At 34.3% G+C, this 144,179-nt stretch overlaps 7 protein-coding genes, 1 long non-coding RNA gene and 2 pseudogenes across 11 annotated transcripts; 4 read left to right on the plus strand and 6 right to left on the minus strand.

Moving 5' to 3' along the window:
* Positions 1-9,057: 9,057 nt before the first annotated feature.
* Positions 9,058-30,629, plus strand: LOC110263580 (putative mediator of RNA polymerase II transcription subunit 26b; annotated as a pseudogene).
* On the minus strand, positions 12,211-14,441 carry LOC148563007 (uncharacterized; annotated as a pseudogene).
* Positions 30,630-65,727: 35,098 nt separating the features above from the next.
* LOC148563008 (uncharacterized) lies at positions 65,728-67,780 on the minus strand. Its single transcript, XR_015885724.1, has 2 exons — positions 67,436-67,780; positions 65,728-65,983 (listed from the first exon to the last, which is right to left on the minus strand). It is a non-coding gene; the product is annotated as an uncharacterized LOC148563008 (long non-coding RNA).
* Positions 67,781-75,997: 8,217 nt separating this feature from the next.
* On the minus strand, positions 75,998-84,012 carry LOC107605219 (uncharacterized). 3 transcript variants are annotated; one of them, XM_016307009.3, is made up of 3 exons: positions 83,565-84,012; positions 83,233-83,450; positions 75,998-78,244 (listed from the first exon to the last, which is right to left on the minus strand). In XM_016307009.3, exon 3 carries the CDS (start codon positions 78,178-78,180, stop codon positions 76,810-76,812), a length of 1,371 nt encoding a protein of 456 aa, XP_016162495.1. In that variant the 5' UTR covers positions 78,181-78,244; positions 83,233-83,450; positions 83,565-84,012; the 3' UTR covers positions 75,998-76,809. The 3 variants fall into 3 exon arrangements, with proteins under 3 accessions (XP_016162495.1, XP_088348265.1, XP_088348266.1); XM_088492139.1 differs by having other exon boundaries at positions 80,510-83,450; XM_088492140.1 differs by lacking the exons at positions 83,233-83,450; positions 83,565-84,012 and adding an exon at positions 78,719-78,855.
* Positions 84,013-86,692: 2,680 nt separating this feature from the next.
* LOC107605217 (uncharacterized) lies at positions 86,693-93,547 on the plus strand. Its single transcript, XM_016307006.3, has 5 exons — positions 86,693-87,242; positions 87,523-88,844; positions 89,009-89,078; positions 90,861-90,993; positions 93,133-93,547. The coding sequence occupies exons 1-5, from the start codon at positions 87,168-87,170 to the stop codon at positions 93,159-93,161; spliced, it is 1,629 nt and encodes a 542-aa protein (XP_016162492.1). The 5' UTR covers positions 86,693-87,167; the 3' UTR covers positions 93,162-93,547.
* Positions 93,548-100,191: 6,644 nt separating this feature from the next.
* LOC107605216 (putative GTP-binding protein OBGM, mitochondrial) lies at positions 100,192-104,161 on the plus strand. Its single transcript, XM_088491903.1, has 6 exons — positions 100,192-100,475; positions 101,832-102,054; positions 102,190-102,298; positions 102,566-102,648; positions 102,735-102,797; positions 102,928-104,161. Exons 2-6 carry the CDS (start codon positions 101,920-101,922, stop codon positions 104,074-104,076), a joined length of 1,539 nt encoding a protein of 512 aa, XP_088348029.1. The 5' UTR covers positions 100,192-100,475; positions 101,832-101,919; the 3' UTR covers positions 104,077-104,161.
* A 2,193-nt stretch (positions 104,162-106,354) lies between these two features.
* On the plus strand, positions 106,355-107,904 carry LOC107647551 (uncharacterized). The gene is made up of 3 exons (XM_088491122.1): positions 106,355-107,065; positions 107,182-107,249; positions 107,346-107,904. The coding sequence occupies exons 1-3, from the start codon at positions 106,355-106,357 to the stop codon at positions 107,902-107,904; spliced, it is 1,338 nt and encodes a 445-aa protein (XP_088347248.1).
* A 4,975-nt stretch (positions 107,905-112,879) lies between these two features.
* On the minus strand, positions 112,880-118,192 carry LOC107605215 (polyadenylate-binding protein-interacting protein 12). Of its 2 annotated transcripts, XM_016307004.3 has the most exons (12): positions 117,970-118,192; positions 117,762-117,810; positions 116,922-117,599; positions 116,686-116,799; positions 116,527-116,571; positions 116,362-116,434; positions 116,167-116,279; positions 115,959-116,018; positions 115,801-115,848; positions 115,648-115,716; positions 113,360-113,421; positions 112,880-113,271 (listed from the first exon to the last, which is right to left on the minus strand). In XM_016307004.3, the coding sequence occupies exons 3-12, from the start codon at positions 117,477-117,479 to the stop codon at positions 113,214-113,216; spliced, it is 1,200 nt and encodes a 399-aa protein (XP_016162490.1). In that variant the 5' UTR covers positions 117,480-117,599; positions 117,762-117,810; positions 117,970-118,192; the 3' UTR covers positions 112,880-113,213. The 2 variants fall into 2 exon arrangements, with proteins under 2 accessions (XP_016162490.1, XP_020960730.1); XM_021105071.2 differs by having other exon boundaries at positions 117,762-118,179.
* A 7,321-nt stretch (positions 118,193-125,513) lies between these two features.
* On the minus strand, positions 125,514-126,361 carry LOC148563009 (protein FAR1-RELATED SEQUENCE 5-like). The gene is made up of 2 exons (XM_088491123.1): positions 126,009-126,361; positions 125,514-125,922 (listed from the first exon to the last, which is right to left on the minus strand). The coding sequence occupies exons 1-2, from the start codon at positions 126,359-126,361 to the stop codon at positions 125,514-125,516; spliced, it is 762 nt and encodes a 253-aa protein (XP_088347249.1).
* A 2-nt stretch (positions 126,362-126,363) lies between these two features.
* LOC107647550 (protein FAR1-RELATED SEQUENCE 5-like) lies at positions 126,364-127,694 on the minus strand. The gene is made up of 3 exons (XM_016351621.1): positions 127,587-127,694; positions 126,851-126,910; positions 126,364-126,756 (listed from the first exon to the last, which is right to left on the minus strand). Exons 1-3 carry the CDS (start codon positions 127,692-127,694, stop codon positions 126,364-126,366), a joined length of 561 nt encoding a protein of 186 aa, XP_016207107.1.
* Between the last annotated feature and the right edge of the window lie 16,485 nt (positions 127,695-144,179).

The following is a 144,179-nucleotide window of genomic DNA, read 5'->3' on the forward strand; positions in this document are numbered from 1 at the left end:
TACTTAATGACGAAGTCTCCTGTGTAAAAAGTGTTGTGGCTTTTACATGTATAAAAATAGCGTAGAGTTAGTAGTGTGCAACAAGTGTATGACTTAAAAAACAGATGTGACAAGTTGTAGCAATGGTCTCCTTCTGAGTTAAAAATTACTACTAACTTCACGTGACATGGGAACATTATTAGCTTATATTAACTAGACTAAAGAAAGTTAATTAGTATGAATTTTAGTTGGGTATCGTTTTATTGAGCCTTTTGCATAAGTGGAATGATTCTTATAAATTGTAGGAGCTAAAAATTTAGTGGACTTTGTGGTTGCTAGGATTTGAACAAAAACATGCGGGAGAAAATGAAAAAAATGTATTAAAAAATTCAATAAAAAAAAAACTCTATTGAGGTGTTTTGAAAGATTTCTACTACTATGACTAATAGACCCCTAGATAATAAGTGTATATGGGTTGACAGAACTCTTTAAGGTTCACAGTTGGAACTAGGGGTGTGCATGGGATGGGGTGAAACCGGGTTTGATGTGACCCAGATCCGACCCGAAATATATACTGGACCTATTATTAGACCCGAATTCGGTCCTAGACCCGATGAAATCTATACACTTTCGGGCCACGATTATACTGGGTTAAAACCGGGTGAAAATCGGGCCGTTAACATTATATTACCTTGATACCTTCTTATAAGCTAGCATGTGAAAATATCTAAATTTTCAAGACTCCAACTATTATTTGACATGGTAAAATTCACTTAGAAAAATATAAAAGAACCAACTCTTCTCTAAAATTAAAGTATAACCATAATCAATACTAATATTGTCTAATAACACCAAATATTTAAATCAATACAAATAACACAATATTATGCATTAGTCTAAAATCTTATGTATTTTAAACATAAAACATTAACTTATAGACTTATAATAACTAATAATACAAAATATTAATATTTACAATACTTAAATTCCACATAAGAATAGCCATCATCCATCACTAATAACACAAAATATTAATTGTGTATGATGACCGGACCACCGGGTCGAGTTCGGGTGACATGAACTATAACCCGGACCCGACCCGAAATAATGACCGAGTCTATTTTTTGAGACCCTTACTCGATCTTAAACCCAGTGAAATCACACCAAAATAGCCTTAAAGTGTTCGGGACCGGACCGAATCTTCGGGTCGGGCCAGGCCATGCACACCCCTAGTTGGAACTTGGAAGTGCACACACCTAAATAATTTTGCTACATAATATGCCTGGTCCATATATATAAACTATTAAACGAAAATAAAAATATGAGTAATTACCCAAATTAGTCTTTAATAATTTTAAAAATGAACATTTTAGTTTCTAAGAAAAATTAATACACGGATCAATCTCCAAGGTTTTACTCCGGCAGACAAATCAGTCCCCAGTTCATTTTTCGACAGAGTAACTATTCAAATCAGTCCCCAAAGATTTTAAAAATTGACATTTTAGTCTCCAAAAAAATTAATGTACAAATCAATCTCCAACGTTTTTTTCGTTAGACATAATAGTCCTTCGTCCAAAAATAAAATAAAATAAAATAATTATTAGTATTAGTATTAATTGCCTAATAATATTGTACTATAATTTTTTGTATCTTTTGGACAAAAATAATGATAAATTTATTCATTAGATTCTTACATATATATAGTCACTCAATAATAATAATAATAATAATAATAATAATAATAATAATAAATAAAATTATTAGAGATTATTCTATAAAAAATTTAAAGTTAAAACTATTTGATATTTTTGTATTTAATATAATCAAAAGATGTCTTTTTTTTTTAAAAATATATTTGTATTAAAAAACATGTATTAAAAGAAAATATTTTAATTTGAATTTATATTAAATACATGTTTCTTTTAATACATACATGTTTTTTAAAATATGACATCTTTTGATTATATTAAATACAAAAATATCAAATATTTTAACCTTAAATTTCTTGAAAAATAATCTCTAATAATTTTATTTATTATTATTATTATTATTATTATTATTATTATTATTATTATTATTATTATTATTAATAAGTGACTATATATATATATATATATATATATATAAATCTAATAAATAAATTTATTATTATTTTTGTTCAAAAAATACAAAAATTTATAGTACAATATTATTAGGCAATTAATAATAATAATAATTATTATTATTTTATTTTATTTTATTTTTAGACGGAAGACTATTATAGTATTATGTTTAATAGAAAAAAACGTTGGGATTGATTTGTACATTAATTTTTTTTTTGGGATTAAAATGTCTATTTTTAAAATCTTTGAGGACTGATCTGGGTAGTTATTCTGTCGAAAAATGAATTGGGAACTGATTTATCTACTAGAGTAACACCTTAAAGATTGATCTATGTATTAATTTTTCTTAAGAATTAAAATATCCATTTTTAAAATTCTTGAGAACTGATTTGAGTAATTACTCTAAAAATATATATAACCTTCATTATACAAAATAAAACAATACACACGTTCAACTACCTACGTTAATTACTCATTATACTACTCAATTACAATAGCTACACAAATCAAAATATAAACCACACAATTACTTTTCATAAGAGAACAACACGCACAACAAATGATACAACATAATTTTATATCCTACATTTTAAATATTAAATTAATATAAAAAAAGAATTCACAAATTTAAAGATTTGAATTTAAAATTTTATGCATAAGATTTATGTTTTACTATATATGAATTAAGGTTTACAAATTATGATTTATGTGTTATGGTTTATGGATTTACAATATATCAATTTACGATTTATAATTTAGTGATTATTTAAGTTATTGGATTCATGATTTACAAAATAGAATTTACAGTTTATCTTTAACAAAATTATTGTTTATACTTTAGGATTTAGTGTTTATGATTATAGGTTTTCGATTCACAAATAGTAATATATGGTTTACAGTTATTAATTTTATTGTCAAGTGTTATATTATATAGTTTGTATTCATGATTCTTGTGAATTATTTAAATTCTAAATTATAAATTCTAAATCTGAATCTTAAATCCTAATTTTGAAAATTCCAAATTACTCACCTTTAGAAATACATTATCAACTATAACTTCATTCATTAAATTCGTTTTAACCACTAATTATTTAAATTAGATACTCAAATTTTGTTTATACAAAATAAAACTAATAAACTCCTCATAAATTACATGAGTGCAACAAATTTATATATATATATATATATATATATATATATATATATATATTTTTTTTTTCCTAACTCAAAATCTACTAAAAATATGGGTCAGATATCCTTTGGCCCACTTAGTGTGTAACTCAAGCCTTTGAATATACACATGTTCACAAACCCAATTAAATCTCAACGTCCAAAAAATAACAAACTAATTAAAAATTTGTAAAAACTATTTAACTTCGTCCAAAAATTCGGATTCATTTACCTTGCACCAAAAAAAGCCCATTTATAAGTCCATTGATTATCCCACATTAATTACTCGGAACTTTCTAACATTAACAAACTATTAACTTAACCTATCACGTGAAAAATTTTAGACAATTTCACTGTTTTGGACACTTGTCATACACCAACTATTTCCAGCACATTTTTATAGGTGTGGAATTGTCTCCCATTATACATGAAAGAATTCGCCTTAATTAAATACGCATTTAATTATTATTGAACAATTAGATTTGATATAATTTTATACTATTCTATTGAATCACTAATAAAAAAAATTATGAATAAAATTTGTGTACAATGTAAAAGTATATATGTATATATAGTTAAAATTTTTATATATGGATAATTTAAATGTGAAATATATAAATATTTAATCATTTTATTATTTATATTGTTGTGGTGGTAGTATAGAACGTTAAAATCACATGTACTCCTCATCATACTTGCAGTATTAATATGATTAAATATAATTAAAAAATAATATGAATATAAAACTTGGACTTATATATTTTTTATTCATAATTAAAAATTCACATTTGTTATTTTTCATCTTTATTTTAAATTTTCTATAATAATAATAATAATAATAGACACACAAATCAATATAATAAACGTGCTAATAGTTCTCCTCTTTTAATGGTAATAGTCTGATTTTTCAAACACCAGTATTACATAATGACATTAGTTAACACGAAATTATTTTATTTACTTTTATTTGATATTCCTAAAGATAACGCCAACAAACATGTAGTCCTATAATTTTTTTAAGTGAAAATAGTATAACTAAGGAAGATATATAACATCCACAAAACTTTGACACATATGGAACATCCAATATAAAAATATTGATACGACTAAAATAGTATAACTAACTTCTTGGTCAATGTATATATATAGGTACTCAAAATTTGTGGGAGGTTACGACGGTTTATGCCCAAACTGAATTCTTTATAAATCGTGAAAAGTTATCACAATTTATATTTATGATGCTTTTTTCATAAACCATTAGAACTTACCGCGGTTTATGTGTTAATTGTAAAACGTGAAAAGTTACAATGAATTATATAGAAATGAATCAGAACAAATAAATAACCAATTTTTAATTGTTATAATTGAGTAAATTTTTTATTTATTTATTTTAAATGGGTAAATTGTCGTTATGTTTACGAGAGTTTCATATTTAAAGATTTGAACTTTTAACAAGGCTATCTTTTATCATTTTTTTCATAATTAATACACATGTGCATATTTAGTATATTATTATTTATATATTAAATAAATATAAGTTTATATTAATAAATACATTTGTAAGTATTAATTTACTAATTGCTATTTTTCTATATTTAATTCAATATACTTAATAGAAAAATATTAGAAGGTCATCTAAATTTATTATTTTGATCGTTGTTTAGTCATCAATTTAATTTTTTTAGTCTTGTAATTTAACAATATACTTTATTCATATTTTTAAACATTAATAACTAGCTAATGGCTAAAAATAATAAATTTTAATGGTTCTTTGGTATTTTTTATTTAGTATTATCTAACAGTTCACACTAGTAAAATATTTTCATTGAAGTATTTAAATAAGAGTAATAGATAATTAAGGAATTAAATTCTCTCAATTTTTTAATTTGAGAGGATAAAATGTAATCTCTCACCATTTATTTTATTGGTGGGACCAGGAAAAAACATAAAAGAAAAAAATATCTACTATCTACTTAATCTATCTACTTAATATACTAAAATTGGGTTTTCTCCAACTAATGAAGGTGAGGTGTCGATCCATCGTGACTCCATTTTTCCTCCAAAATAAATGCATTTTTCTCTATTCTAAATTATTTTATAAAAAATATCTTATTATAATTATATTATAATTAATATTTAATGAATAATACATCATTATACTAATTTAGAAACATATCTTCATTATAATTATATCAAATCAATATTTAATGCATTATTAAATTCTTTATCAATTATATATCAATTGAAAATACTTTTAATAATAATAATAATAATAATAATAATAATAATAATAATAATAATAATAATAATAATAATAATAATAATAATAATAATAATAATAGTGATATGATAATGTCACCGGTCATGGTAATCATGATAAGAATATTTTATTCTAATCATAAAATGATCAAATCTTATGATATTAATAACGCACATTGATTTTAAATAATTTTAGTCATTTTAATTATATTAATTTTAAAAATATTGATATAATTCTAATTCTTATTCATTATCCAATAATAATAATAATAATAATAATAATAATAATAATAATAATAATAATAATAATAATAATAATAATAATAATAATAATAATAATAACTTGTAATAACTTGAAAAACCCGTATATAAACTATTTCAATTATCTGTGTATTATTATTAATTCAATCAATTATTTTAACTAATTAATTTAATCAATTATTTCTTAATTTATTTTTTTGAATTCAACAAATCAAATAAAATCAATTATACTAATTGTTTTTATCAACTAATTGATTTGATTAATTCTTAAAAATATTTTTTATCTTATTTATTTCAATACATGAGTTATAACTAATTAGTTATTTAATTTTATTAGGATAAATTTTAAATTCTATTCCTAATATAAAAATACAAAATTTTATTCCTTCTATTTTTATTTTACCACTATAAAAGACCATATATGCTAGAAGAAAATATCATTTATTTACCAATTACTCTTCCACTGGGTAGCTTTTACAACAATTCTTTTTCTTCCTATGAGGCGTCGTCGCAAGAAGGCAACTATCGTGGACACAAACCACCACACACTCTCTAACTCCCGTGCTCATCATTCAGAGCAATATATGATATGTTATCCATGAGGCATTTATAAACCATGGTGTTATCATGTATGCATAAATAAAAAAAATCGTATTTAAACTTAAGTCATTTACCTGTTTGTATGGTATATAGTAGTGTAAAATTACTTTCAATTTGTGTTGTGTAATGATATTATGGTCTAATTTAAGCTTTTACTTTAGAACTGTGTTATGATTTTATTTCATCATTTTCTCTTAGATATCAAGTTGACGTATTTTTATTTATTATTATTGAAACGGATGTGATATGAAATTTATAAAAAAAAACTCTCACACTGAATTTATTTTATTGTAGTCTTCTATCTCTTCTATTTTATTTTGTTTTCTTCTTATTCATTTTATTTATTTTTTAAATATCATATAATTTATTATAATTTATACCAATTAATTAATTATAATTCATTATATCAGTTAGTTTGATTTATTAATTTGTAATATGCATGATAAAATAGATCATTTGTTACTTATAACGTTAATTCTTCTAAATCTAAATCTGAATAATTATATTTTTACTTTTTGTTATGAACAAAATATTATTAATGATTAATCACTCATACTTTTAATTAAAGTGTTTGGATAATTTTTATATTTACTAATATTAATTGTTGATTATTTTTTCATAAATAAATTATATTATAATTTTATGTTAGTTCATAATTGATTAATGATTGATGTTCATGAAGCTATGTTATTCTAAATTTTATATTTTGCAAATATTTTATTTAAATATAATTTTTTAAACATAAAAATATATTATTTTTAATAATGTCATATTTTTACTTTTTTTTTAATTATTCTAAATGAATATTTTATCGAATACTAATTAAAATCATCATTCCATTTGCTTTTACTAATCTATTATCTAATTATTATATAAAATTAAAATCGTATTAATAAATTTAATATTAAAGTTAATTTGGCTTTTTTCAATTCTTTTAGTCTAATCAACCAAAACTATTCAATTATAAATAGTCACTTCTATCTTATTTTAAATTATTGACTAATTAAAATTACTAAAATTTAATAATAATATTCTATTTTATATTTTCATATTTAATCCAATCTATCTAAACTATATAATAATCACTTCAAGTTTTATATTTTATAATGTAATACTACATACAGTAATAGTAAAATAACATAGTAAATTGTCATGTTTTAATATTAAATATAAAACTAATACGTAAAAAAATCTACTTAATATACTAAAACTGATTTTTTTTCCAACTAATAAAAGCGAGGTGTCAATTCCTTATGAATTTATTTTTCCTCCAAAATAAAAGTATTATTCTCTCTTCTAAATTTATTTTATAAAAATATCTTTATTATAATTATATTACAATTAACATTTAATGAATAATGTATAATTATACTAATTTAAGAAAATATCTTTATTATAATTATATAAAATTAATATTTAATACATTATCAACTAATAAAAGTAAGGTATCAATACATTATTAAACTAATTATCAATCATCAATATTTTTAATTATTCTAATTGTATTAATTGATATAGTTCTAATTCTCATTCATGTGTAATAATTTTATTAGTAGATAGTTGGTACACATTAATGATAACTCATTTAATTTAATATCAACTAATAATAATAATAATAATAATAATAATAATAATAATAATAATAATAATAATAATAATAATAATAATAATATCACATATAAATAAAGCAGACATTTTATTTTCATAAACTTTTAACCTAAATTATCTTAAATTATATTTTAACAATACCTATTACATTTTTTGTTAAACATTTCATTTATCTAATTTATTTTTTATCTTATCGCCTAGTAAATTGATTATGGCCATTTAACAATTTTTAAATATGTCAAATTATTTAACCATCTCAACTATTAATTTTATAAAAAAATAACTGCACGTAAATTTTTATTTAAATTTTTTTTTATATATCATATGTACTCTATGTGCTAAACTTAAAATTTTTTTTATATATCATATGTACTCTATGTACTAAACTGCATTAGAAGTCACAATAATAAAATGGCTATTTTATATATATATATATATATATATATATATATATATATATTTGGTAACTGGCTATTTTTTATATTTAATAATATATTTAATAAAAAATATTAAAAAATTATTAAAATTTATTATTTTAATTATCATTTATTCATTAACTCAATTTTTTAGTATAATTTTTTTTTATTTTGTAATTCAACAAGTCAACAACATACTAATAATGGTATATTTTATTTCATTCTGTTGAGGTTTCGGTCTGTAACACCAGAAAAACCTGAAACAACAAGAGAGACACACGAAAACGACTTTGGTCTTTATAGTTGCCATCATATAGTCAATATATGTATATGTATATGTATATAACAACGACTTTGGTTTTTATTTTTGCTTTTGATTGCCAATTAAAATCCAATACAATCAAATCTTGCATTCTTGCCAAATCAAAGGCACACCGTCATTAACCAAAAGTTAATAAATTTATAAAGTTTAAGCATTCATTGTTGTTGAAGAAAATCTTTACTCACCAAAAACTTCATTTAAAGATCAGACCGAGAGAAAAAATTGGGAGAAAAAGAAGAAGATAATTATCTATTTTTGTTGACATTGGTGACGTATTTTTGCTGTCCTATTGCTGAAATCTGAATTGAAGTCTTTGAGGGGGTTTGGTTTGGGAATGAACATGAAGAAGTTATTGGATCAATGGAGGAGTTACTTCAGCTTTTGTTCGGCTTCTTCTGATATATTTGAGATAATTGAACATACCATTATGGTGGCGGTTTCTGATTGGCCCCAAGGAGTTCAGGCTGAGAAGAGATAGGATTGCTGAGATGCTCTTCTCTTGCAAGCAAACAAAGTGTGTGGGTGACAAGGTTGAGTTTGAAACTGGGGCAAGCAAGAAAAATAAGGTGAGTAGCTCAAGGGATGATATTGATGATCATGGTAACATGGATGTAAATAAGGTTTTTAGCAATTATAATTTTGGTAAAACTGAGGCATTGGCAGATGAAATGGAAGAACATTCTCAGCTTGTTGGTGAGTCTTGAGGATCAGAGACATTCTCCATAACCGTCAAGAAGAGGTGTTTCTTGCTAGTTCCTCTTATCATTCTTTTGTTTGGTTATCAGTTCTTGCTCCTTTGTGATGTGATTGATGAAATCCGTTCAGAGCTACAGATTTCTTAGTGAAAAGCAAGCTAAAGAAGATAGAAATGTGTCTTTTGTATTAGTGAAAAATTGCTTAATTACAGAGATAAAAGATACAGCTATATATAGCCAAAAAGAAAGAAAAAAAAAATAAAAATTATATTAGCTATCTCTTCATATTCCATTATACAGCTGTAATCAACTAATGTCACACAATACCCAATAAAACCGAGAGTACTTGGGAGTACCAATAATATTCATACATTAATAGCCTTCCTTGAGCTACAAATTATACATTCCAAGCTTACTACATAACTCTTCAAAAGGACCTGGTGGAAGTGCCTTTGTAAGAATATCAGCAAGTTGTTTTCTTGATGGAATTGGCATGAGTTTTAAAGAACCGTCTTGAACTTTTTCTCTAACTTTGTGACAATCAATGTCAATGTGTTTTGTCCTTTCATGAAACATTGGGTTAGCCGCAATATATCTAGCAGATTGGTTGTCACAAAATAGTGTCATAGGACCTGGTAACTTGATTTTGAAGTCATTCAAGATGTACATCAGCCAAATTTCTTCACAAGTTGCAAGAGCCATTGCTCGATACTCTGCCTCCGAAGATGATCGAGCAACTATTTGCTGTTTTTTAATTTTCCAGGACACCAAAGATCTTCCAAGAAAGAAGCAATATCCAGACACTGATCTTCGGGTATCCGGACATGTACCTCAATCAGAATCTGAAAAACCACGGAGGGACAAGTCACAAACAGACTCAAAAAGTAATCCTTTTCTAGGAGCTCCTTTCAAGTATTTCAACACATGTAAAGCTGCTTTGAAGTGCTCATCTGTAGAACAATCTAAAAATTGACTTAACTTGCTAACAGCAAAGCTTATGTCAGGCCTGGTATTAGTGAGGTATATCAACATTCCAACGAGTCTTCTATATGGCTTAGCATCATCCAACAATGTTCTTGATGACTTTGAGAGATGAATTGAATAATTCATAGGTGTGTTGGCTGGTTTTGAATCTAATAATCCATACTCTTTTAGGAGATCAAGAGTATACTTCTTTTGATATAAAGCTATTCCCCTTTTGCTCCTTGCAACTTCCATGCCCAAGAAAAATTTTAGTTCGCCTAAATCTTTGATTTTGAACAAAGTGTTGAATTTCATCTTCACACGTTGGATCTCTTCTATGTCATCTCCCGCTAGAACTAAATCATCCACATAAACAAGAATAGAAGTGAAACCTATTGGAGAAGATTTGGTGAAAAGAGAATGATCTGCCTTTGATTGTGAGTAACCTGAAGCAATCAAGACAGAGTATAACTTGGAGTTCCACTGGCGACTTGCTTGCTTAAGGCCATATAAGGATCGTTCTAGCTTGCAAACCATTCCTGACTGTGCATTTAAACCAGGGGGCAACTTCATATAGACTTCTTCAAGTAGATCACCATGAAGAAAAGCAGTGGTCACATCTAATTGATGAATAAACCAGTTCTTACTGGCTGCAATTGCTAAGAGTACATGAAGGGTAGTCATTTTGATTACAGGACTAAAAGTATCAAAATAGTCATACCCTTGTATTTGAGTGAAGCCCTTGGCCACAAGCCTTGCTTTGTGTCTCTCTATAGTACCATTAGAGTTATACTTGGTTTTAAAAACCCATTTACATCCGATTGCATGCTTCCCTTTCGGTAGAGTAGTAAGTTTTCAGGTCTTGCTTTCCTCCAATGCTTGAAGCTCAGCTTTGATTGCTTTCTGCCAACAATCACTCAAAATAGCCTGCTCATAGTTCCTTGGCTCTGGATTTGTAGAAATTGTAATGGAAAGTGCTTTGTGTGATTGTGACAGGGAATTGTAACTCAAATAATTGAAAAGAGGATATCTTTTTGTGATTGATGATTGGATCATGTTATCAGAGACAGTGGTTTGCATACATTCATAATTATCAAGGTAACTTAGCTTGTGTCTTTCTCTAAGAGATCTTCTTAGTGAAGGAGGTAGATTAATATGAGTGGGTTGGGAATTAGATGGATTTTCATCATATGATGGTGTAGTACATAATGCTGGTGCTCCTGGTAAACTCAAAGACATGGGTAAGGTTGGTTGTGGTTGAACATCAATAGTGTTGGAAGGAGTATTTGGCAATGTATGTTGAATGGGATGTAAATCTAAGGTATGGGAAGATAATGTGCTGCTATCAAAGACATCTATAGGATCATGATTATGTAATGTAGGTTTAGTGTCTTTATTAGAATTGGAAACATATTCAAATTGATGAGAAACTTGATTATCCATATATGGAAAGAATTTTTTATAAAAAATTACATTTCTAGATATGAAAAATTGTTTGTTATTTATGATATCCTTTTGTTCCTGTTTTAAAGCCAAGAAAAATGCATTTTCTTCCTTTTTTATCCAATTTCTTTCTATTTGCAACTAAAGTTGAAGCAAATGCAAGACATCCAAAGATTTTGAAGTGTTGAATGTTTGGCATTTTACCAAAAAGAATCTGATAAGGACTTTTATTATTAATAGATGAACTAGGCACTCTATTGAAAATATGTACAGCATGAGATGCAGCATGTCTCCAAAAAAATTTAGGAAGATGAGCCTTAAAAATGAGTGCTCTAGCAATATTTAAAATATCTTGATGTTTTCGTTCTACAACTCTATTTTGTTGAGGTGTCTCAACACATGAAGTCTGATGAATTATTCCCTGTTTTTCATAAAAAGAATTCACGATGAATTCAGCTCCATTATCAGTTCTGATATTTTTTATTTTTGTTTGAAATTGAATTTCAATTAGTTGCACAAATTGTTGAATAAAAAAAGAAGTTTCACTTTTATTTTTCATAAAAAATAGCCAAGTGAACTTGCTTTTATCTTTTACTATTGTTAAAAAATATTTATGACCAGCAAAAGATGGAGTAGAAATAGGTCCCCAAATATCCATGTGCACTAAATCAAATAAATTGACAGATTTTGTTTGACTCAAATGAAAAGGCAATCTTCTTTGTTTTTTATAATGACATGGTTCACAAGGTTCATCTTTTAATGGACATACAATAAAATGATAACTCTTTTTCATTTCTTGTAACCTATCAATTGAGACATGTCCTAACCTACAATGCCAAGTTTCATGATTTATAGTGTCTGTAACAGCAGCAACACTAACTGAATTGCTGGTGTTGACTAGTTCTCTATTCTTTGCTCCTAAGTTGACATAAGTTGCATCTGTATTGAAGATATACAAGCCACCTCTTTGTCTAGCATGACCAATCATCTTCAAGGAAAGGTTGTCCTGTATCTCACAGTGTGTATTGTTAAATAAAAATTGACAAGGTAAAAAATCAGTTGCTTCAGACACAGATATGAGATTAAAATTGAAAGAGGGCACATATAACACATTTGTAAGGTAAAAATCACGGGTTAAAATTATAGTTCCACTAATTGTTGCTGTGGTCTCAGTTTCATTTGGACATTTGATTAACACAGGATCTATTATGTGATGAGAGTGAAAAGTATCAAGAGAAAAAGTAACATGTGCAGTGGCACCAGTGTCAATTATCCAGTCATGTGTGTGCAAAGGAATGTGGGAAACTGATAAAATATGGTGTATACCTACTGAAAGAGCTATCACTGTGTTTATGACTTGTGTTTGAAGAGAACTATGAGCAGGATCACCTTTATGTTGTTGGAATAGAGAAATCAATGCTTGTTTTTGATCTTCGAAAAATAAGTTGTCTAGGCTTTTATTATTCTCCTCTTGAGTTGAACGCACATCAGTTACGTTGCCATCTCCACATGTTTTTTCAGCAACAATCATATTGTTTACATTTTCTACTCCAAATTTCTTTTGCAAATGAGGAGGAAATCTATACTTATGGTAGCAAGTCTCTATGGTGTGTCCAGCCTTTCCACAATAAGAACAACTTCTCATCATTCCTCTTCCACTACTAACTCTGCCTCGGCCTCGGCCACGTCCGCCTCTGCCACCTCGATTTATGATACCAGAATTTGCATTCAAGGTCATACCAAATCCTCTATTGTTTTTATTACCAGTTCCTCCAATATTGACAACATTAACTAGCATCCTTTCTTCACTTTAATCTGAGTTGCTTAATTGTCTTTCTTGTTGCAAAAGTAAAAAATAGATGGAATTCACACTGGGCAGTGGCACCATCAACATAATCTGTGATTTTACTGTTGTATACTACTCATTTAACCCTCTCAAAATTCTAACAGCATGTTCTTGGTCTCTATATTCTCTGATGATCTTCAGTCCACATGAGCATGATGCTCCACAGGCACAGGATGGAATTGGTTTGAACTCATCAAGTTCTTCCCAAATTCTCTTAAGTTTAGTGAAATATGCAGTGATGGATAGATCTCCCTGCTTCATCGCAAACATCTCTTCTTGAAGATCAGCTATCCGAAATAAATCACCTTCATAGAATCTGTGCTTGAGATCGTTCTAGAGTTTCGAGGTCACGTTACACCAAAGAACGCTCTGAAGAATCTCTGTGCTTAGGGAAGAATGCAACCACGATAGTACAAATGTGTTGCATCTGTCCCAAGCTTCATAGGTTGAGTCAGTTTTTTCAGGTTTCAGAATGCTTTCATCAATGAATCCCAACTTGTTCTTCAATTTGATGGATAGCCAAACCGATCTCGCCCATGAGTGATAATTTCGAGTTGTAAGAGGAGTTTGAGTTAGTGATAAACCTGGACTTTCATTTGGATGGAGGTAGAAGGGACTTGTCTGGTCTTGAATCGGGTTCAATGTTGATCTTCTTACTTGCGTTTGAAGGCTGGCAAGTTGATTCATCAATTTTGTGAGATTTTGTAAATCACTCACTGAAAATATTTGTCGTTGCAAATTTTCTGGATTATCTACTCCAGCTTCTCGATCTGCCATGGATGTTGCAGAAGGAAGGGGTAAAGTTCACAATCCTTGCTTAACAATATTTGCACTCTTCCACGCTCACCGCACCATGATGAAATCCGTTCAGAGCTGCAGATTTCTTAGTGAAAAGCTTCTAAAGAAGAGAGAAATGTGTCTTTTGCATTAGTAAAAAATTGCTTAATTACAGAGATAAAAGATACAGCTATATATAGCCAAAAAGAAAGAAAAAAGAAAAAAGAAAAAATAAAAATTATACTAGCTATCTCTTCATATTCCATTATACAGTTGTGATCAACTAATGTCATACAATACCCAATAAAATCCAATAAAAGAGAGAGTACTTGAGAGTACCAGTAATATTCATACATTAATAGTGATTTTGATGTTTGAAGAGATTTTTGAAGTCTTTTGACTTTTTTGTGGTGATGTTGTTTATTATCGAGAAGTGTTTTAAGGTTCTTTTTGTGTTCTATGGAGATCCCTGATTTATGCTGGCCTTATTTTATTTTTCTTGTAAAAACTGCAGTATTGTTTGAATCACTGAGGAGGCTGCAACTGATGGAACTCACTGTTGATTGTCTCAAGGTTTGTGAATTCAATCATTCTTTGCTTTAGTTTTTTGGCGAGTTCTCTAATTCTTGGAGTTACCTTTGCCACGCAACTATGATTGGAAAGGCCGTTAATTCTCTTAGAAAGCATGCTTCAAAGGATATCCGTACTTGCACGAAAGCTTATCGAGTATGGATTATTTCTAATAGATTTTTGTTTGCCATGCATGGATTTTAATAAGGGGGAGTCTCTGGTGGCCAAAAGAATGGTGGCCAAACATGACTAAGAATTGACCATTCAATAAATAGATGACATGTGGTATGTAGCATTAGTAGATAGATTTTGTATTATAAACTAACGTATAAAGTACACAATTTAAAACAGTAAAAAAGAGAGGAAAATATTAACACCTTGTAACTTTATAATTTAAAAAATTAAAAAACAGTGATCATAAATTTATGGTGATTTAACTAATACTTTAACTTAACAAAGTAAATTTAAATTTTAATTTAAAAGCTATGATAAAATTTTTAATAAAATTTTGAATTTAAATTTTACACATACGGATAATAAATTTATGATGATTTATATAACAATTTAACTTAACAAATTGAATTAAAATTTTGATTTAAAAATTATGAAAAAATTTCTAAATATGCGTTGAATTTAAATTTTTAGGAAAATAGCAAAAATGTTTAAACTAATAATAATGTAACTTAAGAAATTAAATAAAAATAAAAAATAAAGTTATGAATATTATCAAGGAAATTGACTAATCATTAGTTAATAATTAATATAAAAATAAAAGAAAGACATGATGATGAAATATCTTTTTTTTTTAAATATATCATACTTGTGAAATATATATTAAAAGAAAGATTTATTAATAAAAATTAAATTTAATTTTGTTATATTGATAATATAAAATATTTTATATAGTTGTTTAATTATATTTTTTTTAGACAATCATTTTTACAGTTAATAAAAAAAATAATTATTTTTATTGATATGATAATATATAATTATTAAATGTTCGTATAAATTATTTTATATTAACAGTGTATCAAAATTAAATTCATGAAAATATATATAAATATATAATTATACATTAAAGATTTAATTAGAATAATAAATAATAATTAATTACACATTTTAATTTATTTAATCACAGGTTTATGTTTATCTATTCATTTTAAATTTAAGTATTACTAAGATCTTTTTGAAAAGTAGCTATTTTTTTTTTGGTGTTTAGCAATCATGTTTATTAGGGTCAAATCAATGAAATCATGATTCATTCAACTCCAAACTCTGCCACATGTCAAATTCTTATTTATTTCTTGATCTTAGCCATCTTAGCCACTCAATCTTTATTGCCACTAGAGACAAACCCTTTTATTTGGTTTCATAATAAATGATATTTTAAATTTGAATAATTTATTAATTAATTTGTACTTCTTTATTAAAAAAAAAATATTAATATAATGAATAAAAATATAATTAAAAATATTGTTTAAAGAATAATAAGGACAAATAAATCCATAACCAATTTAAATTTAGAGACAATTAGGTCCCTTTCCATTTTTTAACCTGACATGTCAGCAATTTCCGTCGAGTTTTCGCCGGAAAACTGACAGAAGGACCGGGTTGGCAGACGGAGTACAAGGTCAGGAACCGTAATGGAACGTGTTTTTGGTTAAGGCTCGTCTTGTCATTTTGAAAAATGGACAGGGACCGGGTTGGTACTTTACTCTAATGTTATCATATATTTGAACCTGCTTCATGTCACGGTAAATTTTAGAAGGTTAGATTTAACAGTGTTTGTATAGTTTTCTGGAGTGTTTGAGAATACTGTAGATGGTTCCAGAACGTTCTAGAATGTCCTAGAAGGTCCCGGAATACCCTAGAAGGTTCTAGAAGACTCTGGAAGGTCATAGGGTATTCTAGAAGAGTGTAAATGTATATAGAAGTATAAAGAGTGGTATGGAATAATCTAGAAATATTTAGAGAGTTGTGGTAGGATAGATATTTGTAAAGAAGGTTCTGGATGATTAATCTGGACCGTTGATTAGATTTAATCCTAACCATCTATTGAGGAAGTGGATGGCTATAAATAGGGATGAGAGTTAGAGTTTGTGTGTGTGTGAATTATTTGTAACCACACTTGAGCAATAAAGTGTTCTTCCACCAAAGCTTCCTTTCTCTTGTGTTCTCTTGTATTCTTAGCTTTCTTGCTAAGTATTGAGGGTTAGACTGACTTGGTCTTAGTTCAAGAGGTTGAGTAAGTCCGAGTGCCGGCACGGTAGCGTTGGAGTGTGTCCAAGGCCGTGACAATTTGGTATCAGAGCAAGGTTCGAGAGGGAGCACAAGTGATTTGTGGGTATGGCTTCTAGTATCACCATAGAGCATATTGAGTCTCAAAGGGGAAGGAATGCTATTCCTTCTCAATGGGGAGGCAAGAAGGTTCGTTCTTCAAGTGAGCCTAGAGGTAAGGACTCTAACTTCCTAGAAGAGAGAGTTTCTGTGTTGGAAAATGTTCTATCCTCTATGGATGAGTATTTCCAAAGGATAGAACATGATAAGGAGACCCTCGAGGCTCACGTGTTAGGAGGACTAGATGCTTTCAAAGAAAGCATGCTCCAAATTAAAGAGAAGCTTGAGAATTCTTTAAAACTATTTGAGGAAGTTCGAGTTTGGTTCGAGGAGGCAAAATCTCGACCAACCATTATAAGGGAGACGACAAAGATTGATCTCCCCAAGCCAAAGGAGTTCAAGGGCGTAAGGGACGCTCGCGAGGTGGAGAACTTCCTATGGCAAATGGAGAGGTACTTCGAAGGCCAAGGGGTGATCGAAGAAGCAATAAAGGTACGCACTGCATCTCTCTACCTTTCTGATAATGCTACTTTGTGGTGGAGGAGAAAGTGCGTAGATATGAAAAATGGTACTTGCAACATAGCCACATGGGAAGATTTCAAAAGGGAGTTGAAAAGACAATTCTTCCCTGAGAATGTGGTTTATGAAGCAAGGAAGAAGTTGAGGGAGTTAAAGCACAAGAGTACGATTAGCGACTACGTAAAGGAGTTCACTACTCTCACGCTTCAAATTCCCAACTTAGCATCAGAGGATGCATTGTTCTTCTTCATTGATGGACTCCAACCTTGGGCAAAGCAAGAACTACAAAGAAGGAATGTTAAGGATGTCGATGAGGCCATCGTGGTGGCCGAATCACTCATTGAGTATCATAGGGGAGACTCTAAACCCAAGTCATCCTCCAAGCCTAGTTCTACTAAAGGTGGGAGAGACAAGGGAAAGAGTTTCTCAACCAAGAAGGAAGGAAAATACTCTTCAAAGAAAGAGTACGAAGAACAGAAAAAAGCTTTCGTGCCCAAAGGAGGATGCTTCGTGCGCAAGGGACCACACCAAATGAAGGATTGTCCCAAGCTAGGGACTTTGGCATCTATCGCCGAGGAACGAGAAGCTCAAACTCAAGTAACTGAGTGTGTTGGATCTATCCAACACACGAATGCTGTGAAGGGCAAAGAGGCAAGCACTATAGAAAAGAAAGGCTTGATGTATGTCAAAGCCTTTATCAATGAAAAACCCGTCATGGCTATGATCGACACTGGTGCTACACACAACTTCATCACGCCTGATGAAACAAAGAGGCTTGGGTTGAAGATCACCGAAAAGAATGGCTAGTTCAAACCCATGAATACCAAGGGTGAACCCCTTAAGGGAGTAGCAAAAGGGGTTGAGATGACTCTTGCTTCTTGGAAGGGCCTTGTGAATTTCTCAGTAGCACCCATGGACGATTTTAAAATAGTCATCGGACTCGATTTGCAAAGGAAAGCAAATATAATACCTATGCCATACTACGACGTAGTATGCGTTATGGAGAAAGGGTCTCCATGCATGGTCCCTACAGTCTCTACAGTTGGCGGGCCACCGATACTGTCTGCCATGCAACTCAAGAAAGGGTTCAAGAAGGGAGAGACTACATATTTGGCTCTATTACAAAAGGAGTCAACATCCAAAAGAGAAGACATTCCTCCCAAAACCAAGGAAGTCCTTGAAGAAAATAAGGATGTGATGTCTCCCGAGTTGCCAAAACAACTACCACCTAGGAGGAAGATGGACCACAAGATTGAATTGGAGTTAGGAGCAAAGCCGCCCGCCTCAACACCTTATAGGATGGCACCGCCAGAACTCGATGAGTTGAAGAAGAAACTCAAGGATTTGCTAGATGCTGGCTTCATCCGTCCATCGAAGGCACCTTATGGCGCACCAGTCTTGTTCCAAAAGAAGCATGATGGTTCATTGAGACTATGCATCGACTATCGAGCACTTAACAAGGTAACCATCAAGAACAAATACCCCATTCCTTTGATAGCCGATTTGTTTGATCAACTTGGTAGAGTTAAGTGGTTCTCAAAGCTAGATTTGAGGTCAGGATATCACCAAGTGAGAATTGCTGATGGTGATGAACCTAAGACCACGTGTGTCACGAGGTATGGATCGTATGAGTGGTTGGTGATGCCTTTTGGCTTGACCAATGCTCCTGCGACCTTCTGTACCTTGATGAACGAGATTTTTCGACCTTACCTTGATCGGTTTGTAGTGGTATACTTGGATGACATTGTTGTCTATAGCAATACTTTGGAGGAACATGTAGAACACTTACGAACCGTGTTCAAGATCTTGCGAGAGAATAACCTATATGTGAAGAAGGAAAAGTGTTCCTTTGCAAGGGACGAAGTCCACTTCTTGGGACACATCATTAAAGATGGAACTCTCTGCATGGATCAAGGAAAAGTGAAGGCTATCAAAGAGTGGGAACCTCCAAACAAGGTAACTGATTATAGGTCATTCCTTGGGTTGGCTAATTACTATCAGAGGTTTATCAAGGAATACTCCGCCAAGGCTGCACCATTAACTGATCTTCTCAAGAAGAATCACTCTTGGGAATGGTCAAAGGAGTGTCAAAAGGCTTTTGATGAGTTGAAGGCTGCTATCACAGAAGGACCAGTACTAGCACTACCCGACTACTCAAAGGTGTTTGAAGTCCACACTGATGCTTCTGACTACGCTATTGGAGGAGTTCTGATGCAAGAAGGACATCCTATTTCCTGAGAGTCGCAAGTTGAATGATACAGAGAGGCGATACACTGTCCAAGAGAAGGAGATGACTGCGGTGGTGCATTGTCTGAGAACTTGGCGTCACTACTTGCTTGGTTCACACTTCATCATCAAGACAGACAATGTGGCTACAAGCTACTTCCAAACTCAAAAGAAGTTAAACCCCAAACAAGCTAGGTGGCAAGACTTCTTGACTGAGTTTGATTTCGAATTCGAATACAAGTCAGGCAAGACTAATGTGGTAGCAGATACGCTGAGTCGCAAGGCTGAGTTAGCGGCCATTTCTATGGTTGAAGGAGATATTATGCATATCATCAAGGAAGGGTTTCATCACGATCCATTAGCCAAGAAGTTGGTGGAGTTGGCTAGAGAAGGTAAGACCAAAAGATTTTGGTTAGAAAACGACCTTCTCTACACTAAAGGGAGAAGACTATACGTCCCTAAATGAGAAAATCTAAGAAGAAAATTAGTGAGGGAATGCCACGACACCAAGTGGGCTGGTCACCAAGGTCAGCAAAGGACCTTGGCACTCATTGAATCTTCTTATTATTGGCCTCAAATGAGAGATGAAGTGGAAAGGGCTCCCGATAACCGAAGCTAGTTGGGAAACTCGCGAAGATCTGTGGCAATTCCAAGAACACCTAGAGCGCTATCATGAACAGAACGCGACGAGAACGTCTGCGCATTAGATGGGGGAGAATGTCACGGTAAATTTTAGAAGGTTAGATTTAACAGTGTTTGTATAGTTTTATGGAGTGTTTGAGAATACTCTAGATGGTTCCGGAACGTTCTAGAATGTCCTAGAAGGTCCCGAAATACCCTAGAAGGTTCTAGAAGACTCTGGAAGGTCATAGGGTATTCTAGCAGAGTGTAGATGTATATAGAAGTATAAAGAGTGGTATGGAATAATCTAGAAATATTTAGAGTTGTAGTAGGATAGATATTTGTAAAGAAGGTTCTGGATGATTAATTTGGACCGTTGATTAGATTTAATCCTAACCATCCATTGAAGAAGTGGATGGCTATAAATAGGGATGAGAGTTAGAGTTTATGTGTGTGAATCATTTGTAACCACACTTGAGCAATAAAGTGTTCTTCCACCAAAGTTTCCTTTCTCTTGTATTCTTAGCTTTCTTGCTAAGTATTGAGGGTTAGGCTGACTTGGTCTTAGCTCAAGAGGTTGAGTAAGTCCGAGTGCCGGCACGGTAGTGTTGGAGTGTGTCCAAGACCGTGACATTCAGCTTTGCAAAATAATCCAGATTTTTAGATTTTAAATCCATTTTAAACCAAACTATTAAAAAAAAATCAAATCGTATCAACTTTATAGTTTGATTTTTTAATCTAAATCATTTAAAGTTTTAAACAATTTTAAATTAAAATCTAAAATTAAGGAAAAAATCCTAATTTTAGATTTGAAACTCTGGTCTTGCTCTCTTCCTTCATGGTCTCTCCGCCGCCGGCGTTTGTTGTTTCCACCGCATCCAGCACCGGAGCAGGAAGCTTGAAGCTGCGACGGTACGTCCCCTTCCTCATCTCCCAGAGCTTGAAGCTGCGAGTTCCTCTGTCCGCCACTCTGCGTCTGCGAGCCCTGCCATCGCCTTGTCGTCGTCTTCTGCCTCTCGTCGCCGTCAATTTCAGCACTGCTCGCCTCCAGCTCCATCCCTTCCGCCGTTCAGGTATAGTATGCGACTCTGTTAGACTGTTACTCGATTCAGTTCTTCAGCATCTCGTCACCGATTCAGTTGTTACTCTGCTCATTTCGTTGTGCTAATTGTTAAAGATTATACGGTGTTAGAGCCTGAAAGCATCCTAAGACTAAAGACCCTACAGCAGCTCTTAAGTCCATTCTTAAGTTGAAAGCAGGAGAAGCCAGTCATCTTCTACCTCGACTAAGTTGCAGTCTAATAGGAAGTTAAAGTCTTCGTTAAATCCCATCTAGCTAAAGCAAAGCGAGATCCAGAGTTTACTTCAGATGAGGCGGGCAGATTCGACTATAGCAACAAACTTGTATGATAGCCCCCATGGAGACGCAGGAGATGGATGCATATTTTCTACCTAATTGGCAAAAAGCCTTTTTTCTTTCAGCTCATTCAGTTTCTTTCTCAAGAAGGAAACACTAATATTCGTTTGGTTAATTGATGAATGCATTCATTCATATTATTTGTGTATGGTGTTATTGGCCTGCTATTGAGAATCTAACTTGCTGTTAAGTTTTTTGCGTTTCATGATGAATGGTTTCGTAGTTTGGTTTGTTCTTGATGGCAATTTGACATGAGTGATTTCATGTGTGTGATGAATATTGAGGTAGGAATGGTGTCAGAAACAGAAGGGATTTTCTCTTATCTGCTGTTAAGATTGATTGATATCATATTGTAAACCTTTAATGATCATTTGGACCATTTTGTCATATCTATGAACACTCATTTTGTGGGGTTAAATGCCACACAGGGATTTTTTCTTTTTTTTAATCCAAGAAAATATTTCATCAATGTAATAAACGATCCACTAGGGATTATATACAGGGTAAATTTGAAAAAAATCTTACAAAGATCAAGCTCAGATGTAATTGAATGGGAAAATAACTTTTTTAATTTTATAATCTGTTATTCTCTTTCTTACCAAAAATACTATGTCCGATTCAATCTGTCTAAGTGTCTCTACTCTAGAAAATTTGTAAATTTGTAGTATTTATTTTTGTAGATTTTATTAAGCAGCCGGTTTAGTGTATTGTAAGATTGAAAGTCTTTAGGTTCTTAAAATTTAATTTTCTTTAATTTTTAGGTCTACATGTAATCTGCCAACTTATTCATTGTATCTTACGTTTTTTATATTTTTGTTTCCATTAAAATTGTAAGATAATGCAGTATAACTCCTCTAGTAAAGTATCAAGCAATTGAAAACAATTCACAGTATAAATGAAAATTATTGTAACTACTACTTTTATCAAAATCTCTCTACTATTAGGAGAAAGTAGAGCTCGTTTTCATGGTTGGAGTTTCTCACAGACTTTGTCTTTAATATAGTTGAAAGTAGTTCTCTTAGACCACTGAACAATTGATGGTAATCCAAAATACTTATTTTGATTCCCAATATGCGGAACCATAAGAAGATTAGCAAATTGGTTTCGGATTTGAAGCGGTGTATTTCTGTTGAAAAAAAAAACAAATAACTTGTCTAGATTAACTACTTGGCCACTTATACTCTGGTAAGTCTGTAAGATACTTAGTAAGTCTTGGCAATGATTGTAGTTTTGCTAAATAAAATTAAATCATCTACAAAGAATATATGAGTAATTCTAGGACATCTATGATTCAATCTCAAACTAGAAAAATCTTGTCTCTATTTACCTCTATGGAGCATATGGGAGAGACTATCTGCACAAAATAGAAATAAATAAATAAAAAGGGTCGCTTTGACACACCCTCCACATGGTTTAAAATAACCATGTGGTTGATCATCCACAGTAACAGAGTAAGAAACTGTTGTCACACATTCCTTCATCCAATCAAGTCATTGTCGCAAAACTCAACTTTTTTTATCATTTCCCAAACAAAAGATCATTTGACTCTATCATAAGTCTTACTCATATCGAGCTTTAGAGCTAGGTCACAGTCACCATATCTCTTATTTTTTAGAAAATGCATAAACTCATGAGCAATAAGAGCATTATCACTAATTAGTCGCCCTTTAACAAAAATACTTTAATTGTTATTAATCACTATATTCATGACTGTGTTATATTCGGTGTACTAAGATTTTAGAGATAATTTTATAAAAAATACTATTAAAATTTATAGGTCAAATATACTTCATAGAGCTAATAGCATTATCAACTTTGGAAATAAGATAGATATAAACATGATTAAAAGCTTTAAAAATTTTATCTCTAAAAAACAAATTTCAGACCATTTTAATCACATCATTTTTAATTGTCCCCCAAAAATATTGAAAGAATTTAGCTATAAATTTGTTATCCATAGAAGCTGAAAAGGAGTTGATAAAAAAAACTGCTGACTTTATTTTTGTATCCGAAACTGACCTAATCAACCTTTTGTTAGTGGCTGCATCAATTTTCCACACAGAGATTGTTGAGTATATTATATTATCAGTTTGAATGTTTTATGTTAACAGAATGTTCATTTTGAATGTCTTATGTCATTCTTTTTGATATTTTAAGAATAATTAAATATTATATAAATTAGTTATTGTTATTACGTTTATAAATAAGCAAATCAATTCTAAAATTGGATTTTTAGTAGAAAAAAATAATGGTTTAGAAATTAAATTTTTAAAAATTAGTTTTAAAATTGTATTTTTTGTTTAAAAAATTTATTTTAAAATTGAATTTTAAATTTGAATTAAAAAAAATCAAATTTAAAATCGATTTGTATGTAAAATCGTATTTAAATATTAAAACTAACTTAAAACTGATTTTTGTTTTTTGAATCAGTTTAGAAACTGATTTTTTTTCTTTAATCCGGTTTTAATTTGATTTCATGAACTACAAAACTAGTTTTAAAGTGGACGCTGTTTGGATCTTTAAAAATCCAAACCATGTCTACCCCCACTGTCCCTTATGCTCAACTTTGATGCTATCTTTCAATCTACGATGGGATGCTTAGGCAAATGACTCATACTTCACATCTTGTATGCTTTGAAGTTGGCGATTATTGTTTTGATTCGTATTAGCGAACTAGTTGAATTGCAGAATCTGTTTAACATATTCACTTTCATACCGAACAAGTGAACAACTATCTGATGTAACAATATCTTTTCTTTGATTTACAGAGATTGGAAAGAAATAGTAGATGAGTGGGTCAAGGCCACAGCTATTGCAGGTATCAAACGTTCATCTAGCTTTGTGTGACAACCATCAAGATAATCCCGAATACCCGATGCTTTTTTGCGTTTTGAACCTTGATTCATGCTTGAATTTACTACATGTTTATAGGATCAGAAGGCATTCCAGATTCTGTAAATCCATCAGTTGTTTATGAAGAGGAAGGACTTCCATCACCTCCTATGGACGAAGGAGCTTTCTTGGTAGCTTCAACGGGTTCAATTGAACTCTCACAGGTATTTTACCTGTCCCTAATATTTTTTTCCTCCCTTTTTTGAACTTAGATTTATGTAGAAACTGATATTTTTCTACTTCCCTTTGTTGTATGTCTCGTATCTGGACGATGTAAAGTTCTTTGATGGCATGATTGATATCGGAAGTGAGTTGATTTTGCAATTTCTTATGTTTAGACTATCTAGCATTCACTCTTCGGTTCTGTATTCGAATTCCCCATGTCTTAATCAGGATTTTTTTCAGATCCTCCACAAAATGGGCAAAATGAACCCACTGTGAAGCCAAGTAGACCGGTAGCCGCTGATTCTGGTCCTGGCAGACCACCAAAATCAAGCATGCAGCCAAAAAGCAATGTCGAGCCAAAGGCAGGGGAAGAAGTAGAGAATGGTACAGTCACAATGAAGCCTCCGGTCGACCAGCAAGCTGTAAGTAAAACATCTCTACACAAGTTTGCAAAACTTGACAGATTATAGGCATCTCTAACAGTTTCCTGTACTTCAGAAATCGAAGTACTTAGAGGAAGTTGCTGCGAGGATAGAAGCCGCTAAGAAGAATCTTCGGGAGAAAAGAGATGGAGGAGCCGAAAAGAGGAATGCTAGGGGCAGCAATTTTGATGTTTTGTAACCATCAATTAGTCATCAATATTGTTTTTAATGGTGTGAGATCACTCACTTTTATTTTGATAGTTAAGTGCTGGCCGGAAAACACAAAAGTTGCTGCTCCCTAAACTTTAACAGCCGAAAATGGTTTGTCATTTCTTTTCTGAAACCCGTTTCTATATCTTGAATTCAGCTTAGAACTGAGACACTTGAGATATTCATAGCACAGTAAACTGATTCAAGAAAGTATTGTATGATGCTTGCAGTTAAGAGGCAACGAACTATACAACAAATGGAATTAGATGATCTCCTAAAGCAAGGAGCTGGCCAGCGAAATCCTCATTTCAAAGCCGGAAACCATAACCGGCACTGGGGATACGAGGGACGGGTGGGTGGGGGGTGGGGGGTGGGGGGGGGGGGCGCAAGTGGCCCCACTACCATTTTTAAAAAGTGTTAAAAAGTATATATGTATATTGTATATAGATTTATGCACTCATTATAAAATTATGTTTGCTTCCATATAAAATAAAAATTATGTTATTAATTTTTGTGTAAAAAAATATTTTGTTAAATTTAATCTCACAATAATAAGTTTTTTATTAAATTTTATCTCAAAGAACAATATATATTAAATTAATTTAATAAAAATAGAATATTATAATACTATTTAATTAAAAAATTTGTTTAGTTCAACATTTAAATTCTTGAATTTTTTTAATAAACATTAATTTTTAGAGAAAATTTCACTCCTTTTTTTAAGAGATGCTAAAATAACACTCTCCTTTTCTCTATTTGTAAAATGTACATTCTCTTCTCTTATTTTCCGATATCAATATATATTATTTTTTATTTAATATTAAAATAATATATATTAATATCAAAAAATTAATAGTAAAATATAAAAATAATTGTTAACAAAAATTTTAGTAAAATCATAATTTAATAATTAAAAAATTATTGAAGGGTATCTTAGAAAAAATAATTTAATTATTAAATTTTTATTAAAAATATTTTGGTAAAATACAATTTAATTAATAAAAAATAATTTATTAAATTTTTGTGTTCTATGGAGATCCTGATTTATGCTGGCCTTATTTTATTTTTCTTGTAAAAACAGTCTGATGCAGTATTGTTTGAATTACTGAGGAGGCTGCAACTGATGGAACTCACTGTTGATTGTCTCAAGGTTTGTGAATTCAATCATTCTTTGCTTTAGTTTTTTGGCGAGTTCTCTAATTCTTGGAGTTACCTTTGCCACTTTGCCACGCAACTATGATTGGAAAGGCCGTTAATTCTCTTAGAAAGCATGCTTCAAAGGTATCCGTACTTGCACGAAAGCTTATCGAGTATGGATTATTTCTAATAGATTTTTGTTTGCCATGCATGGATTTTAATAAGGGGGAGTCTCTGGTGGCCAAAAGAATGGTGGCCAAACATGATTAAGAATTGACCATTCAATAAATAGATGACATGTGGTATGTAGCATTAGTAGATAGATTTTGTATTATAAACTAACGTATAAAGTACACAATTTAAAACAGTAAAAGAGAGAGAAAAATATTAATACCTTGTAACTTTATAATTTAAAAAATTAAAAAACAGTGATCATAAATTTATGGTGATTTAACTAATACTTTAACTTAACAAAGTAAATTTAAATTTTAATTTAAAAACTATGATAAATTTTTTAATAAAATTTTGAATTTAAATTTTACACATACGGATAATAAATTTATGATGATTTATATAACAATTTAACTTAACAAATTGAATTAAAATTTTGATTTAAAAATTATGAAAAAATTTCTAAATATGCGTTGAATTTAAATTTTTAGGAAAATAGCAAAAATGTTTAAACTAATAATAATGTAACTTAAGAAATTAAATAAAAATAAAAAATAAAGTTATGAATATTATCAAGAAAATTGACTAATCATTAGTTAATAATTAATATAAAAATAAAAGAAAGACATGATGATGAAATATCTTTTTTTTTTTAAATATATCATACTTGTGAAATATATATTAAAAGAAAGATTTATTAATAAAAATTAAATTTAATTTTATTATATTGATAATATAAAATATTTTATATAGTTGTTTAATTATATTTTTTTTAGACAATCATTTTTACAGTTAATAAAAAAATAATTATTTTTATTGATATGATAATATATAATTATTAAATGTTCGTATAAATTATTTTATATTAACAGTGTATCAAAATTAAATTCATGAAAATATATATAAATATATAATTATACATTAAAGATTTAATTAGAATAATAAATAATAATTAATTACACATTTTAATTTATTTAATCACAGGTTTATATTTATCTATTCATTTTAAATTTAAGTATTACTAAGATCTTTTTGAAAAGTAGCTATTTTTTTTTTGTGTTTAGCAATCATGTTTATTAGGGTCAAATCATGACTCATTCAACTCCAAACTCTGCCACATGTCAAATTCTTATTTATTTCTTGATCTTAGCCATCTTAGCCACTCAATCTTTATTGCCACTAGAGACAAACCCTTTTATTTGGTTTCATAATAAATGATATTTTTAAATTTGAATAATTTATTAATTAATTTGTACTTCTTTATTAAAAAAAGAATATTAATATAATGAATAAAAATATAATTAAAAATATTGTTTAAAGAATAATAAGGACAAATAAATCCCTAACCAATTTAAATTTAGAGACAATTAGGTCCCTGTCCATTTTTTAACCTGACATGTCAGCAATTTCCGTCGAGTTTTCGCCGGAAAACTGACAGAAGGACCGGGTTGGCAGACGGAGTACAAGGTCAGGAACCGTAATGGAACGTGTTTTTGGTTAAGGCTCGTCTTGTCATTTTGAAAAATGGACAGGGACCGGGTTGGTACTTTACTCTAATGTTATCATATATTTGAACTTGCTTCATGTCACGGTAAATTTTAGAAGGTTAGATTTAACAGTGTTTGTATAGTTTTCTGGAGTGTTTGAGAATACTCTAGAAGGTTCCGGAACGTTCTAGAATGTCCTAGAAGGTCCCGGAATACCCTAGAAGGTTCTAGAAGACTCTGGAAGGTCATAGGGTATTCTAGAAGAGTGTAGATATATATAGAAGTATAAAGAGTGGTATGGAATAATCTAGAAATATTTAGAGAGTTGTGGTAGGATAGATATTTGTAAAGAAGGTTCTGGATGATTAATCTGGACCGTTGATTAGATTTAATCCTAACCATCTATTGAGGAAGTGGATGGCTATAAATAGGGATGAGAATTAGAGTTTGTGTGTGTGTGAATCATTTGTAACCACACTTGAGCAATAAAGTGTTCTTCCACCAAAGCTTCCTTTCTCTTGTGTTCTCTTGTATTCTTAGCTTTCTTGCTAAGTATTGAGGGTTAGACTGACTTGGTCTTAGCTCAAGAGGTTGAGTAAGTCCGAGTGTTGGCACGGTAGCGTTGGAGTGTGTCCAAGGCCGTGACAATTTGGTATCAGAGCAAGGTTCGAGAGGGAGCACAAGTGATTTGTGGGTATGGCTTCTAGTATCACCATAGAGCATATTGAGTCTCAAAGGGGGAAGGAATGCTATTCCTTCTCAATGGGGAGGCAAGAATGTTCATTCTTCAAGTGAGCCTAGAGGTAAGGACTCTAACTTCCTAGAAGAGAGAGTTTCTGTGTTGGCGAATGTTCTATCCTCTATGGATGAGCGTTTCCAAAGGATAGAACATGATAAGGAGACCCTCGAGGCTCATGTGTTAGGAGGACTAGATGCTTTCAAAAAAAGCATGCTCCAAATTAAAGAGAAGCTTGAGAATTCCTTAAAACTATTTGAGGAAGTTTGAGTTTGGTTCGAGGAGGCAAAATCTCGACCAACCATTATAAGGGAGACGACAAAGATTGATCTCCCCAAGCCAAAGGAGTTCAAGGGCGTAAGGGACGCTCGCGAGGTGGAGAACTTCCTATGGCAAATGGAGAGGTACTTCGAAGGCCAAGGGGTGGTCGAAGAAGCAATAAAGGTACGCACTGCATCTCTCTACCTTTTTGATAATGCTACTTTGTGGTGGAGGAGAAAGTGCGTAGATATGGAAAATGGTACTTGCAACATAGCCACATGGGAAGATTTCAAAAGGGAGTTGAAAAGACAATTCTTCCCTAAGAATGTGGTTTATGAAGCAAGGAAGAAGTTGAGGGAGTTGAAGCACAAGAGTACGATTAGCGACTACGTAAAGGAGTTCACTACTCTCACGCTTCAAATTCCCAACTTAGCATCAGAGGATGCATTGTTCTTCTTCATTGATGGACTCCAACCTTGGGCAAAGCAAGAACTACAAAGAAGGAATGTTAAGGATGTCGACGAGGCCACCGTGGTGGCCGAATCACTCATTGAGTATCATAGGGGAGACTCTAAACCCAAGTCATCCTCCAAGCCTAGTTCTACTAAAGGTGGGAGAGACAAGGGAAAGAGTTTCTCAACCAAGAAGGAAGGAAAATACTCTTCAAAGAAAGAGTACGAAGAACAGAAAAAAGCTTTCGTGCCCAAAGGAGGATGCTTCGTGCGCAAGGGACCACACCAAATGAAGGATTGTCCCAAGCTAGGGACTTTGGCATCTATCGCCGAGGAACGAGAAGCTCAAACTCAAGTAACTGAGTGTGTTGGATCTATCCAACACACGAATGCTGTGAAGGGCAAAGAGGCAAGCACTATAGAAAAGAAAGGCTTGATGTATGTCAAAGCCTTTATCAATGAAAAACCCGTCATGGCTATGATCGACACTGGTGCTACACACAACTTCATCACGCCTGATGAAACAAAGAGGCTTGGGTTGAAGATCACCGAAAAGAATGGCTAGTTCAAACCCATGAATAACAAGGGTGAACCCCTTAAGGGAGTAGCAAAAGGGGTTGAGATGACTCTTGGTTCTTGGAAGGGCCTTGTGAATTTCTCAGTAGCACCCATGGACGATTTTAAAATAGTCATCGGACTCGATTTACAAAGGAAAGCAAATATAATATCTATGCCATACTACGACGTAGTATGCGTTATGGAGAAAGGGTCTCCATGCATGGTCCCTACAGTCTCTACAGTTGGCGGGCCACCGATACTGTCTGCCATGCAACTCAAGAAAGGGTTCAAGAATGGAGAGACTACATATTTGGCTCTATTACAAGAGGAGTCAACATCCAAAAGAGAAGACGTTCCTCCCAAAACCAAGGAAGTCCTTGAAGAAAATAAGGATGTGATGTCTCCCGAGTTGCCAAAACAACTACCACCTAGGAGGAAGGTGGACCACAAGATTGAATTGGAGTTAGGAGCAAAGCCGCCCGCCTCAACACCTTATAGGATGGCACCGCCAGAACTCGATGAGTTGAAGAAGCAACTCAAGGATTTGCTAGATGCTGGCTTCATCCGTCCATCGAAGGCACCTTATGGCGCACCAGTCTTGTTCCAAAAGAAGCATGATGGTTCATTGAGACTATGCATCGACTATCGAGCACTTAACAAGGTAACCATCAAGAACAAATACCCCATTCCTTTGATAGCCGATTTGTTTGATCAACTTGGTAGAGTTAAGTGGTTCTCAAAGCTAGATTTGAGGTCAGGATATCACCAAGTGAGAATTGCTGATGGTGATGAACCTAAGACCACGTGTGTCACGAGGTATGGATCATATGAGTGGTTGGTGATGCCTTTTGGCTTGACCAATGCTCCTGCGACCTTCTGTACCTTGATGAACGAGATTTTTCGACCTTACCTTGATCGGTTTGTAGTGGTATACTTGGATGACATTGTTGTCTATAGCAATACTTTGGAAGAACATGTAGAACACTTACGAACCGTGTTCAAGATCTTGCGAGAGAATAACCTATATGTGAAGAAGGAAAAGTGTTCCTTTGCAAGGGACGAAGTCCACTTCTTGGGACACATCATTAAAGATGGAACTCTCTGCATGGATCAAGGAAAAGTGAAGGCTATCAAAGAGTGGGAACCTCCAAACAAGGTAACTGAATATAGGTCATTCCTTGGGTTGGCTAATTACTATCAGAGGTTTATCAAGGAATACTCCGCCAAGGCTGCACCATTAACTGATCTTCTCAAGAAGAATCACTCTTGGGAATGGTCAAAGGAGTGTCAAAAGGCTTTTGATGAGTTGAAGGCTGCTATCACAGAAGGACCAGTACTAGCACTACCCGACTACTCAAAGGTGTTTGAAGTCCACACTGATGCTTCTGACTACGCTATTGGAGGAGTTCTGATGCAAGAAGGACATCCTATTGCCTGAGAGTCGCAAATTGAATGATACAGAGAGGCGATACACTGTCCAAGAGAAGGAGATGACTGCGGTGGTGCATTGTCTGAGAACTTGGCGTCACTACTTGCTTGGTTCACACTTCATCATCAAGACAGACAATGTGGCTACAAGCTACTTCCAAACTCAAAAGAAGTTAAACCCCAAACAAGCTAGGTGGCAAGACTTCTTGACTGAGTTTGATTTCGAATTCGAATACAAGTCAGGCAAGACTAATGTGGTAGCAGATACGCTGAGTCACAAGGCTGAGTTAGCGGCCATTTCTATGGTTGAAGGAGATATTATGCATATCATCAAGGAAGGGTTTCATCACGATCCATTAGCCAAGAAGTTGGTGGAGTTGGCTAGAGAAGGTAAGACCAAAAGATTTTGGTTAGAAAACGACCTTCTCTACACTAAAGGGAGAAGACTATACGTCTCTAAATGAGAAAATCTAAGAAGAAAATTAGTGAGGGAATGCCACGACACCAAGTGGGCTGGTCACCAAGGTCAGCAAAGGACCTTGGCACTCATTGAATCTTCTTATTATTGGCCTCAAATGAGAGATGAAGTGGAAAGGGCTCCCGATAACCGAAGCTAGTTGGGAAACTCGCGAAGATCTGTGGCAATTCCAAGAACACCTAGAGCGCTATCATGAACAGAACGCGACGAGGACGTCTGCGCATTAGATGGGGGAAAATGTCACGGTAAATTTTAGAAGGTTAGATTTAACAGTGTTTGTATAGTTTTATGGAGTGTTTGAGAATACTCTAGATGGTTCCGAAACGTTCTAGAATGTCCTAAAAGGTCCCGGAATACCCTAGAAGATTCTAGAAGACTCTGGAAGGTCATATGGTATTCTAGAAAAGTATAGATGTATATAGAAGTATAAAGAGTGGTATGAAATAATCTAGAAATATTTAGAGAGTTATGGTAGGATAGATATTTGTAAAGAAGGTTCTGGATGATTAATTTGGACCGTTGATTAGATTTAATCCTAACCATCCATTGAGGAAGTGGATGGCTATAAATAGGGATGACAGTTAGAGTTTGTGTGTGTGAATCATTTGTAACCACACTTGAGCAATAAAGTGTTCTTCCACCAAAGTTTCCTTTCTCTTGTATTCTTAGCTTTCTTGCTAAGTATTGAGGGTTAGGCTGACTTGGTCTTAGCTCAAGAGGTTGAGTAAGTCCGAGTGCCGGCACGGTAGTGTTGAAGTGTGTCCAAGACCGTGACATTCAGCTTTGCAAAATAATCCAGATTTTTAGATTTTAAATCCATTTTAAACCAAACTATTAAAAAAAAATCAAATTGTATCAATTTTATAGTTTGATTTTTTAATCCAAATCATTTAAAGTTTTAAACAATTTTAAATTAAAATCTAAAATTAAGGAAAAAACCCTAATTTTAGATTTGAAACTCTGGTCTTGCTCTCTTCCTTCATGGTCTCTCCGCCGCCGGCGTTTGTTGTTTCCGCCGCATCCAGCACCGGAGCAGGAAGCTTGAAGCTGCGACGGTACGTCCCCTTCCTCACCTCCCAGAGCTTGAAGCTGCGAGTTCCTCTGTCCGCCACTCTGCGTCTGCGAGCCCTGCCATCGCCTTGTCGTCGTCTTCTGCCTCTCGTCGCCGTCAATTTCAGCACTGCTCGCCTCCAGCTCCATCCCTTCCGCCGTTCAGGTATAGTGCGCGACTCTGTTAGACTGTTACTCGATTCAGTTCTTCAGCATCTCGTCACCGATTCAGTTGTTAATCTGCTCATTTCGTTGTGCTAATTGCTAAAGATTATACGGTGTTAGAGCCTGAAAGCATCCTAAGACTAAAGACCCTACAGCAGCTCTTAAGTCCATTCTTAAGTTGAAAGCAGGAGAAGCCATTCATCTTCTACCTCGACTAAGTTGCAGTCTAATAGGAAGTTAAAGTCTTCGTTAAATCCCATCTAGCTGAAGCAAAGCGAGATCCAGAGTTTACTTCAGATGAGGCGGGCAGATTCGACTATAGCAACAAACTTGTATGATAGCCCCCATGGAGACGCAGGAGATGGATGCATATTTTCTACCTAATTGGCAAAAAGCCTTTTTTTTCTTTCAGCTCATTCAGTTTCTTTCTCAATAAGGAAACACTAATATTCGTTTGGTTAATTGATGAATGCATTCATTCATATTATTTGTGTATGGTGTTATTGGCCTGCTATTGAGAATCTAACTTGCTGTTAAGTTTTTTGCGTTTCATGATGAATGGTTTGGTAGTTTGGTTTGTTCTTGATGGCAATTTGACATGAGTGATTTCATGTGTGTGATGAATATTGAGGTAGGAATGGTGCCAGAAACAGAAGGGATTTTCTCTTATCTGCTGTTAAGATTGATTGATATCATATTGTAAACCTTTAATGATCATTTGGACCATTTTGTCATATCTATGAACACTCATTTTGTGGGGTTAAATGCCACACAGGGATTTTTTTTTTTTAATCCAACAAAATATTTCATCAATGTAATAAACGATCCACTAGGGATTATATACAGGGTAAATTTAAAAAAGATCTTACAAAGATCAAGCTCAGATGTAATTGAATGGGGAAATAACCTTTTTAATTCTATAATCTGTTATTCTCTTTCTTACCAAAAACACTATGTCCGATTCAATCTGTCTAAGTGTCTCTACTCTAGAAAATTTGTAAATTTGTAGTATTTATTTTTGTAGATTTTATTAAGCAGCCGGTTTAGTGTATTGTAAGATTGAAAGTCTTTAGATTTTTAAAATTTAATTTTCTTTAATTTTTAGTTCTACAAGTAATCTGCCAACTTATTCATTGCATCTTACGTTTTTTATATTTTTGTTCCCACCGAAATTGTAAGATAATGCAGTATAACTCCTCTAGTAAAGTATCAAGCAATTGAAAACAATTTAGAGTATAAATGAAAATTATTGTAACTACTACTTTTATCAAAATCTCTCTACCATTAAGAGAAAGTAGAGCTTGTTTCCATGGTTGGAGTTTCTCACAGACCTTGTCTTTAATATAGTTGAAAGTAGTTCTCTTAGACCACTGAACAATTGATGGTAATCCAAAATACTTATTTTGATTCCCAATATGCGGAACCATAAGAAGATTAGCAAATTGGTTTCGGATTTGAAGCGGTGTATTTCTGTTGAAAAAAAAAAACAAATAACTTGTCTAGATTAACTACTTGGCCACTTATACTCTGATAAATCTGTAAGATATTTAGTAAGCCTTGGCAATGATTGTAGTTTTGCTAAATAAAATTGAATCATCTACAAAGAATATATGAATAATTCTAGGACATCTATGATTCAATCTCAAACCAGAAAAATCTTGTCTCTGTTTACCTCTATGGAGCAGATGGAAGAGACTATCTGCACAAAATAGAAATAAATAAATAAAAAGGGTCGCTTTGACACACCCTCCACATGGTTTAAAATAACCATGTGGTTGACCATCCACGGTAACAGAGTAAGAAACTGTTGTCACACATTCTTTCATCCAATCAAGTCATCTGTCGCAAAACCCAACTTTTTTTTATCATTGCCCAAACAAAAGATCATTTGACTCTATCATAAGCCTTACTCATATCGAGTTTTAGAGTTAGGTCACAGTCACCATATCTCTTATTTTTCAGAAAATGCATAAACTCATGAGCAATAAGAGCATTATCACTAATTAGCCGCCCTTTAACAAAAATACTTTAATTGTTATTAATCACTATATTCATGACTGTGTTATATTCGGTGTACTAAGATTTTAGAGATAATTTTATAAAAAAACACTATTAAAATTTATAGGTCGAATATACTTCATAAAGCTAGCATTATCAACTTTGGAAATAAGATAGATATAAACATGATTAAAAGCTTTAAAAATTTTACCTCCAAAAAACAAATTTCAGACCATTTTAATCACATCATTTTTAATTGTCCCCCTAAAATATTGAAAGAATTTAGCTATAAATCTGTTATCCATAGAAGCTGAAAAGGAGTTGATAAAAAAACTGCTGACTTTATTTTTGTATCCGAAACTGACCGAATCAACCTTTTGTTAGTGGCTGCATCAATTTTCCACACAGAGATTGTTGAGTATATTATATTATCAGTTTGAATGTCTTATGTTAACAGAATGTTCATTTTGAATGCCTTATGTCATTCTTTTTGATATTTTAAGAATAATTAAATATTATATAAATTAGTTATTGTTATTAGGTTTATAAATAAGCAAATCAATTCTAAAATTGGATTTTTAGTAGAAAAAAATATGGTTTAGAAATTAAATTTTTAAAAATTAGTTTTAAAATTGTATTTTTTGTTTAAAAAATTTATTTTAAAATTGGATTTTAAATTTGAACTAAAAAAAAATCAAATTTAAAATCGATTTGTATGTAAAATCGTATTTAAATATTAAAACTAACTTAAAACTGATTTTTGTTTTTTGAATCAGTTTAGAAACTAGTTTTTTTCTTTAATCCGGTTTTAATTTGATTTCATGAACTATAAAACTAGTTTTAGAATGGACGTTGTTTGGATCTTTAAAAATCCAAACCATGTCTACCCCCACTGTCCCTTATGCTCAACTTTGATGCTATCTTTCAATCTACGATGGGATGCTTAGGCAAATGACTCATACTTCACATCTTGTATGCTTTGAAGTTGGCGATTATTGTTTTGATTCGTATTAGCGAACTAGTTGAATTGCAGAATCTGTTTAACATATTCACTTTCATACCGAACAAGTGAACAACTATCTGATGTAACAATATCTTTTCTTTGATTTACAGAGATTGGAAAGAAATAGTAGATGAGTGGGTCAAGGCCACAGCTATTGTAGGTATCAAACGTTCATCTAGCTTTGTGTGACAACCATCAAGATAATCCCGAATACCCGATGCTTTTTTGCGTTTTGAACCTTGATTCATGCTTGAATTTACTACATGTTTATAGGATCAGAAGGCATTCCAGATTCTGTAAATCCATCAGTTGTTTATGAAGAGGAAGGACTTCCATCACCTCCTATGGACGAAGGAGCTTTCTTGGTAGCTTCAACGGGTTCAATTGAACTCTCACAGGTATTTTACCTGTCCCTAATATTTTTTTCCTCCCTTTTTTGAACTTAGATTTATGTAGAAACTGATATTTTTCTACTTCCCTTTGTTGTATGTCTCGTATCTGGACGATGTAAAGTTCTTTGATGGCATGATTGATATCGGAAGTGAGTTGATTTTGCAATTTCTTATGTTTAGACTATCTAGCATTCACTCTTCGGTTCTGTATTCGAATTCCCCATGTCTTAATCAGGATTTTTTTCAGATCCTCCACAAAATGGGCAAAATGAACCCACTGTGAAGCCAAGTAGACCGGTAGCCGCTGATTCTGGTCCTGGCAGACCACCAAAATCAAGCATGCAGCCAAAAAGCAATGTCGAGCCAAAGGCAGGGGAAGAAGTAGAGAATGGTACAGTCACAATGAAGCCTCCGGTCGACCAGCAAGCTGTAAGTAAAACATCTCTACACAAGTTTGCAAAACTTGACAGATTATAGGCATCTCTAATAGTTTCCTGTACTTCAGAAATCGAAGTACTTAGAGGAAGTTGCTGCGAGGATAGAAGCCGCTAAGAAGAATCTTCGGGAGAAGAGAGATGGAGGAGCCGAAAAGAGGAATGCTAGGGCAGCAATTTTGATATTTTATAACTATCAATTGGTCATCAATATTGTTTTTAATGGTGTGAGATCACTCATTTTTATTTTGATAGTTAAGTGTTGGCCAGAAAACACAAAAGTTGCTGCTGTTAGGAAATTATTTGATTTCCTAACTTATTTGTGGGCAATACATATATTAATTATAATCACAAATTATGCTATTTCAAATTAAATGACTTATATAATGATGATCTCATTTATTTATATAAATGCTAAATTGAATAAGTCATTATTACTTTTGATTTGGAATTAAATGAGAATAAAACCGGATATTATCTTTTGTTCCTTAGATAATTATCTTTTTGGATTTTAGATATATTATCTTTTGGGTTTTAGATACTATTTTATTTGGGCTTAATGGTTTAATGGGTGCCATGCTCAAATATAAATAGACTTTCAGGGTTTCGGTCCCCAATATGCCAAAGCCGCCTTTGTTACTCTTTCCCCATCAAAAGAGTTGCAATTCAGCCTCCTAGGAATACAGAAGGCTTTGGTTGAGGAAGATCGAAAGAACCACAAGATCCAAACTCTTCCGATCGTATGATTTATGTTTATGAATTCAGGTACGCTTCCGCATTATGATATGACATATTTTTTATGATTCAATATGGATGATCTGGATTATTGAAATTAATTTATTCCAACAAGTGGTATCAGAGCCATTCATAATTGAATCATTGAAAATATTAAATTTTAATCTCATTGGATCAATATATATTTGCGTCGTTGCTCTCCTTTTGGATCAACTTAATTTTATGGATCTGATGAGTTTATTATTTATTTTTTATGTGCACACATGGACTCTAGTGTTTTCTTTATACATTGGTTTATTTGTTCATTAAAGTGATGTGTTTGTATATATGAATGCACTGCGTCCTAACACATGATCAAGTAATATATATATGGAGATAATAATCATGCAGACATATATACCTTTTTTTATTTGTTTATGGATTCGTTTTTTTTAAAGGAAGAAAACAATTGATAATAAGTTGCTAAATATATGGAATTTGGTTTTGAATCGACTAACCTCTTTGAATTTAATATGAATTTAAGTTTTATACGTATATAATTTCGGTACGTCTAAATGTATAAAGTTAAAGAATATTAAGGATTAAGTTTTTTTTATTGTTATTGTTTTGGTGTTATACATATTTATTTTATGGAAAATTTAATTCCTTTTATGATATATTGTGAATTTAATTTTGTTTCACACTAATATTGACAATTTTCGTATTTAAATATGTGTATAACTAAGGAGGTCACAATATTATATGATTATTTTATATTGTGTTTATTGATTTTATGCTATTCAAGCATTTTAATTTTGTTACATAAAGTATTTTTTTTTATTGTTACATAAGGAAATTAGTAACAATTTGGATTAGTATACCCATCTATTTTACAAAGATTTAGTTTTAGAATAAATTGATTCAACATTATGCTGCCAAAGTAGCCTCTTTTGTGAAAATTGATTTATTCAAAACATAAGGAATATGATGTTATGTAATTCATGCGAATATTGGTCAGCCCAAAGGAAGACCTATATTTGGCCGAATTACATACACATATTCATGGTAAATATGGGTAACTAATTAAGAATAAAGTAATGCTTATTATTTATGCGGACAATGATCAGCCCAAAGGAAGTTTATTGTTTGGCCAAATAATAAGCATTGCACACTTTTGTTTATTTTTTATTAATTATGCAGTCAATAATCGGCCCAAAGGAAGGTTATTGTTTGGCCAATTAATAGAAAATATATGCGGTAATAAATAGGTTGCGAAGTTTAAGTCTCCATGTGCGCATTAAGTCGGTCCAAAGAAAGACTTAATGTGTGACAGGAATTTTGACAATATTTGATTACTGCAATGAGAGTATCACTTACAGTTAATTTTCTATCCAAAGATTGAAAATTAATGTTGTGCTAGATATCTCAATATGGATCTTTTTCCCATTAATTAACTAATGTTTACTGTATGTTATTTTTGTTCTAATCCAGAAACTATGGCTTTAGCTGCCAATGTTTCAGCACAAATTAGCAGTATTCCTATGCTGAATGGTTCAAACTTTAAAGTTTGGAAAGATACCGTGGAGATTGTCCTCGGTTGTATGGATCTAGATATAGCTCTTCGAGAGGAGAAACCCACTTCCACTCCGGAAAACCTTAATGAGGTTAAAATAGAGAAGTGGGAGAGATCCAATCGAATGAGCATTATGATCATGAAACGCTCAATTTCTGAGGTGTTTCGGGGCTCAATTACTGAGGATAAAGATGCCAAACAGTTCCTAAAGGATGTTGAGAAATTCTTTACTAAGAAATTCAGTGCTCACATGGCTTTATCTTCTCAGTATAAAAGAAAGCGTGATACTACTGCGGATGCGCTTTCTCAGCAGAAAAGGCTAAGAAACAGGATCAAGTTTCAACCTGTTTCTTCTGTAAGAAGGTGGGACACATGAAGAAGAATTGTACCAAATATGCCACTTGGCGTGTAAAGAAGGGTATAATTCTTACTTTCGTTTGTTCTGAGGCTAGTTTAAGTTATGCACCTATTGATACTTGGTGGGTAGATTCTGCTGCTACTACTCATGTAAGTGTCACTATGCAGGGTTGCCTGTGGAGCCGACCGCCAAGTGATGCTGAAAGATACATCTACGTGGCAGACGGCAATATAGTTGCAGTCGAAGCTATAGGAACCTTTAGATTATGTTCCACGAGTGGATTTTACTTGGATTTATTAGAGACATTTTATGTACCGTCATTTAGACGAAATTTGGTTTCTGTTTCTCGTTTGGACAAATCAGGTTATTTTTGTACATTCGGAGACAATAAAGTCAGTCTCTTTTACAATTCGAATAATATTTGCTCTGGTCATTTGGTGGATAATCTATATAGGCTTAACTTAAATTCCTATAATAATGAAATACTGCAAACGGGTACAAAACAAAAACTGAATGAGAATTCGGCATCATTATGGCACAAACGCCTAGGCCACATCTCTAAACAGAGAATTCAGAGGCTCGTGTCGGATGGAATTCTCGGACCCCTAAATTTGGCGGACTTTGAAGTCTGCATTGAGTGCATAAAGGGAAAAAAGGACAAACGAAAGGAAATTAGGTGCCGAGAGAGCTAAAGATGTCTTAGAACTGATACATACCGATATATGTGGCCCATTCCCTACTGTCTCTTGGAATGGACAACGGTACTTTATTACGTTCATAGATGATTACTCTCGTTACGGGTATCTATATTTAATTCACGAAAAGTCCCAAGCCTTGGATGTTTTCAAGTCTTTCAAAGCTGAAGTTGAACTTCAACTTGGAAAGAAAATTAAAGCTGTCAAATCTGATCGTGGTGGTGAATACTACGAAAGATATGATGGTACAGGTGAGCAACGTCTCGGGCCTTTTGCTCTTTTCCTAGAGGAGTGTGGTATTGTTCCACAATACACCATGCTAGGCAAACCTAGCATGAATGGTGTTGCAGAGCGAAGGAACCGAACTCTTAAAGACATGGTGAGAAGTATGATTAGTCATTCTTCCTTATCTGAATCACTCTGGGGAGAAGCCTTAAAGACCGCAGTGTACATCCTTAATAGGGTGCCAAGCAAAGCAGTTAACAAAACTCCATATAAAATTTGGACTGGAAAAAGGCCAAGTATAAAGCATTTGCATATTTGGGAATGTCCAGTTGAGACGCAACCTTATAGGCCGCATGAAAGAAAATTGAACTCAAGGACAATCAGTTGCTACTTTGTTGGTTACGCTGAGCGTTCACGGGGGTACAAGTTTTATAATCCTGCATCAAGGTCTATTTTTGAGACGGAAAATGCGAGATTTCTTGAGGATGTTGAGTTTGGGGGGAAGGAAATATTAGGAATGTTGCTTTTGATGAGGATTCTATAACTGACAATTATCAGGACCTTGTGCCTATTATTGTTCAAGATACAGTTATAGTACAAGAGCACAATGAGAATCCTACTGTAAATCCAGTTACAGTACAAGAGAACAATGAGAATATTGTTGTTGCTCAAGATACTGCTACAGTACAGGAAAATAATAAGAATCCTCCTCAACCCCAACCCATTCAGCAAGCTCAACAATCTCAAGAAGTGTCATTAAGGAGATCCAATAGAAAAAAGGAGAAATCCATCTATGGTCTCAAACAAGCTTTCCGTTAATGGTATCACAAGTTTAATTAAGTCATTACCTCATGGTTTTGAGGTAAATATTATAGATGAGTGTGTATACCGCAAGTTCAGTGGGAGTAAATACATCCTTTTGGTCTTACATGTTGATGACATTCTACTTGCCAGTAGCGATATAGGCTTGTTGCATGAAACTAAGAAATTTCTATCGAACAAATTCGAAATGAAAGATCTTGGTGATGCCTCTTTTGTATTAGGAATCGAGATACTAAGATATTACTCTCAAGGTATTCTTGGATTGTCACAAAAGAGCTATATCGAAAAGATTTTAAGTAGATATGTCATAGAAAGTTATAGACCAATGGACACACCCGTAGTTAAAGGAGACAAGTTTAATCTCAAGCAATGCCCCAAAATGATCTTAAGAAGACAACAATCCATGATAAACCTTATGCATCAGCACTAGGGAATTTAATGTATGCTCAAGTCTACATGCATCCCGATATATCATTTATAGTGGGAGTGTTGGGTAGATACTTGAGCAATCCGGATATGGATCACTGGATAGCTGTTAAACGCGTAATGCGTTGTTTAAAGAGAACAAAGAATTACATGCTTATTTATCGGAGATCAGAAAATTTGGAGATCATTAGGTACTTTGATTCCGATGTCATGGCATATGGTTGCGAAACTTTGTCACTAAGCTTCATATAGTAGATGACATTGAAAGGCCATTAAAGATATTTTGTGACAATAAGTCAGCAGTATTATACTCCAATAACAATAAAAACTTGACAAAATCGAAGCATACAGACATCAAGTTCTTAGTTGTTAAGGAGAAAGTTTAAGAAAAAACCAGATTTTCATAGGACATATAGGAACAGAGTGTATGCTAGCAGACCCATTACCAAGGGATTGACCCCTAAAGTTTTTTTATGAGCACACTGCTCGGATGGGTGTCAATATTTGTGATGCCTTGGTTTAGTGGGAGTTTTATGCTATATGTCCTATGACAGATAATTGAATTATTTTTTCTGCAGAATTAAGTTGATGGTTTATTTCATGTTATATGAAATGTTCATTTTGCAATATTTGTATTGTGTTTGATCTCAATAAAGTTGGACCTGCTGAAAATAGACATGCATGAGATCACTTGGCATGTAATTTCTATATTACTCATCCAAATTTGATCTATGTCGTTAAGTATATTAGGATGGTGATTGTCGTGGTTTAGTCACGGCATTTAATGTGATAAAAGCTGCAATAGTTCCATATCTAATGTATGAGACAGACCAGATTGTTAAAGTAATGAGAGAAATAGCATTCAGATGCGCGCATAAAGTTTATAAAGATGTGATTATGTCAATAAATAATATATGTATAGCCCAAGTGGGAGATTGTTAGGAAATTATTTGATTTTCTAACTTATTTGTGGGCAATACATATATTAATTATAATCACAAATTATGCTATTTCAAATTAAATGACTTATATAATGATGATCTCATTTATTTATATAAATGCTAAATTGAATAAGTCATTATTACTTTTGATTTGGAATTAAATGAGAATAAAACCGGATATTATCTTTTGTTCCTTAGATAATTATCTTTTTGGATTTTAGATATATTATCTTTTGGGCTTTAGATACTATTTTATTTGGGTTTAAGGGTTTAATGGGTGCCATGCTCAAATATAAATAGACTTTCAGGGTTTCGGTCCCCAATATGCCAAAGCCGCCTTTGTTACTCTTTCCCCATCAAAAGAGTTGCAGTTCAGCCTCCTAGGAATACAGAAGGCTTTGGTTGAGGAAGATCGAAAGAACCACAAGATCCAAACTCTTCCGATCGTATGATTCATGTTTATGAATTCAGGACGCTTCCGCATTATGATATGACATATTTTTGATGATTCAATATGGATGATCTGGGTTATTGAAATTAATTTATTCCAACAGCTGCTCCCTAAACTTTTACAGCCGAAAATGGTTTGTCATTTCTTTTCTGAAACCCGTTTCTATATCTTGAATTCGGCTTAGAACGGAGACACTTGAGATATTCATAGCACAGTAAACTGATTCAAGAAAGTATTATATGATGCTTGCAGTTAAGAGGCAACGAACTATACAACAAATGGAATTAGATGATCTCCTAAAGCAAGGAGCTGGCCAGCGAAATCCTCATTTCAAAGCCGGAAACCATAACCGGCACTGGGGATACGAGGGACGGGTGTACCCAGAGCCGGGGGTGGGGGGGCGCAAGTAGCCCCACTACCATTTTTAAAAAGTGTTAAAAAGTATATATGTATATTGTATATAGATTTATGCACTCATTATAAAATTATGTTTGCTTCCATATAAAATAAAAAATTATTTTCCATAACCGGCACTGGGGATACGAGGGACGGGTGTACCCAGAGCCGGGGGTGGGGGGCGCAAGTGGCCCCACTACCATTTTTAAAAAGTGTTAAAAAGTATATATGTATATTGTATATAGATTTATGCACTCATTATAAAATTATGTTTGCTTCCATATAAAATAAAAAATTATGTTATTAATTTTTGTGTAAAAAAATATTTTGTTAAATTTAATCTCACAATAATAAGTTTTTTATTAAATTTTATCTCAAAGAACAATATATATTAAATTAATTTAATAAAAATAGAATATTATAATACTATTTAATTAAAAAATTTGTTTAGTTCAACATTTAAATTCTTGAATTTTTTTAATAAACATTAATTTTTAGAGAAAATTTCACTTCTTTTTTTAAGAGATGCTAAAATAACACTCTCCTTTTCTCTATTTGTAAAATGTACATTCTCTTCTCTTATTTTCCGATATCAATATATATTATTTTTTATTTAATATTAAAATAATATATATTAATATCAAAAAATTAATAATAAAATATAAAAATAATTGTTAACGAAAATTTTGGTAAAATCATAATTTAATAATTAAAAAATTATTGAAGGAAAAAATAATTTAATTATTAAATTTTTATTAAAAATATTTTGGTAAAATACAATTTAATTAATAAAAAATAATTTATTAAAAAATATTTTGGTAAGAAAAATTAATGACAAAAAATAAATTTTTTGCTAAAGAATATTTTTATAAATTTTTTTTTAAATGGATGAAGTTAACATTAATTAACACAAAAAATTTAAAATGGATTAAAGAGAAATTTTTTAAGAGTTATAAGGGAGGAGAATGTATATTTTACAAATAGAAGAGAGAGGAGTGTCATTATTAAACTACTTACCAATTATCAATTAAAAATATTTTTAATCATTTAATAATAATAATAATAATAATAATAATAATAATAATAATAATAATAATAATAATAATAATAATAATAATAATCTACTTCTACTAAATAATATATTAAAATTAGATTTTTTCCTAACTAATAAAAGTGAGATGTCAATTTCTCATAAATTTATTTTTCCTCCAAAATGAAAGAACTATTCTTTCTTCTAAATTTATTTTGAAAAAAATATCTTTATTATAATTATATTATAATTATATTACAATTAGCATTTAATGAATAATGCATGATTATATTAATTTAGAAAAATATATTTATTATAATTATATAAAATTAATATTTAATATATAATCAACTAATGAAAGTGAGGTGTCAATTCTTCATGAATTCATTTTCTCTCCAAAATAAAAGCACCATTTTCTCTTCTAAATTTATTTTTAAAAAAAATTATAATTCCACACTAAATATATGTGACAAATTAAAAAAATTTGGCAAGTTAATGGAATAAATCATATTTTGATAACATATATAAGAATGTATATTTCTATTATATAAAAATTAGATTTCTGCACTTAATGATATAGTTGACTTGACATATTTTTGAGCGTGTTTCTTAATTTATTTCTATTATATAAAAATTAGATTTCTGCACTTAATGATATAGTTGACGTGGCATATTTCTGAACATGTTTCTTAATTTATTTTTTATAACTCATTGAATACAATTTATTACAGTAAATTAATTATATCAACTAATTGATTTGATTAGATATTTAAATATCACACGATTTATTATAATTATATCAATCAATTAATTGTAATTTATTATATCAACTATTTTAATTCATTAATTATAAGGTACATAATAACATAGATGATTTATTACTAAATACAATAAATATAGATTAATAGATTAATTTAGTTAAAAAAAATCATTGTCTTCTATATTTTTCTATTTATTTTTTTAATTCATTAAATCCAATCAATTATAATAAATTAATTATATTAACTAATTAATTCAATCAATTGTTTCTTAATTTATTTTTTTGAATTCAATCAATCAAATAAAATCAATTATACTAATTAATTATTTGTACCAACTAATTATATTTTTTATTCCTTCTATTTTTATTTTACCACTATAAAAGACCATATATGCTAGAAGAAAATATTATTTGTTTACCAATTACTCTTTCATTAGATAACTTTTATAACAATTCTTTTTCTTCTTATGAAGCGTCGTCGCAAGAAGGCAACTATCATGGACACAAACCACCACACACTCTCCAACTCCCGTGCTCATCATTCAGAATAATATATGATATATTATTCTTGAAGCATTTATAAACCATGGTATTATCATGTATGCATAAATAAACAAAATTTCGTATTTAAAATTAAGTCATTTACCTGTTTGTGTGGTATATTGTAGTGTGAAATTTCTTTTAATTTGTGTTGTACAATGATATTATGGTCTAATTTAAGCTTTTACTTTAGAACTATGTTATGATTTTATTTCATCATTTTCTCTTACATATCAATTTGACGTATTTTTATTTATTATTATTGAAACGGATGTAATATGAAATTTACAAAAAAAAAAAAAATCTCACATTCAATTTATTTTATTGTAGTCTTCTATCTTTTCTATTTCTTTTTATTTTCTTCCTATTCATTTTATTTTCTTCTTAAATATCATATAATTTATTATAATTTATACCAATTAATTAATTATAATTCATTATATTAGTTAGTTTAATTCATTAATTTATAATAAAATAGATCATTTGTAACTTATAACGTTAATTCTTCTAAAATCTAAATCTGAATAATTATATTTTTATTTTTTCTTATGAACAAAATGTTATTAATAATGAATAATAATTAACCACTCATACTTTTAATCAAATGTTTGGATATTTTTTATATTTATTAATATTAATTTTTTTATTATTTTTTCGTAAATAAATTGTATTATAATTTTATGTTAGTTCATAAATGATTAACGATTGATGTTCATGAAACTATGTTATACTAAATTTTATATTTTACAAATATTTTATTTAGTATAATTTTTTAAACATAAAAATGTATTATTTTTAATAATATCATACTTTCACTTTTTTTAATTATTCTAAAAGTATATTTTATCGAATACTAATTAAAGTCATCCTTCTATTTGCTTTTACTAATATATTATCTAACAATTATATAAAATTAAAATTGTATTAATGAATTTAATATTAAAGTTAATTTGACTTTTTATTTAAAGTATTTTTTTATTTTTTTAGTCTAATCAACCAAAACTATTCAATTATGAATAGTCACTTCTATCTTATTTTATATTATTAATTAACTAAAATTACTAAAATATAATAATATAATTGTTCGGTAGTCGGGTACTGGACGGTTCGGGTAGGTATCCTGGATGAAGAGGGGGAGATCTCACCTGGTCGTACGTCACCGGGTTGGGGGGAGACGATGTCCCGAGCACTTCGCGTGAGGAGGGGGTGTCACCTGCAAGGACACTCCGACGCTCTAGTCAGTGATGTATGCAGGCGAAAAAAGGGTAAGTGGTATGTAACGTACCTTTAGGGAAGGGCAGGACCTTCCCCATATATACCGTGTCAGAGGTGGGCCCATCAAGGACAGGCCCACCTTCCTTGATACTTCTTTCACACAGCTGTAGCGTAGCTGTCAAGGACGCGTGTCCGGGTCGGCGACTGGGCATCTCGCTCCTGACCGTTCGGGTCGGGTGGTGCTCGGGTCGGGCCGGCCCACTAGTAGTTTGGGTCAGGCCGTAAGAGTGCCCCAACGCGCCAGCAATGATCGTGAAGGTGGTTGGTGGCGCGTTATCTCTTATTCCGTGTGTTGTCGCCAGGTCGGCCGCCCGTGGAGGAGACGTGCCTCTTGCGCGCGTGTCTGTTTGTTGCTGAGGTGACCGTTTGTCGCCTCGTTCTTCGCACGGAGCATTAAATGCTCATAATGGGTTGGAAAACTCTGTGCGCAAAGACCATTTTGCCCCTAGGCCTTTCGCGCTTCCTAAGTGGCAGTTTTAAACAGTTTTGCATTTGTTTTCCTTTCCCACTCTTGCTTATCATATTTTCTTCTTCTTCACTCCCAAATATCCCAAAGCCTCGTTCTAGCATCCTTGTGCATCTCTTTTTTCTTCCAAGTTTTCGCAACCAATCCATGTAAACATTGATCCAATTCAGACAACGGGGCGCAGTTCACTGATAAGAAGTTTGTAGAGTTCCTCGCCGGCTTGGGCATCAAACAGAAATTCTCTTCGGTAGAGCACCCCCAGACAAACGGACAAGTCAAGTCCGCAAATAAGATCATCTTGCTGGGCCTCAAGAAGCGGCTAGACAACAAAAAAAGGAGTGTGGGCTGATGAGCTCGCCTCAGTCCTCTGTTCCTACCGTACAACCGAGCAGTCCGCCACGGGAGAAACCTCCTTCTGCCTGACATACGGGGTGGACGCAATGATATCCGTAGAGATCGACGAGCCGAGCCCACGGTTACTTCTCAAAGGGGTGGAAGAAGCTGTAGAGAAGGACTTAGTAGACGAAACCAGGGAGAAGGCACACCTGTCAGAAGTAGCACTAAAGTAAAGAATAGCCCTACGCTACAACACCAAAGTGCTCAAGAGAGATTTCGAGCAAAACGACCTCGTCCTACGACGCAATGACATTGGCCTACCGACCCAGGGAGAAGGCAAACTGGCGGCAAACTGGGAAGGACCCTACAGGGTCAAAGAAGTGATTGGCAAAGACGCCTACAAATTAGAGAATTTCGATGGAAAGGAAGTCCCAAGAACCTGGAATGCGGGTAACCTGAGAAGGTTTTACCCCTAGCTCAAGCATGCCGTCCAGACGATCTAGCAAACTCGATCACTCTGTATTCGCCATGGTAATAAACTAGTTTAATTACCGGTTAATATTTACTTGTCATTCCTACCAATTCTACTTCTATTATCTTTTCTTTTTCTACCCACACATTACACGACAACAAGTTCCACGACGCGTTAAACGGAACCTCGATACGGCACCCCGGGACTCATCACCCCGGAAGCCATCTAAATTAAAGCCATAACAAACGGCTACAACGATAACAAGAGGCCATGACCTGGCTTCGCCAGAGTTACCAACGAAACGGTAAACAAACAAGAACGGCAAGCCAACGCCGGTATAACGGTAACAAAATAAACGCTACCAAAAGTAAAGAAAGACGATAATCACAAGCTGACCAGGCAACTATTAAATTATAACAGTTTCAAAAATTCTACAACGATGCCACAAATCCATACAAAGCTTAAGCCTAAGGTACAAGAGCTCATTTCTTAGGCATATCGACGATCTTCCCATCTTTGATTGTCTTGAAAACCCCGATTTCCGACGTATCGAAGTCCGGAGCCACGATCTTCACCTGGGCCTTGAGGGCTTCCTCGGTCATGAAGATCGCGTTTTTCCCTGCTCTCTAATCTCTTTATGCCTCTTCTTAAGCCCTTCAACCTCGGCTTGAACAGCCTTAGCCAACGAGACGGCCTCGTCACGTTCTTTCTCCAAAGGCACCACCCGACCTTGCGCGTCATTCAGCTGGCTCTCTAGAGTCATCTCTCGCTCGGTTAAACGGGACACGGTCTCATCAGAGACTTTCATCATCTCCTCGGCAGATATAGCTTTCTCCTCAGCAGGCTTGAGTTTTTCCCCCGCCTCGGACAGCTGCTCCTGAAGCAATTCGACTTGTACTTTGAATTTGTTGTTGGCCGTGGCAGCAGATTCGAGCTTTCTTCGTAGTGAATGCATCCCCGACAACTCGAACTCGGCCTTTCGAGCTATTACAGCTCCACGGAGAAGCGTGCGGTACATCCACCTCGCCTGCCCCGCTAGTTCGGTGCCGAGGAAGTGATCTTTCGTGCCGGGGATCAGTTGGGAGTCGATGAAAGCCCCAGCATCGAAGTTTCTCTCCATCACAGTAAGAGTTCCCTCAGGGCTGGAGGACGCCCTCTGCCTCTTGGGAGTGGGGATAAGCTTCAAGTCGGGATCCTCTTGTCGGGAGGAGGACGAATGCCCGATGCCGGCCGTTTCCTCGTGAATTGGGGAAGCATGCGCCCCGGCAAAGTTTTTGTCAAACATCCCGGTGTCACGAGGTGAAGGCACTGACTGATCCTTTTTCTCCACAGGAGGGTTCTCCGGTTTCTTGTCAACCTTCTCGTCGGCTTTCTCCTCATCACTCTCCTCTAGGAAGGTCTTATACAAACCCTCAAGCCCCGTCACCAAAGCCGACATCTCCACTGCAACGGACAAACAAACGCAATGATATCCGTAGAGATCGACGAGCCGAGCCCACAGTTACTTCTCAAAGGGGTGGAAGAAGCTGTAGAGAAGGACTTAGTAGACGAAACCAGGGAGAAGGCCCACCTGTCAGAAGTAGTACTAAAGTAAAGAATAGCCCTACGCTACAACACCAAAGTGCTCAAGAGAGATTTCGAGCAAAACGACCTCGTCCTACGACGCAATGACATTGGCCTACCGACCCAGGGAGAAGGCAAACTGGCGGCAAACTGGGAAGGACCCTACAGGGTCAAAGAAGTGATTGGCAAAGACGCCTACAAATTAGAGAATTTCGATGGAAAGGAAGTCCCAAGAACCTGGAATGCGGGTAACCTGAGAAGGTTTTACCCCTAGCTCAAGCATGCCGTCCAGACGATCTAGCAAACTCGATCACTCTGTATTCGCCATGGTAATAAACTAGTTTAATTACCGGTTAATATTTACTTGTCATTCCTACCAATTCTACTTCTATTATCTTTTCTTTTTCTACCCACACATTACACGACAACAAGTTCCACGACGCGTTAAACGGAACCTCGATACGGCACCCCGGGACTCATCACCCCGGAAGCCATCTAAATTAAAGCCATAACAAACGGCTACAACGATAACAAGAGGCCATGACCTGGCTTCGCCAGAGTTACCAACGAAACGGTAAACAAACAAGAACGGCAAGCCAACGCCGGTATAACGGTAACAAAATAAACGCTACCAAAAGTAAAGAAAGACGATAATCACAAGCTGACCAGGCAACTATTAAATTATAACAGTTTCAAAAATTCTACAACGATGCCACAAATCCATACAAAGCTTAAGCCTAAGGTACAAGAGCTCATTTCTTAGGCATATCGACGATCTTCCCATCTTTGATTGTCTTGAAAACCCCGATTTCTGACGTATCGAAGTCCGGAGCCACGATCTTCACCTGGGCCTTGAGGGCTTCCTCGGTCATGAAGATCGCGTTTTTCCCTGCTCTCTAATCTCTTTATGCCTCTTCTTAAGCCCTTCAACCTCGGCTTGAACAGCCTTAGCCAACGAGACGGCCTCGTCACGTTCTTTCTCCAAAGGCACCACCCGACCTTGCGCGTCATTCAGCTGGCTCTCTAGAGTCATCTCTCGCTCGGTTAAACGGGACACGGTCTCATCAGAGACTTTCATCATCTCCTCGGCAGATATAGCTTTCTCCTCAGCAGGCTTGAGTTTTTCCCCCGCCTCGGACAGCTGCTCCTGAAGCAATTCGACTTGTACTTTGAATTTGTTGTTGGCCGTGGCAGCAGATTCGAGCTTTCTTCGTAGTGAATGCATCCCCGACAACTCGAACTCGGCCTTTCGAGCTATTACAGCTCCACGGAGAAGCGTGCGGTACATCCACCTCGCCTGCCCCGCTAGTTCGGTGCCGAGGAAGTGATCTTTCGTGCCGGGGATCAGTTGGGAGTCGATGAAAGCCCCAGCATCGAAGTTTCTCTCCATCACAGTAAGAGTTCCCTCAGGGCTGGAGGACGCCCTCTGCCTCTTGGGAGTGGGGATAAGCTTCAAGTCGGGATCCTCTTGTCGGGAGGAGGACGAATGCCCGATGCCGGCCGTTTCCTCGTGAATTGGGGAAGCATGCGCCCCGGCAAAGTTTTTGTCAAACATCCCGGTGTCACGAGGTGAAGGCACTGACTGATCCTTTTTCTCCACAGGAGGGTTCTCCGGTTTCTTGTCAACCTTCTCGTCGGCTTTCTCCTCATCACTCTCCTCTAGGAAGGTCTTATACAAACCCTCAAGCCCCGTCACCAAAGCCGACATCTCCACTGCAACGGACAAACAAACGCAATGATATCCGTAGAGATCGACGAGCCGAGCCCACAGTTACTTCTCAAAGGGGTGGAAGAAGCTGTAGAGAAGGACTTAGTAGACGAAACCAGGGAGAAGGCCCACCTGTCAGAAGTAGCACTAAAGTAAAGAATAGCCCTACGCTACAACACCAAAGTGCTCAAGAGAGATTTCGAGCAAAACGACCTCGTCCTACGACGCAATGACATTGGCCTACCGACCCAGGGAGAAGGCAAACTGGCGGCAAACTGGGAAGGACCCTACAGGGTCAAAGAAGTGATTGGCAAAGACGCCTACAAATTAGAGAATTTCGATGGAAAGGAAGTCCCAAGAACCTGGAATGCGGGTAACCTGAGAAGGTTTTACCCCTAGCTCAAGCATGCCGTCCAGACGATCTAGCAAACTCGATCACTCTGTATTCGCCATGGTAATAAACTAGTTTAATTACCGGTTAATATTTACTTGTCATTCCTACCAATTCTACTTCTATTATCTTTTCTTTTTCTACCCACACATTACACGACAACAAGTTCCACGACGCGTTAAACGGAACCTCGATACGGCACCCCGGGACTCATCACCCCGGAAGCCATCTAAATTAAAGCCATAACAAACGGCTACAACGATAACAAGAGGCCATGACCTGGCTTCGCCAGAGTTACCAACGAAACGGTAAACAAACAAGAACGGCAAGCCAACGCCGGTATAACGGTAACAAAATAAACGCTACCAAAAGTAAAGAAAGACGATAATCACAAGCTGACCAGGCAACTATTAAATTATAACAGTTTCAAAAATTCTACAACGATGCCACAAATCCATACAAAGCTTAAGCCTAAGGTACAAGAGCTCATTTCTTAGGCATATCGACGATCTTCCCATCTTTGATTGTCTTGAAAACCCCGATTTCCGACGTATCGAAGTCCGGAGCCACGATCTTCACCTGGGCCTTGAGGGCTTCCTCGGTCATGAAGATCGCGTTTTTCCCTGCTCTCTAATCTCTTTATGCCTCTTCTTAAGCCCTTCAACCTCGGCTTGAACAGCCTTAGCCAACGAGACGGCCTCGTCACGTTCTTTCTCCAAAGGCACCACCCGACCTTGCGCGTCATTCAGCTGGCTCTCTAGAGTCATCTCTCGCTCGGTTAAACGGGACACGGTCTCATCAGAGACTTTCATCATCTCCTCGGCAGATATAGCTTTCTCCTCAGCAGGCTTGAGTTTTTCCCCCGCCTCGGACAGCTGCTCCTGAAGCAATTCGACTTGTACTTTGAATTTGTTGTTGGCCGTGGCAGCAGATTCGAGCTTTCTTCGTAGTGAATGCATCCCCGACAACTCGAACTCGGCCTTTCGAGCTATTACAGCTCCACGGAGAAGCGTGCGGTACATCCACCTCGCCTGCCCCGCTAGTTCGGTGCCGAGGAAGTGATCTTTCGTGCCGGGGATCAGTTGGGAGTCGATGAAAGCCCCAGCATCGAAGTTTCTCTCCATCACAGTAAGAGTTCCCTCAGGGCTGGAGGACGCCCTCTGCCTCTTGGGAGTGGGGATAAGCTTCAAGTCGGGATCCTCTTGTCGGGAGGAGGACGAATGCCCGATGCCGGCCGTTTCCTCGTGAATTGGGGAAGCATGCGCCCCGGCAAAGTTTTTGTCAAACATCCCGGTGTCACGAGGTGAAGGCACTGACTGATCCTTTTTCTCCACAGGAGGGTTCTCCGGTTTCTTGTCAACCTTCTCGTCGGCTTTCTCCTCATCACTCTCCTCTAGGAAGGTCTTATACAAACCCTCAAGCCCCGTCACCAAAGCCGACATCTCCACTGCAACGGACAAACAAACGTGTTAGTCGTGAAGCCGGCAAAACCAAATAAAAGCGATAACAATGCAAAAAACACAAGGCAAAGCAGCTCACAAATATAATTCCTGGCGACCTCCCGCTCACCCATAAGGAGGTGGGGGTTCACATGGTTCTTCCCGAAAACAGCCCACAACACGTCGGCAATTCTCTTGTCCGTGGCAGACATTCCCTTATAAGTCACCTTAATGAAGGTATTAGACCCAGCCCCAAAACTCCAGTACGTTGGGATAAGCCATTCCCCCTACAACGACAACCAAAAGGGGTGGCGACCTTTGACTGGACGCACTTTAAAATACTTATCTTTGAACCCATGATATGAGTCCTCGAACAAGCCAAAGATCCTCCGACCCTGGGCAGATCGGAAGGACATGAACCCCTTCCTCGCTTTCCCCTCCTTGAAAGGATTTGTAAGGTTGAAGAAAAAGAGAAAAACATCAACAGACACCGGCAGCTCTAAATACTTGCATACCATCTCGAAACAACGGATGGAAGCCCAACTGTTCGGATGCAGCTGTGACGGCGCAACGGATATCCGGTTAAGGAGCGCCATTTGAAAAGAGGAAAACGGGATGTGAACTCCCACCTGGGTGAACACGGCCTTATAAAACCAGATCCAGTCGGCAACCCGGGGGGAGTGGAAATTAATTTCGTATAACTGCTCGCTGGGGGCAGGGATGAAGACATCGTAATTAGCCTCCTCGTCTGTCCCTCCGCATAGGTACTCGCTTTGTCGGAACTCCGTTAGCTCCTTCTCGGCCATCTGGTTTGGAGAGTCCTTTAAGTCGGAGGTGGAAGCTCGTGAGACGACGCGAGGCATACGTACAGTGGGGTTACCACTCGGTTAGTCTAACAGGCCGAGAGCTCGGAAAAACCCAGAAACTATACTCAACCTATCCAAAAACTAAAATCAAGTATGGCTAAGGCACAATCCAAGTCAAGAAAGTGGACATCCTGGAATGGTAACCCCCTAACGCACCTATTTAACACTAAAACTATCTAACATACGAATCAAACAAGCATCAAGGACAAGAAGCAAGCACAAACAACAAACGTACAGAAAAGTCAACAATAAAGATAAGAGAACCTTGAAGCAGAGAAGAGAAGGGATCAATGTTTACCTGGATTGGTTGCGAAAACTTGGAAGAAAAAAGAGATGCACAAGGATGCTAGAACGAGGCTTTGGGATATTTGGGAGTGAAGAAGAAGAAAATAGGAGAAGCAAGAGTGGGAAAGGAAAACAAATGCAAAACTGTTTAAAACTGCCACTCAGGAAGCGCGAAAGGCCTAGGAGCAAAATGGTCTTTGCGCACAGAGTTTTCCAACCCATTATGAGCATTTAATGCTCCGCACAAAGAACGAGGCGACAAACGGTCACCTTAGCAACAAACAGACACGCACGCAAGAGGCACGTCCCCTCCACGGGCGGCCGACCTGGCGACAACACACGGAATAAGAGATAACGCGCCACCAACCACCTTCACGATCATTGCTGGCGCGTTGGGGCACTGTTACGGCCTGGCCCAAACCACTAGCGGGCCGGCCCGACCCAAGCACCACCCGACCCGAACAGTCAGGAGCGAGACGCCCAGTCGCTAACCCGGACACGCGTCCCTGACAGCTATGCTACAGCTGTGTGAAGGAAGTATCAAGGAAGGTGGGCCTGTCCTTGATGGGCCCACCTCTAACACGGTATATATGGGGAAGGTCCTGCCCTTCCTTAAAGGTACGTTACATACCACTTACCCTTTTTTCGCCTGCATACATCACTGACTAGAGCGTCGGAGTGTCCTTGCAGGTGACACCCCTCCTCCTCACGCGAAGTGCTCGGGACATCATCTCCCCCCAACCCAGTGACGTACGACCAGGCGAGATCTCCCCCTCTTCATCCAAGATACCTACCCGAACCGTCCGGTACCCGACTACGGAACAATAATTCTTTTTTATATTTTTATATTCAGTCCAATATATTTAAGTTATATAATAATCACTTCAATTTTTATATTTTATAATATAATACTACATACATTAATAGTGAAATAACATAGTAAATTGTCATATTTTAATATTAAATATAAAATTAATACTACAAAAATCTACTTAATATACTAAAACTAAATTTTCTCCCAACTAATAAAAGTAAGATGTCAATTTCTCATGAATTTATTTTTTTCCGAAAATAAAAGTATTATTCTCTCTTCTAAATATATTTAAGAAAAATATCTTTATTATAATTATATTACAATTATATTACAATTAATATTTAATAAATAATGCATGATTATGCTAATTTAGAAAAATATATTTATTATAATTATATAAAATCAATATTTAATACATTATCAACTAATAAAAGTAGGGTGTCAATTCCTCATGAATTTATTTTCTCTCTAAAATGAAAGCGCTATTTTCTCTTCTAAATTTATTTTAGAAAATATCTTTATTATAATTATATTACAATTAGCATTTAATGAATAATGCATAATTATACTAATTTAAGAAAATATATTTATCATAATTATATAAAATTAATATTTAATACATTATTAAACTAATTATCAATCGAAAATCTTTTTAATCATTTTAATTATATTGATATAATTCTAACTCTCATTCATTATATAATAATTTTATTTATTTAGAGTCATAATTAAATTCGATATAATTGTAGCAAGTATCTACAATTAATAGTAATATGATACTATAATTTTAAGTTGTATAATATAATAAAAAAGAACGTAGTAATTTATATTTGCTTTCTATATAGCAATAATATTATGTATATTTATATATCTCCTCTTTTAGCTCTTTTCTAAAAATATTGGCATATAATTAATGTAGATAACATATATACTGAGCAAGTATTTCTATTGAATTAATCATAAAAGTTAATAAAACATAATGGTATAATTTTTACCTAATTGTAGCAAGTATCTCCATTAAAAATATTGGCTAATTATTACTGTGTATAATTAATGTATATATATATATATATTGTTCTTCTATTTTTTATTTTTTATACCTAATGGCTACTAGCTATGATTCTATCAATAGTATTACCTATGGTAGATTATGTGATGAAATAGTTTGGAAAATAAATGTAAGAATTATAAAGTTATGGAAAGTCTCATTCAAATTTGACAAGAACAAGACAACTTACATAAAAATGGTTCTAATGAATGTTAAAGTTAGTTGATTATTTTTTATGATTTTTTCAAATGATGCTAGGTCCAATTTATAAATATTTTTTGTTCGTATTTTAAATTTATTTGATAAGTAAACCCTTGCAATCAAAGACATTGCCATTTTATAAGTGCTAATAATTTTTATATTTAATTTGTTTTACAGTGTGATAAAATTTATTGTTCAATCAAGAATTATTTGGCAAAGATGTTTAAGAATGAACTGATTGAGGAGAAGGTCTATGTCTTCTCAGATTTTATGATTGAGGAATGAAGTGAAATTTATCTTCTGACTGCACACGTGTGTAGAATAAATTTTAAGGAGTCGCGTATAATAAATACGGTCGATGATCGTAAGATTTCTGACAATCATTTCAGTTTTCTTACTCATGCTGGTATATTGAAACAAACAAATAAACAATCCAACTTATTTAGTACATAGTTAATTTGTATTAATATACACAAAACTGTTTTTTTTTTATTTTTGCCAAGAAATTATATAATAGCATTATTTTATCGATAACATAAATTTTAATAGTTTATTTATACAAATGTTTAAAATTGTATTGCGACTTTTTAAAGGTATGTCCTTTTATTAATATATTGTTAGTTTATTATTTAATATAAAATAAATTGGTAAAATTTCTTTAATTTATAAGTAATTTATTATGTTATTCATTTATTTGTCCTTAATTTGATACTTTTAATTCATTTTTTCTCAATTAGATGTTATTGGTCTCTTGACTAGAAAAGAAAAGCTTATATCATGATCAAAAATAGGAAGAAGTGACCATTACATTGTGGTTGATCTTCATGATTTGGAGTATGTGAAATTTTAATATTTCACAATGAGATTTTATTTTGTAACAATTATCTATACATATGAAAAATATTTTATCTTTATTATATATTATTACTTATTTCTCTTAATTTTTACTTTTATTTAGAAATAAGGAAAAATAAGGTGCATACTGTGAGATCAATTTACAACCTAATTATTCAATTATCTACTTGATCACCAAACAACCGAATCATATTTATTCTCCAATTTACAAATTTTAACAAAGACATTGGTAAGCATATTGGTTTACCTTTTATTTAACATATTTGTTTATGTTATATTTGTAATCATATTATATCTATTTTTACGAATATATCTTTTTAGAAAATACACTTAGTATTAGTATATGGTGTATTAAATAAATATTAGAGGTTTTAAATTATGCAAATGTTTAAAATTGTATTGCGACTTTTTTAAAGGTATATCATTTTAATTAATAATATATTGTTCGTTTTATCGTTTAATATAAAATAAATTGGTAAATTTTTTTTAATTTATAAGTAATTTATTATGTTATTCATTTATTTGTCCTTAATTTAATACTTTTAATTCATTTTTTTTCAATTAGATGTTATTGGACTCTTGACTGAAAAAGAAGAGCTTATATCATGATAAAAAATAGAAAGAAGTGAACATTACATTGTGGTTGATCTTTTTGGAATATGTAAAATTTTAATATTTCACAATAAGATTTTGTTTTGTAACAATTATCTATACATATACAAAATATTTTATCTTTTTTGTTATATATTAATATTACTACTTATTTTACTTAATTCTTGCTTTTATTTAGAAATGAGAAAAAATAAGGTGCACACTGTGAGATCAATTTACAACTCAATTATTCAATTATCTATGTTATATTTTTTCAACTGAATACATACTTATTTTTTAATTTGCAAAATTTAATAAAGGTATTAGTAAGCATATTGGTTCAACTTTTTATTTAACATATTTATTTATGTTATATTTGTAATCATATTATATCTATTTTTACGAATATATCTTTTTAAAAAATACTCTTAGTATTAACATATGGTATATATTAAATAATATTAGTGGTTTTAAATTATTTATTATTTATTAGAGAACTTTGTGCATTAGAATTCTCTAATAATTTGTTTATTTTAAACTGATTTTGATATGTTCTTACTTCATAGTAAAATAACAAATAAAAATTTGTTGGTGAAAAGTATTACTAGATTATTTATGGTCACATTGGGTATATATGTCTGATTTATTGAAAAAAATTGATAACTAAAATCGATTAATAACTATTTTAGAGTTGATACACTTAACACTAAATTAAAAAAAAACAAACAATACGTAACATGTTACTTTTTTATTAATCAAATTATTATAATTAAAATTAATTTTAATAAAATAACTTAAAATTATAATTTCAATCTTATCACGTACATGACACAGGTTATTATACTTGTTTTATAAATAGAAGAGAGGAGAATGTCATTTTAGAATCTCTAAAAAAAGAAGAGTAAAATTTTCTCTAATATTTATTAATAAATTGATGGATTTTATACTACATTTATATTTTGATAATTAATCTCATTGTTACTATTATTATATGTAATCAATTTATAAAAAAGTGAATTTAAAATCTCGTCACTACCTATTTATATACCAATATTAATAACAAATAAATGAAAGATTATTTAATATTCAATACTTTTATGTTATTTTATTTTATATGCTTTCATATGTTACAAGAAACTTTTTATTATTCTTATATAGGATAAGTTATTAAAATTACACTCGATTTTAGGAGATACTGACAAAAATAATCTTCATTTTTTATAATAAAAAAAATATTAGAAAATATGATAAAAATAACCAAAAATAATATATTTTTAAAAAAGTTACCAAAAATAATATATTTTTTCTAATGAATGCGTGTAGTATGATTATGAATATCATAAGAAAACTGAGTGAATCATGGGAAAATTACAATATCATAAATTCATACGACTTGTTCTTTCCTTCATCCATCAAGAAAAAAGACAAAATTATAATGTTATCCTATACTTTTTTTAGCTTTTTTTTAACAAACATTGGATGTTTTTAACTTCTAAGATTTATGACTTTTTTTTTTTGTTAAGAAAGAGTTGATTGCTCAATTGCTTAATTCGTAAACATTAAAAAAAAATAATAAACATTAAATATCTTTTTATATTGTATTATTTTATATAACTTAAATATTCACCAACTTTTTTTCTATTTTTTTGTTATTCTTTCTAACAAAGCACCCTTTAGCCTCTAAGAACTCTTGTGGTGGAGGAAAAATAAAAGAAGAAATACAATTACCCCTATTTGCAATGCATACTGGTAATTCGATAATAAGAAGTCTGAAAACAAAGGAAGAATGTCTTGATGATGTCCTCAATTTAGCGAGCACATGCAACCTTAGCACCACCTGGTACTTTGTCCGTTTCGTCACATACTTTAGAAGAAAATTTTAAAGCTGGGCATATCCAGATAAAAAAATTATGAAAAAAAGATAAATTAGTTCCTAAGTTTTTATTTTGTAGACGAATTTGTCTGTGAAGATCTAAAAATACAAAAACGTCTTTTATTATTCAAAACGTGTGACGAATCGATCCTTCCGTGTAAAATACTTTCCCAAACGTAACGGAAACGGATGATGTGTCGCTTAGTTGGCGTGTGTTGGACCTATGTGTCAAGATGGTACCATTGAGAAAGCTTGGTGTGGCCGTTTTGAAAAAAGTGTTGGACAAATAGGTCCTTATGACTTAAAATAGCAACGTTTGAGAACATTAGCTGTAGTCCTTGAGTTTCAATGTAATTCCAAAGAAGCCATATGAATCACACACAATTACCTGATGCCCTAGCACACATATGTATGATCTTTTTCCTAAAAAAAAAACGATTGATCTTCTCCCCTTCGTCGTTTTCGTGGAACGTTGCACCGATGAAGCTTCATTGGTGGAGTTGACGGTGTCATCTATACTGGTAAGCATCCTTATTACGAAATTGATTGGGACTGTTACTTTCGAATGTTATCTGCTATGCATGTCTTGGATTGGGGTTTAGGTGTAACGTAGTGTTGAGAGGGACATGGAAGATGGGTTGTGTGGGGTTTATGGCTTAGGTAGTTGTTAATTTGCTAATGCTTAGTGCTAATCGTTGAGTCAAACAATGCTGCAGATGGATGATATTTTCGTGGTTCCTGTTTTTCATCACGGGGGCTACTTTCAAAGGGCCCCGACTGGTGAGTTAGTTTACCTCGATGGTAAGGTTGAGAGGTTCCCATCGATAGACTTGAATTTTGTAAATTTCGGTGATTTGATAACATTGTTCAAAGATCTGGGATATCAATCATACAAGGAGGCATACTGGTATGATCCAAAGAGCAAGGATATAGAGTCATGGCTACATGTTCTGAGGGGAGATGCAGGCATCAACTAGATGCACCAAGTAAAGATGACAAACAAAGATACTGATGAGTTCTATATATTTTTTTTTATCATCCTATTGATGACTTAGAGCCTGTAAATGGTGCTGGTAAGGAAAACGATGAGGTAGAGGAAGATGATGTTCGTGTCGAGGTGGATGAATTGGATCAGTCGTCGACGGAACACAATAGTTACGAGAGTGCAGAGGATGAGCTGTATGCACCTCCACCTCCCGGTAATGAAGGTAACAGTGAGAGTGGGAAAGATGTTGTCAGTGGGTCTGTGTCTGGCAAAGGGAAGAGGAAACAAGTGCCTGATTCCTCTAAGAGAACCCCTCAACCCAGGAAGCAACCAAGAAACAAGCTCGACGTGTGTCTCAGAGAACAAGGTCTGTTGCAAGAAAGAATAGGTCTGCCCATGAGCCCAAGGCAGGTGGGCCTGGAGGACAGCCCAATGGATCTAGGTCTGTAGGGGAGCCCAATAGATCTAGGCCTGCAAGGGAGCTCAATAGGGCCAAAGGACCAAGGGCAGCACTTGTAGACTATATCAGTGATGTAGACACAGATAGTGATGATATTGTATGGGAGTATGAGTCTGAGAAGCTACATACACCCGTTTCTTCTGAGGATGAGGGAAACAAACATCATTGGCCTGAGTTCAATGACCAATATAGTTTCGGAGAGAAAAAATTTGAGCTTGCATTGGAACAAGGTTTGCAACAATTGAGAGGTTCAAAGAGGTTGTAAAGGATACCTTTATTGCTGAAGGCAGGGAGTTGGTTTGGATCAAGAATGACAGGGAAAGCGTTAGGGTTGGGTGCAAGGACAAAGAGTGTCCTTGGATTGCCCACTTGTCTTACAATCAGCAATTACAATGCTTCCAAGTCAAGACTTATAGAAATGAGCACACTTGTGCTAGGGACCTTGGAAGCAACACCGCTGATCAACACTGGATTAGTAAAAAGGTGGAGAAGAGGATGGCAACACACCCGCATATGACAACTCATGAAACTATTGATTTTTTAAGAGAAGACTTTGACCTTACTGCACACCTAAAGATGGTGTATAGAGCTGTGAAGGAGGCAAGGGAGATGATGATGGGTAACGAAAGGGAATAGTATGAAAAATTGAGGGATTACTTATTAGAGATACATAGAAGTAATTCTGGGTCTTCTGCATTGCTAGACCTGACTCCTCAGCCTCAAGCACCCCCTACATTTGACAAGTTGTATGTTTGTTTCGAAGCCTGCAAGCGGAGATTCAAGAGTGGCTACAGACCATTGATCCACCTGGATGGAGCATTTCTTAAAACATACCATGGGGGACAACTACTTTTTGCTATTGCACAAGATGCTAACAACCAGTTCTACGTGGTTGCATATGCAGTTGTAAGATCTGAAAACAAAGAATCATGGAAGTGGTTCCTAACACTATTGCAAGAGGATATTGGTGATGTTGGCAACCACAGTTGGAATTTTATGTTGGATTAACAGAAGGTTAGTTCCCTTTTTGTCATTCCCTGTTTGTTGTGTCAGTCATTTAGTGAATTATATATGTTTGTAAACATGGCTTGATGCATTCATTGTTATTAGGGACTGCTACCTGCACTGAAAGAGGTAATGCCTAATGCACATATCAGAAACTACGTCATGCATATGTGAAAGAATTTCATAAACCGATTCAAGGATCTGTATATAAGAGAAATAGTGTGGGACTGTGCAAGATGCACCACCATCTCTGAATTCAAGACAACCATGGAAACACTCAAAGAAGTGAACAAGGATGCTTGGGCCTACCTTATGAAATTTGAACCTGCTACTTGGGTTAGAGCATACTTTAGCCATGGTCCTAAGGTCGACAACCTAACAAACAACATGTGCGAGTCGTTTAACGCAAAGGTGGTGAAGTATAGATGCAAGCCCATACTTACAATGTGCGAGGAATTACGGTGCTATATAATGCGACGAATGGTTCAACACAAGAAATTGCTGGAGACTCATGAAGGAAAATTGGCGCCAGTGCAAGAGAAAAGGATAAAGAGGCTTATCAAACCAAGCAACAAATGGACAGCACAGTGGATTGGTGATAACGAGCGCAAACATTTCGAAGTCACTTACAAGGGATCCAAACTTGATGTGGATCTGATCAAATACAGCTACTCGTGTAACAAATGGCAACTCACTGGTCAGTCAAAGCTTGAATTTCAATTTTAACGTGCTGTGAATCATAGTTGCTGTGAATTTCAATTTTAAACATAGTTGATGTGAATCTGATTAAACATGCTGTGAGTTTCTATTCTAATCATTGTGTGAATTTTAACCTTGGACATGCTGTGAATTTCAATTTTAAACATAGTTGGTGTGAATCTAATTAAACATGCTGTGAATTTCTATTATTTTTTGATATTTTAATCATGTTTATGCCATTATGTTGTTGTCAAACTGCTGTCCTACCATGAAGGGATACCATGCATTCATGCTATAGCAGCAATAAAAAAACAACATGATAACCCCGATGATTATGTCCATCCATGGCTATGTATGGAGTCTATTAAAAAGACATACAAGCATTTAATCCAGCCAGTAACTAGTGAGAAATACTGGACAAGGTCTGAGTTTACTAAGCCTGCTCCACCTGTGTTAAAAAGGCCAATTGGACATCCCAAGGTGCATAACAGACAGAAAGACCTAGTTGAGGCTGTTATTGATGGTGACAAATTGAAGAGGAGTTTCTATGTCATGTGTAGCAAGTGTGGTGAGAGGGGACACAACTACAAGACGTGCAAAGGGACCCCATCCAACCCAAATTCGAAGCTAAAGGTGAAAAAACCAAGGAAGAAGCCCAAGGACTCCCAATTACTTGTGGTTCTACCATTGTCACAGTTAGCCCCCCCAGGAAAAAGGTAATCCTTAGTTACTCAGGGATGTAATTGTCCCCCCCGATAATAAACTTAGGGATTTAAGTGTCTATTATAATTTTATTTAGGGTGTTTTCTGTCTATATTTTAACTCTTCAGGGTTTTAAATGTCTTATTCTATAAAATGCTTCATTGGGACTGTTAACACTAAGTGTCTTGTTTCATTTCAGACTGTGGAACAGAGTCACCCTGCTGCTACGAACCCTCCTCATGTTGAACAAAATTCTGCTAATCATTCATTTGCTAATGAGGTATGGATTTTGGTGGCAGGAAGATATTGTTGCTTGCTATTTTCATTGCATTCACACTTGTTTCGACCTTGATGCAGGATAATTCGAATGTAAACGCTGCACCGATGTTTGAGCAAAAATCTGAACCCTCAGTAGCAGCGGTTGCGACACAATCAATGCCTCCGAAAGCACCATTAAGGCCCCCAGCCCAGTCTTCATCACGCTGTGCACCAAGGACATTTAGGCCTAAGCAAACAGTTAGGAGAAAGCATATGGCAAACAAACCCTCTCAGCCTATGCCACCTCCTTAGACTGAACAGCATCTCCCCTCTCCACAACAACTAACTACATCAGGAGCATCTCTACAGACTTTCGCAGCAGCAAGCAAAGAACTCAACGGCTGTTTAAGTTCATCCCCACTCCAGGATTAAACAAGCTGAGTAGTTAATGCTACATGTTTAGACTTTAGTTATGATATCAACATCTTTTTTGGAAACGCTGTTATTTTACAAAGCAACTCTTTTTGGAAACAATGTGATTATGTATAGCTTGCAGGCTTAAGTTATGCCTTACTTTGGCAGTAGGCATGTTTAGACTTCTTTTGTCGACATTAACATCTCTTTCATGAGATTAATTTATGCTTTACTTATATAATCATATCTCTAAATAATTATGCCATTAACTTGCTTAGGGCAATCACTTTGCTGAATATAACATAATTTAGCTTACAACACTTTTGTTCGAAAAGCATACAATAAAAAGAGAACTCATCCCATCCCATATTACATTACATCAAGGTTCTGAAAACCGAACCGGTCATCGAACCGTTTTAGTTACTGGTTTACTGGTTTATAGGTTCAACCGGTTTGACTGTGGTTGAACCGAAAAAACCGTTTTATAATAAAATAATAAATAAAATATAAATAAACACACTAAAACATAATTATAGTCTAATATAAATTTTAAAATATCATCCAAATTAAAAGTACTACATAAACCAAAATGTTATAATCTCATTCAAATACATACTCAAAAATCAAATAACAAAAACAACCAACCAAACATAAAATGACAACATCTAAGTTTATCATCAATCATCAAAATCCGCTATAACTTGCTGCAGTTTTGCTACATTAATCCCTCACTTATGTAAACCCTTGTGGCTTGCGAGACTTGTTTGTGGATATGCCTAACAGAACAACCAGAGGAGATGAGAGGCCTTGTTATGAATGCCAATAATGAAATGAATTGAGTAGGTTTAACATGACAGGTTTAACATGGCAAGAGTAGGTTTATCATGGCAAATTTTCATCTTCCACTCAATGAACAATTTATTAAATCAACAACAGCAAAACACAATATAAAAGTCAAAAGGTCAAGAACAACACCAAAACAATAATTTATCAAATTAACAAGTTAATAAGATCAATCAAAACTGAAAATTAAAATAGCAAGAACAATATTCAATTATTTATTCAATCACTATATCACTATATCAGTTCACACTTCACAGTTCACAAAAAAACTATATCACTATATCACCATTTCAGTTCACGGTTGAATTACTTGAATCAGAGTTCGCATAGCTTCACTACATACATGTTCTCACTACAATTACTCTTGTTAAAAGTTAAAACCCCTTCTTTGTCATAGATTTTATTAGGGCTGTTTAGTTCGATTAAGCATATACTGTAAGTTTCTCTAGATCTATGTAACAAGCATGTAGGTTATATAAGTATCCTCGGATATTATTTCTCTAAGTATATGTAACAAGCATGTAGGTTATATAAGGGGATAAGTATCCCCGTTTATTATTTCTTTTTCAAATCTGTCGATTGTAATTCCATGTCTGATTATAAATTTCAATTTCAGTTTCAATTCTATGTCTTTATATTTATGTAACTGTTCTATTGAAATCCAATTTGGTTGATCGAGTTCTCATCAGATTAGGGGAAAGATTAATTGAATTTTAGTAACCATGATATTAAAGAGAAGCAATTTGACCACATATCAGATATCACTATAAAAGAGACAATGGTTGCAGAAGGAGAGACAGACAAAGACAGCGAGAGAAGCAAGTATGTATACCTCAAAATTCAACAAAGTAGCAAGACCTCTTCTGCAATTAAGCTCATCGTAATCACTGAGCTAAACTTTCTCAAAACATAACAATTATCAAAATTTATCACAATCTAAACTCATATCTAACAAATAGCTCAAAACTCCAGGCCATCAACACATACCAACACAGGCAACAAAGATCAAACAAATCATCAAATTGCTGTGTGTAATAGTAACAATGCATGTTGCAATTGCTCAGATACATTCTTTTAACTTTGACAAAAACTTCATTCAACTCAAGAGAGGGATAATAAATCTTGAATCTTCCTCAGCAAATCCAAATCAGCCATAATAGTAATACTAAATTGTACCTTCTGATTTGGCAACTAATAAAAAAACCAGAACAAAAAGTTCAAAGTAAAAAAAATAAAATTAACAACCCAACCAAAGAACAAATCAGAATCAACAATAGGGAGGACGACGGAAGAATAAAAATAAATCAGAATCAAACCAACAATCAGAATAAAAAAGTTCAGAATAAAAACAGATCAGAATCAAAATCAAACAGAGGCTCAATTACAGATTCAAATGCAAGGAAGGATGACGGCGCTGGAAACGGAGAGCTGGCGACGGTGGAACAAAGCTTCGCGACGGAGGCAGGAGACGAACCCGACGACTATGCTTCCACTGCTGAGAGTCTGAAACGTTAGCTGAGTGAGGGACTGAGTGAGCTTCGAAGCTCCAACCAGCGACGGCGTTAGGAGTAGTCCGGCGGCTGAACGAAAAGGAGGGACTGAGCTCGCCGACGTTGAGAGGAACGGTTAGCTCGAGGGTGATGGGAAGGACGAGGGAGGGTCTGTTGCTGCGCCGTTGGAGAGAGTGTTGGAGTGAGTTAGGGTTGGTAACGGGTAAGGTTGGGGTTACTGAGTGCTAAACGACGCGTTTTGAGAGTTTTTGGGCAAAGTGAAAAAAACCGGCCGGGTCCCGGTTCGGTTCGACTGACCGGTTACCGGCCGGTTTAGCGGTTCAACAACGGTTTTCATTTTTTTCGGTTTTAACATATAACCGAATCGTATTTCTCATCGGTTCGCGGTTCAACCGGTTCGACCGGCCGGTTCGAACCGGTTTTCAGAACATTGCATTACATCATTTTTTTTTACCTTCTTTTCAGCTAAGTTTGGCAATAACAGAAGCAAAAATTACACTAACCACTACAAGAATAACCAAATACAGATTAACATTTTTCTTCCTCTCTAGATGCAACAACTTCTTCTCCAAATCAATTAGTCTCTGTTCCACTACCTTCTTCCCAAGATACACTTTCAGATCATCAACCTCATTCTCAGTAATAAACTTCTCAAGGACTCTTATTGTTGAAACATGGTCATCCAGCCATAAGAAGAACTTGCAGTGACTGGGATTTTTCAGCTGCATGTTCATCATTCCAAAACAAACAAAACATAACCAACTCCCATATAATCAAACTGACTAAAATAAAATCACCAACTTACCTTAAAGAATGGACATCCAAAGAACAATCTATTGGTGTTCGTTGTCGTCCTCGATTTGTACAATATGGTGTACACCCCGCATTTACACGTCGGAGCAATCTCGTCCTTCTCCTCTGCAGCTTCCACGCATTTCACGGTTGGCGGCAGTGGAACGCGTCGTGGGCTGGATGAAGCTCCGTCGCTAGCCATTTAATACTGCACAATACCACCACCCTCAACCACTCACAGAAATGAACAACAGTAATGGCGAATGAGTTCCATTTGAAGACATAGGGCAAACAGAAAATACGACGTCGTCTTTCCATCCAGGGACGCATTTGTCCTTAACCTCAATCCACCTTTTTACCTGTACACCGTTACAGTGGCCTAGACCCAACACACGCCAACTAAGCGACACATCACCCGTCTTCGTTACGTCTGGGAGAGCATTTTGTACAGTAAGATCGATCCGTCACACGTTTTGAATAGTAAGGAGCGTTTTTATATTTTTAGATCTTCAGGGACGAATACGTCCACGAAATAAAAGTTCAGGGACTAATTAAAAATATAATTATCCTTTCCGAATAGGACCTTTCCATAATATTTGAATAATATCACATATAATTGTTAGGTATAGTTTTTTCTTTTTTTTTATATATATATGGATAATAATTTTTATATATGAATAATTTTAATATAAAATATAAAAATATTTAATTATTTAATTATTTACGTTATTGTAATAGTAGTATAAAACGTTATTGGCGAAAAATAGAAGAAAAGAAAATGGGTAAAAGAAAAATAAAAAAAAATAAATTTTTTATATATTATTTGGATGAATAAAAAATAAATAAAAAAATAAAATTTTTTTTAATAAAAAAATAAAAATAATAATAATAAAATAAAATTATATTAAAACTTATATCTACATTATATGTAAATTAAAGTGTGCATTATATGTTAAATAATAAATGACAAGTTACGTATATAAATTATTTGAAAATAAAATTGATCATATTAATTACAATTTTTTTTATCTTTATAAAAATCATTATAGGTCCCGTGGTTTCCAATTAAACGTTAATCCATTACGATGTAACGGTTTAGTGGAATTTCATTTTGGGCAGAAATCGCCTGTAGGTGCAGCAATTTCTGAAAAAATATCCAAAGATCGCAAGTGGCTATAACAATTTCGAAAGGGATATTGCCTTGCACAAATTGTGACACACAGCAGCGGTTTATACATAGGAAAATTGTCTATATGAATAAATAACTTAAAAAATATTTTTTTTTATACAAAGAAATAGATATTTAAATAATAATAATAACAAATATTTTTTAATAAAATTTTAATTCACAATAATTTTAATGATAATACCAAAAAAAATTATTATATAATTAGTATTTAGTATTTTATTGTTTATAATATAGTAGGTAAAAATAGAAAATAAATACGAAATATGTGTCATGTAGGTATTGTTGTTATTTTATATTTTTGTTATTCTTACTACAACTCCTTCCTCTTTTATTGGGGTCTATAATTTATTGTACTATAAAAAAAATAGCAAACTGTATAAAAAATAAAGTTATATATAAAAAAATAAAATTAAAATTGAAGCTCTATATTACACACAATGTTAAATACAAATTTAATAATAAAAACAAAATATAAATCTATTTAACATAAAATAAAGTATAAATATTTTTATTTATTTATTTTTTATTGTATTTTATAAATATTCTAAAATATTATAATTTTTATATATTTAATTTAAATTATTTATCTAATACATATAATATTCAAATATAAATCTTTATTATAATAATATGTTAAACTATTAAAACTTATATTAATAATTATTAATAACAATATAACTAAGAATAGTACTAGAAATATATAAAAAATAATTTTTTTTCTTGTAATAAAAAGAATTTTTTTTATGTAAAATAATATGTTAAATAATAAATCTATCTTTATATGTCAAATAATCAACAAAACCACGCTGTATTTTCCATTGTTTCTTCCTTTTTCCCTCCTAGCAGCAAACAAAATCGGAAAACCAAATCAATGCTTTAAAAAGATAATGCATCTCATGTACATACCCCCAAAAAAATAATTCATCTCATGTGTTAAAAACATTTTATTATATTTGATGCATGATACATGTTGAACAAGTTCAAAAGATAATACATATACATAGGATAAATAATTATTTCTAATATCAAAGATTATAATAATTTAATTGAACTTAATTATTAAATATTTTGTTTAATTGTATGTAGAACCTTATTCTTCTTAATATTATAAATAAATTGATTAGTTATATGGGTTAATCGTATTCGCTCAAAAAAAAAAAAATTCAACCAACTTTAAAATCAATTCTTTAATTTTTACTCAATAATTAATTTGATCTACCTTTGTATTTTATATTTATGATAATAGTAGTATTATGTTTACAAGAGTTTCATATTTAAAGATTTGAACTTTTAACAAGGCTATTTTTATCATTTTTTCTTAATTAATACACATGTGCATATTTAATATATTATTATTTATATATTAAATAGATATAAGTTTACATTAATAAATACATTTGTAAGTATTAATTCACTAATTGTTATCACTATTTTGTCTAAATTATATATGTTTATGATGTGTCATGGATGCCGTTAATTTTTTTTGTTTTGTTTAAACATGGAAAGAAACAAAGCAAACACTGTCCTATATCCGAGCGAATAATTTGCTGGAGATTAACACAAGGCTCAGACCAAATAATATTATTAGAGTTACTCTTGGCACCATATCTAGCCATCCAATCTGCAGCTCTATTTGCTTTCCGGGACATCTACTCAACGTGACAAGCCAAAGACGAGATAAAATCTCCTAAATCTTGTGAACCAAATCTGTTGCTTCAAATGAATACCCACTTGTAAGTTCATGCATGATGGGCAGAATGTCAAGGCAATTCGTTTCACATATAATATCCCTCAAACCGTAATCCCAAGCTAAAACTACCCCCCTCAAAGCAGCAAATAATTCACATCTGATGATAGACCAACGGAAAATGCTTCCAAAGCAGCCCGAGATCCAATCTCCCTTAGAATCTTTAATAATATATCCAAATCCCGCTAAATTTGAATCATATACAAGCTTGCATCACAATTAACTTTAAAACTGTTGACTGACGGTGGTTCCCAACACAGGCAATTTTAGAGAGACCTAAAGGTATTGTTTCGATTCTTGTAAACCTGTAAATCTTTGGCGGTAATTCTGGTCAAGGCAACAACCTTATGGTCTGTCCAACGGTTGTCAGTATTAAATATGTCATTGCACCTATGTCTCCATACCCACCAAAGTTCTGCACCAAAAGACGCCTCATTATTAGCCAAGACCTTCCAAAACTACTCTTCAAGAGCAGTACCATCCGTCGAGTCCAGGATACTAGGATCCAGCATATGCCAAATTGCCTTTGATGGTTCACAGTCTCTAAGGTAATGCTCCATAGTTTCCTGCGCCTTGTTACACCTCTTACACATATTTGAAGAAGTTAAATGCTGTTTGAATCGAAAGGTTTCAGTTGGTAGAGCATCATGTAAGCCAAGCCACATAGTAAATTTGAACTTCTTTGGAATGTTTGTATTTCACAACCAGGTCCAGTTACTATTGACATTTCAATTTAATGTTTTCTCTAATAACGATTTATAACCCTCCCTTGCACTATACTTTTTTGTTGCTGCAGGCCACCACTCCCACTGTGGCTCTAACTCAGTCAAATTAGGATATCTCAGACCACGAATAAACTGCTTAATCTCATGCGGAATAGGCGTGGTAAGACTATTAACCTCCTAAGATATCCCTTTCCACAAGTCAGCCACTATAAAATCTAATTCAGAAATATGCACATAAAGAACAATGTTGCAAAGCTTACCAAAAATAGTTCACTCATCATACCAAACTGATTTGTAGACATCCCCAATATTCTAATGAAGCCCTTTCTTAAGATGCTCATAGACATTAACCATGTTCTTCTAGGTAGTCGATGAAGAATTTCTATTGTTTTCGTTCGCTCATACCGAATTGATTCCTGAGATATTTATGCTACATAACTTTTACCCACAACTTCTCAATTTTGTTTAGACAATTCTATACTAACTTTTTTAGAAGTACTATATTAACACAGGAAGTATTCTTAATACCCAATCCTCTTACTTTTTAGGAGTTATTGTCTTTGACTTTAATATATATTTTTTATTTTTATTTTTATTTCTTATTTAAAGGCATGCATGCATGTCTGTGAGACTTAAATGTATATTAGAGATAAAGAGAAGATGTTAGAGGGAAAGATGAGTAGTAATAGTAATATAAAAATGAAATTATATATTCATATATTAACTTTGTACATGATAATTAATGCTTATATGAAACTAAAGAAACTAAACTAAAGATGAAATTTATTCATCTATATATTAACCATGTACATGATCATGCTTATATAGCCTAAAGAAACTAAAGATGCATGAATGGAACTCTATTAACTATGTACAAACTATAAAGTAATTAAACTAATACCCATATAGCAATATTAATTATTACAGTCACTGCCTTGTATAAAAGTTGGCATGCAATACATGCACTCTTAACACGAAATAGTACTTTGTCAGTGTCACATGTTTTAGAAGCAAATTTTAAAGTTTGGCTTATTGTTGTATTGTTACCACTAGAGGAGTCATCATTATTTTTCTTTGAATATGATGATTTATTATCATTTTTGTTGTTCTTTGAATTTTTAGAACTTATTATTATAATAACTAGAATGAAAAAAAAAAAATAGAAGATAGGAATAAATTGAGTTTTCTCTTAAGCTAGTGAAATATATTTATAATGCCCAAAAACTTAGTTAATAAAATAATTATTAATATAATAACAACAGTATATCGTATATAATGCCCAAAAACTAGTGGAATGACCCGTGATGAATAAAGAATAATGTTTGCTAATCTTCGTGAATGCACAAAGCCAACACGATGATGTGGAACTTGTGGACCCATTCCATTGTTGAACCATATCCTCAATTAATTAAAAAGAAAGGTTATTTACACATTAAAAAAAATCACTTTAATAAAGATATTAAAAATATTTTTTTTAAAGATATTTATATGTATCATGTCTTTTTTTTAAAGATGTTTATATGTGTCATGTTATTATTAGACATTTTTATTAAATCGGTTAATAATTTATTTTTTAATAAATCAGACAAAATTGATTTACTATAGTAACAATAATAAACCCAATTATCTGTATTATAATTATTAGATCCAATTTGATCCAATCGATTTACATAATCTAAACCGAATATCTTTAAATATTTTGATAAAAAGATAAATATATTCTTGACTTTTTGTTTTGCAGACATTTAAATTTCTAAAATTTTAAAAATACAATTAGATTCCTAAAAAAAATTAGATTCATTGTTATTGTTATAAAAAAAAATAATTTTATTCTAATTTGTTAAAAAAATTCAAAAATAACGGATTTATTAATACGTCCAATAATAATAGGATACGTAAACGTCTTTACAAAAAGATATTTTACATGTTTTTATGGAACTTCCCTCTAAAAAAAATCAAAAGATTTTTTTTTAAATCACAACTATTCGCATAACAATAATAGGATTCTTATTTGGTGATTGCCCCATATTCTAATATTTGGTGATAAGGAAATTAAATTTGATAATAACACCATGCAATCCACTTTATCTAATTAAATTTATATATTTCAAGCAAAACAAAAGGTTTATTTTTTTTAATCATAACTATTCACATAACAATAATTAGGATTCTTATTTATATTTCTTTGAAAAGTATGAAAATTTTATACTTTTAAAAAAAAAGGTTAAAATGTTTGGGAAAATGATAAATATATTAAAAATACAAAAAAATATAATAATAAAAAGTTTGTGAAATAAAAAAATTAAAAGTAACAAGAGGAAGAAAAAATTAGTGAAATTGAAAATGTGAGTATAAAATTTAAGTGTACAAATAATTTTTTTATAATATAAAAAAGGTTATGTAAATTATAGTATTATTTATTATTCAATACTCTTTTGTCCATTTATTATCTATTAAATGACGAAATAAATTTTACATTCTATTATATTTTAAATTTTATTTTATTTATAAATATCCGTTAAGTGAACAAATTAGTAACGATATATAATTCCTCTAGGAAAAAAAGGTAACCATAATATTAATTAGCCAAATTCAAAACAAAATCTTCGTTCTAATGAATGCTAGTATGATTATGAATATCATAAGAAAATTGAGTGAATCATTGAAAAACTACAATATCATAAGACTTGTTCTTTCCTTCACCCATCAAGAGAAAGATAAAATTACAATGTTATCCTATACTTTTTTAACAAACATTGGAAAATGTTTTTAACTTCTAAGATTTATGATTTATTTTTTTAAAAGAAATAATTGATTGCTCAATTACTCAATTCGTAAACATTTAAAAAATACAATAAATATTTTTAATATATAGTTATCATTTTTAATTATTATAATATCATAATAATAGCATAAGTAGTAATTAAAAAAATTAATAACTGACAATAATAATAATAATTTTCTCACAGCAAATTAAATATCACATATAAATAAGACAGGCATTTTTTTTATTTTCATAAACTTCAGATTTAAATTATCTTAAAGAATAAAACCCAAATCAGCCCCTGATAATTATCTCGAAAGACAATGAGGCCCCTGACAAAAAAAAACCCCAACCCGGCCCCTGACACAAAAAAAAATCCCAACCCGGCCCCTGACAATTACTTCGAAAGGACAACGAGGTCCCTGTGCAAAAAAAAATCAATGTTATTTTTTTTGGCACAGAGGCTAATTAGTTCCAAAAAAAAATTATCAGAGGCCAAATTGAGTGTTTTTTTTCTTGAGGGCCTCGTTGTCCTTTCGAGATAATTGTCAGGGACCGGATGGGGTATTCACTCTATCTTAAATTATATTTTAATAATAGATGTTATATTTTTATTTAAACATTTCATTCATCTAATTTATTGTTTATCTTACCGCCTAATAAATTGATTATGGCCATTTACCAATTTTTAAATATGTTAAATTATTTAACAGTCTCGACTATTAATTTTATAAAAAATTAATTACACGTAAATTTTTATTTAATTTTTTTTATACATCATATTTACTCTGTGTTAACTGCATTAGAAGTTACAATAATAAAATTGTTATTTTCTTTATATTTAATTCAATATATTTAATAATAAAATATTAAAAAATTATTAAAATTTATTATTTTAACCGTCATTTAATGTAGTTTTTTTAGTTTTGTAATTCAATGACATACTTTATTCATATTTTTAAACATTGATGACTAACTAATAACTAAAAATAATGTTTGATGATTTTCTAGCATTTTTTATTTAGTATTATCTAACCGTTCACACTAGTAAAATATTTTCATTAAAAGTATTTAAATAAGAGTAATAGATAATTAAGAAATTAAATCCTCTCATTTTTTTTTATTTAAGAGGATAAAATATGATCTCTTACCATATATTTTATTAGTGAAACTAAAAGAAAACATAAAAAAATATTAAAAGATTAAAAATCACATTTCACTGAAAAAAATGAGAAGATCAATTTTCGATAATTAATTATTAGTTTAAATAAATAAGAAGAGAGTATATTGTATTTACATAAGAAAGAACATGAATGATCATAGTAATTCCAACTACACTCCCTAAATATTCTAAACATAAGAAATTAACCAATGACACAAGGTTATAATAAAATTGAGGACATAGGAATGTTTAGACTTCAGCAATGATATAGCCATGAATAGTCCATCCTCCTTGACATAAAAGCAATAAACTTTTTCAGCTCACCTAGCTGGTAGGTCATGCTTTGTCAATCCTTAAGTTCCATTCTAAGTTTTTATATAGGTTGGTTTGATTTCTACATATTTATACTGCACAATCATGTATAAACCACCTTGGCAGTCTAGGAATTGGTCCTAAGACAGAGCCAAATCAAATCTTACTCTAAACCTTAATTTGATGAATAAAAGTCATAATAAAACTTTTCAACATAAAAAGGAATAGTTTTAGTTGAAAAACAATAATGTATTACCTTATTTTATCGCTTCAACAGGCCTATAGAGATCATTTTCCAAAGAAGCTTCTCTGCTTTTTCTTTTTCATTTTTCTCAAGAGCATGAACAATTGCGAAAGCAGTTACATCATCTAGAGCACAACCATTGTCATCCATTTGATAGCAAGCTTGTTGCTTTGTCGAACAAGCCCTCCTTAGTCCTTACACAGCCCATTGATCATAGCATCAATTGCTTTGACATCTCGCCAACCTTTATTATGGAGAAGGTTGAAAACCTCTTTAGCAGTTTTATGTCTCCCGTGATTATAGAATCCATCGATCAGTATGGTGTATGGCATAAGGACCAACCCCCCTTGCCAAAAATTTTCTGAAATAATTCAATCGCAGCATCAAGATGACTACCTTTACACAAACCGTCTAATAAGATATTGTAAGTAATAATATTTGGGGGCTGGCCTCTAGCATACATATCCTCAAGAAGATTTTGCACATCAGGTATTCTCCCTGATTTGCAAAAGCCATCAATAAGAGAATTATATGTTACAGTACTCGGAACCAAATTTCTCTGGATCATCTCCTTAAAGAGTGTTACAGCTTCATCCAATCTTTTGTGTTTACAATATCCATTTATCATAATACTATAACTCCAGACACAAGGAGCCAGACCAATTTTCTTCATATCACCAAATAAACTTGCTGCTTCATCCACTTTGCCAGTTAAAATGTATCCATATATTAATGCATTGTATGTGACTACATCAGGCTTGATTCCTCTGTCCATCAACATATCAAACACTTGTTTGGCTTCTATTATTCTTCTTTCTTTACATAATGCATTGACTATAATGTTATAGGTACATACATCTGGGTTAATGTCTTTAACAACCATATCATTCAACAATTGAGTTGCTTCTTTTAAATGACCGGTGCAACACAAACCATGCATCAGAGAATTGTACGAGACAACATCAGGATAAATTCCTCGAGAAATCATCTCTGAGAACAAATTTTGTGCCTCATTTACAAGACCATCTTTACGCAATCCATCAATAATTGTTCTGTACATTACTATGTTAGGCTTAACTGTATAACTCTCTAGCTTTTGCAAAAGCTCCATGGCGACTCTTGCTTGCCCCATTTTACATAGACCACTAATTAAGGTTCCATAACTAACCTCATCAAGCTGAAAACCTAGAGATATTAGCTTGTCATGAAACCCTAGGGCTTCCCTAACCTTGCCATTTATACAGAACCCTTTGATGAGTGTGGTCAGTGTTATAACATTCAATTCATGACCCATCTTGATAATCTTGGCCAATGCAGAGAAAGCAGAATTCATTTGACCCAAACGGCAAAAACAATTAATCAACATGCTCAGACTAATCATGGAAGGAGCGATACCCTTAAACTCCATTTGTGCAAAAAGAAAAATAGCAGTGGGGTATTCTTTCATGTTAACAACAGACATAAAAATCTTACCAAGTTCGAGTTGAGACGGAGTGCGGTGCTCATTGATGAGGCGAATGAAAAAGGCAACAGCATCATCAATGTTAGTGTGGAACCCAGAAACACTCTTCTTAGCGGTTAATATTGCTGCCAAATGGGAATCAGGTTTTGCATTTGAGAAAGAGTGCGAAGCATTACGAAGAGAAACAAGTTTGAGAAGGCCACATCTTCTGTTATTTATCATTGCAATTCGGCATGTTACTTACGGTTCTCTTTCTCTTTCTCTTCGCTTCTCAATAAGGTTTTGTCTGTTATGAAATAAAGTGGATGTGTTAGTTAGTGGTGCACATGATTTATCACATACTAATTGAGTACATAGTTACCCGCATTGCAGAATTGGAAAAGAATTTGACCCTATGCGTTACAAATTATTGTAACATTACTGTCTACAAGAGAAATATATATTGTGTTTATTTTATGTCTAAACTAATGGTATCTTTCTTGGATTGCGTAGGAGGAGTGGCATGAACACAGCATGGCAGAAAGAGAGATATGGTGAAAAATTGAAAACACAAGCATAGCTAACATTGATTAACAAACAGAACTACATATATCAACAAAGACCAACAGCCAACAACATCACAAAATCAAAATCAAATTCATGAAGCAACATAGAATTTTAACACAATTAAATTACATTATCAGAAACATATTATTAATTGGGATAAAATCAAATTCAAGAAGCAAAATGCCAAATCCAAGCAAAGAGCAGTGAATCTTACTAGGGACGAGGGAAGAAGTGGCCAGAGAGGCGAGGGCTGCCGGCGAAGAGGCAAGAAGAGACGCAAGTGGCAGAGACGCTGGTGGCAACGACACGGAGTAGTGATACAGGAGGAGAAATGGAGAAAGGTGATGGCGCAGGAATTGGACGGACTCAACGGATTAGCAATGCGGAGAGCGGAGCAGCGACGCCGGTGGCGAACTTGGAGAGGAGAGAAGGAAAAGGGGGAGAAGAGTAAGGTAGCAGCACAGCAGTGGCCTAGCGTTGGAACTTGGCCACTTGGGTGCGTATTGGGCAAGTAGGGTCTCATTCTTTGTCTGTTTAAAACTTTAAACGACAACCAACTTGGGTTGGTCAGCTTACTCGTCCACTTAAACAAATGTCGAGGATTCGAATTCCGTCTTATGCATCCAGCAACCCATTGGCTAGTGGCAGACCCATAAATGGAGCTCAGATCCGCAATAGATTAATCCTTATCTTGCCGGGCTGAGGGATACTGTGGGCAACCAAAAACTTTAAACGACGTAGTCTAAGTTTGTTTTTTTTTTTTAAATAAAATAAAATAGTTCGCCCGTTTCCAGCAGGTTCAATCATTGTTATCTAAGTTATATTAAGAGTAAATATCATTTTTGATCGTTCATTATTTTGCCAAAGGATAAATCGTCTATCCATAAGTCGAAAATCCTTAATTGACCCTCCAACCATCTGATTTAAGCAACTTCTGTAACCGGTTGCCAAATGGTGATATATTAACATGTCAAATAGTAGGTGGATGCCACATAGAAATAACTTTTAAATATAAGGAATAATAAACCCTTTAAAAAATTAAAATTCTCTCTCTCTCTTCTCCAACTTAATGTGCCCTTCTCTCTCTCCCCCATTCCTCTCTTTCTACCTTCTTTCCTTAAACTTCTCTCCACCAACAAGTTATTACTTGACCACCAAGTAATGTACCAAAATTAACCTTGAAAAATTACAACACTGACAAATCTAAGAATAAAATAATTAAAATTAACTTGTAACCATAAAAGATGAGTTACTCGACAAAACTATCCAAATTCTAAAAAATTATCTAAAATTTCCAAACCACCCTTCTTAACTTATTCTCCCAAATTCTAACCCTACTACACACCTCTCCCAACCATAGTTATCAGAATCAGTCCGGTGATCAAACCAGTAAGTCAGTTGAACCGGTTAACCCGGTCTTATTTAAGTAAAAATAGTCAAAAACTTAAAATTAAAATTTGAAATATATGTCTTTACTAATATTTGAACAACAATTAAGGCTCAAATTCTAAAATAGACATAAAATTAGTTAGTACTACTTCAATAGTATCTTAATTTGACACAATTAAGAATAACAATCCATAAACTATGTCCAAAGAGTAATTTCAAAGTCTAGTTATTTATCTTCATCTGATGTTCTTGGGATGATGATGGCTTTAAAATCCCATAAAAGAAAAAGATTCAATCAACTAAGTAACTAATAGCAAAACAAACCAGCATCATTACAGCAACACTAATCAACAATCAACTAAATTCATAATCAGCGAAACCAATTCAACAATTAACAAAACCACTGCATATTCAACAATTAAACCATATTCATAATCAGCAAAACCCCTGCATATTCATATTCATAAACCAATTCAAAAACCAATTCAACATTTCAATTCAACCACTTCCATATTTATTTCTAATAAGCTCATAAACCAATCAACAATAAAATTCACAGCAATAACATCAATGAATCAACTGGGAAAGAAACTGGAAAAAAAAAAAAAAAACTCACCTGTTGCAGAGGCAGAAGGTGGACGACGAGCAGCAGTTCAGGCAGCAACAACCACGGAAGAGGGGCGGCGAGACGCGAGCACTCACCAGGAAGCACAGCTGCAGGAAGAGAGGCAAGACGCGAGCAGTGGAGCACACCAGGCGTTGGGTACTGTGATGGCGGACGACGACGACACGCTGCACGGCTGTAGGAAGCACAGCTCGAGCACTCACCGCAGAGGCGCGGCGAGACGCGAACGGCCGAGCACACAGCACAGACGGAGGAGACAGGTGAGACGCGACTCGCGAGCACACGATGCGGAGGATCCAGCGAGAGGCGCGGAGACGGCGGCGAGCGTGCAGTGACGGTGAACCGAGGTGAGCTGCTAGCGCTGTGCCTGTGTGTATGGTGTGCCGTTTTCGAAAGTGAGTGAGAGAGCTGGGGATGGGGTGGGGTGGGTTCCGAACTAGCCTAGGGTTTTTTTTTTTTGAAAAATGTCAAACATGTCGTTTTGGGGTTGGTTTCTTTTTTTGAATCTGTCCGGGTTTGTCAAACCCGTCGGGTCATCGGCTTTTGCAAAATCCGCCTGAGTCAAACTGGTTCTCATCGGGTTTGTTTTTTATCCGGTCCAACGTCCAGACCTTGGCCGAATCGTCAGTTTTTCAGTTCAACCTTCTTAGTCGGTCCATTTTTTCAACTATGCTCCCAATCATCCTCAATCTCCAACATTTTGTTACAACTGCTCTAACCTCATATTTCAAGGCGGCTTTTTGGCCACTCTCCTGGCTGCCATTAGGAAGGATCCTATTCCCCCTTTCACCTCTGATGACGGTGCCCGCAATGACTAGAGTCACGTCCTTAGTGTCAACAGCGACATTAGCGCCGGCTTCTAAAGCTCCGTCAAGCAATGCCATCTCGCCTCCGCTATGCCGTGTCGTTCGACGATGGTGGTTCTGCCATTTCTGTGAAGGGATCGATGCGTCGGAAATAGAGGGTACAGTGGTTGGAGATTCGTTTACTGAAATTATGAAGATCTAGATCTGAAAATAGATCTTGATGTGGATTTTATTTGAATTCGTGCTGCCGCCAGAGGGTTGTTGGTGGCTGCGACATGGATATACAAGAGATGGAGAGTGACCTCCAAGAAACATTGAAGAATTTCTCTAAATAACAAATAACAAAATTTAAAATGTATGAAGTTTTTTTTATCTATGATTGATAGTTAAGAATTTCATTGAAGAAACTAACGCTACTGTAATATGAATGAATCGTGGTAATGGGTGATAAGTTCATTCAAACTTTTTTTTCTGGATTCAAGATCTCTTTTTCTTTTTTTAATCTAATCTTGTTGCAGCCGATGAGTTTGGAGTTGCAATTTTTAATTAAAGGGTGAATTATTGGTTTGGTATCTTATTTTGTTTTGTTTATTTATTTTGAATTTGCTTCTTTTTTCTGATGAAGCTTTCAATTCTTGCTCACCGCTACTCATAGTGGTGGGAAAGAGAAGATTAGAGATTGGGTTGAGGTGGTGTTAAGGGGGTGTTCGCGTTGCAATTTAGTTCGGTTTTAGAGAGAAAAGTCATTCAATCCAATCGTTTAATTAAACTGCAGTTCGGTTTGGTTTAATTTTTCCATCGAAGTAATCCGAACCAAACCAAAACAATTAAAATCATATTATCATACTATTTTACAAAGTCATAACATTGAAATTGACAAACACAAATATACAATAGCTAAAAAAGTCTTGATTCAATAAAATTTAACGACAAAAGAAATTTAAATAAAGAAGTTTAAAAGTTCAATAGTCAACACAACTAATCTAAAGTTAATCTTTTCAAGCCTATCATGTTATCATGTTGTTTTACTGCTTAAACAGGATAAGACAATAACTTCAGTTCTATAACACATGCTTATGTTTTTATTTTATTTATTTATTTATTTTGTGGTCACATACATAAAAATATGAAATCCCAGACATATTATTAATTAGTTATGGAAAACAATAATAAGTATATTTAAGTAGCTTCATATAACTGAAAATTAGCAGACTTATAATTATATTACATAGCCAATATAATAATAATAAACACAACAACATTAACAACTAGCTTACATAGGTGATCTATGCCTGAAAAATTTAATATAACTATTGAAAAATGAGGGGCTATGGAAAATTCATTTCCTGCTTAGATTACAAGTAAAACTTTTCATGTTATTCAGGATTATTAAAGTGTCAGTGTTCTTCTTTGCCAAAAAAATTTATGTTGACACTCAGGTTGATTTTATATCTGACTTTAAAAGGTAGCAAAACATGATACACTTTCTTATACCATCTGTAACTTTTATAGAGAGCATTATTTCATGTATGCCCAAATAGGAAGATTATTTATGATTCAGACTCTAACAAACCTACAACGTAATCCATAATGGAACTTATAAGAATAATATATTATTACAAATATGGCTGCTATATTATATTAGTATGTCATATCTAAACTCCAAAAAAATTGTCCTCTGTTAAGAATATGGTGCTTGACTCATATTTTATCTATCATTAAATAGGACATAGATTTCACTTAAATTTGATTCACATCTCATTTAATAATAAACAAAGTGTGAGTCAATACGATGTTCCATGTTGTGTACATAACATAACTCGAGCTCAAAAGTGACTAAGAAATAATCAATGTAATATTATTCATATATAAAGGTAGTTGATATTGAAGTTGTGGAGGGTGACTCACCATAAGATAGAGGAAAGAAGAGGCCATAATTGTGGAATATTTGTGCCAATAAGCATCAGCAATGGGTGCCACCAACAAGGGCATTATGGAAGTGAAGCCACACCAACTATTAACCATTTTTGTAGCAGATGAGTTCCTTAGCTTCACTACATCAGTTAGGTATGTAACCGAATTTGATGCCACCCCTTTATATGCAAACCTCTCTATGCCTGCAATTGCTGCAATACCCAACACCAATTAATCATTAAAACAAAGATGCTTCATAAATAACAATGACAACTATATATAACCAGAGAGATATTTATAATAATTAAATAATTAAATATACATACCTATGAGGATAATACATGACTTGCTGTGCTGTGTTGTGGGTGGCCAGAAACGCTGCTGGGTGGTGTTGTGCTGGGTGAGTGGGTGGTGCTGTGCTGGACTGCTGGGTGGCTCGATGCTGCGGGTGGCCAGAAACGGTGCTGTGGGTGGCGCCGGGTGTGGTGCACTGCTGGCTACTGGATGGTGTTGGGTGGTGTAGTGTCGACGACCGCGAGGGTGGTGCTGGCTGGGGCTGAGTGGTGCTGTCGGCGAGGAGGTCTGGGAGAAAAGGTTCGGCAGCGCTGGGAGGAAGGATTCGGCGGCGCTGCGAGGTGGTGGGAGGAAGGGCTTCGCCGGCGCTGGGAGGTGCTGCAAGAAGGTGGGTTCGCCGCCGGCCTCGAGACTCCAGTGCAGAGAGCGTCCGAGCGACACTGACAGAACAGAGCGGCTAGGTTACGTTTGGGGGTGGGGGGTTAGGCACGTTGGGGGGGGGGGACTATGGGGGCAGGTGGGGTGTGGCGTGTGGGCCTGTGGGCTTGGTCTTTTAGGATTTTTTTAATATATTAATTCGATTCGGTTGAAATTTTTATTATCAGAACCAAAAACCAAATTGAACCACAATAAAAAAAAGCATAACATATTTTTTCGGTTTTTTTAATTTATTCGACTTTTTATGTTTTCGATTCGATTGGTTGGTTTATAAATTTTGAAAAGTATTGTAGGATTTAGATAATTTTATCCTTTTATGATTATAAATTATTTTTAATATTTTTATAATTAGATTTTTTAGTATCAAAATTATTTATAGTTAATTTTAGTATTTTACTTTTTAATCACGGGATATAATTAAGAATTGAAAAATAATATTTACTCTTATGCCAAAGAGATAAAATTAATCGTTTTATTAACCACTAATATGGATGAAAAAATTATTAATATTCATTAATTGACTATTAAAGTCCTCTATATTTCCTTGTTAAGCCCCGAAAAAACACAACAACGACATAATTTTGGTAGCATGAATTTAATTTTAATGTTATATAGATTATAGTGTTAGAAATTTTTTACAAAAAACTAAATGGATATTATCTATAAAAATAATTAATTCTTAGATCAATTATTTATAAAATTATTTAAATATATAAATATGATTAGATTTAAAATTTTTGATATTGTAGAATTAAAATTAAGGGCAAGTTACTTAAATAAATAGAATAGAGAAAATATTTACCCAAATGTGCAAAACTGGTTCTTGTTACCTGCATGTGCAAAAAGCCATTTCTATGTAATCCGTGGCAACCCACCACGGTTTCAAAACGTGCATAAACCGTGGCAGGTCCCAGCGGATTATGGCCAAAAGATATAGAGTGTAAACCGTGGTAGGTCACCACGGTTTACTAAGGAGAGATGGCGTGCATAAACCGTGGAGAGTCACCACGGTTTATGAAAAAACTTTTTGCACATAAAACCTTGTGGGTCACCACGGTTTATGTGTGGTAAATAATGGCCAGAAAACCTTGTTAATTTTATGTCCAAGAGACACAACTTATTTTTTATTTTTTTATTATTCTTGTTAATTTTTTATAATTATATTTTTTATTATTATATTTTTCATCTCAAATTTTTTTAATGAAAAAAATGAGAATAAATTAGATTTTCATAATTTATTCTAGTTTATCACCAAGCAGAATTACAAGAACACAAAATTTTGTGTCTCTGTCCATCAGTGTCTTGTCCTATCCTATTTTCAGTGTCTTATCCTATTTTGTTGTTGAAAATAAAGGCAGCCTAATAAATACACACTATATAGTACATTTTATAAAGAAAAAAAAAATCATCTATTTCTATTGAATATTTATAATAAAATTTTTTCGTTCTCTTTATGTATTATTGACTAATATATACTATAAAATTTTTACATGTATTATCAATTATTTTTTCATTATGTTTATCCCTATTTTTCATTTTACACTATATTTAAATATTTATTATACTATAAAAAATATTAATGAACATAATAAAATAATTACTTATTAATAATTTTTTAGAGTACTCATTAATATTCTTATAATATAATAAATATTTTTTATTTTAAATTTAACAAATACTAATGTATCAATATACACTTATATGTGAATTTATTAAATCTATATAAAAAATTTAATCAATAAGCATGTTAATGAATATTAATATACCAATATTAACAAGTAATTATTTTATTATACTCATTAATATGTTATAGTGTAATGAATCTTTATTTTATAAATGAAGAAATAAAGATGAATATAATGAGAGAGGTCACCTTAAGCTTAAACAAACTTTTGAGTAGTTTTTATAAGTTCACCTAAGATTTTGAAAACTTCATAAAAATTCAAAATAAAAAATAAAAACATAGATTCCAAACATTAATGTTAGTGTAATTTATTTTTAAAAATATTTTTTTATTTTATAATAGAAAAAAATCCAAAAATTTCATGGTGTTTATTATTGGAGTCTAATTTTTTTCTAATTTATTTTACATAAAAAATTTTAAATATTTTAAATTTATTAAATTTCATCATTTTAAATTAAATATTAATTTTTTATTTTTTAATAAATAGACATCAATTTTTTAAGCACTATAAAAATCATTTTTTTAGTATTATCTGATTTTTTTTTCTATTGTACTCTTTCTATTATAAAAAGCTGTTGTTGCTAAGACATAATTTAAGATTCTGCTCATAAATTTATTGTGCTAATAAATTTATTTTCTATTGGACATAAAATTAACAAGATTTTCTAGCCATTATTTACCACACATAAACCGTGGTGACCCACAAGGTTTTATGTGCAAACAAGTTTCTTCATAAACCGTGGTGACTCTCCACGGTTTATGCACGCCATCTCTCCTTAGTAAACCGTGGTGACCTACCATGGTTTACACTCTATAACTTTTGGCCATAATCCGCTGGGACCTGCCACGGTTTATGCACATTTTGAAACCGTGGTGGGTTGCCACGGATTACATAGAAATGGCTTTTTGCACATGCAGGTAACAAGAACCAGTTTTGCACATTTGGGTAAATATTTTCTCTATTCTATTTATTTAAGTAAATTGCCCTAAAATTAAATTATTTTAGTATATAATATTAATTTTATTTTATTTCTTTGGAAAATAAAGATTTTGTTTTATTTCTGAAAATTTTCCATATGTAACAATCTAAATTAATTTGAGAGAAGAAAACAATGCCGGTGGTTTAATTTGGAGGTCTGGGTCGAATGGGGGTCGTGGATCAGTTGAAATTGTAGCAGATTATTTAATATCAGTTCATGAAGATGGATGCCAAAAACAAAACAGAAACAAAAAATAAAAATTGTAAACAGCGGCGGAAGACGAGCAACGAACGACGATGACAGAAGATGAGTGAACATCGCGGGTGGAGGAACAAAACGACGAAGGAGAGGACTCTTCTGGTGGTCTATGTGTTCTTGCCTATACACCTAGGGGCAAAATAGTCTTTTCGATTTTAGATTACAGTCTCACTTTCTGGCCAGTGGGTTTTGCAGTTGCAGTGAACGAGCAAGACGAAGAAGCTTCGCATTCCATCGTTTCGTTCCAAACTGACGAAATTTTCAAATAGTGAATAATGAGAATCAAGACACGTGGCGGACGTAGAAGGCTTTCGTGCTCTGCAGATCCTCCTTCTCCGATCACCAAGCAGGTTACCTCTCCCTTCAACTTCAACTTTTAATTTCCGAACCCGATTTCTCTGTATTATATGCTCATTTGTTCTAACGATTGCTGATAGTTTGTCTGTTTTGCAATTCGCAAAATTTTGTTGTCTTGTTAAATGGCATACGCCAATTTTCTTATTGTTGTTATACTTGTTTTTGAGAAGAGAGGAAAGGGAAGGGAAGGGTTTATGAAGTAAAAGTTGTCCCATTACTCATGAATCCCTAGTTATGATGGTAATGTATTTAATTGTTAAGCATTTTGAACAGGATGAATACGTTGCAGCCGAGTTGGAGATATCACATGGGGGTGGGGGTGATGATGCAAAAGATGCTCCAATGGTCGATTGCATTAATCAGCATTACAATGAAAATCACCTTGATGTTCTCAATCATGAACAGGACAAAAACTGTGCAACCGAATTTGAGACATCACATGGGGGTGGTGATGATGATAACGTGAAAGATGTTCCAACAGTTGAATGCATTGATCAACATTACAATAAAAATCCCCTTGATATTCTCGATCATGAGGATATTGATTTTCTGGACAAGAGTATCTGCTTATGCTGCAATAAACGTGGGGGAGTGTTAGTATGTAGTGGAAGTGGTTGCCCTGTGGGGCTCCACCCCAAGTGTATCAAGTCCGAACCTAAGTTTGATGATTTGGGTAAGTTCTACTGCCCTTATTGCTGGTACAGTCGGAATGTCAATATGAATCCAGAGTTGAAGGAAAGGATCTTCTCAGCGAAGAATGCTTTGTTAGACTTGTCGGATAAAGATGTGGTTATGAATGACAGATTGGTGAAGACCAAATCGGCTGATAAGAGGAAAGAACCTGATGATGGAGGTGGGATCCCATTAGGCAGTGATGGTAGGCAGGGAACAGATGAAGTTGGTGCTCAGCTCTTGCAGCCAAAGGTTGGCCTGCCAATAAAATTGCAAAAAGACGCTAGTGTTCAATGTGATATAGCACTTGAAGATCAAGCTTATTCTGATGGTGATTTCAGATCCTGTGGTGAAGAAGTTATGCCAGTAGATATTAATCTGGTTGAGGGTTCTTTGGACCAGGACAAATTTGGTAGACCTGGAAAAGTCGAAACAGATGAGACAAAATCTTTGGAACTGAAAGAAAGCTTTAAAACAGGTGACTCAAGACTAAATAAGGAGGATGTACATGAAAGAATTATTAATGGCAGAGAGGAAGGAGGACATTTGGATGCTTTGCATTTGGGAAAGCATATTGAAGGACATTCGAAGGATATAGCATTTGCCCAAGGGACGCAGGAAAGTTCTGTAAAATCTGGAGATAAGGGCAGGAAGACTGGCAAAGAAAAGATGCCCCTTAAAGAAAACGAGGAATCTGCAATAGGTAGTTCTGTGAATGAAACTAATAATTCAGATTCTGATGCCATCTCAGGGAGAAGCTGCTGTAGCAAAAGGAAGATCCAAAAGACAGCATATCCTCAGTATGTTTACAAGAAACCATTATTACAGGGGAATAACTTCAAAGAGGAAAAGGGCAGTGACATAAATGAGGAAGTTACCAGCTCCAGATTCCGAAGACGATCACAGAGTTCGCAAAAGCAAGAGTGAGTCATTCATTTCTCTGTGTGTGACTAAATGCTTGCTTCATTATTCATTTAAAGTTACCTTCTCAAGAGCATTACCTGTGTGCACTGTTAACTATTTTTTTGGCAAACTTTTGCTCCCTCTTAGTTATGTAGCAGACTTAAATGTGTAGTCTTTCTTGCAGAATGAGAAAAATTCCATTAGCAAGGCGAAACATGTTAATTTGGACGGCTGAAGAAGAAAAAATTCTGCAGGTATAAGTTTTTTTTTTTTTTTTTTTTTTCAAGTCATTGTTTCTATAACCGACTGAGTTATTGTTGCTATGCTCTAACCCTGCCACGGGGTTCAAACCAGTGTCAGTTATGTGCACATGCGCGCACACACACCCACCCTGCACCATTTGAATGTTTGGTGGGTGTTTTTCAGAAGTAAAGATGAAGTTCTTACACAACTATAGGTGTTGTATGTGTTAGTATAATGTATGTACATATTTCTGGTGGTTAGGACTTGGGACTAAACATGAGGTTCATTTCAATTAGATGTTTATCTTTTTATTTGTTTTTGGGTTACATTTAAGATTTAGGACTGATACTACTTTAGAGTGGTTTGCTTAGGCTGATTGTCAATTAACAGAAATTAGGGTGATGTAGGGCCAATAAAATGATTGGAAATGATCAAACAATGATTGGAGGAAATGATCAAGGAAATGATTGGAACAGCTTGCCTTACTGAAAGTACAGAGAATTATTTAATAAGAGTGACAAGATAGGTTGTTGAATAAGGGTAATATCTATAATTGGTAAAAAGAATAAAAAGTGAAATTTTTGAAAGTGGACAATTACTTGATGTGTAATTCTTATATACATCACGAAGGAAGAATGATTCTTCTTTCACATTAATTATCACAACAAAATAGTTGAAGAAAGAGAACATGTAATAATAAATAAAAGATAAATGAGTAGTTGTCAAACAATGTGGAGTATAAATTTTGTACTCCATGGAGGATAATTGAAACTCTCTTGGGGAGTACAATATATGACAAGGCACTATTGCACTGTTAGTCCTTAACTCTTTATAGCTGACCGCCTGACCCCTCCTAGTGAGAAAATTGCAATCAATGCTGTTATAGTTTAGCCAGAACACTAATGCAACTTTTAACTTCGTCTTTTATTTCTGATGGTGTGTGCATGAGGGTGTTCTGTCCATCAATTAACTATGTTGAAGGCAAGGAAGGAGAAAGGAGAGAACGAAGACTGAAACTGACTGGCGGGGCTTTGAAGGGTAGTCGTATGCGATATTAGAACTGATTCAAAGATATGGTGTTATAGGGACTCCTAAATAACCAAAGGCCAACACAAGGCCTCAATTTCTATTACTCACTGTGGAGAGACTGTTTCCAATTTTTATTCTGTTATGCTCTAGGTCACAATGCAACAACCATCCTCAGATGCAAGGTTTACTCTTCCAAATCATAATTGAATTAATATAAGAAAGAATAAAATCTAAAGAAATATAGATGTGGTTTGTAAGAAATAATTTAAGATGCTCTATGATGTTTCCATGATACGAGTAGGATAATAAAGATATATCTATGATATGCTTTATTTGGTATATCGGATTGCTTAGAACTTTTGACAAGTTCCTGTCGACTAATACTGTTGGTTTGGGAGAAGGACGGAAGCCAAATCTTTGACAAGTTCCTGTTGACTAATACTGTTGGTTTGGGGAGAAGGAATGAAGCCAAATCTTTGTGGCAGTGTAAAATCCACCGTCATGTGCATTTGGCCAAGAACAGATATTCAAATATGCTAGTCTTGCAGGATCGGATTTGACATTTGGCTTCTAAATGATGCAAATAGAATGATTTTATAGACGCGATAACAGAAAAAAAATCCAAATTTTGGAGAACTCAACAATATAAGAGATATCTTTTGATATACTGTTGATATTTAATATTTTTGACACTCCATTACTCAAACAAGTTTCATATCTGTAATCTTCAATTGATAGCATTAATTATGATTCTAACATTGCAGGAAGGAGTGTTAAGGTTCTCAAAGGAAAATCAGAGAATCCCTTGGAATAGAATTCTAGAATTTGGTCATCATGTTTTTGATAAGACCCGTTCACCTATTGACCTTAAAGACAAGTGGAGAAATATCAAGAAAGGTAAAATGACTAATCATAAATTTTGGTTAAATCTATTTATTGCTCCTTGCTTCCTTGTACTTTCATTGGCATGTCAAAATGGTCACTATAAGTTAAAAGGGTGCCAAATGCATGAGACTCCTACCTTGTGAGGTCTACAAAAGTATATTTAAAGCACCCATGCCCTTGCGAGTGAAGTGTCTACTTCTAACTGAATCCTTATAATTTTATACATTACACCCTTTGGGTGCGGCCCTTCCCTGGACCTTGTGATAGTGCAGGATGCTTGTACACTCGGCTGTTTTTTTTTTTCTAATTCCCTGTTCACGTACAAGTGTTGACTGTTAGTATGTTGTGAGGAAATATATGAGAATTAAGATAAACTCTATGGACTCATTCAATTGCATAGTAGGTTCAAATATGTTTATTGAAGATATGATGCTATTAATTTGCCTTTGCAGAACATTAAAATGTTCGTGTAAAATGGTTTATGATATGGTAGTCTCTGTGGTTAAGTTGATTTAGTGCTTAATCATTGTTATCCTCATTCTTCTAAATAAAATAAGTTGAGTTTCAGCACAAGATAGGTGAGTTGTGCAATGTCTATGTTTCAAGCCCAAAGGATTCTAAGGGTGAAGGTGTGCAATAAGATATAAAGTTTTGAGAAATAGTTTGTGACAACGTATTTATAGTTTACAAACTTTTGTTTAGTAAAAAATTGTAAGATTTAGAAAAAAGGTAAAATTTGAGGATTTAATTACAATTTTTTAAATTATTAGATTAATTTAACCTACTTTTTCATGATGATTTATGTTTGGCAGATTTATGGTCAATTATTTTGGTAGTTCGTATTCTATCTTTATGCTCTTGAAACTTCTGCTTTTGGGGCAAATAAAATAATAATGATAAAAAAAAGAATTTTGGCAAATTATTTTCACCTGTCTTTATTAGGTGCTATTCCTCCTCTCACTGTTCTCACTGCTAAGATCTCATGCTGCATAGTTAAGCAATGACATTTCTCTGGAACAATCTTGGGTTCTTGAGGAGCACTCAGCATGAATTGAAACTTTGGACCACCTGTTGATGGTTCTGCACTTCCGTATCTTTATTAGGAATGGGAAACAGGCCAGCCCATCTTGTCCCGTGCCTCCAATAAGCACGGCGGGCCAGCCTGCCCCACCAAAATAGGCACTCTAAAAATTATAATCCGCCCCTTTTCTTGGTGGGCTGGCCCGTCATTTTAAAAAAAAAAAAAACTGTAATGGCATTGTCCTGCTTGTGCTTATGCACTCATTTTGTTCATTTTGGAGGTGGGGGGAATACTGACAATTTCACAAGGATCTCTTTGCCTCTAACTTGCTAGGAAAGATCTATGTTTATGAGTTAATGACATTTTTGTTCAGCTAATGCTCTTATCAAATTGTTTCATCTTAGCTCTAATCCATGTAGAGCGATATCACTGCCTTGCTACTTTCTTGAGCATTAATTTTCTAGTTGCATTTATCTTCTATTTGTCCTCTATACTTCGGTTTTGATGTATTGATGGCAGATTTCCATTTCATATTCTTAAAGAATCACTCACTACTGGGGTGTTGAAATTTGGCAATATAGCTAGACATAAAAACACCATATATTTGCTATTTTATTATTCTGTTGTCTTTGTCCTGTTACAACGCCAGAAAGAGGTAGAAGATTTATTCCATGATGTACTGAGATAATTCAATAGGATCTTTGCATAATTACGTCAATAACTTCTATGACATCTTTACCATTATAGATTATCTTGGTGCAAACTTTGTTGTGCATTTAAGATTATTTTCAACTATGCATGTAGAATGGACAGGTTGAGTTGTCTTTATGTGACCTCAAGGTCACGGGTTCAAGCTGTAGAAACAGCCACTGATGTAATTATCAGTTAGGTTGCATACATTACACCTTTTAGGTGCGATCCTTTTCTGGACCCTGTGTTTAACACGAGATGCTGTGCACCAGGCTGCCTTTTTATGTAGAAGGGACAAGTTGGTGCATACACATTTTTCAACTATGCAAATGTGCATGTAATTAACAAAATAATAGCGATATATGACTAGGACATGGATAACCAAAGAACTGCTTTTAGATTTCTCTGTTAAATAATAAATGATGTTTTAATATATGCAGGACAAAATAAGAAACAGATGAATGGATAGCCTTCGCAAAGCAACTGTGTAGCTGTGGAAAAACTGGGGTTTTTTTTTTTATTATTATCAAATGATGGTTTTTTTTGTTTGTTCCCATTTCGCCAGAAGTTGAAACATGTATAGAACTATATTGAGGTCTGTGTATAATTGTAGGCGCTTCAATAGGCAATAGTTATACTTTAATCAGGTAGTTTCAGATATTTTCAGATATACCAGGTATATGTCGGTCTACTCTGTTCTATCATTATGTCTTGTTATTCATATCCTAATAGTGCTTAGCAATAAGATATTACTTCCCCCATTTAATACTAACTAGAAAGAGAGCTGCTGGTTGAGTAGCATGTACCATGTAGATCAAGCATAGAAAATATGAGTTGTTTTGAAATATACAAAAATGTAAGATGAAAATTTTGTGGAGCAAATTTTATCCCTAAATTTTTATCTTTTAATTAATTTAGTTAAGTTTAAAATTGATCAATTTGGTTCAGAGTTTTTAACTGAGCTAAGTTGATTGTACTGTCACCAATTCAATTAAGTATTTATTTAGGTGTTATTAAGTTCATAAAAAAATTATTTTTAAATGAAAAAAAATTTTAGTATGTTTAACAAATTTTCAATAATAAAAGTAAAAAAAAAATTTAAGTTATAATTTATAATTTTAAAAAAAAAATTTTAAATAAAATATTTTTTATATTGTTGTACTAAAACATAAAATTATTTTTACTTTTTAAAAAATTAAAAAAAAATTTTGAAAAAAGTTTTTTTTTTTTAGTTCACCCAAACAAGTCCTAGTATTGATGTCATTGTTATTCTAATGTTTAACATATGATAAACAGTTTCATTAGGGAACCAACTAAGGGGTAAAGTTAATTTTAACCAACTAGTTGAAAAAACATGTCTGTTACAAAACAAAAAAAAATAATCCTTCACTTTCTTAATATTTCTCATTTCAAAATAAAAAATAAAAAATAAAAAAAAATGGACTTATTTGGCTTATACTTTAGTTGCCTCTCTAGACTTTTTCTATTTTCACCCTCTGGTTCTCTTTTATAGTTAGTGTATATATATATATAGAGTACACTTCTAGTTGAATAATTAAGGGAATACAATGGAAAGAAATATTACTCATATACTAAGAATTCAAAATCTTTTTTGCTGTTCAAAGTCTTTGTTTTCTGTTTCCTCTGCATAATTCATTGCAAAATTAACTTTTCACGTGGCATTAAGAGCTTAAATCTTGAATCCATGACGCTTATTGTTCCTGCTTCTGCAACCAACAACAAATATACACTCAATCCCATTACAAATAAATTGGATGACACCAATTTTGTGACATGAAAACAACAAGCTCTCTTCAAAATTAAGGGCCAGAATTTGGAAGATCACATTGTTGAAAGAAAAGAACCTGCAAAGCATGCCTCTGATGCTGAAAAAGCTATTGGTACCATCTCAAGTATGTACATTGAATGGATGCAAAATGATTCTAATCTTTGTTCTTGGTTTCCTGCATCTGTTGATGGTTCGTTCAAGAACCAAATTGTACATTGCAAATCTGCTATTTAAATTTGGCACAAACTTCATCAAATATTTGCTAAATCCACCAAATCAAAGATCAAGTAATTAAGAACTCAGTTCAAGAATGTCAAGAAAAACTCTCTCACCATCAACCAGTATCTTGCTACCATAAAAAAACTTATTGACTCTCTCACTGCTCTTGGGTATGATGTCCTGAATGAAACACATATAGAAGCCATATGTGATGGTCTTCTTGAAGATTATTCACGATGCATTACACTTATTCAAACCAAACCTGAACTCTTTACTATTGGAGAGGTTGAAACTCTTCTTATTTCTCATCAAGAAACGCTGGAAAAATTCAAACAACTTTCCATTGGATTAGCACAAGCTCAGTTAGCTCAATCAAATCTTTCCAATCCAAGATTTGCTGGAAGAACCTCTGGAGGACGAAGAGGTGCTCGTGGTGGAAGATTTGCACGCGGTGGAAGAAATTCATGGCAAACAACAAATCGTCTTTGCTGCCAAGTGTGTAATTGTCCAGGCTATTCCACTTTACACTGCTTCTATCGATTTGATCAAGCATACAATGGATACTCTTCAAATTCAACCGATGCTGGTTCATTTAATCCACCACCTCCTCCTTCTTCCTCCTTTCACCAGCCACAGTGCTACCTCACTTCCACCTCTTCCATTGCTGACACTGCATGGTACCCCGACACCGGTGCAAGCCACCACCTCACACATAATTCTGCCAACCTTGTATCTTCAGCTGAATATACTGGGCCTGATCAATTATATATAGCAAATGGATCTGGTATCTCTATCAAACACACTGGTTCTTCTTCTTTGCTTAATCCTCATAATAATCATCTTTTTGCTCTTAAAAATGTTTTACACATTTCTGAAATTGCAAAGAATCTTATCAGTGTATCAAAGTTTTGTTTAGATAACAATGTTTTCTTTGAATTTCACCCCTTCTATTGTTTTGTTAAATCTTAGGTCAACAAGCAAACACTTTTTCAAGGAATTCTTAGACATGGACTATATTCCTTTGATTTGTGTGCGCCAACAGCATTATATGATCATAATTTTCTTTTTTAGCTTCTTGTAATCTCAATCTTGCTTTGTGGCATAGAAGGTTTGGACATCCTTCTAACTCTATTGTAAAAAGTGTCCTCAAACAATGTAATATTCCTATTAAATATTAATCAAAATTCAGCTACTGATTCCTTTGTTTGTGATCATTGTTGCATGGCGAAAATGCAGGCTCTCCTCTTTCCCCTTTCTCAAACTGAATACACTTCTCCTTTTCAATTTGTGTTTATTGACATTTGGGTCCTGCTCCATCAGTTTCTAGATCCGGATTTCGTTATTATGTGAGCTTTGTTGATGCTTTTACACGCTATACTTGCATATATTTGATGCAGTCCAAGTCTCAAGTTTTCTCTATTTTTCAGCAGTATAAAGTATTGATGGAAAGGCAAACTGGCCACTCTCTCAAAGCCATTCAAATTGATAATGGCAAAGAATTCCTTTCTAGCACATTTAGGATATTTTTGCAAGACCAGGGTATTGTTCATCGCCTCTCTTGTCCTTACACGCATCAACAACAAAGAGTTGTTGAACGCAAACATAGACATGTGACTGAGATAGGTTTAACTCTCTTAACTACTGCTCAATTGCCTCTTCTCTATTGAGAAGATGCTTTTCTTACAGCTGCTTTCCTCATAAATCGGCAACCAAAGTCTTAGATTTAAGATTTTAAATCACCTTTTGAGAAGCTTCACAACATTAAACCCAACTATGACATGCTCAAGGTTTTTGGTTATGCATGCTACCCCAACACTAGACCTTTCAACCATCATAAAATAGATTTTAGATCTCAACAATGCATCTTCATTGGCTATGCTCCTCAATCCAAAAGCTTCAAATGTCTTACTCGTGAAGGAAAAATTCTAATTGTAAAAAATGTTATCTTTGATGAAAAACTATTTCCATCTTCAATTTTCTTTTCATCTAATTCTTTTGCTACATCTGATTTTTCTTCTTTGTCTCATACAATTACCTCTGTGCCTCCTATACCTCTTGTTCCCGATTCTAATTCCTTACCTATCACGGCAGACTCCACTTCTTCTATTTCTAATTCTACTCTTAAGACTAATACACTTAACACATATGATGTTCTTCATCCTGCTTCCACTTCTCCATCCACTTCTAATATCAATGTATTGAATTCACCCTAACTACCTATCTTCAATTCTATTCCCTCTACTTCCTCGGATCAGCATGCTACTCATGATTCTATACCTATATCTGGTCTTGAAATTCAGTTACCCTAGGCCCCCATTTTTACTTCTTCACCTACCCCTAAATCATCTAATACATATAGTATGGTTACCAAATCGAAATCTGGTGTTCTTAAACCAAAAGCTTTAGCTGCTGTCTCTAACATTAATCTCACTCAATATCCTTCCAAGACTCTTTCTCAGGCTTTATCCTCTGCTCATTGGCACCAAGCCCTGATTGAGGAATATATGATGCTTTGATCAAGAATCATACATGGCATCTCATTGACCCTCCTTCCAATTCTATTATTATTGAATGTAAATGGTTCTGATAAAAGTATTAAAAAATATAAAGCCCACTTGGTGGCCAAAGGGTGTCATCAAGTTGAAGGGATCGATTTTAACCAAATTTATAACCCTGTGATTCATCCTTCTACAATTCGGATTGTTTTCTCCTTTGCTGTTACATATGGTTGGCCGCTTTGCCAATTTGATTTTAACAACGCCTTCTTGAATGGTGATTTAACCGAGGATGTTTTCAAGTTACAACTTCCTGGCTTTGTGTCCAGCAACCCTTCAATCCTTCATTAGTGTGCAAGCTTGATAAAGCCATTTATGGCCTCAAGCTAGCTCCAAGAGCTTGGTTTGCTAAACTCAGTTCTGCTCTCTTCACTTATGGTTTTTCTAATACCAAAGCTGGTACCTCTTTATTTGTTCGACATACTAAATTCTACTACTTATTTACATGCTTATGTGGATGATATTGTTATAACTGGTAATCACAAGACTGAAATTGATGCTCTAATCACTGACTTGAACTCTAAATTTTCTCTTAAAGGCTTAGGTGGTTTAAATTATTTCCTTGGTTTAGAATTTAATATGCTTGGCACTGGTGAACTTCACATTTCACAATCAAAATATATTCTTGATCGGTTAAGAGGTACAGGCCTTTCTAGTTTCAAGTCTGTCCCCACCCCTGTGCTATCCTCTCTCAAGTTGATTTCTGATGGGTCTGAACCATATAAAAATCCAATTCTCTATAGGTCTCTTGTTGGAGGGTTTGCAATATGCAACCTTAACTCATCCAGAGATCTCCTTCTCTGTGAATTGCATTAGTCAATTCTTGAGAAATCCCAAGCAACATCCACTAGACAGCCTTGAAAAGGATCTTCCGTTATCTTTCAAATGCGTATCATCATGGATTATGTTTTCAAAAGTCTACTGATCTTCGTGTTTTTGTCTTTGGGGATGCAGATTGGGCGACTGACATTGAAGATTGCAGGTTCAAAATTAGAGAGTTTTGAGAATTTTAGATTAGACATTTTGGTTTTTAACCAATTTTTTTTTACTCTCAAATTTTGAAAATTTAAAGTGGATTGAAGATTATTTAAACACAATTTGGTCTGATTTGTATTAAGTTTTATAAGAAATTTACTCATATGAAAATATTTTTATATTTGGATTATATTTATAATTGGGTGAAAATTCACATGTAATTATTTTTATGTGAAGTAAATAGTTGAGAATACTTAGATGATTTAACATGTTGAAGACAACTGCATCTGAATTTTTACCTTATAAAATATATTTTATTTTGTTAATAAGGTATTTTTTAACCAATTTAGTTCATTAGTTCGTTTAAATAAGTGTTAGAGATTCGAATCCTACCTTATACATGCAACAATCTATTAGTCAATAGAGAACTCTTAAATAAAATTCAGATTCGCAACGGATTAATTTTTTGCCCGTAGCTATACCATAAAAAACTAGAAGATAAAATATTTTTATATTTTTTAAAAATAAATTGATTATACAACAATAGACATCACTTAAAAATGTCTATTTAGTATTTACAGATGGAAAATGATTGGATATTTTTATTGGATTTGGCTCCTCTGAAGTTGTTCATTTACTTTAGAGAAAAAAGTAACGCAATCTAAACCCTTAATAATATAAATGGTTCTGATTCTCTTAGATAAATAAATACATTAAATGTAGACTGTTTAATAGGATTCGTTGAAAATACTGCAGCAACTTCCAAGACCGCGTGATTTCTTCTTTCTATTTATCTTCTCTCTCTTTTATTTAGTTTTTTCTTTTTTTTTTCAACAAAAAAAATAATTTCATTCTATCATTTAGTTACTATATTTTCTTTAACCATTCACACATTTAAATTTAAAATATAACATTAGACATGAAACAAACATCATAAACACATAAAAATACATAAAAATATAAATAAATTAATTTAATGTATATCAATATCAATTTATTAGAGATCTATTAAACCAACATCATATCATTAGTTACTCTAAACATTCTTTAATTTGTTCTCAGTTACATTCTTATTTCAAGTATAAACAAAAAAAATTGAGTACATTTATCTAAAAAAGATTGAGTACATTTATATGAGTATTTTTTTATATTAAAATAAAAAATAAAAAAAACATTTCTTGATCCATTTTAAATTAATTTATTTTATACTTTTTATCAGATTTTTCAAAAAATTGTTCAAGATTTAAAAAAGATGAAAAATTATTAGTGATTACTATTAATCTCTTTCATGACAAAACTTTAAATGTAAGTTACAGAAGACAAAAATAAAAAAGAAAAAAAATAACCAAAACAACAACAATATCATAGAAGAACATGATAATAAAACATAAAAAGAAAATTAAATGTTGTGAAATAATAGAATCGAAAATATTTTTTTGTTGAAGAAAAAGAAAAAAAAACTAAATAAAAGAGAGAGAAGATAAATAAAAAGAAGAAATTACGCAGTCTTGGAAGCTGCTGCAGTTGTCGCACGATTTTCAACGAATTCTATTAAAGAGTCTACATTTAATGTATTTATTTATCTAAGAGAATTAGAACCATTTATATTATTAAAGGTTTAGATTACGATATTTTTTTTTCTAAAGTAAATGAACAACTTCAGAGGAGCCAAATTCATTTTTATTATAATATCAATGCCCGCACTTGTTTTCTTTTGAAACTTTAAACTTTAAAGACAAACTATTTCTCTTTGTTTGATTTTGATCAGATTTTTATTATTTAGATGCACTGTATATGTGCATTCTAAGTTTATTTTTGATGTAAATAATATAAAATATTTTATATCATCATTCAGTTAAATTTAAAAATTAATTTTAATATAAAATAATTTTATATTTATATATAATTATTTAATATTAAGTAAAAAAACTATTTTTTATATTTTATTTTTTATATCATCCATGACTGATTGTAACGTTTTACACACACTCATTTTCACTCACCAAGTGACCTACGCTCATCGGTCACTGTCCCCCGTTACTCACCACTCCTCATCACTCTCATATCTCGGAACCGCTCATTCATTCGTCGGAACGATTCGCTCACTCGTTGTCTGTCAGAACAACTCGCTCTCTCTTCTCATTGACGAAGAACGAAGAAGAACGACAAGCTGGCGATGGCGAACTGCCTGGAGAACTGAGATGGCAGTGATAGCGAGCTGAGACAGTAGCACCAAACAAAGATGGTGTGTATGGATTTTCTGGTTCTGTGAATTTTTTGGGGTTTTGGGGGTTTACTAATTTTTTGAGTTTCTGCTTCTTGCTTCATTAGGGTTTGCTTTCTGATTTTGTATCTTGCTTTGTTAAGGTTCGTTGATTTTGCATTTTGCTTCATTGTGATTTTGTTAAAACATTCTAAATTATTGTTTGCCTGTAGTTTAACTGCAGTGGTCCTAAAAGAATCTACGATCTATAATAATGGCTTCATATTTGATTAAGTTCCTTGTGAACATTATGATTTCCTGTGCATCCTAGTTTCATTATGGAGAGGGGTGAAAGTCTATTTATAAAACCATGCTGATCATACAAAACTGTTTGAGCTTCGTGATAATGTGTTATTACACATTAGGAATATTAGGTCTCTTGATCAAGTATTATAATAAATAAAACAAATTGGTTTTTGTAAAACATTAAATATCACAAGGTATTTGATTTACTTGTAGATGAACAAACTATTCTTATATTCTTTAAAATCAAAGTCTCGTGAGATATTTTTGCTTGAAATTTTGAAAGTTACATTTATTTTATGATATAATTATTTTTTAGTTTATAATTTGATATCGTTATGTAATATTTTCTCTTGTATTGCCACCCTATTTTGTGCAAATTTGTAATACCTCATACCTCTACCCATGTAGCTTAGTTTAGGGAGGATATCAGACATTTATGTCAAATATTGAACCCTGTTCACTCTAAAGAATATCCTTTTCCATGATCTCTCTCCGTAACTCTCTTAAAATATTATATTGGGCCTATTCACTCTGAAGATTGTCTCCCCTACAATCCCTCACTTTTAATATATTTGATGTTTTATCCTTGATTCCTTGTTTCCACTGATAGTTGGTGTCTCCAAAAATTGGATAATGTATTAATGGTATTGCTTGTGATCAACCATAGAAATGGACTTAATTAGGCTCTTACAGCTTTGTACAAAATGTTGTTGTATGGAAGTAGCTTTGATGTTGTATTATGTACTTAGTGTATCATATTATGCATTGGTTATAAATCTGTATAAATTTGCAATACTGATGCACATAACTAAACTATTAAAGAAACTATAAAATCATATAATTATAAGTCACCAGCACCTGATCCAGTGAAGATGGCTCTTGGTAATATGATTTTCAAATTTTATTCTCATCAAACTGAAAACTTGTATTCATCTTTTAAACTGTACTATTAGATTCTTAATTAATGTTTTTCGGATATATTTTTGTTAAAATTTTAATATCGATAAAATTATAGTTATTAATTATAACATGGTTAATAAACAATATATAAATTATATGTTCAATCTTCTTTTTGCATTTTCCTTTTTGAAGGTTTGAAGTTTCAACCGAGTTTAAAGGACTAGCTTGGTTCTACTTCAAAAAGTTACACTCTTATCTAGTAATAACTGAACATCCACAAATGTTGGTCTTTCAAGCAAGATCTATACGACATGTAGAAGCCGTTCGACATACGTGTGGATCTAGATGGTCATTTACACTTTATTCTCATTACTCAGATACACCTCACAATAAGTCCAAGCTTGCTCCTTTACAGGTTGAATTTCCAATTTATTATTACTATTACTACTAATAATCTCTACTGGCTTAATCCATAAAAAATTAGAGATGATTGTGATATATTTTCTGTTTCTATGCACTGTGTTGGGCTTTGTCCATTTTGGTCTTGTAGGAAAGAAAAATGATAGACAGGGTCAAGATATTTGCAAAAGGCGGAGATGGTGGGCATGGTTGCTCCAGCTTTCGCCGTAGCCGACATGATCGCTTGGGCAGACCTGATGGTGCATTCCCTTTTCTCTTTATGAAGTCTTAATGTGTATCTTGGTGATTTCTTTCAAAATACAATGATATTTCCAATGATAGTTTCTATATATGCTTTTTAAGAAAACCATAAACACTACACAGAAGTTGTCATCTATTTATTCAATTGACTGCTCTGTAGTAAAACTTATGTTATCCATGATACTATCAAATTTTTTGGTAGGAAATCTGGATAGAGTACAATGGAACAGATAACAATGATACTTTGATGTCTGTGTTCAATTAAGGTGGCAATGGTGGCAGAGGCGGAGATGTGATTCTGGAATGCTCTCCTAGAGTTTGGGACTTTAGTGGTTTACAACGTCACCTTGTATGCACTTATTCTTCTAAGATATTTCTCCGTAATGATGAAATTTCTTGTATGAAAAGTTAATGGCAGTATTGGTCTCCCTGTAGATAGCTGAGAAAGGAGGACAAGGAACATCGAAGAATAAGATAGGAACAAGGGGTGCAGATAAGGTAATTGGTCTTATCTGTAAAATCTGTTCTTTATGCATGTAACATGTTTCAGAAATTCGTTTCCTTTGTTTGACCATCTGTGTGCAATACACAACTCTGATTCCATTCCAAAATCATGTTCTTTTAGTAGGTTGTCCATGTCCCAGTTGGTACTGTACTGCATCTTGTTAGCGGTGATAGTCCTGCTATGGTCAAAATTCAACCCTCTGCAGATGTTGATCCTTGGGAAATTCCTGGTGCACTTGTTGGTGATCTTTCTGACCCTAGCAATGGTGATTTAGTATCCACTGTTTCTGGTGCAGAAAGAGTCAAAGAAATACATGGTACTGGCTGCAGCTTATCAGAAGCTGCTGAAACAAATGCTCAGAAATCTGTAAAATCAAGACAAGTTGCACCAACAGATGAATTTCCTCAGCTTTCAACTGCTAGCGGAACTTCCAAATCTGATGCAGAGGATATAGGAGAAAAACGAGACATGCTATACAATGTTGCTGAGGTAACAGAAGAAGGTCAACAAATTGTCATTGCTCGTGGAGGAGAGGGTGGTCTGGGCAATGCATCTACTTTCAAAGACTCAAGGAAGACTTCAACTGCAATGACAGGGTCATGTCAAGACATATCTAATGCCGAGGATCATGACGGCGATCACTCCTCTCTGAGAGCCGGCTTGCCTGGTTCCGATACTGTTCTTGTATTAGAGCTCAAGAGCATTGCTGATGTTAGCTTTGTAGGAATGCCAAATGCTGGGAAAAGCACTCTGCTTGGAGCCATATCAAGGGCTAAGCCTAGTGTTGGTTCCTATGCTTTCACCACTCTTAGGCCTAATTTGGGAAACCTGAACTTTGATGATTTATCAATAACTGTGGCTGATATTCCTGGTCTCATAAAGGGCGCACACCAAAACCGTGGACTCGGACATGCGTTTCTACGCCACATAGAACGTACAAAGGTTCTGGCATATGTGCTGGACTTGGCTGCTGCTTTAAATGGAAAGAAGGGAATTCCGCCATGGGAACAGCTGAGAGACCTGATTCTTGAGCTTGAGTACCATCAGGAAGGTTTATCAAGAAGACCATCGTTGATTGTGGCAAATAAGATTGATGAGGAAGGTGCAGACCAAGTATACGATGAGTTAAAGAGAAGGGTCCATGATGTTCCTATATTTCCGGTGTGTGCTGTTTTGGAGGAAGGGATACCAGAGCTTAAAGCTGGCCTCAAAATGCTTGTCAATGGTGAAATGTCATGTGGTCTTTGCTTAGATCAAATTTTGCTTGCTTAGATTGATACTCAACTCAAAGTCTAGGGTTTAGGGTGTAAACCAAGATAAACTCTTAAAAAGCAATAATCATTATAACCATTTGATATGTCCACTTTTTTTAATGAAATATTTGATGCTTTCCTCTAATGCAAGTAATAGTAATAATAATAAAACAAAAATTAGACACCGTAGTTCCTCAAGAATCTAACAAGTCAACAATAGAGAATAAATATTAGACACCGTAGTTTAAGGCAGTTTATTTTAATCTAACAAGTCAACAACAGAAAACACGTGATTAAAAATTTAAGGCAGTTTAATCTTACATTCAGCGGATCCACCTAGTATATTAAGAATATTGTGCTGGTTGATTGACTTCTAAAGACTAAAGTTGTTTCTTATACATTGAAAATAAAGTCTCTTTTTGTATGTAAAATTTTAGAAAAGTTTTAAGAATATTTCTGTTTTTAATTTGTTTTAGTTTTATGCTTAATATTTTAAATGTTTTAATTACATCTTTGGAGGTTGATGTAAAATTGCTTATGTGACGATTCTAACTCTAAGATGCCATGTTTGCTGAAATCTATTTCAAAAAATTAGTTAATTAATTTAAAATAATATTCAATATTTAATTTGAGTTGAGATCACTTTTTTGCAACGTGTGTAAGGTTAGATCCGCCTCTCAAAAAAGTTAAAAGTATAAATTTTTTTATAGTGTTACTTTTTAATTTGAGTTGAGATCACTTTTTGCAATATTTAATTTTTTTTATAATTTTTTTGCAATATTTAAAAAATTATTATTACCGCTCCTATTTTTTATAACGTTAATCAATGCATAATTTTTTATTATATATTTGTATAAATTTATAAAAGAAGAATGACATTTGTCAATGACAATATATATTGGGACACTCTACTATACAGATTAAAATTGTATAAAAAGAGAATATAAATTTTTTTTATAATTCTTTTTAATTATTTTATTGTTTAAAATATGAGTTCTATCTTTTTCAATCTCTTACATCTTTACTATATAATTCACCTATATATTTCTAAATACAACAATAATAACAACAAGAATAACAAAGTCTTATCTCACTACAATATATATTTCTAAATATTTATTGCAAACATTAATGACAATAAAGTTTTACAATCTCTCTTTAATTCTCGCAGAAGCAGTTTTTTGCCTACTTCTCAACAAATGGGTGATAATTTCTGCTTCTAAATCTTCTTAGAAACACAAATTTACTTATTTTTTAAAGTACGTACTTTTTTATGAGAAAGGCTAATGCGTTTAAAAAAAGTAAGTTTTTTTTATTCTAAAAGGACAAACACATGAGTATAATAATTTTAAAAACGATATTACACACCCAAAATAGTAGAATTAAAATTTTATACAGAAGTGTTAACGAAATTATACTATAAAAAGTACTGAGCCCTACTTATTTTTCTAAACGTTAATGATGTTTCCAGCAAAAAAGAGATGATAAAAGTTCTAATTATCTAACCTTTTTCTATAATTTTTTTCAACAAAACTTTTAATAAAAATAAAGCACTTTTGGGATAAATACGAATTTTAGATGTCATCCGTACAAGAAAATTCTGTTCTGATTCTGATTCTGAATTTGACTTTTGCCAAAAGAAAATGTCTAAGTTTCTCACCTCCGCGATTTAGAGGTATTTGGCAGAACACAAATGCTGGTAGCTGGGTATTGCGATTTTGATGCAAGTAATTAATGCCAAGGAGCAAAGACAAAGGTGATTACGCAAGCTAGGACTCATTCAATAAGCTTACCTTCTTTTGTTTTGGGTCCGAAATAGACTTTAATTTTGATGCATGGTATAACTATTACATTATTTTTTTAGATAATTATTCACGCAGTGAATGAAAATAATAATTATTTTTTTATATTGTATATGTATAAACTATTTTACACTAAAAATACAGATTTTTTATTTAAATAAATAAAATAAAAATAATAATTACCGAAATAAATAATTTTAAAAATATTTACCATTTTGTATTCTCTAATCATATCTCGTTTACACTGTGAACAAATGTAAACGAGATGACAATTTATGTATCTCATTTATAATGTAAATAAGATATGACATGTCAGCCGAACCATATCTATCTCGTTTACACTGTAAACAAGATAGACGTATATCGTTTATAGTATAAACGAGATATATAGAAGACAATCCCAACAGCTATAAAATGATGTGTAACCTATGGTATTCTTCACAAACTTTTTCTATCCTTTTTGTGTCTCATATTTCTCACAAACATAAGACATTAATGGCCAGTAATAGTTCATACATAGTTGTGCTTGTTTATCCCAATTGTCGTATGAGAAATGGCGACAACGGGGTGACATTTGAGTGTGAGGATCCGATATTGTTTCGCACTCAGCGTGTGGGGACGTTGTCAGATTTGAAGAGTTTGATATTGAGCAAGTTCGGTGGTACACAAGCGAGGAAAATTGGAAGGGTGGCGTATAGGTTGCTGGCACCCATGGGTAACAGAGTCTTCCGGTTTCGACTATTCCGACTTCTAGGGGACGAGCATGTGCGACTGATGTTCGACAACCATGGGAGGATCATGGTGGAGCAGGTAATGGAGCTTTCAGCAGAGGTGGGACACAGTGGTGGTGGGAGTTCTGTACACTCGACCTATGTACAGGACGACCGACCCCTCGCACCACCGCCCATTCATGTCGCCATTCCAGTAGATGAGGCAGAGGAGGGCGAAGAGGAGTCAGACGAGGATTACGTGGCGGACAGTGCGGACAACGACTTGTCTGAAAGTGGGGATGGGGATGAGTGTGTTCCGGAGACACCTGTTCAGACTGTGGCGCGCCATGTCCTGCCTCGACCTCACCCAATTTCGGCGCTTTCGGCAGTTCCATCTCAGGATCACAGTCTGGATCTGGACGCCATGCATGAGAGGACTCCGTTTCTTGACACGGGTGAAGAGGATTACAACCTAGACAGCGGTGTAGAGTTTCGGGTCGGCCACAAGTTTAGAAGCTGAGAGGCAGTGCTTCAGGGTGTGAAAATTACAGTATTCGGAGGAGTGCGGAGTACCGGGTGATCGAATCGGACCCGTTAAAGTACCATGTGCAGTGCCATCAAGCTGAGAATAGGTGTCAATGGAGCCTCCGTGTGGCCCTTCGGCAGAACCGCGGATACTGGTAAGCTTAAATTTACTTGCGCTTTTCAGTACTTCTCTACGATATATTAAGTAGGTGTACGATATGGCTAAAGCAATATTATTTTGTTGTGTTCAGGGAGGTTCGGAGGGTGGGTGGAGTGCACAGTTGTCTAGCACCCACCATGTCTCAAGACCATCATCAGTTAGACAGCAGTCTGATCTGCAGGGTCATCTTGTCGTTGATTCAGTCCAACCCCTCTGTAAGCATTCCGATTTTGCAAGGTGCGGTCCAAGCAAGCTATCACTTCAAACCATCCTACAAAAAGGTGTGGATGGCCAAGCAGAAGGCAATTGCACCTATATACGGGGATTGGGAAGAGTCGTACAATAAGGTTCCAAAGCTGCTTCAGGCACTGCAGAGTTGTTTTCCTGGTACCATTTGTGACCTACGCGTCAAACCGTTCTATAATGGATACCTCATGGTACGCGACTGCAGCATGTTCGACAAGGTATTTTGGGCTTTCCCGTCATGTGTCGAGGCCTTCAAATATTGCAAGCTGTTTGTCTCTGTAGACGGTACGCATCTGTATGGCAGATACGGTGGTGTGTTGCTTATTGCGGTGGCGCAAGATGGGAATAGCAACATCCTGCCTATTGCTTTTGCCATTGTAGAGTCCGAGAGCACCGAGTCATAGTCGTTCTTCCTAACTAATCTAAGACGCCACATCACCGTACAAGACGGCCTGCTGGTTATCTCCAACAGATCTTAGGCCATCAAGGCCGCGCTTAGCTCCGATGATAGTGGTTGGCATCCTCCAAGAGCCTTCCATGCTTACTGCATCAGGCACATGATTGCGAATTTAATGACTCGGTTCAAGTCAGCCGAGGGGAAGAGATACCTCATTAATGCTGCTTATAGTCCAAGCAAGGCCGGGTACGAGTGGTACATGGATACCTTGAGAGGAGTCTCCCCGTCGATGGTGGACTGGGCTAGTCGTTTTAGGAAGGAGATTTGGCTACAACATTGTGACAGTGGGCGTCGGTTTGGTCACATGACGACAAATTTGTCCAAGTGCATCAACGCAGTATTGAAGGGGACCCGATACTTGTTGATTTCTGCCATTGGTCGCATCACGTACAAAAGATTGCAGAAGTTGTTCGTGACGAAGGGCAGAGAGGCGCAGTCACAGCTGGCTGCTGGATGCCGATTCTCACAGAGACTCTTGGCCGCCATTGAAAAGAACAGAGAAGGAATATCGAAGATGCGTGTCACTCATTGTGACAGGCGGGCCTCTGTGTTTGTTATAGAAGAGCTAGAGCCGTTCGAGGGATGGGGGGGAGGTTCCTTTTGTGTTCGACTATCGGAGGGTGAGAACGTCTCTCGGCTGGCTGGCAGTGGGCTGGACGTCGGGGGGCAACTCTACCAGCCTGGGGTCCTCCAAAACCTCCTTCCCCAATAGATGCCACACAAGGCAAGCCCCACGCCACCAATTGTAGTACTCTCTGGTAGGCCTGGTGTCAAACGTATGGTGCACGGTGATCCTGCGACCGGGGTCGAGCCTCTGGGTCCAATCGTCATACCACTGCTGGAGTCGCTCTGGCCACCAGACATCCTCACCACGGCCAGTGGTGGTCAGATACCTATTGTTCAACACAGTAAGTAAATAAACTAGTATCACTATCAGAATAACAAACAACTACAGTCGTATAACTTTCAAGAAATTATCCACCATTCATACCTGTCAAGATTCACTGGAGTGCCTAGCACCTGCTGCTCCCCATTGAACTTTCGTTTCACCCGATCAACGTGGTGAAACCGGACAATGTTAAAGCAGACCAGCGGGACGGTTGACAACCAGGTACCCCACTCCTCCTCCTCACGGAACCAGTGCGGGTACAGAGATCATAGACTCTCCATGCAAACTGAATAAAAAATATGTCCGACATCAGTAACCATACACTATCTATCTAACTGTCAAAAGTATACCGTAATACAACACAGCAAGTATTTAAAATCACAATATATTTTATTTCATGACTAACCTCATCAAACCGTAACCAGTCGATCGAAACCATCCAATGCAGGACCCTAGCCTGATGCTGATCCCTACTCTGCTGCTGCAATCCAACCAACCTAACAGTAACGGAGATATATATGATTCGTTAAGTAACAAACCATATGAATTGACAACAACATTTAATGCAAATACAAAAATAATATTTGGTTACCTCGCAGCTAGCGGATACTAGTAGATTCCTTTATTTGGTAGACACCACTGAGGAAATCTCTAATAAATCTAGCTCATCAAAATCGGAGTGCAACCGGCGATGTCCGTGACGCCTCACTCTGCCGCCAAACAGAGTGACTGGTATGTCCAGGCCAGCACAGCCGAGCCCCAAGATAACGCCCTATACTCTGCGAAGTCCCGGAGAAGCGGTAGCCAACGTATGTGCACCAGGTTGTTGGACTTGTCTGTCAACAGATACCCTCCGATCAGTAACATAATATAGCATCGGGCATACTGTCGGAGGGTCTCCGGGTCGTCGGTCGGGGGCATCTGGCAGACACGATCATGCAACCACACCAGCTTCAACGTGAAGGACTCCTTCCTCTGCGCAGCCTGCTATGCCGCCACCGGAGGCCTGGCACCAAGCAGCTGCTCCACCATGGCCCACGTCTCCATGCCGTACTACCTACCGAAGTCACGAAGGCACCCCCAACGAGGTTCCCGTGTGCGCGTAGGCCTAGGTGGTATGCCACGTCCTGCAGGGTGATAGTGACCTCACCCCACGGGAGATGAAACGTGTGCGTCTCCGGACGTCATCGCTCAACGAGTGCCGAAATCAGGGAATTGTCAAAAGTGAAGTCCCTGAGGGGCACCGTGTCGCCGAATCCGGCCTCAGCCAAAACGGGACGATGGCATCCGATGGAGGAAGGGTATGGCTGACTCGCCGAGGCAGTAGAAGGCGAGGCCCCTGCGGAATAAAAAAAATATTTTAATTTATAAAGAGATAATCATAAATTTTTGTACTCTACTTAAGAACATAGAGCTACTTCTACTTAAGAACATACTTTCATGTCTCTAGTCTACACATGTCTTTAAATTACATATGTCAGTAAGCAAATCTTAATTAAGTCATAACAATCTTACACAAGCAAATACAATTCTAAATTTATCCTACAGACTAATTCCTAAAGCATTTTACTCAGTGCTTGTCACTACGGGACTACCTTAACAATGTCCACATACTTAGATTAACCGAACAAAACGTAACTAACCTCGAAGTCGGCCGCCCCGGCGTAATGCGACGTCTCGTTCAGTCTATTGATGTCCCCGTCATTCCCCGCCTAGTATGCCATCACCGTATCAGTCTCAAATATGGTAAAAAAAAAGAGTAAAAAGAGGGGAGAAAGAGGTTGACTAAGTCAAAATGGGACCCAGAGACACGCTGTAAACAACTTATACTTATAGGTGCAGTACAACCTTATCTCGTTTATAGTGTAAACGAGATAGACATGGTTCGGCTGACGTGTCATATCTCATTCACAGTGTAAACGAGATACGACTAGAGAATGTAAAACGGTAAATATTTTTAAAATTATTTATTTCGATAATTATTACTTTTATTTTATTTATTTAAATAAAAAATCTCTAAAAATACATCAATATTTAAAATTTTTTTTAGAAATGTATTAAAAAATTGTATTAGATTAATTTTTTATCTCCATAGAATAATGTTAACAGAAAGTCAAAAACCTAATCAACTAAACCTGAAGCAACAAAGATCTCATAAAAGAGATTCGCACCTAAACATCAAATTAGTTCCTCTAAAATTTCAGACATTACTTCCTAGAAAAATGAAAAGATTTAATTCTACGATTTTTAAAACATGATAAATTGGGTTTTTTATATATAAAAAAAATCTTAATAAACAAATTAAATTGTCTAAAAATTTAAGTAATAAATGACTAATTCATTTTTTATATCGAGCATTTTAAAATTACAAAGGCTTGTTTATTACATTCCTTATAAGGACTAATTTATATGAAAAAAATTGATAGTTATCACTTTGGATATTTAATTCTAATATAAATATTTTTTCATATCTAATAATTTTTAGTTATTAATTTTATTTGAAAATAGCTGTACGTAAGTTTTGACCTTTAATTTTATCCTTTTGTCAATTTTTTGTTGGTTAAATATTAGTCGAAATTTATTTTCGCTTTTATCATTTTCCATCCCCAAACAAATCCAATGCCAAAAACAAATCCAATGCCATTGCCACCCCAAACACAACTCCAATGCCATAAACAAATCCCCATCTAAAAATTGATGAACATGTTTCTGTCCACACTCCTCTTGTTCTCCCCCACCATTATTCCCGACACCGATCTTGCATCCACCCTCCTAACCCTATGCAGGATTGTTGGTGGCCACGCCCTCTTGAACCACACACAGCATAATCCCACTGCTCCCTCCGAACAATGCACTTATAATGGCAATAGTGGTGGCCAACTTATCTTCTCCTTTTCTAAATTTATATTTCTTTCATTTTATAAATTTAGGATTTTTTTCCTGGTGTAGTGATGATGATGGTGGTGACAATGATAATGGCGATTACGGATGCAACTGTATTCGTTGTTCTCTGGTGATGGTGGTGGTGGTAGTTGTGGCAGTTGTATTTGCTGTTGTGTGGTGGTGTTCTGTAATTTTAACTCCATCGCTTCATTTTTACAAGTTTTTTCATTGTCATACATCCTAATCCCTAAACCTCAAACACATAAAAACAAAGACACATGGATAGATAGATAGATTAAAAAAAATGTGTTTAAATTTCAAGACAATTATACATCTTAGGATCCTGGGATACAAATGTTGTACTTCTCTCTAAACTCTGCATAGAAAAGACACAAATTTTCTATCTTTCTATCTCTATTATCAAATGCATCCTAGCGTATCCGAAAGAAACGCATGAGCTATACAATATACATGTAGAAATAAGTCAAATAACACACTTTGACTTTGGTATGAAACCTCACAATCCCAACTAGGTCTAATGAGGCAATAGGTTTCATTTACTGCTCAACCCATTATTACTGCTACTTTCAACAAACTCAATTATGCACACTTATGCCATACATGGTTTCCACTAAATAGTTCATAACAAATAGCACTGCTTATAAAAGTACTGATAGAAGAATAACTTATCTTGTATATTCATATTAGCTATATGCCTCTGTCCTATGGTGAGAGGTGTGATAAATCCCAAGGTTTCAACACAAAAAAGAGACAATCTATCTTTTTCATTTGGTCCCCAATTGAACTATCAAATATCCAGGTTATAAGAACCTGACTAACCCAACCCAACAACTTGAACTAAGTCCTATGAAGACGGGTAGCCGGGTAGGCGTCTCCAAACACAACGTTTTTCCATTTCTGAAACTCAAGTTGAAACTTACTAAGAAATATACCTACCACTTTGACTGATTTCTATTGGTAACATCTATCCAAGTAGAGGCATGAAATACCATGCAATATAGGAAAGCAACCAACAGAGGGATAAGCTAATTAACTAATTTAATGTAGACAAAGGGGTAAAACACTAGCATACAGGAAAGAAATGAAATTAAAAAAAAAAAAAACTCCAAAAAAGATTGTGGTAACCACATTAACCGCTAACGAGGAACAAAGCCTTGTAACTAGTTTCTTTTTCAAGAAATTCCAGTGCGCGAGGAACTTCGAACAACAAAAGTGTCTCATTTCGAGATAAACAGTCACATTGTCATAAATTAAGCCATTAAGATCCTCTTGAGGCCCCATCCAACTCTACGAACTAAACACAATATCCATAACTCCCAAGCAGGAAACAAGGATAGCATAACGCCGGACTTTAACCACAACTAATCGCCACAGGTACCTTAGGAAATATTTGTTGTATGTATATATGTAAAGATATCTGAGCAGCAATGAACACCAAAAGACATGGAATGATGAGTGATGAGTCAATGCACTGAGCCACGAGGTGCCCGAGAACGGACTGGTGTCTTCGATGGACTTACCCTGCATATTAAACATAAAAATAGTTTAAGTAATATGAAAGGAGATCAAGAGTTTATGGATAAAATTAAGGTTAGTCTGTTAATCGAACCTTATCGGCAGCGTACCCAAAATCACACCACTGCAGTTCAGAGCAGCAATTGCACTTTCAGCCTGCGAATATGACGGAAAATCATTAGACAGTCAAATAACAATCCGTATTTGAAAGAAAGGAGTTAATTTTTAGCTGCAACCACATGGAAATACTACTACAATAACAACACCTAAGCATTGTGCCACTGGATGAGACAAATTACATTGATCAAATATTGCTGTCGTGTCCACAATCTTCTTTATTAGTTTCATCTATAGTTTTGATGAGTTTTTCTCTACCTCTAGCTATTGGATTACCCTGAACTAATCTACTGGCATCATTGAGATTCCAATCCTTTTTGACAACTGGTGCTTCTCTAAACTACAACATGGAACTATTTAAACCAAGAAATAGAAAAGCAAATCAAGTGATAATTTCAGCCATCCTTTTCAAAAAGCTGAAGGTATTTGACAGAGAAATATAAATGACTATGTGTTAACATGTCCCCTCAAATAAGAACCCTTTAGGATTCAAGAGTGGACAATGTATAGGCATCCTTATCTTGTGCTGAAATTTATCTTTCTTATTTATAAGAATTAGAGACAACAAAGATTGTACTCTACATCACTTCATCATAGAGACTGCAATACCATGCCATGAATCACTTGTCCAGAAAATTTCAATTGTTAGACACTTAGACTGAAGCACATAAATGATGTTATATACTTACATTTAAACAATATCAGTGATATAAAGCTTACAATCTTTATGCACATACTACATTGACTAGGGACAAATAGGCCAAGAACACCCAAGCGAGAAACAAAATCCAACTCCAAAGATGCATCATACGTGGGGGGAAAAAATGTAAGTTGAGCCGTACAAAGCCTAGATGATAAAAGGAACCTAAAGAGAAAGGTAAGAGAAGAACCATTTTGATGAGTGGGAGCTTTAATGCATTTAAATTATTATGGTGCAAGAAGAAAAATTTTGATCATTGTAGAAACAAGATAGGGATGAAACCAAAAAAAAACCTCATTGGGCAAGCAACAATATCGAACCAATATGCAAGCAACTAAAGATCAGCTCTGACTAAGCAAACAACAAGACATAAATATAAGCCTATTCATAAAATAAACTTTGTGCAGATGGACGGCGGGGATAGTTGCTTTACAGTGCAATTCCCACACTTCCGTGAAATCTGTCTGCTCAAATTGGTTCATCCTTTAAAACAGATTATTGTGAAGTAAGACTAATTGGCACCATTCTTTCATGGCCCAGAGTTAAATTTCACCAAAGCATCATACTGAAGCACAGTAAACACAGTATAATGAGTAATAAAGTAACACTATGCTTATCTATTTGTTATCTTAGAATAAGGGAAATGCCATAGTGACAGACCAGACCATCTATACCTCTTGAAACCTTTTGCATAGCACATTATTAATTTCGCCAACTCCCAATCTCTCTTCTATTCTGTGGTAGCTCTAATGACACCTTACACAGTTACACCACTACTTATGTCGACTGCATGGACATCAAAGGTCTAATTTTCAATCTCTATCACACGTATAGAAAAGCAAGCGGTCACAAACAAGCAACTGACAAATTCTGTAAGCCTAGATTACAGATAATATGCAGAAAATTGTAACAAAGTTGCACCAATAAATAACTTTATGTGCTTCTCATGAAATCTACTATTGAATCGAAGTTTACATCATATTGATCATTCTCATTAAGTTTCACATTAACTGTCAAAAGAGTGCCAACAAAAATTATATCAATATGATATTGTTCAATACATTTATTATGTATCAAGACAATATATATTTCAAAACATATAAAAACCAAGAGCTAGTCCCCCCCCCCCCCCCAAAAAAAACCGGTTTTCCATTTTTTGACAAAAAAAGGCACATGATAGATAATTCTACGTCAAAAATTGGATTGACAAAAAATATATTTGATATAAATTTACTGAGTGGTGTAAGTAATTCAAGTCTTATAATGTTAAGGTTATCATGTATCATATTCATATATATACATATAAAAGCAATGTTAAGTCATTTTAGTCATTCATATGCTGGAAAAATGATTATTTTGAGAAAAAAGGAGTTTGGGCAAAGAAATAACGAAAGGAGATATCAAATATTGCAGCACAAAGAGAATCCAATTTTAGAGAAAGAGAGAGAAAAAAAAAGGGTAGCATTCCACTATGATAAATGCAACGCCAACAACTTTCAATGTTAAAGAGTTATAATTTGAATAAAATGTAAAACATAGAAATCAAGAAGTAAACGAGTAATTACTATTGTGAACTCGACAAATGCAATTCGAGTCGAATGATGGTAATCCCCAAGAAGCCTCAAGCGTTGAACCTAGATAAATATACCAAAATCATATAAATCATAAGATAATTGAACCAAAAACAAATAAGCATGTTGCGGTGAAAATCTACAAACCTCTCCACAAAGAGATTCAAAGAAGAGTTTAACGTCAGCTTGAGTAACCTGCATTAATAACAACAATAGAAAATTCAAGAATTATGAGCCACATTTAAAGCAAAGACTGATTAATTGTTCTTATCAAGATAATAAGACAAGGTTAAACCTTAAACTACCTTTTTGTCAATATTTGTGCAATAAATAGTTCTTGAGCACATCTCCCTTTCATCTTCAGACTGAAAAGTATAAAACCATTACAAATCCAATATAGGAAAGGAGAGATTGTTAGCTCATTCGATCATCTTCACGTGACTCTCAATATCTTAAATAGCTTTAAATGCCAATCTAAAAATCACGTGTTAGTCATTTCAACGAAAAACTTACCCTGGGCAAATATGACGGATTAACAGGTGCAATGGCAGTTTTAGATGGCAGCACTCTCACCGGGTAATATCCAAGCATGGTGCCAGACAAGTTCAAAGCAGCTCTTGCACCATCTGTGGGAATAGGACTGTAAGTACAGTGAAATGTCTATATTTGCACCATATGAAGCAAACATATTTGTCAATTATGTCTTACCTTCATCCGTAAACTCAATGAAGGCAAAACGAAGAATAGAATTTGGATCCCCGCATACACGGCAATCAACGACCTTCACACCATGAAAAATGAGTTATTTCACTAGCATGGTCCTCCATTATCGCGAATGAAAAAACACATTATTATACAAAACAAAACATTTACCTGGCCACAGTTAAGAAAGAGAGCTGCCAGTTGCTCTTCAGTGACCTAATTACAAACAACGGGTAAAACAAAGCCATAAAACAACCACCCTCACCCGACAATCATTGCAAGCTAGTTAAAACAAGAGAATCCACAAGACAAATAGAGTTCTAATCTCACTTGTTGATCAATATCGGAGACATAAACAGTCCTCCTAATCATCTCTTCCCGTCTCTCCATTTCTATTTTATGATTTGCTCTTTGCTTCCCCTGGTTATTGTAGCCATTCTTTCTCTGCAACATGTTAGTATCTTAATAAACCATAGTGAAACAAACCTCTATGCTAGAAGCATAGTTTCATAACCAATATAATGTTCTAAAGAAACATTACAAAACAACCAAAATTCTATTCATACCCTTCTATTAGGCTGTCCATTAGCATTGCCAAAATTTGCAGGAAGTAGCAAATTGTTAGGGAAACCGAACCCTCCAGCTCCGGGCAAGTACCCATGATTCTTTGCAAGTGAAGAGGGCACAAACTCCTCAGCCATAGGGTTCAACTTTGACAAGAGCTCAGCCAAATCCCTCATTTCGCGTTTGAAGCTCTCGCCGTCCTCTCCTCCATTCATCACTCCATTACCTATCTGATGGCCCATCTTGAACCCACCTCCGCCGCCACCATTGTTCGCCACAACCTGCTGCCCCTGGACACCACCACCGTTTGTGTCCAAACCATTTTGCATCTGACCCATTTGGGGTTTGTGATTGCCGTTAGGGACTGAGACAGTGGCTGCAACGCCATCAACACCGTTGAGATTCTGATCGGTCTCTACACCGTTTCCAACAGAACCATTTCGGGGTTTCGGATTCTCCAGTTCTTCGTTTGGGGCATTTGAGTCAGATGACACTACACTTTTTTCCAAATCTTCACTTGAAGCACCGATTTTGGCCCCGGCATTCTCAGCAACAGCCATAATCCAATAACAGAAACAACAAAAAACTGGGGAGAGGAATAAAAAAAAGAGTTTTATCTTTTTTTATTTATTCTTTATTTCACCTGTCAGAGTTTCAGGTCTTCAATTTCTTTTTTTCCTCTGAAACCAAAACAGGAACGACAAAAAAGAAAATGATCACATGAGAATTGTCAAGAGATTTAGCTAAACCGAGACCAAAATATAAGAAAGTTAACGAATTTTAAATCAGAAAAAAAAATCAAAAAAATAAAACAGCATTTGGAACAAAAAGACAAGGGATACCTGGGTTTTGTTCTAGAAGATTCCCATTTATATTAAGATCAAGCTGATCCTGAAGATCGCCGAGTACATAAAATACAAAAACAAGAGAGTGAAAAATAATAAGAAAATAAAAATAATAAAGCGTTATATTTACTGAAGAGAGAAAAGGTTGTGTGAGAGTGAATTGAAGAGAAAAATGGTGAAATGTAGAAAACGAGGTTTGTCTTACTGATGAGTTATTAGTGAGAAATGGTAGAAGAAGAAGATTATTCTAGAGAGAGAGAGAGAGAGAGAGAGAAATGAAAAAGGGTATTCAGTATTCTTCTTCGGATCGTCCGTTTTCGCTGCACTGACTTTTTGGACCGTGTTGCTGAGAACGACTACGTTTGATGATGAATCATGAATGATGCACATATCAATGCATATGTATGTGTGAAACAAAGAGTTATTATGGACCTCAATATTATATTGTATTTTATTTTATTTTATTAAATACTCCTTTGCTGTCTGACCTTTTGTTCGAGTGACAAAAAAATCCAACCACGATGAAAATTTATTATTTTTAATTATTAATATTTAAAAATATAAAATAAAATATATTATTAAATTATTAAATTAATAATTAAAAATAATAATTTTTAATAATTTTTATTATTTCTTTTTAAGTGATAAAACATCTTTTTATAATTCAAAAATCATCTAAATAATTTATGAAAATAGTTTATGTTACTAATTTAAGCTGTCTTTATAAATAATATATTAAAATTATCTATTAAAATTAGTTATTAATATAAAATATATTAAAATATAAAATATATATTAAAAATAAATTAAATAAAATATATATTTATATATAATTATATAATAATTAATTTTAATATATAAATAATATTTTTTATTTTTTATATAAATAATAACTTTTTTTATTTGTAGGAGGACCCAAGATTTAAAGACAAAAAAAATAATATATCTTTGTTTCTCTCTCCCTATAAACACCGAAAATCAATCTATTGAAGTCGACAAAAGATCGCCGGAAAAAGAGGATTTCATCACGAGGAGCACAAAAAAAATAAAGATGAATGGGGCTAATTAGTATGAAGATTCATGAAAGACATAGAGGACAAGTCTACAAAAATAGAGATGGAGTCAGATGAAGCTCCTATAACCAATCAGCATATTAGGGACATTATTGTCCTAGAAACTGGCCAACAGCAGAACAAATCATATCGTGACATGGTAGTCAACAATAAATCTGAAAAATTAAATCCGGATAAAATTGTTGAACTTATGGCAGAAGACTATATCGCTGAATTCGACTCCATGGATATAAATATAGAGAATCAGACTCCTTCAATCCAAAGCCTAACACTGAGGTGTCTCTAGAAGAATATGAAGAATGGTGTCGACCATGGAAGTTCTCCTTGATTGTCAAGTCTCTTGAAAAACTGGTTAATCTCCAAGCTATAGACCGATGGGTGCAGTGGGCTAAGAAAGGCTTTATCCGGGTCATGGATCTAGTAGGAAACTTCTTTCTCGTGAGCTTCGGAAGTCAAGAAGACTGTGATCATGCATTGTTTGAGAGACTATGAATGATCGTGAACCACTATCTTCTTGTGCAAAGATGGAGACGCCTCTTTATGCCAATGGAAACACAAGTGCAGAAATTGCTGTGTAGGTGCGCATTCCTAATTTGCTAGTAGAGTTGTACAATCAATATTTTTTCTGGAAGGTTGAAAAATCTTTGGGTACGATGCTTAAGGTTGACGAATTAACCTCCATCCACTCTAGAAAAAAATTTCCTCATATTTGCGTCGAAATTGATCTAAGGAACACGTTAGTTCCCTTTTTCTCAACTTTAGACAAAGAATTTTACATCGAATACGAGGACCTTCACCAAATCTGTTTTAAGTGCGGGAGATACGGTCACAAGCTGAATCAATATCAGAAATCACCAGGTGACAGCCCCACGGTGGCAGCGGCAGCGGTCGGTGGAAATTGAGGTTTAGCGACAAATGCTGAAAAGGGAAAGGAGCAAAGTCAAGAAACCATTAATAGTAAGAATCAACAAAACAGGAAAGAGCAATTAATCACACAAAATCAGAATCTGGACATTAAAATCTCAGAATACTTCCAAAAAAGGAAAGGAATATGCTTTAAATAATGCGACCGTTGCTGTTAGAGCAGAGAATCAGGTAGAAAATTTGTTTGGTCCATGGATGTCAGTTAAGGCTGCATTTGTTTCTGAGAACAGGACAAGACAAGATACTAAAAATAAGACATAAATGACAGAGACATAAAATTTTGTGTTCTTGTATTCTATTTGGTGATAAACTAGAACAAATTATAAAAATTCAATTTATGCTCTTTTTTTCATTCAAAAAATTTCAGACGAAAAATATAATAATAAAAATTATAATTATGAAAAATTAACAAGAATAATAAAAGAAAAAATGAAAAATAAGTTGTGTTCTTTGTTAGTGTTTTTGTGTCCTTCATGTCAAGATAGACACAAAATATATTAATTCAGTGTTTCTGGACACATTATTTCTGTTCATGTCTCTTCTGTCAAACACGATTTTGTATTTCTGTATCAGTATCCTATCTTTATAAACAAACACAACTTAAGAAAAATAAAAAAATATATAAGTGAAAAATAGGAGATATTCCAAAAAAAAAAAGGTAAAAATACATTCAGATTCCAGATTTTGCAAAGAAGTATTAAAAAAAAAAAATCAGCATGCCCACGGCAGAGGAAAAAATAAATAATGACTTATTAATATATCAAAATTGCTTAAACTAATAACAAAAGTTATTTAAATTTATTATCTAAATAATTAAAATTTAATTTAGAATTTCCCAATTGTAAAAAGACGCTTTTTCTTTGGAATAGATGACAGGAGATGAGAAAGAATATTTACCTAATTTATTTTATTGTTTTTATTTTTCATTTGATAAGTTCCATAATGCCCATTTGATAAGCATATGCTTCAAGAGGAAAAGGGTAACATTATCATAACAACGTTATATCAGGCTACGCCAATCTAAAATATCTATCAAATTAAACATAACGATATAATATATATATATATATATATATATATATATATATATATATATATATATATGGATTATACTTTATTAAAAGTTTTGCTAATAAGTGTGTTTATTTCATTTATTTTAATAATAAAATTATCAATAAATAATTAGTATCAAAGTTATAAAATTTAAGTTTTTAATATATTTATTAAAAAAATACAAAATAATGAATTAATAATAATTTTAATAAATGCTTTGAAACACTTTTTATTCAAATAATTTATTGAATTACAGTTAACAATTTTAGTCTACAAAAACTTATGATATTAATAATTTGTTCAATTTTCATGCTCTATCACTATAAAATAGTTTTATGTAGACACCTAATTAGTATTGTTATATCTATAAAAATAATTAATTTTTAAACTTATAATTTCAAAAGTCATTTAAATATATGAATATAATTAGATAGTTATACAAAATTCTTTATATTGTTAATATATTAAAATTAAGCTCTAATAATTTAGCTCTCAATATGTCCATAATTCCTAAAAAATAATAATATTTGAAGAAATATCTAAAGTTAAATTACCAATAAATTTTTTTTCTTTTTGCTATTAAGTGTGTATGTATTATTAGATTGTAGTGTAACGATTGTCTAAACTAATTATAAAGAATACCCATTATGGTTTATTTGTTTAAAATTACAATTTTTTTTTAAATAATGTTTCATTTCTCTTCCAATAATGCTAGGGAACCAATTCTCTATAAGCCAAGAATCAGCCAAATGCAGTTGGGCTTGGAACCGGAAGCCCAATTGACTCCAACATCCCAAAAATTAACCCACGGTAAACCAGAATAACCCTCATCAAAAACCCTACTTTCACCGTTTTACCAGAAGTTTCAAAAACATCTTCACACGCGCCACACCACCGGGAAAATCGCGGAACCCTCTTCCCTGTCCTCTCCGGCCGCCGCAACCCCGTGCTGAAGCCTCAACCCGCCTCGCGCCTCCGCGCCTTCGGGAACTCTGCGGCTGCATGCAAGTATACTCGGCGCATCGGAAGCCTCCTGTTGCAGCTGCGCCTTCCGCCGGTGTTCCTCCAGTTCTCCAGCCCAGTATCTTCTGATCGTCTCACCAATTATCAGGTATGGTAGATGTTTCCTCTGATTTCCTATGCATGTTTTGAAAACAGAATTGGACGTGATTTTCTGTGTAGTGGTAATGGTGAATTTTAATTGAGTGGGTGTTTCTTCTATGTTGGTTTTGCTCAGGTAATATAACCTCGGTGCATCACTGGTGGTTGTCAAGAGTATTAGCTGTATCTTTTCCTATTATTCGGAAGTTTCATTACAGGTACTTTTTTTTTCTTGATCCCTAATTGAATTTGGGTCTGTTCTTAATAGATAAAACCCAATCGAAAAAAGTTTGATTTTCTGATTACACATTTATACGAGGTTTTAGATGAAATCTGTTGGAGTTTGTAAGTTTTCAAGAAACATAAAATTAGAACTTTGATGATAATCCAAAGAAGCTGATGAGGAACACGTGAATGGTGCTATTGTTGTTTCTGAAATTGTTACTGTTTGACCCTTTTTGGGTGTATGTAGTTCTTTACCAAGTGGAACATATATTTAAAGACCATGTCTTTATTTATACATGTTTTATTGTTGAATGGTGTTTCTTCCTTGGAGCTTTATGCTATGGGCTTATTTGTAATCTTTGGTTAAGAAGTGTTTTTTTTTTTAAATTCATTGGGGGGTAAGATAGGTACTTCAATGGTAATTGTGATATATTTTCTAACTGGAATTGGGTTTGAGCTGATTTTATAAACCACCAGCAAGAAAATTTGATTTTTTCACCAATAAAATTTAGGCAATTCATCAATTGCCAGAGTTAAGCCTATATAAAGATTAAATAATTTGTACTTGTATTATAGATGATGAGCTTTATTTACTATACATACAGTGAGCTCATGATGTTGGTGGAACATAGCGAGCTGAGTTCTGTGATGACTGATATTAAATATGATTTTATTTGTTTAGTACAGCTTAATTTTCATTTGCAAATATTATTATCGTAGAAATTAAATTTATATGCACTGATCATTTGTACCTGAAATAGACACAACTGCAAATTTCTTATGGTATGCATTTTTCAAATTGAACTGTAAGCGGTTCTTTGCAAGGATTCAATTTCCATATATGTACGTGCACTTAATAAATTAAGAATATGTATATTGAAATATTAGTCACTCAAGCTAATTAAAAGAACAATAATTGTGATTTATTTTCGAACTGAGATTGGGTCTGAACTGATTTTATAAACAACCAGCAAGTAAATTTGATTTCTTCGCCAATATTTGTTGGTGGTGTTACTACATCTCTTGGTGTTTATTAGATACCTAGAACGTAGAATTTGAAATGGTTTATTCTTGTTTTGTAATCTATGATTAGCTTCAGGAACCACTTTGTTGGATGTTGCTAAATTGCTATAACTAGCGAATGGATATTTCTGTAGTTAGAATTACTACTTCGAATGTTGGTTTGATATGGTATTAATTGATGTGGGTTTCATGTTGCATCATCAACCATGTTTTATTGAGAACTCTTCTGATGTTGCCTATGATGTTTGTACAGCAGTTTCCGTTAAATGTTTAGGGGCTGTTTTCTGTGAGACCGTAGCAGGATTGATTTGCAGCAAAACCAACCAACATGGGGAAAAAGGTAACATGATGTTTACCATTCGCAGATTACCATTCATATTATCGTATGTGTGACTTACCGTTTGTGTAACAATTAACAGAAATTGTTAGAGTCCCGATGCTCGCCCAGCTACATACATAACATGATGAGAACACTATCTGAAAATAACTCTGTTGAGAAGCTTGCGGAGATTGATGAGATCGGATTCGGATTCTTGAGGCGTGTTCCAAATTGGTCTGTAAAGCAAGCCATCATGGTTCACCTGGCTGAGTCATATCAAGTAAAGCAGAGAACTTTTGTACTCGACATAGGCAACATCCGCCTCAATGCTGAGTTAATCGGGAAGGTCTTCGGCCTTCCGTCTCAAGGTAAGTTCCGATATCTTAATTACCTAGTCTTGCATAGGCGTGCTGGCATAAATATCTTTGGGCATGGAAATATTACCATGCAATAACACATGAACATGTTGTAGGGGATCCATTTCCAGCTCTCGATGAGAGTAATCAGTCCCACGTGGCCATTCAAAAAAGGTTCCATAGACGGACAACAACCGAGCTTTGTGATTTAGTTTACAGTTGTCCAATGGCCACAGAATCAGATAGAATAGAGTTCAGGAGATACTTTCTACTGGTGGTGATGAAAATGTTCATGTGCCCCACCACTCAACAGGTTCTCTCTCCATGGCACATCTACGCCGTGTTAGATGTTTTTGATCCACGGAGATTCAATTGGCCGTTGGAAACTATGAAGTGGTTTGACCAGGCAGTCGAAAAGTATAAGCTGAAAGGAAAAAAAACGTGTGAAGGCTGCATGTTTGTCATGCTGGTATGACGCAATAACCATTACCAAATTCAGTATGCCGTTGTTTTATGAACAAAATAAACTGTATAATAGTAATTTGCTTTACATTAGTTTGGAGAGTTCAGTCTCTAGTACTGTTATTTGTATGATATTTACTGATATGTTGATGATTTACTTGAATCTTTGTCTACTAATTTTGGATGCTTCGGTGTATGATTTCATCTGAATGTTTCTTGTCACTAGTTCTATGTCGCTTGCTATATTCCAATTGACTGCCAGCCTTATAGAATCTTGTACCATATCTCATGCTAACTGTGCAACTTAATAGTATATTCAACTTGGTTTTCCTTCATGTATAAAATGACTTGTGCCCGTCCTCTGTGTAGATCCTCTATTTTCAGCGGTTGCAATACGGTCTGCTCGACAACTGTCTTGAGCCTGAGCCATGGCTCGATGCGTGGAGCTCGGAGAGGCTAGAAAAGAAGGCGCAGTATATTATATCCGAGATACTCATTTCACTCTCGTAAAAGGTTAAGTTATGCCACTATGAAGGTCGAAAATGCCTATCAGATGAGTCAATATGTTTTTTTATTTTTTCCTTTTTTCGTTGACTCTAAGTATGTTTCTTGATGTTTTATCATTCTGTTTCGGGTTTCTCTTTTGGAGGTGCCTTGGGATTCGATTAAGATCATTGATTCTCTTCGTTTCTTAAACCAGGGACATCTTTTGACTAGACAGGGTGAAGTTGAGGACATAAAGGGTCGTTCACCGCAAGCTGCAAGGAGGAAAACGGGAAAAAAAGTACCACAGAAGCGTGGGCGAAAGGATTCGGTGCCGCCGAGGGTAAACACGATGCTTTATCATGTTAACAAATTTACTTCGCTATAGTTAATTTGGTTCATGCTATCACTTCAAACAGGGGGGCTCAGTCTGTGGAGAGAGTAGGCAGGTATCAAAGGAAAGACGACCAAGTGGACGCACAACAGCTCCACCTCCAACAGGATGACAGCTTACAAAGCATCGATAAAACAAATAAAAAAAATATCCAGACACACTATGAAAAGAAACATCAGTATGTGTATTGAAAAGAACATCCACTGACATAACAAGGTAGAAAATTCAGTTACGTTTCTTAAGAAAAAAAACATAATAACGGAAACACCCGGCAGTAATAAAATTAAATGAATAAATAGGCAACATGAAACCAACAGACAGGATTTAATTTAACGATCACAGACCTGCTAACCATCTGTTCTGGCCTAACGCAAATTTTTTTATGAAAGCAGCCCAATCAACTTTAAACGATTCACTCGAAGGAGAGTTATACACAATGTGATTCATCATTGCACTCAACTCTCCGTACCTAGCGTAGCCACCAAGCTTGAATTGTGTTTTCTTCATTATGTGCCATATGCACCATCTGTGGACAGTATCAGGTAGGACCTTCCTTATAGCACCAGCCATCGCCTTGCACTGGTCAGTGATGATCTCCTTTGGCGCAGTCCCAATGCATCTCACCCACTGCGTGAACACCCACTCGAAATTAGGGATCTCCTCACTGCCAAGTAAAGCACAGCCAAGAAGAGTAGACTTCCCATGGTGGTTTACACCGACAAAGGATGCAAACGGTAGACCATGCCTGAGAATACATCAAAAGAAAATGTAAGGTAACATGACAAATTTAACAGATAACTGCTCCTGCAATTCACCAATAATTATACAGACCTGTTTCTCCTGTACGTGGTGTCGAATGACACCACATCTCTGTAATATTCATACGAAGCCCTGCACCTTGCATCTACCCAGAGTGCACTCCTAAATTTATTAGCATCGTCAACATCTATGGCATAAAAGAAGTTGGGATTGATTTCCTTCATTTGAACGAAATAATTCATCATCCCATTGAAGTCCGCATTGTCATCGGAGCATCGGAGATTGCTTGTAATGTAATTTCTGACATCCTTTTCTGAGAAACCCAGGTTTGAAGACCCACCAACTTCGTTTGTCAGTGCTAGATATGTCTTGTTGGGTCTTATGACAGCCTCGTCGTTATCCGTAATGATGCACTTGGCATGCATGGTCAGCTCCCAGTACTCATGATAGTGGACACAGCTTTCTCAGCTGAACAGGGGTGAGAATGCCTCAATTCTACCCTGGACACAACCCAACATTCCTTCTCCCTGTCCAACATGACATACATTCTTGCTTTGCATCTCGTGGCTGTTATTCTGTTTGACCTAGTTACTGCCTTAACACAAGATTCTCGATAACCCTCTCGAGTGCAGTGAAGAGATTGATTAATGGGTATCTTTGCGTCCTTCCGCATCTTGTTGAAGTTCGTGTTCCTGACTTTAGTTACAAACCCCAATTTCTTTGCATAACTTGCATAAAACTCCTGTGCCAAATGCAGCGAATCAAATCTCATTCCTATAACTGAGATTTCCTCTTCACTGAGCCCACTATGATTTGGCAACTATAAAGCCAATTCACAGAACCAAATACAAATTAAAGATAATATCAAAGTGGTAACTATAACGTGCTAACACACAATAAGAAATACTTCAAACCTCGTGTCTTAAATCCAACTCATCATTTCTCGTCACCATTGCGTCGGTGATTTCGTCGACCTTCAATTAAAGACAATCGGGACAAAACTTTAATCTACTTATGACCATTACTATATAATGAAGCAATCCAACAAAACATATCAACAAATAAATGGAAACACATATAGCACTCAATCAAACTTTATAACTATCTCAAGTAAACAAATTATTTCTCCAAATTTTTCCAAAAACTAGTCATCTAATTACCATGAATAAGAAGCCTTCACAACACACATTTTAATAAAAAATTCTATTAGGAATCAATGAATCATTAACAACATGTGATTGATTGCATGCATTGTGACATAGACGGACAACACAATGAGATTGAAATGGATCTTGGACTATTCGCACATTTAGGAGCAATATAAACTACCAATAATTTTGTCTTTTCCAACATAGATCTTACATGTCTTCCACACAACCCAATTAATTTCCATATCCACTATCTATGTCTATCTCTATTGGAATTTTTAGTATCAATGACATTAGCTAAGCATAGCCTTCTCCACAACCCAATGTATTCAATTGCAATCATATCTTATTAACATGTCCACTAGCAATGTCGGTGTGCCACATTTTTTTCAAAGAAATAAATTTAAAAAACATCTAAAAACATGGAAAAGAAACATTCACACTTCAGGTTCTCATATAACATCATGCAATTCAAGACTAACATATACAACATACAACATACCAATGAACCCTCTTGATTAACAACGCCATCATCATTCAATTCATCATTGCTTTCACTAGCATTGATCACTGTGCTATTCGGTTCCCCTTCCGAAAGTGAGCGTTCCATGGAGAATTTTTTTTCCCGAATATTTGCGCCGCGACGGCCACTTCTTCCTTTTAGAGTAAAAGCGGCACTCACCGAGGAAAAGCAAGGACGGAGCCCCGGTTTATATCATTTGATGTGGACGGTCTCAAGCAAGTGATGATGATCAACGTGACATGCATGCAAGGCATCCGGGGACGTGTTGCACCAACGGCGGCTTCTTAGTGAATGAAAAGCGGCCCCCACGGTTGAGGAGTGACGACGGTGACACAACTTGAGTGATTGGGTGAAGACGATGGAGGAGGTAGGCGGCTATGCTTCTTGGGGGAGAGAAAAAGAATGACGGCGCTAGTTGGAAAGGGTAACCCAGGGTAGTGAAACTGAATGCTCAGCGCATCTGTTTCCGTGATTCTCTCCTATGACTATCGTATCTTCCCTCATGTTTTGTATGTTGTCAACAATAATTTAAAAAACAAATTAAATTATAAATTAATAAAATTAAATTAATTATAATTAACTATGTTGTTCCATTCTTGGCTGATTATTAGTTGGTTCCATATACTTTTCCTTTCTCTTTTTGTCTTATTATTGAACACCAACAACAATAGTTATATCTCTCTTTCTCCCCTTTTTTTCTTTGGATTCTTTTAAATAAATAAAATAAATTTTTAAATTACGAAAATATATAATTTATAGTGTTTTTATCGATTTAAATTCTATGTCTTATCTTGTTTACAGTATAAAAAAATAAAAATGTGCGTATTTCATTTACACTGTAAACGAGATGAGGCACGACATCAGGTAGTCATATGCCATTAGCAAACGAGATAAGTGATAGGCATGTCTATATATAGAACTCGTTTGCAGCGCTGTTTGACTTCCATTTCCATCCATTTCTTATACTTTTCTCCCACTTCTAACATTTTCTAATCATATTATCAAAGTATTCGGAGATTATGGTGTGCGCAAATGAGGACATCAACCGCGTGAACGCGACGTGGCATATCGCTGAGACAATCAACTTCCAGGTTAGTATTGTTATTTGAAGTTAAGTTAAATAAGCATATATTTATAGTCATTGTGAGGGTACTTTTATAAATTAATATATGTTAGGTGATACAATGTATTATTATTAAGTGTTACTTGATAGGTATGGTTTAAGGTTTAGTTAACTTATTTTATGAACTAAATGTTTATTGTTTTATGTTATTTATTTAATTTGATTTCTATATTTTTTATTTTAATTTTGAAAAATTGGTAGATATCTTTTTTCAGTCCAATTAATGGATATGTGTAATTTTAGTTATTAGTTAGATTATAAGTAAATTGTTATTTCATGTTGTTTTTAATTAATTTAATTTTTATGTATATTACCTTTTTTAACTGTTGTTCAATGTTTTAATGAGACTTACGAATAATCGATATTTTTTTTTGAACTGTCAATCTTTAAAAATTAATTATTCTATTTATAACTGAGTTATGAAACGTGGAATACTTGTTTAGTATATTCTTTATTTTTTATTTCAACTTTTAAATGTTTACTTTTAAAATAGATTTTTTATTCCAGTTTTTAATTTTTTTAACAAAAGCCTCGCCTACTTCTCCCTAGGCAAGTGAGCCACATGCTTGCACCACCGGATCCCATTGTCCCTTACTTGAGGGAGGCTGGGTTCGGCGACACGGTGTTGCTCATGGACTTCGTGTTTGACAACTCCCTGATCACGGTATTCATTGAGCGCTGGCGTTCGAAGACCCACACTTTTCACGTTCCATGGGATGAGTGCACTATCACCCTGCAAGATGTTGCATACCACCTCGGACTACGCATGCATGGGAAGCCAGTGAGTGGATGATTTCGTGATTTTCAGACGTGATATGGGCACTCGACCTGGGATTGGATGTAGCAGCTACTTGGTGCCAAGCAGCCTCATGGTCAACAGTAGGGTGCGCAGAGGAAAGAGTCCTTATCCATCAAGCTGACATGGCTTTGGGATCGAGTTTGGCATATGCCCAATACCGCTGATCCAGCCATCCTACGATAGTACACGAGATGTGACATACTGTTGCTATTGGGGATTACCTAATGATTGACAAGTCAAATAATCAGCTCCATCTCCGGTAGCTGCCACTATTGGATGACTTTCAGAGGTGCCGCGGTCTGTCTTGGGGGTCCGATGTGCTTACATGGACCTACCACTCCTTTTACTCTGCAACATATCGAGACACCACATACATTGTCGGATGCACTCCACTGATAGTTTCGTGGATATACCATAGATTTTCTCAGTGGTGTCCACCTGAGAGACAGGTTCTGATGTATCCCATGGTTGCGAGGTAACTAGTAGTACTCATGGTTTTCTTCTTCTTCATTTATCTAATTGATTGATTTGTCTTGCCTAAATTAATACACTGTTATTGTTGCATATGTCCACAGGTTGATAGGTATGACCCAGCAGAGTAGGCACCAGCACAAATAGAGAGTCCTCCGATGGCGTCTGATATTGGATCAGTTACAGTTACATGAGATATGTGAAATTCTATTATTCAGTTACAACTAAATACCTTACATATCCAGCGTAAGTAACTAATACTGATGATTATATTACATCTTACGTTGTAGTTCCTATGGATGCCGCATGACGACCTTGCACTACATGCCCTGTGCCCATTATGGCTGAAGGAGGAGGCAAAATAGGAGACATGAATGTCTGCTATTCCCCTCATCTGTTTCAACATTGTCAAGTTTCACCACGTTGATTGGGTAAAATGTCAGTTTGGTGGCGACCAGCCAGTGCTTGGGACCCCGGTCAATGTCGACAGGTTCCTGACCACCATTGGACGGGGCGAGGAGGTGTGGTGGCCTACTCGTCATCAGGAGTGGTATGATAGCTAGAGGGTTCAGTTTGAGGATGGACATTAGATCTCTATTCAGCCGTTCACAGACTACCGACCGATGCAGGAGTACTAGGCCTAGTTCCGACAGGTTTGCCGCGTCAAATATCACAGTGCTCTAACCATATTTCTTTGTTAAATCTACCGGCCCAGTCCGCCATCTCACACGACAAACCTCTCAATGCATCTATGTACCACGCATAGCCAGCCTTGCTTTGATTATAAGCAGCATTAACGAGATATCGCTTTCCTTGGACAAACTTGAAATGAGACATCACATGAAATTTGCAGCCATGTGTCTGACATAATAAGCATGGAACGCTTTGGGAGGGTGCCAACCACTATCGTCGGCTCTCAGTGCAGCCTTAATCGCCTGAGATCTATCAAATATAATCAACAGGCCTTCTTGTAGAGTCACATGTCATCTCAAGTTGGTTAGGAAGAACTGCCATGACTCCGTACTCTCAGACTCAACAATTGCAAACACCACTGGAAGGATATTACTATTCCCGTCTTGTGTCATTCTAATAAGCAACACACTACCGTATTGAGAAAAAACCCTAAACGGCCCCTAACAATAACATCAAAATACAACAAGGCCCCTAGAGAAAAAAACCCTTTCCGACCCCTATTTTTTAACTCCGTTAGACAAGTTAGCCCTTCCGTTAATAATTTATCTCTAGAGCTAATTAACCATGCCTATTTGGCACGTTAAGTTAATGATATGTCAGTTAAATGCCAAGCTGGATGGGAAGATTAATGGGCCACCCAACCCGACCCCTAACAATTCTATTAAAAAAAGAGGATTCTATTGTGATGACACAGAACCCCTCTTTCACTCTCTAGAATTGCAAAAAATCCTAATTCTCTCCCTTCCAAAATTCGTTGAAGACGCTTCACTTGGAGGAAGACGTTGGTCTCGACGGAGCTATTGACGGTGTTTTGACGGCGCCATGACAGAGGAACTGTCTGTTGAGAGGTAAGCTTAGTTACTCACTCTCTCTGCCATTGCATGTGTATGATCAAGTTGAAGCTGGTTTTATTCACACTCTCTGCCATTGAACATGCTTTGAAACCTATGATTTGGAGTATAGTTTATATTCAAATTTTGCATAAATGGTTGAATTAGAACATGGCTTAGGATCAATATAACAAATATGCTCTGTATATTTTGACTGAAAAACTTATGTGTTTTGTTGAAGTTGATGCTTCAATTCCTTATTATTCATAAGTTTGCATTTTAGTCTACTGCAATGCAAAATTGTGTCTGTTCTAAATCTTACATGCTCTTCTTGAAAATCACATTTGTATTTGCTCTACCACATATACGCACACACAAAATGTTCCATTGGTCATAGATTTTCATTAACTTGTTACATAGTTTTATTTAAATTTTTGCAAGAGTTTAAACAAGTATACCTTGAAATCATTTAGTATGAACTAATCTATTTGAATTTTAGATAAATTGATATACAATTCACATTGACCTGTTTAGTGAATAATCTACATTATAATTTGTCAATCTATCTATTAAAATTTGATATATCAATCATTAAAATTAATAAATAATATACATTACTTTCAAATATATCTACCTATTAACTATTGTTATTGTTGCTGAATTTGTCTTTTATTGGTGCTGCAGATGTCTAACTTTGCAGTACTCGTGTTTCACCATGGTGGGAGACTTGGGAATGATAGTAATGGGGTGTTGCGGTATTTGGATAGAAAGGTACATAAATTTTCTCCAATGGACTTAGATTTAGTGAATTTTTTCATCTAGAAGAACTACTAAAGAGTTTAGGATATGCTTATTATGCTGCAATGTATTGGTTAGAACCCACAACTCGAAATTTAGAATTTGGTCTTTGTGTGATTAAGGGAGATTCTGAGATAAATGATTTAAGAAACAGTTTATTAACAAATGACTATTCAGAATTTAATTTATACTTTGAACACCCAGTTGGTGAGCCTTGCTATGTTAACGAGGATTTAGGTCAGGCTGCCGCCTAAGTTAAGGATTCTTCCTCCTCATCCTCATCTGCTGAAGATGATGGAAGTTCTGAGGATGAGGCATACAATCCTCCTTCAGATGCATATGATAAGAGTAGTGACACTGATAGTGACGAAGATAGAATGAAGTTGAGGACGCATATTAATAAGAAGGCTACTGATGAGAAAGATGATTGTGATAATGAAAAGGGTGGTGCTGACAAGAAGGCTGCTGGGACTATGAATATGGACAAGAAGAAGGCGAATTCAAAGAAGTATGCGGGGAAAAGAAAGAAACATGCTAGGCCCAACTTTAGTCCTAGTAGAAGGGGTAATGTTAGAGTTGGTTCAGGGGGGCAATATAGGTGGACAACATACTGGGCTTAGTAGTTCTAAGGCCCAACCTGGTTCTAGAGAAGATAAAAGTGGGTCAAGTCACACTAAGGGTGTTGAGCCCATTATTGAAAAAGTTGATTGTGAAGAAGAGAAGGAGTATGTTTATGAGAGTGAAGCATTTGTGTCCCCTATTTTATCAGATGATGAGGGAGGTAATAAACACCAATGGCTAGAGCACCAAACCGATTATGGCTATGGAGAAGTGTACTTTGAGTTGAGTATGGAGTTTGACACAATGACTGAGTTCAAGGAGTGCTGATGCTAGGGCATCTTGGCTAGTTTCACAAGCCATTTTTAGTTTGTTTTAGAGTAGTTTCATGCATTTCTTAGGCAATAAGTAAGTATTTGGATGAGAAATTTATGCTTGTCTTGATTCAATCAAACATTGTTAATTTGATGCATTTTCATGAGATTTATGCAAAGAATTGTTTGATGTTATGAATGATGCATTATCTTGTGATTAAGGCAATACTTTGATGCATTTTGTTTGGTTGATGATAGGTAAGAAGAAGCTAAGAAAAGGGAAGGCAAAGAAGCAACAAGAAATCCATGAAAGGAAGCAAAGAGAAGCAACATTGGAGCCAAAGTTGGTGCTCCAACGTTGCTGGAAACGTTGCTCCTCACAGCCTGAAGGGAGGGGGTATACTTCAAACAAGAATAACTTGAGTTACAGAGCTCCAAATGAGGTGATTCCAAAGGCATTGGAAAGTAGACATTCAAGGATTTCTAACAATATATGGAATTACATGATGGGTACTTAATTTGAGGGAGAAAACTTGCCCCGAAAGTGTAAAGATGAACATAGTATCAACATGTAGTAAGGCCAGCTGACCTCGACATCTTCCATGAAGTATAACTCGAGTTGTAGAGCTTCAAACTACGCGCTCCCAATGGCATTGGAAAGTAGACATTCAGAGCTTTCCAAAAATATATAATAGTATGGGGTGGATAATGCGTTTGTGCTCCAGAATCTGGCATTTTTGACCACGTTGGTGTGCCAACGTTGCCTCCAACGTTGCACACCAATGCTAGCAACCTTGTCCCCTTCAAAGGAGCATAACTTGAGTTGAAGATGTCCAATTGAAGTGATTTCAGTTGAGTTAGAAAGCTGATATTCAGAGCTTTCCAACCATATATAATAGTATATAGTGGGCATGAAATTGACAATGTTGACAAGAGGACAAAGTAACAGCTTGATGTGCAATTTCCCCCAATGTTTTGCTTGCTGGAAATTGAAAAAAGACAATCCACACGTACGCGTACGTGACGCGCATGCATGGATGTGCCAATGTTGGAGGGGGCGTTTATAGTCCAACGCTAAGGCCAACATGCGCGATGAGAAGGCAAAGTATGGAATTAGAAATTTTTGCATCCACACGCACGGGTAGCTTACACGCACGTGTGGATGCGTATTTTGGACCCAAATGCGCAAACGCGCAAAGCACGCGTACGCGTGGGTAGAAGAACGTTGGTACTCCAATGTTGAGTCAAACGTCAATAACAGTAACCAGAACCCATTTTTCCAAAGGGACGTTTGACTCAACGTCTGCCCAAAAATGTGGACTCAAACGTTGATATCAGAATTGCATAATTGACACCTCTCTCTTCTCAGCTGCATTGGGAGCCAATCCACAATCAAGGCCAAGGCCCACATCCAAGTACTTGATCCAATTGAAGATGAGAAGATGTTTATAAATAGAAGGATTGTTGAAGATTGAAAAGCTTTGGGACGCCCTGAGGGGGGCTCTGGGAGTTCAGACCCAGATTTTATTTTTTGCACTTTTCTTTTAGTTTCTGTTTTCTGCAATTTTCTTTCTCTGTAATTTGAATTGAGCTATGATGAACTAAACCCCTTTCATTGGGTTAGGGAGCTCTATTGTAATTCAATGGATCAATAGTAGTTTTCATCTTCTTCTTCTTTCTTTTCTCTTGATTTTTGTTAGAAAGCTTTCGATCTTAATTCAATTGGGTAGTTGTCTTGACAGAGAAGCTACTCATAATTGGAATTCCTCTGATCCTTGAGAGAGGTATGAGGAATTCATGCTAGAAACGCTTTCTCACATTGGATTAGATTGGGGGTTGGATGGATATTGTGACATTTAATCCTACCAATACTTTGATCTATGAATTTGTGTGGTCTAATCAGTGACCGGACTTCATCTCTTCCCATGAGCAATTAAATCAAGACATTGGGCAATTATTCATGCTTAGAGAGATTGGTGAGCCAAGACATTGGGATCTAATCATCTAAGATTGCCAAGCAATGTCAATGAATGTATTGATTGAGGAAGAGATGAAAATGATTTGATCTGGAGAATTCAATATCTCCTAAAGCCCAATGAATCCCCATCTATGATCTACCCATTCTATTTACATTCTGCTCTTTAATTTCATGCTCAATCCCCATTTCCTTTTAATTTCTGGCAATTTAAGTTTCTGTTATTTACTTTCTTGCAATTTAAGTTTCTGCTCTTAATTTCCTGCAATTTAATTTCTGTTCCTTTAATTTCCTACAATTTAAGTTTTCCGCCAATTTTACTTTCCGCAACACTAATTCAATTCTGATTTCGTTCAACTAGAATAATTCTCCAATTAACATTGATCAACCAACCAATCCCTATGGGATTCGACCTCACTCTACAGTGAGTTTTTACTTGACGACAATCCGGTGCACTTGTCGGTAGGAAATTGTTGAGAGACAGTTTTTGAGTGAATCAAGTTCTTGAAGGATTACTTTGTTTATGAGGGAAATGAATGCCGATATATTAGGAACGAACCAGAAAGAATTAGGGCGCGTGTGCTGATGAAGGATGTCCGTGGTTAATCTATACCTCATATAATTCTAGATATTGTTGCTATCAGGTCAAAACTTTTGTAGATAACCATACATGTGAGTGGGATTTTGGTTCTAATCTGGCCGACCGCATGTGGGTTGCAAGCAAGTTGATTAAGATTTTGGAAACTCGGCTGGACTTGACACCAAAAGAGGCTAAGGTGCACATGGTTGAAGAGTATAATATGCAACTGCATGACAAGATAGTCGCAAGAGGCTTGAAGGCTGCAAGGGAACAAGTAATTGGAAAGGAGGGAGAACAATACGGTAAAATACAAGACTACTTGAATGAGCTGTTAAGGAGCAACCCAGGTTCTACTGCAATGATGTGGACAATACCTCAACCAGAGGGTTTGCCATTATTTGATAGGCTTTATATCTTGCTTGAGGCTTGTAAGCTTGGGTTCAAGGCTGGTTGCAGGCAGTTGATTGGCCTTGATGGATGCTTTCTGAAAGGATATTATGGTGGACAGCTCCTATCCGCAATAGCACAAGATGGAAACAATAATTTCTTTGTTATATCTTATGCAGTGGTGGACAGTGAAAACACTGAGACATGGAAGTGGTTTCTAACAAGGTTGAAAGAAGACTTAGGTGATGTTTGCAATGAAGAACTGAATTTTATCTCGGACCAACAAAAAGTAAGCATTCTATAACATGCTAAAGAGCATTCTATGATATTTTTGAATTCTGTTATTAGAGTATGATTAAGTTAAGTTTATTTAAGTTGTGTTTATGGTTATATGAATTCTGTTTTAATGTGTTATCAATTTTGTTATAAGAGTATGATTGAGGAAGTTTAGTTATGATGTTATGATTTTCCTGAATTCTGGTATAGGACTTTATTACTGAAGTTTATCTACTTTGATTATGGTTTTGCTGAATTCTAGTATAAGAGTTTATTAGTGAAGTTTATTAGTGGATGTTCTCCTTAATGCATGTAATATATTTGTATTAGTGAATTTTATTTTTAGTGCTATTTGTTAGTTTATTTTATTAGTGAGATTTGTTTGTGAATTTTGTTTATGGACTGAATTAGGGATTAGCAGCTACCCTTAATAATGTTATGCCCAATGCAAATCATCGAAACTGTGTACTTCACATTTGGAAGAATTTCACAAAAAAATTTAAAGACAAAGAGTCCAAAAGCATGGTTTGGAGGTGTGCAAAGTCAACTACTAAGATGCAGTTCAATAACAACATGGATAAGTTGAAGCAGATAAATTGTAATGCATGGGAGCATATGATGAGATTTGCTCCATCATGTTGGTCAAAATCACACTTCAGTCATGGACCAAAAGTGGACAACATAACCAACAATATGTGTGAAGTATGGAATGCTAAGATTGTTGGTTATAGGGAAAAACCAATATTAACCATGTGTGAGGAGTTCAGATGCTATGTTATGCGAAAAATGGCCAATCACAAGAGAAAACTAGCTAAATACAATGGTAAATTGGCTCCTGTGCAACAAATTAAGCTGGAACAGATTGTTATGCCTGAAAGCAACAAATGGAATGCAGTATGGATAGGAGATAATGACAAAGCTATCTATGAATTTCAAAAAAATTTCCACAAGCTTGGTGTGAATCTCAAAGAGCACACGTGCACATGCAATGTGTGGCAGCTCACAGGTAATTCATGTATACTATGCTATCATTAGTTATATCAAGTTTATCTACTCCATCATTATGGTCTTTGATTTATTAAAATTGTATGTAGGGCTTTCATGCAAGCATGCAGTTGCTGCAATTTTTAGATTGAAAAATCTGGGATACAAATTAGAAGACTTTGTCGATAAGTCACTGATAATGGATGCTGTCCGAGCAGCATACTCCTATGTGATCCAACCAATAAACAGTCAGGAATATTGGATCCCCACAGATTGTCAAGGAATCCTCCGTCCCCCAATCGTACGTCCAGCTCGCCGACCAAAACTTAGGAGGATGAAAGCTCCTATTGAAATGGTGATTGGCAATAAAGTTATGAATTCGCACCAAGTAACTTGTAGTAAGTGTGGAGAGAAAGGTCATTATCACAAGACTTGCAAAGGTGCACCTAAGGATCCAAATTGGCAGTCAAAGACTAAAAAGACAAAGAAGGCAAGCAAGACTCAATCAAGAACTTTTGTTGGAGCAACAACAAACAAGCTAAGACAACATGATCCAATGGTTGCATTTGTTATTTTTTGTATTCTATTTTTTTAATTATGTTAATTCTACTAGGTCTGTTATGTGTTGTTGATTGCAAATTGCTGAATCTGTATTTTATATTTGCATCATCATTTCCAGGCAAAGGCAAAAAAGAATAAGAAAAAGATGCCAAAAGTGAGAGCCTCGCCCAATATAGACTTTGTTGAAAAGATTGATTTATCTCAATCTGCACCCCCATAATGATGAACCTGTGAGTATAGGATTGTATTTGGTGACTTTAGTGTTGCTCATTTTTTGTTTTTAAATGGTTATTTTATCTTGTGCAGGCTACTCAGTAAATTCCCGAACCTCCTGTTGGGTTTTGAATGAAGCAAACCATTATGAGGCCGCCAATACCACCCACTCAAAACCATCTAGAGCCACTTAGACCAGCTACCTCAGGGACATCCGGCAGCTTGTTTACCTTCATGCCAACACCTGATTTTAGGCCTCCAACTCACATTGAGGAGATTTATTAATGAATTGCAAGCACCAAGTGAAGACTCATATGTATTTTACTGGTCTATAAATGAAGAGTCATATGTATCTTATGAACTCAATTAATTATCTTTTGGTTCCTTCATAGTTATAAATGAATTCTCTAGTATATAAGTTATACAACCAGCAATTTAGAGACATTATTTTGCTACTGCACAGTACAAACAATCATACTTTGGTGCTAAGTTTATTATAATAGATTATGGAACTATTTTGGATTGTGTTTATAGTTCCATCTTTATTATCATATAGCACATATGAAATACATATTGTACAGACTTTTTTCAGATTGATGAAACATATATTTAGCTTACAATATTTTGTATACCCAGATTTTTATATCTTCATCCATCAAAATATGTGATTACACATTTGTAATATAATCTAATTTCTTTCAATACAATATCATTTCAGATTAAACTGATAGCAAATTCATTAACATAAAATATAATATTACATAGGTTTAGTTACATCTTAAAAGCATTACAAAGCAACATAATTATCACAAAATGTCACAATTAAGATTATGACAATTACTTAGGACATGTCCTAAAGACTAAAGCAATTATGATACTAATTATACCCAAAATTATAAGCCTAAAACATCTGAAGTAATATCTACCACCTTTAGATCCAATTTCGTTTTGATTTTTCAAATTCAATTCCATCTCTAACTCCTTCATTCTATGTTCTACCTCCTTCAATCTCTTTTCTATTAAAATAGCATTCTTAGAAGTAATGTCCTCATCAATATTTTTGTGAACTAATTCATCTAGCCACTTCAAATACTTGCAATGTAGGATGGGTGCCAGAAAATTAAAAAATTTTATTGTAAAAAAATCAAAATTACATAAATTTTTCATATTTAAGAAATATACAAAAAAAAATCAATTTCATGCAAAATTTATAAATCAATACTTACATTGTAATTAGGACATCCCAAGAAAAACCTATCTGGATTAAGTTTTGTGCAAGATTGAAAGAGAATAGCATAGGAGCCACAGTGACATTTTGGAGACATGAATTTCTTTTTTCTTGGCTGCCCAACACTTCCAGAAGAAAAGGTGCAGCACTTACTCTCTTCGCCAACACTATAACCACGCAGAGTGCGTCCCCTAGTTTTTGAAGAATGATCTTCATGGCTCATGGTGGTAGACAGTTAAGGTTCTACACAAGAAGGAAGGAAGAAGAGGTGTTTAGGGTTGCTCATGTTCTGTGCAGATAAAACACAAAATTATATTTTAATAAATTGTCAGGGGCCGGATTGGGTGATTCATTAATATGCTAATCCAAGCTGGCACTTAACGGACACATCACCATCTTAACTTGCCATGTATTCATGTTCCGTTAACCTCAGAAACAGATTATTGACGTAAGGGCTAATTTGTCTCACGGGAAAAAATATTAGGGGCCGAAAAGTGTTTTTTTTTTTCTAGGGGCCTCGTTGTTTTTCGAGAAAATTGCCAAGGGCCGGATTGGATATTCACTCCTACCATATTTGCCATATAGATGCGTGCCATCGACGGAGACAAAGGACTTGCAATGCTTGAAAGCCTCTACACATGCAGGAAAGGTATGGAATACCTTATAAAATTGGCTGCAGTCGCGAACCACCAAGTGCCCATCATAGTATGGTACTGTCCTGAAATCACATACTGTTTCGGGACAGCAACCCTGCAATGCTTGGAGCAACCTCGGCACCTTATTATATGACTCCTCCCAATCACCAGTATATCTGTGCAATTGCCTTTTGCTTCTCCATCTATACCTTTCTGTACGAGGGTTTAAGGTGATGGTTTTGCCTAACTACACCTTGTAGAATAGAGATACTGATGGATGTGATAGAATGTATTAAGGGCATGATGACACTGCAGATGAGATTGTTGTCTAACTGTCGATGGTCCTAAGACATGGTCGGTGCTAAACATGTATACGCGCACCTCCCTAATGACATAAAATATACATGATAGGTATTTATAACAAATATAATCATGATAAATAAGAAACTACACCCCAATTAAACTTGAACTCACCAATAACCGAGATTCTCTCAGAGGAGACTCCAAGGACATCCAGCTGTAAATTGTTAGCAATGCACATAGTACTTTAATCAGTCAGACTCCACGACTCGATACTCAACATTTCTATTAATGTTGTAATTTTTCACACCTTGCATTACTGCCTAGCTCTCTGCCTTTGAATCTGTGGTCTATCCAAAACTACACACCACCATCCTGGTTGTAATCGTCTCATGTTAGAAATGGAGTTTTCTCGTGTATCGCATCCAGATCCAATGCATGATAGTGATTGGGTACAGCTGATAAGGCCAGAATTGGGTGCGAGACAGGCAGAAGATACCGAACTGATGTGTCGACTGGAGTCTCTGGTACAAACTTCTCTTCATCATCATCTTTAGAAGAACAACTATCATTGCTATTGATGTGGAATTTAAAGTCCACAAACTAACTGGCAAGTGCACTGGGTTGTACCAAGTAATACCTCAGATGAGTGAGGGTCGATCCCACGAGGATTGATGGATCAAGCAACAATGGTTGAGTGATGTACTTAGTCAAACAAGTAGAAAATGGTGTTTGAGAATTTAATAGCATTAAATAGTAAATTCAGAGAATTAGAAAGTAAGTAGTAAATGGGTTGTGAAATATATATGAGAAAACAGTTAAGGTTTTAGAGTTGTTTATCTTCCGGATTTCTATTTCTTACCAACTATTTTAATCATGCAAGATTCAATTCATGGCAAACTATATTTGAATAAATCCTAATTCCTTAGTAATTTAGTCTCCTCTAACCTAGTTAACCGCCAATTCCTTAGTCACTTAATTTCAATTAGATGGTTAAGTCTAATTCTAGTTTATTAGCCACAAAAACCCTAATTACCAAAATATAAGAGGACTATATATCACGTATTCCGTTAATTTCAGATAATTAGTGATTTAAGAGAAATTATTTTCAAGCTGTTATTCAAGTAAATTGTTTTTCCCAGGTTTACAAGAACTCAAATAGAATAAGGGTTATTCTTCCGATCTACCCAAATCCGTAAGATGAAGAATAAAAACAATTCTTGAAAGTGAAATCAACGCATTAATTGAAATAGAAGAGTAATAATATCAATCCATACAATAAACAGAGCTCCTACAAAAACTTGATGCGGAATTTAAAGTCCACAAACTAATCGGCAAGTACAACGGGTCGTACCAAGTAATACCTTAGGTGAGTGAGGGTCAATCCCACAAGGATTGATGGATCAAGCAACAATGGTTGAGTGATATACTTAGTCAGACAAGCAGTAAATGGTATTTGAGAGTTTAATAGCATTAAATAGTAAATTCAGAGAATTAGAAAGCAAGCAGTAAATGGGTTGTGAAATATATATGAGAAAATAGTTAAGGTTTCAGAGTTGTCTATCTTCTAAATTTCTATTTCTTACCAACTATTTTAATCATACAAGATTTAATTCATGACAAACTATATTTGACTAAACCCTAATTTCTTAGTAATCTAGTCTCCTCTAACCTAGTTAACAATCAATTTATTAGTCACTTAATTTCAATTAGAGGGTTAAGTCCAATTCTAGTTTATTAGCCACAAAAATCCTAATTACCTAAATATAAGAGGATTATATGTCACGTATCCCGTTAAGTCCAGATAATTAGTGATTTAGGAGAAATTATTTTCAAGCTATTGTTCAAGTAAATTGCTTTTCCAAGGTTTACAAGAACTCAAATAGAATAAGGGTTATTCTTTCGATCTACCAAAATATGTAAGATGAAGAACGAAAACAATTCTTGAAAGTGAAATCAATGCATTAATTAAAATAGAAGAGTAATAATATCAATCCATACAATAAACAGAGCTCCTACAAAAAATTGATGCGGAATTTAAAGTCCACAAACTAATCGGCAAGTGCACCGGATCGTATCAAGTAATACCTTAGGTGAGTAAGGGTCAATCCCACGAGGATTGATGGATCAAGCAACAATGGTTGAGTGATGTACTTAGTCAGACAAGCAGAAAATGGTGTTTGAGAGTTTAATAGCATTAAATAGTAAATTCAGAGAATTAGAAAGCAAGCAGTAAATGGGTTGTGAAATACATATGAGAAAATAGTTAAGGTTTCAGTGTTATTTATCTTCCGAATTTCTATTTCTTACCAACTATTTTAATCATACAAGATTTAATTCATAGCAAACTATATTTGACTAAACCCTAATTTCTTAGTAATTTAGTCTCCTCTAACCTAGTTAACCGCCAATTCCTTGGTCACTTAATTTCAATTAGAGGATTAAGTCCAATTCTAGTTTATTAGCCACAAAATCCTAATTACCCAAATATAAGAGGATTATATGTCACATATCCCGTTAAGTTCAGATAATTAGTGATTTAGGAGAAATTATTTTCAACCTGTTGTTCAAGTAAATTACTTTTCCAAGGTTTATAAAAACTCAAATAGAATAAGGGTTTTTTCTTCCGATCTACCCAAATCCATAAGATGAAGAACGAAAATCATTCTTGAAAGTGAAATCAATGCATTAATTAAAATATAAGAGTAATAATATCAATCCATACAATAAACAGAGCTTCTAACCTTAACAGTGGAGGTTTAGTTGCTCATGGCTCAGAGAGAAGACTAGGGAATCAAAATAAATTAATAGATCTCGTGCTGCTCCTTGAGGACGAATGGGGACCACTTATTTTCCTTAGGATGGCACCAAACTTGAAAAATCTTAAGTTTGGCTTCACTTCAAGGCAATGAAATCTCCATGGTTCTTCAGCTTGGTGCCAAACTTGGATAATCCCAACTTTGGCGCCACTAAGGCAGTATGATTCTTGGATATTATAGTGATCATGGCGCCAAACTTGGAGAATCCCAAGTTTGGCGCCACTAAGGCCGTGATTCCATAAGAAATATGTAGACTATTATATATCATTGGAAAATTCTGGAAGTTAGCTTTTCAATGCCATTAGAACCGCGTCAGTTGAACTTCTATAGCTGAAGTTATGCCTGTTAGACTGCGAGAAGGTTAGGGTTGACAGCATCATCCACTTTCTTCCTTTTCTTCTACACAAACCCTATCAAATTCGTTCGAATGCTGCTTGAAATAAACCAAATTGTACACAACTCAAAGTAGCATTCATAGTGGATCAAAAATACTTAAATATTGATTAAACTTAACAAATTCAAATGCAAATTCACTAGAAAAAAATAGGAAAGATGTTCACGCATCAGCTATCGGTAACATACTCCTCATCGGACTCCTCACCATCTACTTCCATGTCTTCCACTGAACTATCACAGTGTAGTGGTGGTGGTGCAATAGGTGGATCATCTTGCACAAAATTCGAGTTGCCCGATCTACCATCATCGACATCACCAACCTCTGTAGAAAGCTCCATCACTTGTTCTGCCATGATTCTCCTATGGATGTCAAACATGAGGCACACAAACTCGTTGCCATGGAGTCAAAACAGACAAAACTGAAAACCTCTATTTTCTATCAGTGCTAGCAATCTATACCCAACTCTTCCAACCTCTTTTCTTCCGCTAGCACAAACGTTTCTCAATATCAGACTCTTTAGCTCAGACAAAAAACTTACTCGCTGAGTGCACAATAGAATGAGATTATCACACTCAAATATCACCCCAGTGACACTGTTTCTCATATGACAATTGGGATACACACTTACAAC

The sequence above is a fragment of the Arachis ipaensis genome, chromosome B6 (genome assembly GCF_059453495.1).
Source record: "Arachis ipaensis isolate K30076 ecotype BB chromosome B6, ASM5945349v1, whole genome shotgun sequence".
Lineage (NCBI taxonomy): Eukaryota > Viridiplantae > Streptophyta > Magnoliopsida > Fabales > Fabaceae > Arachis > Arachis ipaensis.

Bases quoted from the DNA above. Each gene is read 5' to 3' on its own strand.
- LOC107605216 (XM_088491903.1), top strand. From the start codon at position 101,920: ATGTTGGTCTTTCAAGCAAGATCTATACGACATGTAGAAGCCGTTCGA. The intron at 102,649-102,734 runs GTATGCACTTAT...GTCTCCCTGTAG, and splicing joins GTGGTTTACAACGTCACCTT to ATAGCTGAGAAAGGAGGACA. The intron at 102,798-102,927 runs GTAATTGGTCTT...TTCTTTTAGTAG, and splicing joins GAACAAGGGGTGCAGATAAG to GTTGTCCATGTCCCAGTTGG.
- LOC107647550 (XM_016351621.1), bottom strand. From the start codon at position 127,694: ATGGAACGCTCACTTTCGGAAGGGGAACCGAATAGCACAGTGATCAAT. The intron at 126,911-127,586 runs GTATGTTGTATG...CTTTAATTGAAG, and splicing joins TTAATCAAGAGGGTTCATTG to GTCGACGAAATCACCGACGC. The intron at 126,757-126,850 runs GTTTGAAGTATT...TTGGCTTTATAG, and splicing joins AGTTGGATTTAAGACACGAG to TTGCCAAATCATAGTGGGCT.
- LOC107605217 (XM_016307006.3), top strand. From the start codon at position 87,168: ATGAGAATCAAGACACGTGGCGGACGTAGAAGGCTTTCGTGCTCTGCA. The intron at 88,845-89,008 runs GTGAGTCATTCA...TCTTTCTTGCAG, and splicing joins CAGAGTTCGCAAAAGCAAGA to AATGAGAAAAATTCCATTAG. The intron at 90,994-93,132 runs GTAAAATGACTA...TAATATATGCAG, and splicing joins GTGGAGAAATATCAAGAAAG to GACAAAATAAGAAACAGATG.
- LOC148563009 (XM_088491123.1), bottom strand. From the start codon at position 126,361: ATGCATGCCAAGTGCATCATTACGGATAACGACGAGGCTGTCATAAGA. The intron at 125,923-126,008 runs GTCTGTATAATT...ATGTATTCTCAG, and splicing joins ACCACGTACAGGAGAAACAG to GCATGGTCTACCGTTTGCAT.
- LOC107605215 (XM_016307004.3), bottom strand. From the start codon at position 117,479: ATGGCTGTTGCTGAGAATGCCGGGGCCAAAATCGGTGCTTCAAGTGAA. The intron at 116,019-116,166 runs GTAAGTTTTTCG...TATACTTTTCAG, and splicing joins ATCCGTCATATTTGCCCAGG to TCTGAAGATGAAAGGGAGAT. The intron at 115,849-115,958 runs GTAGTTTAAGGT...TTATTAATGCAG, and splicing joins GCACAAATATTGACAAAAAG to GTTACTCAAGCTGACGTTAA.
- LOC107647551 (XM_088491122.1), top strand. From the start codon at position 106,355: ATGGCCAGTAATAGTTCATACATAGTTGTGCTTGTTTATCCCAATTGT. The intron at 107,066-107,181 runs GTCGGCCACAAG...TACCATGTGCAG, and splicing joins ACAGCGGTGTAGAGTTTCGG to TGCCATCAAGCTGAGAATAG. The intron at 107,250-107,345 runs GTAAGCTTAAAT...TGTTGTGTTCAG, and splicing joins CGGCAGAACCGCGGATACTG to GGAGGTTCGGAGGGTGGGTG.
- LOC107605219 (XM_016307009.3), bottom strand. From the start codon at position 78,180: ATGATAAATAACAGAAGATGTGGCCTTCTCAAACTTGTTTCTCTTCGT.